Source organism: Aulonocara sp. 'chitande type north' Nkhata Bay, linkage group LG22 (assembly GCF_057382095.1).
Source record: "Aulonocara sp. 'chitande type north' Nkhata Bay isolate Kocher_YH1m ecotype deep benthic linkage group LG22, A_spYH_male_GT1.1, whole genome shotgun sequence".
Lineage (NCBI taxonomy): Eukaryota > Metazoa > Chordata > Actinopteri > Cichliformes > Cichlidae > Aulonocara > Aulonocara sp. 'chitande type north' Nkhata Bay.
The window spans coordinates 15,354,746-15,491,757 of record NC_141364.1 but is presented as its reverse complement, the minus strand read 5'-3'; the positions used below and the strand labels follow the sequence as shown (position 1 = coordinate 15,491,757).

The window sequence follows — 137,012 nt, the reverse complement described above, 5'->3', positions numbered from 1 at the left end:
CTTTAAAAGCATTTTTGTTCATGTTTTTAAGACCCTTCTGTGACTTGTTTTGTGTTTCTTATCTTTGCTTGTTAAAAATACATTCACCCAGTGTTCCTAGTCTACAAGTATCTGAACCACAGGTGCAAAAGTAAAGAAAACAACGAGGAAGGGGAAAAAAACAATTAAACAAATAAAAATAAACTGCAGAAAATTACAGGCTGCAATAAAATAAACCACTAAACTAACCATCTTTAAGGTTTAATTATTTTATTTTACGTGCCCCCTCCACTTTCAGAACCACTGGGTTAAAGTGTTTGATAAATGCTCTCACTGCCTTTGTTATGATTCCCACACACTTTTGTGTGATAGAAAAAAACACTACAGCACACTCAGAGTGGATGTTAGACTGCTCAACAATTTCGTGTTTCGAGTTTGGTGTTTAACACATCAGACACACCTCTGCCTGCAGCTGTCAATGTTTTCAGACTACTGCGTTGACGTCATGTTACCTTGAGCATACGGCTGTCACACGGCACGTCAAACTGTGACTATCACCAGTTAACCTGGGTGTGTTGGCTCCTGATTTATGTTGCAGAAACAGAGATTAAAGATCAGGCACAACACCTTTTGTTATGTTTTTATTAAAATAGTTTTATTGTTGTCTGAAGATAATATTGATACTACTGATGGTCAGATGAAGCCTCGAAGCTTTCTGTCCAATTGGTTAAAAACAGGTTTCATTTCTCGAGACTTTATGTTCACACAACCCCCCACCCCCTGCTGGTCAAAACCTTTATTGTCATTTCAACTATTTATCTTTACTCTTAGCTGTCTTACAGCAGTGTCGGTGAGAATAATTATAGCCAAGTATAGAAATAAAAAACACTTTAATAATCTAATCCTTCTGTGCGTTCATTTATTAATCTAGTAAGATCTTGGGTGTTGTTCCTGGGATCTGCTAGAGCCACTCACCCAGCTTGGGGGTCTGTTGCCTTCACTTTCAACCTGGACAGTGGTTTTGACACTCGCTAGTCCTCAGTGTCCTTCCTTCCACTTAGCGTACTGTTTCATGGTGCTGGGTTTGGGGTGAAATCCCACATGCATGCTCAGGAGCTTCCTTTTCTTGATGTTAGTTGCTTCTGTCTCCTTCTTTGGTCAGCTTATTATCCTAGCAGGGTATCTGATCACCGGTAGAGCGTAGGTGTTAATTGCCCGGACATTCTTCTACCCATTCAGCTGACTTTTCAGGACTTGCCTTACTATGTGGATGTCCCAGGTACCTATAGCTGTCCTCGATGTCTGCAATGTTGCCTTCTGGTTGTATAATCCCCTCAGTTCTAACCGCCTTCCCTCTCTTTGTTACCATCCAAATACACTTCTCCAATGTCATTGCTGTAGATCATAGTAGTGTGGGTCAGTGAATCGATGTGTCGTTCACTCCTGGTATACAGCTTGCTGTCATTCATGTAGAGGATTTGCTGATGATTTTGCCTTTCTGTAGTTGGTTTCCCTAGCCAGTCTTGTCAATGATCTCACTGAGGGGGTTCAGGCCTATGTGGAACAGCAGTACGGAAGACCACCTCCTTGTTAAATCGATTGGCTTGAAGTTGGACTGATGTTCACCACAACGCCATCAAATTTCTGATGAAGGCTCTTAGGATCCTGTTGATCTTGTATAGCTCAGGGCATTCCAGGATCCAGGTGTGCTTTCTATCAGTAGATGGTGTTTTACCCCTCTGGTGTTTCTGCCCATTCCTTTCCGTGCCAAGTATTGAGCCATATGCCTGTTCATCTTAGCTGCTATGATGCCAAACAGAAGCTTCCATTTGGCACTGAGGCAGGTCTTTGACTGGTAGTTGGATGGGACCAGTCCCTTATGGTGATCCTTAGGAATCAGGACTGTCTGGCCTTCAGTGAGCCATTTTGGATGTGTCTCATCTACTAGCTACTGGTTCATTTGTGAAGCCAGACACTCATGGAGTGCAGCCAGTAGGTGTGAATCATGTTTGGTCTTGGTGTTTTCCAACTCTTCATACTGAAGACATTTTCTTAGATATCTGCCACAGTGATTGTTACTGGATCCTGTTCAGGGGTCGACATTTAGATCCACTGTGGAGGTAAACACAGACAACACAAGAGCTCTCGATTGTCTCGATCCTTGTTTATTACTCATCACCACACAACTGAATACGTTTCCCTCCAAAACACAGCAACAACACTTCCTGAGAACTGGGTGTGAGTGGAGCCCTCCAGTGGTCCACCACTGAGCGTCATGCCTGATGAAAACAAACTGTGAAGAGTCCAACGACCTTGGATCAAATGTGTCGGGCAGACAATGGTGCACTGGGCCAGGAACAGAAAACGAGTCTCTTGGGGGATGGAGAGACAGCCCAGAGGGATTGAAGCACGGGTGTGGACTCTCGGGCAAGAATTCCCTGGGGACCTGGAGGGGCTGACCAAGTTCAGCCGGGGAAACCCCGAGGTCTTCTTTAACCGCGCAGCGCAACCCCAGTAAAACCCACAGAAGACGGTCAACCCAGTTGCCATGTGTGAGAGAAGCACGGAGCGCGGCCTTAAGCGACCGGTGGAAACGCTCGCACATCCCGTTGGCCTGCGGGTGGTACGCAGTTGTTCGGTGGACCTTGATTCCCAGGCCGTCACCCATGGCAGACCAAAGCTCTGAAACAAACTGGGGGCCCCTGTCTGAAGTGATGTTGGCGGGGGGACCGAAACACGAAAAATGACAAAAATGCCCTGGCCACCGCTGCTGCTTTAGTAGACGCCAGAGGCACTGCCTCGGGCCAGCGGGTTGTGCGGTCCACTAAAGTCAAAAGGTGCGTGAAACCTTCTGACTGCAACAGAGGACCAACCAGATCACATGCACATGATCAAAACGCCTCCCTGGGGCGTGGGATGAGCGCTGCTGCCCAGTCTTTCACCGATTTACAAAGGCTCAGCGAAACAAACCTAGAGCTGACCAGCTTGACCGAGGCCTAGACCCCTTGGATGAGAGAGGGCGTGTACTGAGTCGAAAACGCCATGTCTGACGCGTCGGTGTTCAACGCAATCTCCGCCGATGGAAACGGGTGGGCCAGCAGGGCGGCGTTGGCCAGCAGGGCGGCGTTGGCCAGCAGGGCGGCGTTAGCCAGCGCGGCCTTGGCCCCAGAAAATGGCTGGATGCGTTCAGGGAGTCAATCAATGGGGTCATTAGCTGTTTTACCCTTCAAGGCAGCACAGAGTGGCTGCAGCAGGTGCGCAGCTCTGGGGGAAAAGTGGTTGTAGAAATTGACCATCCCTGAGAACTCCTGCAGCGCTTTAACCGACGTGGGACGTGGAAAAGCCGAAACGGCCCGGACCTTGTCTGGCAACGGAACCACACCGTCAGCGGAAATGCAGTGGCCCATGAAATCCAGAACCGGCAACTCAAACTGGCACTTGGAAGGGTTGACGATCAGGCCGTGATCGTGGAAAGTGCAGGTAGCCAAGAAAATACGATCCACTTCCTCAACCAGGGAGCGATAATCCTTCACGCCCAGAAGCGGAGAGTTGGTGAGGCCGGTTCTCACGGCCACTGGCAGCTGTCGGAGGAAGATGTGGGCGAAGAGCAATCCCCCGTCGTCCGGTCCGAGAAAAGATAGCATGTGCTGCATCAGTTCGAGAGCCGTACTGCCACCAATGGCGTGTCCAGCGGGGTGGCCTGGGGGGGCACAGGCCACCCCCCCAACCAGACTGGCCACCCCAGGTGCCACCCCAAAGGCAAAACAATGAACTTCAATCAAATATCAAATGTCCGATTATGTTTTCACGGTGAAGCTCAGATATCCGAGTGTAAGTGAATGCAGCATCGGCTTCTGCACTATGTGCATCACGTTAGCAAAGGTAGGAGAGCCAAGCACGAAAGACGGCACTGCAGGAAACAATTTTTCGGTGAAAGAAAATGAGGACAGAATAAATGTCCTGGTAAGTAATATTAAGTTTGTTGAGTTTAGTAAACTTCGGTGAAATTAGAATACCAAGGAAAAAAATAACACTTAAAGAATTATTGCAGCCGTGGAATATTTCAGACAGTATGCTACTGAGGGCAGCTAACATAAGAGTTATGAGTTATAAGATATAATCTAAGTCGTAACATTGCTGTATGGAGCTGCAGATTTGGTTGCAGGTTAACATAGCTGGACTGGCCATCGGGCATACCGGGCATATGCCCGGGACTTATTTTTTATTTTTTTTGTAATGGCATGAACAATGAAAGGTGGTGGATTGGCCAGATGCAGGTCGATGTGTAAAAATAACTCAGTTGTTTGGTGGTGGCTATGACGGGGCTTCCACAGAGGCCAGCAGGTGGATGAGGGAAGGGGAGGCAGGAGGAGAGCCCCGAGGCAGCCGCCAGTCCGAGTGTCAGGTGAACTGAACTTCAGGTAAGTATGACCTGCAGTCTATCTGGGTCAGATATAAACCAAGTTTAGGTGGAGTTTATTTTCATTGTGCTGACTTTTTACTGTCAGTTGCAATAACTCATACTGCGTTCTAGCCAGCTTGACGGAGTTTATATACAGCTGGGTGGGTGCTATGATGTTACTGATAGTGAACTTTATTTTATTCATAAAGTTAGTAGAGTTGCCAACGGCTCCTTAAAAAAAATGGAATGGTCCCTCATTCAGAGAAAATATTACACGTTTCGTATTGAGCTGAGAAGAGACGCAGTTTGTCCCGAACTTTAGCTAGAATGGAAAAAAGACACAAAGCTGGAGTTATTCTGTCTTTATGCTGCACAGCTGCCTCTTCTCTCATTCTCTCCCCCTCCCTCTCCTGTTGCTACTTCAATCATTAAACTGATCAATGATCAGCTGATCGGCTTTTCTCTCTCATTTATTTATCGCTCACTTTGCGCCAGAAAGAGGAAACCAGCAGATATTGCGCTAAACAACAGCAGCACGTTTAAGCTTGATCAGCTGTTGTTAGAATTTATTTAATATTAATTTCTAGTATCAGCTGATGTTTGCTGGAGCCACAGCTGTAAAGCTGCTGGTCATGATGTCGGTTTGGATATGTGGTGAGAGGGAAACATGAAGATGAAACCAGGAGATGTCCTTACTGAATCATCAGAGCTGAACAGGTGATGGAGAAACAGGTTTACCTTTTAGGTGACATGAATGAGTTGAAGGGAAGTTATGAACTGTTTCTGAGAGACAAATAACACCAGGATCCTTTTCTAAGTAGCTGACAGCTGGTAACTGTGCAGGGGCGGATCTAGGAAAGTTTTGCCAGGGGGCCAGGTAGGGCATTAACAGGGAAAGGTGGGCACAAAGAAATACTTTTCTTTCTTATTCTCATTTAAAATATCTCGCTTTTATTAAATAATTATCTAAATCGTACAACCAAAGTTTTTATCTGACGTAAAATGTATAGAAATCATACATATACCAAAAAGACTGTACATCACTGTCACAACAGGGTTTGTTTTCAGTCAAAGTCTTTATGGCTTTACTACCTGGTGGGCCAATCTGTAGTGAAAATGCCCAATTTTTTTGTCCCAGTCCAGCCCTGCAGGTTAATACTGGCAGTGAGCTGACTGTATTTCATCATCAGCCAGTGTTGTTCTTTATCAATATTACCAAAGTTTACCATAAGGCAGCATAGAAAGTATTTACTTGCTTTCAGGTTTTATTCAAATGTTCGTCTTTTCATTTGTTTCCCCACTTTTTTCCTGTTTCAAAATCAAACACCAGTTTGTGAGAAGATTATCTTCTTTTTTTAATAGGCAGATAAAGTTTTACATTGGCATTGGCTAATTTGTCAATTGTTTGTTACAAATGTTCGTATTTTAATATTCAAAAATGTTTTTGCCCAAAACATATGTGCACTATATGTCAGTAAAAATACTATGCAAATATTGTTGTCCTTGACTGCTGAGTAAACACTGACAAAGCACTGATTGCATCTCTTGTACTTTATCAACGCAGTATCTAAAAACTTTGCACCGTAGTGGTTAAAATCTCATTCTAATAAGAGTTAAAAGTGCATTTGGTTATTAGGTTTATAGGATTATTGAATTATGGTTAACGGTTGGTAGAATTTTTTTTTAAACATTATCTGCCACCCTTCTCCAAATCTGTGCCCCTACCTGGCCCCCCCAACAAAAATTTTCTAGACACGCCACTGACTGCCACCCAGGCCTGAGAGGGAGAGGAGCTTCTCGGCTCTCTCTGCGTCGGAGAGGGCATAGCGCCGAAGAAACAGCTCCTTAAGGGCGGCGTATTTCCCTTGGGTGGGTGGGTGCCGGAGGAGAGTCATCACACGACGGGTGGCTAGCAGGTCAAGAGGCCACCACATGGTGATATTTCGTGAATACTTTTCTCTCCAAAACACAGTGTGGCAGGATGAATGTTATCCCGCGGTCCAACCCACTTTCAGCCTGGCCCATTAGGGGGCGCTGGTATAAATAGTGGCCATTTGAGTGTCTCTGCATCGCTTGCCTGTGATCTCCTTTTTGGTCACCTGACTTCCTCGGTGTGGTAGAGATCGTTTGTGGGTTACTCCTCTAAAGTCTCCATCGCGGCTGGTCGTAGCTATAGAAGCCTCCTCTGAGCTATTCTGCTTACGTTCTGTGACCCGGCTTACTTGATGCGGAGTGCCGACGTGGAGGAGACTAGGGTGCCTTGGTGGTGGGATCCCTTGAGTGTACACACCTGCCTTGTTTAGTTTATTAGTGTGAGTATGTGATAGTGTGTTGCACTTGTGTTTTGGGTGTGTTTTCTTTCTTTAGTTTGTGTGTGGCATCCCTGCCCCTCCACTGGTAAGCCTCAGCTCTGAATACCTTTTTAAGCATATTTGTACTTGAATATTTATGATTGTGCTTTTATATGGTGTTTTAAATAATTATTAATAAATTGTGAATTTGTTGATCATTGAACCTCGTCTCTGGACTGAGTATAGCGAACCTAAGTGCCTTTCTGGTGATTTAGTGTTACTTTCAGTATTCTCTGGGTGAAATTCCCAGGGTGGCGTTGTCTTTTTAAAACTGCAAAGAGTATTTACTTTATATCCCAACCTCGTCTCGCCACAAACTTGGCGTTGTTGTCGACAGGATATACTCTTTAAAACAGAGACGTGTGTTCTTCTTTTTTTGTTTGGTGTAACGTAAATTGTTTTTTATATTATTTTGTACAGAATAAAGGCAAAGCAGCAGCTACTTTGGTGTGGGATTTCACAGCTGTGTTACAGAGATGGAGGAAGAGTTACAGGAACTCAGGGACTTGATCGCGCAGCTGAAAGCAGACAATGAGAGGCTGCGTCAGGAGAGGGCTGTTGGGTCAGGTACTAGTGCTACACCTTCTACTTCAACTGCATCATCTGTTAACCCCCCAACGGCTGGTGTCTCTGTAGCAGAGAGACTAGTTTTTGTGCCCCGTGACAGAAAGTGCCCTATGTTTAGAGGAAAATCAGGTATAGGGTTGAATGAATGGTTGGAGGAAATAGAAGGTTGTGCTAGAGCACGTCATTTGTCTTTGGCTGATAAAGCATTTTTCCTGTTTGACCACCTAGAAGGGGAAGCACGTGAGGAGATCAAATATCGCTCTAGTGCAGAGAGGACTGATCCTGCTAAGATAATCACTATATTGCAAGAACTGTATGGCTGTTCGGACTCCTATGTAGCATTGCAGGAAGCTTTCTTCTCTAGAAAACAGCAGGAAAGTGAGACACTGCAAGAGTTTTCCCTCGCTCTCTTGGGTCTTATGGAGAAAGTTAAATCGAGTGCCCCTAATGGCATGCCCAATGCTGACGTTTTATTAAGAGATCAATTTGTTGAACAGGTCTTAGATAGTACCTTGCGGCGGGAGTTAAAGCAGCTAGTAAGGAGGCAGCCCACACTGACATTGCTGGAGATTAGAGGGGAAGCTATTAGGTGGGAACGTGAAGGGTTGCCTAGTGGCGTTAGGCATAGAAGCAGTTCTGTCCCTTCTGTTTATGGCATTCAGTATGGGGTCCATAGCGGTCCCTCAGGAATAGCTCAGTCTACCCATTTGTCTGAGATGAGCGAGATGAAGGAATTGTTAAAGCGCCAGCAGGAGCAACTTAATCAGCTCACTCAGAGCATTGCTCGATTGCAGGGCCCCCATCGAATGCCTCGCTCAGGACGGGGCGACTCCATTATATGCCGTCGTTGTCAGCAACCTGGACATGTTGCTCGGGAGTGTGATGGGGAACGCGTTCCTCGTTCCCGGCCTCCTCCGCAGGCCCCTCTGCATAATCGCAGGCACTCTCCTTTAAATACGGCTTCGGAAAACTAGCACCCTCCGTATTGCCGAGCCACAGTTCGGGTGGGGTGTCTATTGGCTCAAGGGTTGTTTCTAATGGTCCAGAGGCAGTCTCGAAATTAATTTCATCCTGTCCTCATATAGATGTGGACATGGGCGGTATAAAAGTACCTTGTTTGGTTGATACAGGGTCCATGGTCTCTACCATTACTGAAAGTTTTTTCCGCCAGCATTTTGAGTCCTGGGGTCAAGAGCGTCTCCAAGCTTGTCATTGGTTGCAGCTTAAAGCGGCTAATGGGTTGTCCATTCCTTACCTTGGCTATATCGAGCTAAGTGTAGAGCTCTGTGACAAGTTTCTTCCACAGTGTGGCGTGTTGGTCGTTAAAGATCCTCCAGGTGCAGGACCTTCCACGGTTCCGGGTGTATTGGGGATGAATGTCATTCGGAAGTGTTACCACGAGCTTTTTGGGCAACACGGTGAAGCATTGTTTAGTTTGGGCTTTGCCACAGAGGTCCCTAAACCCCTTGTGCAGGCACTGCAAGAGTGCCATGACGTTAGTATAAGAGCCCCACTGGATTTGTCTGGCCATGTGAGAGTGAGGGGTAAGCGAGCATGTTGCATTCCGGGTGGTGTAATGAAAGTAGTGGCCGCCACCTGTTCTGAGCAATATTCAGGTGCCACTGTGTTATTTGAACCTACTGATGTTAACTTGCCTGCTGGACTTTTAGCGTCCCCTGCATTGGTTCGAGTGGTTAGAGGTACTGCATACATACCAGTTGTTAATGTAGGGACTACGGCGGTCTTGCTTTACCCTAGGACCGTTATAGGGACCCTGGAAGATGTTCATGTGGTCAGTTTGCCCGCTGGTGTGACAGAAGTACTCCCTAACGTAGCCACAATGGCATCTTACACCGCCACTCCTACTGTGCAGGATCAGATGGAAGGGATTGATTTGTCTAAACTGTCAGCAGAGGAACAGGGACAGGTGAGGTCTCTCCTTAAGAAATACAGCTCGGTCTTTTCTGCTCATGATACTGATTTGGGTTGCACTAACGTGATCTCCCATGACATTCCACTCTTAGACGATATCCCCGTGCGGCAGCGTTACAGGCGCATCCCCCCTTCAGAGTACGAGGTTGTGAAAGAGCATATTAACCAGTTGTTAGGGGCCAAGGTGATTAGAGAGAGTAGCAGCCCCTATGCTTCTCCCATTGTGCTCGTTAAGAAGAAGGATGGCAGCCCGCGCATGTGTGTTGATTATCGGCAACTGAACAACAAGACAAGGAAAGATGCATTCCCCCTGCCGCGCATTGAAGAATCCTTAGATGCGCTGACTGGTGCCCGTTGGTTTTCCACCATGGATTTAGCAAGTGGCTATAATCAGGTCCCAGTTACGGAAGAGGATAGGCCCAAGACTGCCTTCTGTACTCCTTTCGGCCTATTTGAATGGAACCGAATGCCATTTGGGCTCTGTAATGCCCCTAGCACCTTCCAGAGACTAATGCAACGCCTTTTCGGTGATCAACAGTGCCAGTCTCTGCTTCTCTATCTTGATGACATTGTAATCTTTTCATCAACAGTATCGCAACATCTTGAGCGGCTGGATGTGGTGCTAGGTCGGCTTCAGCAGGAAGGTTTAAAAGCAAAGCTTGCCAAATGTGCCTTTTTCCAGCGGGAGGTTCGCTACCTAGGCCATGTCATCTCCGATCAAGGTGTCTCTACGGACCCTAGCAAGGTGGAAGTGGTGGCTAACTGGCAGCCTCCTAAGACTGTTTCGGAACTACGCTCCTTCCTTGGGTTTGCCAGCTATTATCGCCGTTTTGTGGAGGGTTTTGCCAAGTTGGCGGCACCTCTGCATAGACTGGTGGCAGAGTGGGGAGGCAGAAAATCAAAGAAGAGGTCAGAGCATGGTGTCGTGGAGAACTGGACTGCCGAGTGTGCTCAAAGTTTTGAGGCATTAAAGACTAAGCTGACGACAGCACCAGTGCTGGCTTATGCAGATTTCTCTTTGCCTTTTATTTTAGAAGTGGATGCCAGCCATGCCGGCCTAGGGGCAGTGCTTTCCCAGGAGCAGGGAGGTAAAGTGAGGCCAATAGCCTATGCCAGTCGGGGTTTGAGGGCCCCTGAGCGCAATATGCTAAATTATAGCTCCATGAAGCTGGAGTTTTTGGCACTTAAGTGGGCCATGACTGAGAAATTTAGAGAGTACTTGTTGGGCCACAAGTGTATTGTTTACACCGACAACAATCCTCTTAGTCACTTGTCTTCTGCTAAACTTGGGGCTACTGAACAGCGCTGGGCAGCTCAGCTCGCTTCGTTTGACTTTGACTTAAAGTACAGGTCAGGAAGGAGTAATAAGAATGCAGACGCTTTATCTCGCCAGCATCCACCTGATCCTCAGGAGATTAAAGCCATGGTTCCTGGTACAGCCTTGCCTGGACCTCTTCAACAAGCCTTGCGGCTGGGACCAGCTGAGGTATCACAAGCTGCCATTACAGTTTTGCCCCATCTCACTACTCCTGATCTTCATACCCTCCAACAGGTCGACTCAGTGATAAAGGAGATCTTGGTGTTCTGGAGACGGAAGCAGCGACCCAGCTTTGAGGAGCGGCAGCAGCTTGCTCCACTTGCTCTGGTGCTGCTACGACAATGGGATCGTCTGATCGAAAGGGAAGGAGTTCTGTATCGTCAGGTTCATCGCCCTGACGGTGCCGAGGTGGTACTTCAGCTTTTGCTGCCTAGTGCACTAATTGAGCAGGTGTTGACTCATGTTCATCAGGAGCACGGCCATCAAGGTGTGGAAAGGACCCTAGCGCTTCTCCGCTCACGGTGCTACTGGCCAGGTATGTCTGCTGAGGTAGCTCATTGGTGTCAGAGATGCGAACGTTGCCAAGTTGCAAAAGACACCCAACCAGCAGCTCAAAGTTTCATGGGACATTTGTTGGCTTCTCGACCAAATGAAATCTTGGCCATTGATTACACCTTGCTCGAACCTTCCCGGAATGGGCTGGAGAACGTTTTGGTGATGACTGATGTTTTCAGCAAGTATACATTGGCTGTCCCCACTCGTGACCAATGTGCTGCTACAGTGGCCCAGGTTCTCGTGACTGAGTGGTTTTCAAAGTTTGGTGTACCAGCGCGTATCCATTCCGATCAGGGTCGTAACTTTGAAAGCTCCCTGATCCAGCAGCTCTGCAGGTTTTATGGTATCGAGAAGTCCCACACTACTCCTTATCATCCGGCTGGAAATGGTCAGTGTGAACGTTTTAATAGGACTTTGCACAATTTGTTGCGGACCCTGCCAGTATCCAGAAAAAGAGACTGGAATGTATGTTTGCCCCAGTTACTCTACTGTTATAATACCACTCCCCATCAGGCTACTGGGGAAACCCCATTCTTATTGATGTTTGGGCAAGAACCCAGGTTGCCAGTGGACTTTCTGTTGGGCAGAGTACCGGACCCCATCAGTGGAGATGTGCACGAGTGGATTCAGGAGCATCAAGCCCGGCTACAGGTTGTACACGAAGGAGCCAAGGAACGATTGCAATTGGCTGCCGACCGCAGAAAGAGGCACCATGACAAAAAGGTGAAAGAGGCACCATTGAACGACGGCCAGTTGGTGTTCCTGCGCGATCTGAGTGGAAGAGGGAGATGTAAAATCCAAGATCGATGGAAACCCGTGGTATATAGAATCCTGAAGGCACCTAAAGGAGGTGGGGCAGTATATACCATTGCACCTGCAGATGATCCCAGCAGTGTGAAGCATGTTCATCGTACCTTGTTGAAGGCTGTGGTAACAGCAGCTACACCATCAGAAGGGCCTGCTCCAAGCAGTAGCTCACATGGCCCAGAAATATCCTCCCCAGAACCAGGACATGACTCATCACGTGACAGTGACCTGTTATTCCTGAGCATAGGAGCTCCTCAAGTAAATGTTTCACCATCTTACAGCCCAGTGGCAGTGATTCCAAGTAGCCCTGAGTTGTTGCTTCCACCAGAAGACCGAACTTCCGATGTTCCAGCCACTTGTACAGTTACTCCGAGTGTAGCACCAGTTCCATCTAGCTCTCTTCCTGCTCCCTCTACGAGTTCTGATACAAGAAATGTGGTGGTGCGAAAAACAACCCGGTCCACAGCTGGCCAGCATTCAAACATCCATCATCTCCCAAGACCAACAGGGGAGGTGGCACAAGGGGCTGCTAACTCTGTTTCTGAGCCTAGGGTACATGCTGTCTCTGCATTTTTTAGGCCTTGGGACTAATCTGGGTGTCTTTGTAATTCATCGTCGGGGCGACGATGCAAGAAGGAGGGGTAGAATGTGGCAGGATGAATGTTATCCCGCGGTCCAACCCACTTTCAGCCTGGCCCATTAGGGGGCGCTGGTATAAATAGTGGCCATTTGAGTGTCTCTGCATCGCTTGCCTGTGATCTCCTTTTTGGTCACCTGACTTCCTCGGTGTGGTAGAGATCGTTTGTGGGTTACTCCTCTAAAGTCTCCATCGCGGCTGGTCGTAGCTATAGAAGCCTCCTCTGAGCTATTCTGCTTACGTTCTGTGACCCGGCTTACTTGATGCGGAGTGCCGACGTGGAGGAGACTAGGGTGCCTTGGTGGTGGGATCCCTTGAGTGTACACACCTGCCTTGTTTAGTTTATTAGTGTGAGTATGTGATAGTGTGTTGCACTTGTGTTTTGGGTGTGTTTTCTTTCTTTAGTTTGTGTGTGGCATCCCTGCCCCTCCACTGGTAAGCCTCAGCTCTGAATACCTTTTTAAGCATATTTGTACTTGAATATTTATGATTGTGCTTTTATATGGTGTTTTAAATAATTATTAATAAATTGTGAATTTGTTGATCATTGAACCTCGTCTCTGGACTGAGTATAGCGAACCTAAGTGCCTTTCTGGTGATTTAGTGTTACTTTCAGTATTCTCTGGGTGAAATTCCCAGGGTGGCGTTGTCTTTTTAAAACTGCAAAGAGTATTTACTTTATATCCCAACCTCGTCTCGCCACAACAGCAACAACACTTCCTGAGAACTGGGTGTGAGTGGAGCCCTCCAGTGGTCCACCACAGTGTATGCTTTTGCTTCCCTGCAAGTAAAACAAACGCAGTAAAGCCTGCTGCTCTGTGTGTCTCACGTCTGCACGCAGATCTGTAACGGCAGCAGAAACATGACTGTTAATAACAAAATTTGTGCCTTGCTGCATGCACACTACAGAAGTGATGTACAACAGACAGATTGCACTAAACACAGACGATATCACAAAATTACACATCTGCTGACATATAACCAGCAAGTATCTGCTTCTTTTTCGTCCTATTAAAATGTCACTCATTCAAAGGGAAGTGTTAACAGCAGACTCAGACCATGGGGTAATAAAGAGGAAACTATTCAGCAGAGACAGAAACCACACATCAACTGCCTGTAAAAGACGAACATGGCCAGCAAATACAAGCGACTCGGCAAGTACATTTAAAAAGAGCAATCTATAATATTAGTGTTAATTAAACAGTAATAGAACTCAACACTCACTTTATCTTTCTCAGGTTTTATCTTTATTTGATCTATTCCTCTCACTGGTTTCCTTTGTTTTTACAATAGTTGACGTTTTTGTGTAGTTGTTATTGTAAAGCAGATTGTACAATATGATCTAAATACATGAGCACAATGACCGACGGAAACATTAATCGACCAATGGTTAAAAAAATCCTTGATGGGAGCAGTTTGTGGATGACACGAGAAGTAAACACAATTTTAACACTTTTGACAGAAAAACAAAGGGCAGGTTTCGGTTTTTGTAGCTTCTTCTGTTTTCTTGTTTGTGGCTTTTGTTTCATTGATTGACATACCCACAACCACTGTGCAGCAGTCACACACTGTTCTTTACATTAAACCCAATACAGTGCAGCAAACTAACCTGTTTATCCTGCACAAACCTGCAGAGGATTCTCATGCAGAGACAAACATACAAAAAAATCTGAAGGAGCTCAAACACTTTTTCACACTGTTTATTTGGTTTTACTGATGTTAACACAGTTGCTGATGTTAAAATTTGCTAATTTCTTTAAACAGAGTCAGGAGAACCACAAAAGAAGAATACAAAAGAGAAACCAGAGCTCAGGATGGTGCTTGTTGGAAAAACTGGATCTGGAAAAAGTGCATCAGGAAACACCATCTTAGGAAGAAAGAGTGCTTTTGAATCTAGATCATCTTCAAGCTCGATAACTTCAGTGTGTCAGAAGGAAACAGGAGAGTTTGAAGGTCAAAAACTGGCTGTGGTCGATACTCCCGGTCTGTTTGATAATGTTAAAACTGAAGAGGAAATGAAGACAGAGATCAGGAGAATCATCTCGTATGCTGCTCCTGGTCCTCATGTGTTCCTGGTTGTGATCTGTGTGGCCAGATTTACAGACGAACAACGAGAAACAGTGAGAATCCTTCAGCAGATGTTTGGAGTACACTTAGCAGACTACACCATGGCCTTGTTCACATGTGGAGATAACCTGGAGCATGATGGAGTCACCATAGAACAATTCATCAGGGAAAATCGAGCTCTCCAAGACTTCATCCATCAGTGTGGAGGAGGATATCATGTTTTTAACAACCGAGATGATGACAATCCCTCTCAGGTCAGAGAGCTGCTGAGGAAGATCAACACTATGGTTCAGGGAAACGAACGAAGCTGCTACACCAATGAGATGTTCGGACAGGCTAAGGAGTCCATGAGAAAAGCTGAAAAAGACTTCAGGATTGTTGTTGTTGGGAAAACTGGAGCTGGGAAGAGTTCATCGGGAAACACCATCCTGGGAGGAAAAGCCTTTAAAACAGCATCAGCTTCATCCCCTGCCTCAGTGACGTCAGAGTGTCAGCAGGAAGCAGCTCTGTTTGATTTTCAAACCCTGGCTGTCGTTGATACTCCAGGCCTGTTTCACTCTGTGTTTACCTTAGGCCAGGTGAACACGGAGATCAATAGATGCATCTCACTGGCTGCTCCTGGTCCTCATGTGTTCCTGGTTGTGATCCAGCCAAACATATTTATAGATGAAGAACAAAAAACCCTGAGAATCCTTCAGGAGGTGTTTGGAGATGAAGCCGTTCGTTACTTCTTAAAACAGAATAATTGCTACGATGCCTTCCAGTCAGGTTTTAGACAGAACCACAGCACTGAAACCACTCTGACCAAAGTGTTTAATGACATATGTCTGAACACAGACAGTGGAAAAATGTCAGTCCTAGTTTTACTGGATCTCAGTGCAGCATTTGATACAGTTGACCACAACATATTACTCAAACGACTGGAGAACTGGGCAGGTCTTTCAGGAACTGTACTAAACTGGTTTAAAACATACTTAGAAAACAGGAAATACTTTGTATCAATAGGTAACTTCACATCCGAGCAGACAAGTATCACATGTGGAGTTCCCCAAGGTTCCATCTTGGGACCCCTTCTGTTTAACATTTACATGCTCCCACTGGCACAGATTATAAAGAACAACAAAATAAACTACCACAGCTATGCAGATGACACACAAATATATATCACAATGTCACCAGGAGACCGAGGCCCTGTACAGGCTCTTGGTAAATGCATTGAGGAAATCAATGACTGGTTGTGCCACAATTTTCTCCAACTAAACAAAAACAAAACTGAAGTAATAGTCTTTGGCGCCAAAGAAAAACGATTACAGGTCACCAGAGAACTTCAATCTATACATCTAAAAACCACAAACCAGGCGAGAAATTTGGGTGTAGTGATGGATGCAGACCTAAACTTAGAAAAACACATTAAGACAATAACAAAGTCAGCTTACTATCACCTCAAGAATATTTCAAGGATAAAAGATCTGATGTCTCAACAGGACCTGGAAAAACTAGTCCATGCATTCATTTTTAGTAGGCTTGATTACTGTAACAGCATCTTTACAGGTCTACCTAAAAAATCAGTCAGACAACTACAGCTCATTCAGAACTCTGCTGCTCGAGTCCTCACTAAGACCAAAAAAGTGGACCACATCAGTCCAGCTCTGAGGTCTTTACACTGGCTGCCTGTCCGTCAGAGGATAGCCTTTAAAGTTCTGATGCTGGCCTATAAAGCTCTGAATGGTTTAGGTCCAAAATACATCAGTGACCTCCTGACCCAGTATGAACCTTCCAGATCCCTCAGGTCATCTGGATCCGGTCTTTTATCAGTTCCCAGAGTTAGAACCAGACACGGAGAAGCTGCATTCAGCTTTTATGCTCCTTATATCTGGAACAAACTCCCAGAAAGCCTCAGATCAGCTGAAACACTCAGTTTATTTAAATCCAGGTTGAAGACTCACCTATTCTCAGCTGCATTTGAATAAAGCACCAAATCCACACTTTTAAGCTTAAATTTCAAAACTTACACTAACTACTGATCTTATCTATTTTGATTTTATATACTGTTTTGTTTGTTTGTTAAGCTTAAATTTCAAAACTTACATTAACTACTGATTTTATCTACTGTTCTGATTTTATCTGTTTTGATTTTATATACTATTTTGTTTGTTTGTTTGTTTGTTTGTTTGTTTGTTTGTTTGTTAAGTGGGTTTAGAGCTCTGGGTAGCTCCCCAACTGGGTCTAGACTGGGTCTAGAGAGTATTTTAAATTCAGGGAATTTAAAATAGAAAGTAGCTCGTCCACAGAAGGACTGGTAGCTCCCCTTACGATAAGGGTTCAGATCGCGCGAACAGGTGTGGGATTAGAGCTCTGGGTAGCTCCCCAACTAGGTCTAGACTGGGTCTAGAGAGTATTTTAAATTCAGGGAATTTAAAATAGAAAGTAGCTCGTCCACAGAAGGACTGGTAGCTCCCCTTACGATAAGGGTTCAGATCGCGCGAACAGGTGTGGGATTAGAGCTCTGGGTAGCTCCCCAACTGGGTCTAGACTGGGTCTAGAGAGTATTTTAAATTCAGGGAATTTAAAATAGAAAGTAGCTCGTCCACAGAAGGACTGGTAGCTCCCCTTACGATAAGGGTTCAGATCGCGCGAACAGGTGTGAAATGTGTGTGTTTAGTTAGTTTGTTTGTTTGCTTGTTTTAATCAATTTTAAATCATGCTTTTTATTTGTTTTTGTTTCTAATGTCTCTGTAAAGCACTTTGAATCACCTTGTTGTTGAATTGTGCTATACAAATAAATTTGCCTTGCCTTGCCTTACACCATGGTGTTGTTCACACATGTAGATCTGAATGCCTCCATAGAAGAACTCATCACTAAGACTCCAGCTCTTCGTGAATTCGTCCGTCAGTGTGGAGGAGGATATCATGTTTTTAACAACAATAGCAGAGATCCTGCTCAGGTCAGAGAGCTGCTGGAGAAGATTAGACTAATGGTTCAGAGAAACGGAGGAAGCTACTACACCAACAAGATGTTTGAAAAGGCAGAGAGCGCTATAACCAAAGAGATGGAACAACTTCAGAACAAAAACCCTGGGCTGATGGCCACTGAAGCAAGATATGAAGCAGAGAGAAAAAACAAGTTTATCCGGGGCAGCTGGGTTGGTGCTGTTGCTGGAGCTGCTGCTGGACTCGGTGCTGGAGCAGCTGCTGGAGTCAGTACTGCGATTGCGACCGAGCTTGCTATTGGAGCTATTGTGGGAGCTGCAGCTTGTCCAGTAGGAGTGCTGGTTGGAGCTGGACTGGGTGTGGCAGCTGGAGCTGCACTGGATCGTACTACTGCTGCTAAAGTGAGGAAGCAGGCGTGTACTACACAGTGACAAATACTCACTCAGCAGCAGCTCGTTCACATCATCAAGTCAATATTGGGCGATCGTGGCTCAAGAGTTGGGAGTTCGCCTTGTAATCAGAAGGTTGCCGGTTCGAGCCCCAGCTTGGACAGTCTCGGTCGTTGTGTCCTTGGGCAAGACACTTCATCCGTTGCCTACTGGTGGTGGTCAGAGGGCCCGGTGGCACCAGTGTCCGGCAGCCTCGCCTCTGTCAGTGCGCCCCAGGGCAGCTGTGGCTACAATGTAGCTTGCCATCACCAGTGTGTGAATGGGTGGATGACTGGTTGTGTAAAGTGCTTTGGGGTCCTTAGGGACTAGTAAAGCACTATATAAACACAGGCCATTTACCATATTCACAAGTCCTTCTCATTATTCTCATAAATAAGGTGAATATTGGATTAAATTAAAACGAATTATTAATTATTGATCATGTTAGTTGTTGGAGTGATATTTTTATGATTGTCATTTGTACTTAGAAACAGAGCATCAATAATGTTTAGAGGTATATAATCGATTGCATTTTGAGATATAAATTTCTGAAAATAAATACTTGATTTTCTTTCTATCATAGTTTAGACTAAGCAAATGCACCTTGTTTCCTTAGCAGAGATGTTGGAGCCTCTATTTACCCTCAGAGTGATCTGATTTAAAAATTGTAAAACAGGATCTAAAGGAGGGAGGAAGGATTCATCCAAAGGAGGGCTGCTACGTCACAAACTATTTCAGCGAGTAAACCTGTGAAATCTGTGCACAAAAGCTCACCTGTTCTGTGTCAAGACGACCACTAAACAAGACTTTACCATTAGATTCTGGCCACAGGTTTCGGGACCAGTACTAAAAGTACACTGGTTTATTGGAAGCCCCCATGGCTGGGTTATGAACTAGCAAAAATAATAGCGTATAGTAAAAGAATAAATAGTGGTAGGTAGCTTCATTACACCTTTTGATTATCACCATGGACTGCTATCAGAATACCTGGTGGTATTTTCATCCTTCTCTCAGGAAATGGCATTAACTAAGTTTGTGATATAAACTCACCCTGATTTATCTTTCCTAAAGTAACATAAAGACAAGTAATGTCAGAAATCACAGAATAAAAGGGCTGATTGGACCGGTTACATATAACAAGCACAGTCATTTGTGGAACTGGACATTCAACTGTTAACATTGGGAAAGCTTCTACATATATCGACACATTCAAATTGACTGATTGTACTTTTTTAACGCTGTGATGTGGAAAACACTAATACAATAACAGCATTTGGTCATGCTGCTGTCACTGATGCCTCAAACACATTTGACAGCTTCTAAATTAAGCTTACCAACATTATTTTATTTCTTTTTTTATTAGTCCTTTATTTATCCAGGTAAAAATCTTATTGAGATTAAAAATCTCATTTCCAAGAGAGACCTGGCAGTATTATTGTGAGTTATGACCCACATGCTAAGCGGTGCACTGCATCAAAAGTAAATCCTGTTACATCATGAAAAGAACAAAGACAAAAGAGGACAATTCAAACAAAGTACGAAAAACACTTTTATTATCAGCAGGGTGTGTAAAACCATTCATTGTGAAAGGTAATTACAGTTTAGGTTAAGTTTATGTACTGAAATGAAGGATGAGCATATATTACACCTGTCATTATGAGACACCATCAAATCACTCCAGCAGAGAGACCTCATGGAAGTATGCTCCCAGCAGCTTGACTCCCTGAATGTAGTTTGATCTGAAAATGGAGAAATGAAGCAATGACAACGGTTTATAATTTAAAAAAAAAAAAAAAAAAAAAACTCACTTTACCTGTCATTAAGTTAAGCACAGAAATAATCTGGAGATGACAAACATGATCCTCTTCTTTTACTGCAATATTTCATCCATTTTATCAATAGTTCCTACTTGTTCCACATTTCAAAAGAAGTGAAACGGTGTGAGCTGTGACCAACCTGTTGATCTTTTCATTCTGAGAGTGAGCTCCATCATCAGAGGACCCTACAGGAAGCAGCATGACATTACGGCCTGTGGCCTCCTGGAAGGTCAGGGTGACTGGGATGCTGCCACCCTCGCGAGTCAGATCAGGCTCGACCCCGAAGACTACAGCACAACGAGGAGGAAAAAACAAGGCAAAAAGCAATAACAATTTTAATAATAATAATATTTTGTTTTCACATTAAACTGGGTATAATCCTATCAGTGAAAATACATGAAAAACGTCCACAAAAATATGCATATAACAGAAAAGCTTATAAAGATATTTCATTGGTCTATGGGAGGGGCCACTGGCCCAAGAACTTATGGACTTTGCTGTATAGCTGCTGTTAACGTGTTCTAAGTTTTAGTGTTATAACAGCAGTTAGAGTTATCAGGTGTTGATTCACCATTTTTGTGTTAGTGTGTAACATTAATGCTGCTGTGTGTTCTGTGTGGCTAGCGGAGCACCGTGAGTTAGACGGCTGTGCCCGTTTACCACCTCTCACTGCTGTGGTGTGTGAATGGGCGTTCGTAATAAAAGGCTGTCCTCCCTGTAGCTTAGCATTTCGGCTAAGGCAGGAATAGCAGGTCTGTCTCCTCCTTGTCTGAGCTCGCCACAATATGTACAAGGCTTTTGGATAATAAATTTGCTTGTCTTTGTTTTTAATGTCCTGAAACATCTGCCCGAGGACAGGAACTGAAACATGACAAAAATATTTGATTTCTCTTAAAGAAAAAGCATTGCAATGTAAACTGTAAGAAAGTCAGTTGTATTATAGCAGGAGAAAGTGTTTTACACTTTTGTAATACAATAAACACAGAACTGATTTAGACTTTGTATCAAGATAACAGAAATGCGTGAGATTGAGTGAACTCCCTCTTTGATCTAACAGCTTTTATCATTAAGTCCTTGTACCTGTCTTCATGGCCTTTCTCCCTGCCATGTAGTGTGGGTGGTTGAAGTCTGAGACCCAGGCTTTTGCCCCGTGGCCCATGTTCACTTTCAGTTTATTGGGGCTTCCCAGTTCAGCAAACTTCTTCTGCAGATGATCGACGACCTTGAAGAGGGGAAGATAACTTAGACTTGTTGAAGCTTTTATGCAGAAACAACCTGGTGCTCACTATGAGTGCAAAGGGTTGAACTGTATTAGGTGAGGCAAAAGAAACTGACTTGATTGATTGGTTTTCCTAATTTTATGCAGGTATATTATAATTCCTGTGTATTTTATGACCTGTGACATTGGTTTTCTGTCTAAATAAAGTTACCTTCATTCAAATTAAATCACTCCACTTTTTTTTTTTTACTTCATAATTTAATATATTCATAATATTTCTCATTTTCATACACTGCAATTTCTTTTACACACTCCTTAAAAAAAAACAAAAAAAAAAAACAATGCATGGCTGAGCAAATCACCTGAGCAACAAATTACCAATAAGTGGCAGAGATACAGAGCGACTTCTGCTACATTATTTAAGTGAGTGCTATATGCCATCATTGTTACCTATCACAGTGTTTACCTGCTTCTCCACATCTCTAGGGTCCATGTCAGGCACAAGGCGGATGGAAAACTTGCCGATGACCTTGCGAGGAATAACCGTCTTGGCTCCTGCTTCAGAGAAAGCCCCCTCAATACCATGAAGGGAAAGAGAAGGATATCTCCAACGGTGCATGAGGATTTGTTCCTATGGTGGAAGAAATAAAGAACAATAGGTTCAAAAAGTGTGAATGACCCAAAATTATACAGCACATTTCCACCAATGAGTGATGCGAACAACATAAATAATTTCTTTGCCTTTGTGTCATGCAGCAGCTGGTCAACCCCCACATCTTTACAGTACTCATCCAAGTCAAAGTCGATCTTCTCGTACAGCTTTTGCTCCTCTGCTGTCAGAGGCGCCACACTGTCATAGATCCCAGGAACCAAAATCTTACCCCTTTTGTCAACCAGGGAGCCTGTGCAGGAAGTCACAAACACATGATTAAAACTCTAAACTGCTGTAAAATAAGGTCGGTGAGACCAAAAATCACAATTATCAGCTTCACTTGCCCATAAGTGCGATGAGGTCGGTCATGGCCTCATGAACAGAGCCACCAAACACCCCTGAGTGCAAGTCCTTCCCACCACACTCCACCTTGAGGTTGGAATGTAAAACATTATTTTAAAATACACAGATTGTGTCTCTCCCCACCAACAATAATCCAACAGGACTTCACCTCAAGGAAGAAATAGCAGATTCCTCTCAGACCGTAGGTGATGCAGGGTTTGTTCTTGCCCAGCCAGTAGTTGTCAGAGATGCAGACGTAGTCCACGTCTTTAAAGAAAGTGTCCTTTCTAGAAAACACAAGATCATCCAGACCCTCAGATCCAGATTCTTCCATCCCCTCGAAGCAGAATTTGATGTTGATGGGAAGGTCCTGCAACAAGAAGAGAGATGCATAAGAAAGAAAAAAATAAAAAATAAAAAAAAAAATCAGAAGACTACAATTTGGTCACTGGCTCAAGTTTAAATTCAGGCTCATTGTGAATTAGTTTTTTTCATTTTCTAAAGACAAAATACTTGAGTAATCTCATATTTTTAATTTGGACTCCCTGCACATGCTGACTGTTGATCTTTTATCTCCAGTCTTTGCTACGCGAGAACTTTCCTTTAACGCTTTAAAGTACAGTCCAGTACAATTCAGGAAAAAGCAAAGACGATGTGCTTCAGTTTAAACTGTTAGGTTTATATTGTTGATTGTCATTTATGCTTAGAAATATTTAACCATATATGCTTAGAGGTGTATAATCAATTGTGTAGTGATAGGATGTGTGATCCTTAGGAGTCTGCAAAGTGTTCTGAGTGTTCTGGCATTCACACCCACATCCTGGGAGCATGGGAGAGGTCTACCTTCTTTTATTGATTTGTGGTAGGATAAACGTAGCTATGTCAGTTTTAGTCTAAGTGCCTTTTGTTTAGATGAACTACTGGACTTCCAGACCAGCAGGTTTAGGGAAGTCATTTATGGGGTCACACTCTGACACCACACACACGCACGCTTACAAAACGCACAGGCAAGGTACTCTTTGTGTGTATGTAGACGTCATATGTTAATGCACCTATGTACCGTAATTGTCGGGCTATAAGCCGCTACTTTTTGCACAAGCTTTGAACCCTGCGGCTTTTAGTCAGGTGCGGCTTTTCTATGGATTGTCCATGATTTTTGTCATATCGTAAGACGATTTGTTTTGTTTGTTCCGCTGTTGTACGGCACTACGTTGCCTGGCGGAAGGATCGGGGTTCAAGAGTGGTATGTTAGTCACATGTCCGTCCGCCAGGCAACGTAGTGCCATACGAAGTAGCGCGAAAAACAAACTTCAAAGTAGCGCTACGCATTCAGCGGGAGGCGTGGATGACGAGCAGCGATAAACTTGCGAAAAGCAAGTTATGCCCAACTCCACCGGTGGATTCTGACAGCGTGGAAAAGTGCGAAAACATCCACGATCACAAACGGATTTTGAAGGGCTGGACTGCTGCATGATGGAGAGGAGGACACCGCCACGGCCCTTCTGAGGGTGTTCGACTCTGACACTGACAACGAGGATTTCTTTGGTTTTGAAAGTGACAACGAAGGAGAGAAGCGGAGAGTGGATGACGAAGCCATCCTGAGCCTGTTTGTATCCGACACTGGAGAAGAGGACTTTGGTGGTTTTAGTGCGCAGGAAGAAGAGAAAGATGGTGAATGACTGACTTTTCTTCTTGTTAAAGCTGTGTCACTGCACCTGAGCCTAAAAGGTAGTCCGAATCTATTTTTCTGGTGTGCTGTAGGTTACTGTTATGTACTACATGTGCAAATATGTACCCATAACTTGTTTTTCAAAATATTAATAAAAGGGGTGTGTCTCCAAACAGCCATCTCTTTCCTGACAATTCCCTTTGTGCATATTCTCTTACATATGATAAGTCAACATTGAAACACCTGCGGCTTTTAGTCAGGTGCTGCTAATGTATGTACAAAACAGGATTTTCCCCTGATTTTAGCTTGTGCGGCTAATATTCAGGTGCGCTTTGTAGTCCGGGAAATACGGTATATTCATGTAACCTCAATAAAAGAGCAGTGTTACGGGGGAGCGGACGAGAGCAACTGGGGTCAAGCGAAGGGACGGTGTTTGTCCAGTTCTCTCCCGTGCACGAGAAACATAAAGAACTTTGCCTACTCGTGTCTTGCTTTGCTGTGTAATTAAATTGTCCTTAACGTTCCAGCGAATAGGTTTATGCTACAAACCTATCATAAACATTAAGTGATTCCTGTACGACAATCCTACCCCGGGACCTTTGACCAAGACATTTACTGCTGACAGCTCTGAAGCAATCAACAAGTGATCTGCAAATCAGTGGTGTACTTTAACAGAGATAATCCATTTCTAAGAATGACGATTAATCAGTTTGGAAATGCAGCCATGTACTTAGCTGTTCCATGTTGCAAGGCTTTGTTTTTAAATCACCTTATTTCTAATTATGCACATTAATAAATCAAATACAACCTACATAACCCAAAAATACACTTCCTAATACTTATTATTACACAGGTTTTACATTTCTCACAATAAGTTTTAATAATAAAACTGAGCATGAGTCCAAACTAAGCATATAATTAATCTTATGTGTGATATGAATGACCCACATATCATTTTAGAATACAGTGCTATATAGTAGCTATTCTGCTTTATCATCACTGTACAAAAACAAAAAAAAAAAAACCTTAATAATATTCTAAGTAGCGGTGTACGTTTACAGATTCTGAAATAAACCATCACACCTCAATATACTCCTGTCAGTAATTTCAAGCGTTTCAAGTCACTGTTCAAACAGGGATTTTTTTTTTTTAAGAAACACTAAAATATCATATCATCTTTCAACTATCTGAACTTGAAACACCTTTTGTTGGCAGTAACTGTACCTTTCCGATCTTCTGATACGCTTCAATGCAGTTAAACCAGGCCAACACTGGACCCTTGTCATCAGTAGATCCTCGTCCATAGAGCTTACCTACAAAAATAAAACTATTTCAGTTTCAAGGTTCTAATGAGAAGATAGTGGAGTTGACAAATGACACTAAGGTTATGTTTATTACATAGTCAGCAGACAACAGTGCCCCATTTTAAGCTTGTTTAAATCATGACTAAGGTTATGTGTAGGGATGGGTACCGGTTCTGACATAAACTGTAGTAACCAGACCGAAAAGCAGCGCACATTTCGGTGCTTTATTTCGGTGCTTTTTTTTCCTGAGCTGTGATACACTTCTAGCCAATCATTTTACGTTTCCGAGGATAGTAGGCGGGGCTAGGTACGTACGTTCTTTTATGCAGAGCTACAGATTAAAAATGTCCAAGGCGAAGCGGTCAAAAGTCTGGCTGTACTTCACAGCAAAATATGCAAACTCAGCAGCCTGCAACAAGTGCTTTAAGCTGATACTGTGATACTGTCAAAGGAGGTAACACCTCGAATCCGATGAAACACCTGGCGACGCGTAGCGTTTTTGTTTTTTTTAAAAGCAGAGAAATGCGCCGTATTTGATGGCAGCAGCAGCCGTTCTTCTCTGCGTGAGTAGCTTAATGTTGTTTGTGTGTAATTTACGTTGAGTAGGCTAACCACGTTATTACATTAATGCATGTAAGGTGAACTAGCAAACATCATCATAGCTACATGCGGCTGTCTTCTTGGTTGATGGCAGATGCTCCCTTCACCCTGGCCAAAAAGGCTAAAATGACCAAAGAAAAAGAGGGAAACAGCTAAACATGAGAGGTTTTTGGACAAAGTTTGTATTTTTTTCCATTGTTTAAGCACTGCTTCCAGCTAAGAGTGATACCATATATGCCCCATAGCTGCAGAAAAGGCTAACATTGTTATCTTTTTACAAAAAACCAGCTGAATATGAGAGGTTTTTGGACCAATTGTGTGTTCTCCAGTCTTTAAGCACCGGTTTGAACACCGTTTGAGCACCGGGACCGTTTCAAAAGTACCGATTTGGCACCGGTATCAGATAAAACCTAAACGATACCCATCCCTAGTTATGTGTAACAATATGAAACCCTTGTTCATGGTTTTTTTTAAAAAAAGGTCTGCAGCAAGTTTTTGTAAAATGTGACATTATCAGCACTAACACAGCTGAGCAGGCAGGAATGAGACAACGGGAAGAGGATGTGGCATTTTGTGTCAGCTGACTCAAAACGCACAAGATCACGCATGCCGAGTCCAACAAACCAGAACTTTAAGGAAGCAAAAAGCTCTTTAACATTCATCCATGTCTGTTTAAATCCAGATATATGTCGTAATAATACAACACACAGAACATCTAAAGAACGCCTCACTTGAGCCATTTTGCCTTTTCACAAGCCGAGTCTGTTCCAAAAGCTTCTAATAATAACAACTTTATGGGTTCAACTTGGCCTGAGAAGACTGGCGATAAGACTGCAGCTCTAACAAAAGATGAGCTAAATAGGCTGGACTTTGGAAACATGTTGCTAGCTGTTACTGCAAGCAGAAAGCTGATTAAAGCTTGAAGAACATTCAAATATAGTTCAACCAATCTAAACACCAAAGAGAGAGTTTGATGTTATTGATGTTGTCGCGAGATGACCCCTGTCCTTGCACCACCCCTGCCATACACCACGATGAGGCCTGTTGAGATCGCCTAAGGCCAGGTGTGAATGTGGGTTGAAGCACCTGGGATCGGGTCTCAGGCCTGCACTGGAGGTGGGTGACAGCTGGTGCTGTAATCCACCACTTTTGTTCCAACGATGGTTTAATGACCAAGTGATTGTAATGACATGAGCCAAGGTGAGCCCTCATATCAGGTGATGACATGATCAACGCGTCTCAGGGCCATCTTGAAAGGGAATAACGCCAACTAAGGGTTAAATACCTGGGACACAACCATTTGTTTTTAGAACTGAAGGAGCCTCTTGGATGAGAGGTGAAATGCCTTTGCAAACTTAAAGAAGGCCAACTGCCTTGTTTTTTCAAGCTCCCAAGACAATCCTGTGACTTGTTTTGTGTTACTCATCTTTGCATGTCAGACACACTCGTAGTCTACATAGTTTAGCATGGCACGCTTTCTCTTAGTTATAGTGCCATATAGCATTCTCATCTTGCACTACCTACCTGCTGACTGGATTTGTTTTCTGTAATCTGTTCATTTAAGACCACTAAAACGCTCTGTCCTCATTATTTTGTTGTTTTCATAGTAATTGACCAGCTTTATTCATCTTAGAAAATTAGTTCGTCTTCTTTTAGTTTTGCCATCTATTCTATCTACAGGACAGTACGGTAGCTCATTTTTCAGTCATATTTGATATTATAACTTTGCTAAACCAAAAACTACCCGGTGTAACTTACAAACAGCTGGATACAGTAGCCTTAAAGTTTTCATTTTCATCTATTTTTACAAGCCCAAAGCGCGTTCCAGCTGACTTCAGTTACTCGCATAACTTTCCAGCTCAGAAACAGCTCCAGGGTTGTTTTGTGCAGGACGCAGGCCAAAAGTATTCTCCTCTTACCGTCTTTCTCCACCAGAGTGAAAGGCTCTGTGTCCCAGCCATCATCGATGTTTGCTGGCTGAACATCAAGGTGCCCGTAAATACACACCGTCTTCTTGGCTGGGTCTGATCCTAACTGCCCCAGGATGATAGGAGGCAGGGGGATCTCCTCTCCTGAGGGAAGCTGCATGAATAATGATTTATGGTGAAATTTAAGTAGAAAAGATAATGCAATATACAAATCATTAATGCATTAAGAAATGTAACCAGTGCAAGACCTTCTGCTTGCCAACGTCCACCAACTCCACAGTCCCTCCCAGCCTCTCGATGTCCTTGGCTGCCATCTCCATCATTTTTTTGATCTCCCCGCGCTTCTCAGGCCAAGCAGACACACTCTGGACACCCACCCACTCAGCCAGGCGCTGAGGACAATTATGAAAAAGGGATTTAAATTAAAATAGGTGTTTTAGGCACTTTCGTCATGCTCAAAAAAGAGCCACAATGAGTTATTCTTAGGACATCAGACCTTCTACAAAATTTGACTAAAGCAGCAGTTATAATATCTGGTTTTACAGTTGGCATCTACTATAGCGCCAGCTTAAGTGAATGAGTTACAATGCTGTCCAGTTTAAAGTTAGCTCAATAAATTATTAAATCAAATGACAACCATACAATGATTAAACAGCCAAGAGGTCTTACATTGAGTCCAGCATAACTATTATATTTTTCCTGAGTAATCTTACCTGCACATACAGGTCCTGGTGGTCGTCCACATACTTGAAAAGTTCTGCGAGATGAGACATTTTGTGCCAGCAATGGGATCTGAGGGTTAAACAAGCAGACTGGTGTGAGTCCACCTCTGGGTTTGTGCAATCTTATGAGAGCACAAAGACCACGCCTTCCTGCAAATTTGCTGACTGCTGCTGAATTTGCAGCTCCCATCCTGCACATTAGGTCATGAGACTTAAGCTTGTTTCACATCATAATTTCTCAGATCTACAGCTGCAGCTGATCAGCACTTTAACACCAGGCTTTCAGAACAAAACAGCAAGAAAATGTCAAGAAATGTGAGGCTCATAGTACAAAGTTACAACAACTGACACAGTAAAGGATAATGCTCAGTTCTGTGCCTTCTGGTCCCTGCTTCTACACTTATCAGATAACCTAAAAGCCACATGCTGATGCAGTAAATTAATTAAGGTAGTTGAACTTTACTGTAAAATGCCTCACTCGCTGAGTAACTGCATTTAAAGTACTGTTTAAACTAAATGTACTTATCATAGAAAATATCATCTCATGTCTTAACAGCTTAGAGTTGTGTGGCGACCAAACATAATCGAGCTGCACAAAAGATAATAGTTTATTATTTATTAGTATTAAAACAACAGTTAGGTAGACTATGGTTGATAACATGTGTAGACGTGAAAAGATCACTAATTGTGTGAAGAAAGCCATAAACAACAATTAAACCGTTTCGTACTGAGTGAGAAACTGAAAGAAGGTCATGAAAACTTCAGCACACACGGAGGTTACTTTCCACAGGTGTGCACTGAAATTTGGACTCGCCCTTGTTGTTGCACGACCACTCCTCTAGACCATATATCTGAATATTTCCATGCAAAATAGGCACAGAGACTTAGATGTAATAGTTAATATAGTTCTTTTTTTTTTTTTTTAAAGCGGATATAACCTTTTTCGGCTTGGTACCAGCGGGTTTTGTACAGCATGCTATGAAACACGAATAATGAGGTGGTAAATGGCAAGTGAAGCGAAACTAAGTTGGCTAAGCTAAGCGGATGCTGGAAGGTAGGTAACGGGTCATTGCCGTTATATCTACCGTCTGGGTTAATGTGACCGAGAGCTGATCTAGCCAAATACTTTGGTCATTTATAAACTGCAAAGAGAAATATTAAAATCTACCCGTCTTGTCAAACAGACTTACTGTGTTTTTATTCCAGATCAGCTGATGTAAACATGTGACTCCGGGCCCTTCTCAGCTGACAAAGACTTCCTGTATTTGCTAACGACGGACAACTCTGAGGTCTGCAGTAAAAAAAAAAAAAAAGCTACTTGTTTTGTGGGGGGAAGAACCCAAAGCGATTCAACTCGTGGGGTAAAAACAACAACCCACCATATGAACTGCTTCAAAGCGCAAAGAATTATGGGTCATCGGAAGCTGCTTCGTCACGGGCGTCTCATCGGGAAAAAAAAAATACATTTACTTCTCAATTGTTTTCCCGTTTGTTAAAAATGACAAAAAAATAATTGTTTTTTATTTTATTTTATCTACCAACACCACATAAACATAGTTGAACATGCAAAGAAACAGATGTGCAAGTTAACGAAATAAAGTTGAAAGAGAAAAATATTTAAGAAATGACTCCAATGTTAAGCAGTATGGCACATGGAAAAAAGCTTTCAATATTTTAAGTATAGCGGACTTTCAGTTCCTCTGGTTTGTATAAAGGACTTTACATGCATATTCATACAAATATAATATTTCTTACAAAATTATTGTTGCGGCTCTTCCAACCAACGGTCGCTGCAGGCTAAACATGAGGACACAGATGACGCGCAACAATAAACACATGAGATAGACCTCTGTACTATTTGCTCCTTTAATTCCACTGTCCACTATACAAAATCAGAACATGGGATCAAAGCATGATACAAATGCAGAGACTGCACAAGCAAACGAATGCAACTTACAAACATTACACCAATTACTATGCCAAACTACAGCCTCTGGCATAAATTAGTGCACCAAACTAAACTCAAGCTGCATGCAAAAAAATAAATAAAAAATTTGCATCAAAATGACTCAAGATGCGGTCAACAGAAGGTTTCCCCTCATGCTCACCCTACCTACCTTTCTGCTCAACATCAGGTGCAGTGAACAGGTGAGTGCAACCACATTTATCACCTAACACCCATGAGTCACGCCCCACACCCGTGCACCAATACAATGTGTGCATTTTTAACCAACCCTCTTAATCCAAAAAAGGAACAACTCATATGGCTCCTACAATGTTGTAAATGGATCAAGCTCACTGAAAACTTCTAATTTATAGGGGAGCTCAAATGATGTAGTCTACATGTTAACAGCACATAGCTTTAGGTCATTTACTGATGGATGCTTATACTTTTAACCTGATTTGCAAGATGGGTGTATGTCAGGAAGCTCTGAAGAGGACTTTATTAAAAAAAAAATAAGGCATGTTAATGACAAGCAGCCACATGTAAATGACAGGCCCAAAGAGGGGAAGCTTTTAAATTTGTGTTATGAAACCAACATCAACCACTGGGGAAAAAGGGGAGGCTACAGTGATAAAAGCCAGATTCCTTTAGATTTGTGGGACCACTTGGATGTCACCAATGAATTATCAAAAGGGTCTGCCAGGTATACATCTATAAAGACAATTATTCAAAAGTACAAGTAATTTTAAAGTCTTAAACTGACAGCTGAAGCAATAACCATAAGGCATTGTATCAAGTATTTATTTGGATTGCAAGATGATTTTCCGGTTGTGTGATCAATATGGCTTTGCAGTCTGGCACAATGAGAATCTGAGGAATTGACAGTAACTTGACAGCGACAGGCCAACACTGGTGCAGCTTCACATTTCACACAGTGAATTGTGATCAAATCACATTTAAGTGCTAATCAACCAAGGTCACACCGCCTTTACAGCTCTTCCTCCACACCCTGCTTTTTACAAGTTTTAGATGAAGACAAACTTTGGACAGAGTCTGATGGGTTCACCCATCAGTGGGGGGCTCAGACCCACTACTCCATGACTAAAAGAATCAGCTCAGGCATTTCTAGCACATCCCACTGGAATGAGGCCCCAGGACAGACCCAGGTTCCCTTTGAGTACATTATGCAGTATGATGGCAAACTACACTTGAAATTGCACTAAACTTATGGTCATTTTACCTAGATGCAATATTTCTTCTTTGGCTCTCGAAGGAGGCGGACGCACTTTTTCCTCCTCTCCCTTATCATCCCTGCTTATGTCCTTGTCTAGTCTCGTGTTTTGTTTTGTTTTTGTATTTTCCCTGGAACACTCCGTCTGTTCTCTAAAACCTAAAAGAGGAATTATGGATTGGATCAACTGGTCCCTAAATGCAATTGACACCCCTTTCTCAACGAGAAGTTTGGGCTTGGGTGAGCCTGAGTGCTGAAGATATCTACCTATTCGGAACCATGGTAACAGGGTTCTTGCTGATCGGAGCTGGCTTGGCCCAGACTTATCGAAAAATTAAGAAAGCGGAACCGGCTGTTCAAACCCCCACAAGGCTGCCCGCTGGGATTGGAACGATGGGAGAGGCGTGAGTTTCTCAAAATGGGCTCATTGAGTCAGCACGGATAAGATCTTGGAGAGGCTACGGCTGCTGTGAATACTCAGAATAAGATCTGACTGCAGACTGGATACATCTCGGAAGGGCTAGCCCGGAATAACATCTCGGGGAGGCACACTGCCGTGAGTTCTCAGAAATCTGCTCCTTGAGCACAAGAAATGACATCACAGAACGCAAGTATGGCAAAGCTCACGGCTCTCCAACGGGACCAGTGTTGGACTGTAGAACTGCTTTGAAATATAAGAGCTGTTCGCACTATAGTTTTTAAAAAAACAAAAAAAAACCCCACACACTTCATGCGGATACCCTCTCTGCGCCAGCTACAAGGCTTGAGCTGAACAAAACACCCTGATAACGACTGTTTACGCTGTTCCTTCCCATTCCATGCAAGGCCACCTGGGTTGGCTGGAAGACTGTTTACTTAGCCTGGCAGGGCGAAGGACACCGTCTCAGCTGAACTATGGACACTCAGACATATACTGATAAGCACTCACTGACTCATCACCCTCCCTACCCTGGATCCGACGCCACCTCAAATGCTTACCTCCCCTCTGATGTGGACATCGGGTCAGTTGGAGGCGCAGTCAAAAGATTGCAGCGGTCCTAGATCAGATGTACACACTGGCACTCTTTCCCATGTTGCTTGTCTGCGTTTATTGTGCTATGGTGTGTTGATATCTGTGCATTCCTGTATTATCCTTTTGTGTTACACATTTCGATGTGTTTCCCTCGCTACCTAGCCTGACCCGTCTCTCCAATGTGATGTTTGTGTATTGTATGTACGGTCGGCAATGTCGTCATCTCTGTTGTGGGCAAAAGACCTGCAACTGACAAATAAAGGCTCTCATCATCTCATTTCATGTGTTTGCTCAATGTTTCCATTGTGTAGCATGCACCGCAGTCTTTGATTGCTGATCACTGAATTGTGTCATGTTTTAGTGCTTGATAAGTTCAATAAACAACATTTCAATGTCTGGATCTGAAATGCCAAACCCTGAGGTCCACACTAGTTATACCTTGCAGTTCTTAATGACGACAAAAGACCCATGCATAGTGAATTAAAAGGCTTTATTTTCTTAGTTAAATCACAATGTTAGTTTCCAGATCAAATCCTTATTGAACCTGGAAGAAAATGAATCTAATTAGACCATTAAACAAGTTGCAAATTATCACCAAGATTTAGAGACTCACCCTCCCATCAAAGCACCGCTCATCACATCTCTTTTCTGCTGGCAGACAAACTTCTGCAGAGCACATGAAATAAATCTGGCAGGGAATGAACACAGTAAAACAAAGTTAATCTTTCAATATCCAAGGCAAACATTGACTTTAAAACCAGTTCTGCTTAGAACCCAGACAACCTTTTTTTTTTTTTTTTTTTAAACACATGTAAATTAGGAACTGTTCCAGCGTTAACTTCTCCAACTCACCTCTTCATTTAGGTACTTGTTTGTCCTTTGATCCATGAACTGGAAGGCACTCACTATAAAGCGTTTTTCATGATTCACTCCAGGAACATTGCTGACTTTAAGTATGGACACATGTGGGTCATGAGGGTTGGCACACCTGCAGACAAGCATAACTTGCAGTCAGAAGTTCAAGATAACCTTCAAGCTCTAAAAGGTTGATGGTCGTGCTTACCCTTCATAGATTAGCACCAGAGCATTTTTTGCAGAACGAGGATATGCCAGGCAGTAATTCACAAGAATTATTGCATCTGCGTTAGGAGAGCTGAGGCGCAATTCAAGATACACAGGGCGGCCGAGGAGCAGCCGCAAGGGCTGATGGTGATGGTCATAGAAACTTGAATAAGTCTCATCTGTTGGGATGAAACAGAAGGCATTTAGCCAGTCTTCACACCAGCAGAGTTTGTCAAGCCTGTCTACTGTAGTTTGTTGGAAAGACAATGCAATGCCCAACCTTTGGCAATTCTCAACTCGACACCATATAAACTGTTAGAGATGACTGAAGAAGGCATACTGGAAGGTGGGGTCTTCACCATGTAGCCAACACTAGCCATTGATTGAGCAGTGCCCCATTTGTTATAGCGGCACTCAATCAGAAATCTACAAGAGATCAAATAAGCCATTAATACCACGTGCCAGTCTAGAACACAGCATACTGCTCACCATGTGCCCCTGCCCCTCAGTCTGTTAGATTTGTGTTTGCATATTAAAATCTAGCACAAGACACTAACCTGAGTGGATCAGTTCTTGTAATGACACCATACTTTAGATTGAGAGCAAGAACAATACTCTGCACTTCAGCCAGGTATATCGTCACCTCACCAACATCCTGTCAACACAAGTTACATTGGATGATTTACTTACTGAGGTGCAATTTACAAGAATACAAGCCAGCATGTTAAAAGCCAAGTGTCTGCTTAAGTCTCAAAACCTTTGTAACTTTTAGGAGAACCTCATACCAGTGACAGTTTAGATTAAAAGTTGATTCTGACAGATCAGATGGCGCATGGAAGAGTTCAGACAGTCAACAAGCTTTAGACATGTCATACTAGAGACATCCTTCCAGTTTAAGCTGCATAAACCCCCCCAATCTGTCAGCAGTACTGCCCCCTGTACTGCTGCCTGCTATTTAGCAGCAAAACGTGTAGGCTGTTGCAGTGGCAAATCAGGGTGATAGCTGGTCATGACCGCTCATTAAAATTAGTCCTGCAGTAGCATATACCAACATCTCCAAGTCAAGCACCAAAGCATTCTTATTCCAGATTTGGACATATACCAGGTTGCCGCCAAAAAGTCAAAGCATTCCTACAAAGTTTGCCAAGTAACAGCTTTGCTGGAGGGGTAACTTACGTAAGAATGGGTTCCACATTCTGTAACTTTGAACTTAAAGATGGCGACCTGGTTGTTAACAATGGCTGGTTTACACTCTGGATTTCCAGGAACAATCAGTCTGGTAGGATCCACAGGGATGGATGCAGAGTTGTACCGAATGGCAAATACAAAATGTTGATCCACTGTGCACTCTACAGGAGGGATAGAAAAAAGCCACTTAAGTTTCACGGATTAAAAATTCAACATTTATACCATCTGTCAAAAACTAGCCTTACCTTCAAGTGGGTAGTAGCAGACAGACGCTAGCAAATCCACACAACAGCCCATGGCCCGACATTCTGAGACAGATATTCCATAATGACCACATCTCACCTGCTCTCCCACAGGGATGCTGCAATCTGAAAAAGGGAAAAACAATTAATTTCATCTGAATAATGTTAAAGCATCTTCTACAAACCACTCACGTTGTCTTAATGTTGGTGATGATTGAGGGAATGCTGGTTGGGGCAATCCTGGTTGCGGTACTGGAGGAACCGGTAACATAGGTGGTGGAACCAGTGCTTGTGGATCTCTGACCAGTTTAACACATGGCAAGGGCCCACCACCTGAACGTGGCACCATTTCTGGATCAAACTTGTTGCAAGATGTGGTCGACACTCGTCTCTGGCCAAGTGTATCGGTGTACAACAGCTGTAAACTGAAGCCATCCGCCTATAATAAATTGTAAAATAAAGTTTAATGACTTCCTGTTAAGCAAAACAGTCAAGGGAGAAACTCTTAAGCAACTTACATGCCGCTCCACATTGCACCCATTGAAGGGTACAGTTAAGGTGTTCTTCAGCGGATCCACTTCATAACCACAGTTTTCTGGCGCACCAACAATAGGCAGCAGACTGTCCCCAGAGCCTGGAGAAAGTACATGCCAGTTTTACCAGACGGAGCATTTCAATCTATTACAAATCTAAAAATCTAATCCAAGTACATACCAAACACCTTAACCTCACTCAAAGGTCCTGTTGGCAGAGTAATTTGGAAGCCACTTTCACTGCAAACAACTTCTAGATCAGCAGCAGTTGGATTACAACTGCCTGGCCAGCTCCTTGGAGGCTCATCTTCAAATTTTACCTGGAACCCACGGTCCACACCACCACCATAGTGCGTGGGTCTAGAATCATCTACGGCCAAGTCATCATAGTCAACATCGGAGTCAAAGTTTTCACTGCTGGCAACACCTTCGGCTTCAAGGACCACATCTTCAAGAATTTTAGCTTCACCCTGGTCAAGGCCACTACTGTAATCTGGACAACAGAGGTCGTTGTTAGGTCACTGATAACAAGTAAAAACCTCATTCATATGGGCAGGAAAAGCTAGAAGTGTAGCGTAATAAGCATGATGTTCATTCCTCTCAAATCTATATCTTAGATTGTCAGAATTAGCCGTCAGGCAACAAGCTGTTAGAAGCCACAAGTCGTAAGTGACCAATCCTGATAAATACACCTGCCCAACCGTCTCCCTGCCGTTTACCTGTAGGGTCATGTGGTTCGCCCCTCTCTCCGGGCTCATACAAACTGCGAAGCTCAGTTTTATTTATGCGCTCCCACCCCCGGACGGACACCGGCAGCAGAGTCCAAGTCAGGACTAGCAGCAGCTCGAGCCTACACCCAGCCATTCACGTGAAAGCTCTCATGCAGCTGCAGGAAGCCTCGCGCCCCGCTACAAGTACTGGCTCTAGCTTAATTGATTGCACCTGACTGCTGCTGATTTTTCACCTGCTGCCCCGTTACAGGCGGGAAGGATAAATAAACAGGCGGGAAGGAAACTCGCCTGTTTATTTATTTATTTTCAACCTTAATTATTATTCATTTAATTTACATTAATCTGGCCAATATTTTATTATATAGGGTATGGCAATTTCTTTTTAGATACTATGAAAAATCTTTAAATCACTTAAAGTTTCTCTGTGGTGGCCGTAAACCTTAGATGTAAAAAAAACGCAACAATTTATCTTTCTCGATTGATGTTAGTTTATTTTCGTTTTAATTTGGCGCAGGCATGTTTAAGAAGTGGACTAGCTGGACTAGTGGGGCGCGCTGAGAAAGATCAAATGACCTCTGCACTAAAGCAGTCCAGAAAATTGGACTTACAAAATATTTTAAATAAAGTAGCTTCTATTTATATATAAGGAAACGGGGATGAAAGTGGTTTCTTCCCCACCTATGACAATATTCGTGTCTGAGCTTGTGGAAGAAAATTGCAAAGTCCAAATGCAAATGTTGGGTTAATATCTCAAAATCTCAACTTTCTTACTGAAACCTCAAATTTAAGATAATAATCCAAAAGTTTGACTTTTCCAGTGAAGAAAACGAGCTTCCCTTAAAACCTCTTTATTTGCCTTAATTACATCATTTATCACTTCTTGCTCAGATTCTCTTATTGCTTTTGTTTTATTTTTTATTGTTGCATATTTTAACAAAATATTTCCAACCAAAAAATACTTTACATACTTAATCATCACTGGGCTTACCCAGGGTAATATAGAACTTCAAAACATATTTACAAAATTCATGCAGACAGATGATCTCTGTTCAGTATGTTTGTTTAATAAGGTCAAATAAATCAAACAATTTCCTTCAATAGAAAAATAAAATGACACAAACATCTTGTTGTTGCGAAACATTTATTTGCACTCAATTACATGAAAACCGATGTATGTTTCTACTGCAACACAGGTCAAATAAACAAACTATTCTAGAGTCTTTATCACTTAAAACATAAAATATCTTCTGTCTTTGAGCTTGATCTCTTGAACAAATTAGAAAAAAGAAGAAAAAACCCACAAATCTTGATGATTTTAATAGTTGAGCAAAAAAGAAAATCACTTATATGAGTTGGCTTTATGCTTAGGCAAGAATTCAAAATTCTTGGGTACGGGTCCAAGCAGCATTTCACTGGAAAGTAGAAAACAATTCATAAGACACTCATTATTACATTTTGCACTTTTAAAATCTTAATTTTGTGCAATCTTGAAATGTAATTCTAGAAAATAGGCATGTTTGTACTCACCTTATCCTGATCCAGTCCTCTACGTTCTGACTGGCCATCAGTGTCTCCAAATAGTTCCTGCCCATGTAGTACGGAGGTCTCTCATTGATCTTCTGAGGCACTCGCTCCAACAGGCCCACTGGAATATATCTGAGAACAGATGGAGGGAGAAGGAAAGCAACGTTTACCACAGCAAACAGGAAAACTTAACAGCGAGAGTCAGATGCAGTGGAATGCAACATAGTCTATCACACATTTTCAGCTATTACATGTCCCCAGTCTCATAAACTAATGGGAAAAGACCACAAATAAGTCTGTTACCCTAAAATTATATTAAAACAGCTTAATTGCACAGAATATATGAATCGAATTGCTCACAGAAGAACAAATGCAAAATTTCTGAAATGTGATGTAGCCCACCGGCACAAGAAGGAGAGCCACTCAAGCAAGAAGGTGCGTGTCCTCTCCACGCCCCTAGTGTCAGAGCCCCAGTGCTCCAGGCCAAAGTTGCTGAAGTCCTTTAGGATGTCCAGTCGCTCACTGGACGAAATGTCCCAGTGTCGGCTCTCCTTGATTTCAGTGAAGATCCAAGGCTTAATGAGAGCACCCCTATAGAGAACCCAGAAAAGGTAATAAATAAATACATACATACATACATACATAAATAATGTATAAGGATCTTCCATCCTATGGAGTAATTTGTGGTCAGTGTTTTCTTTGTATTTTCCTCTGAGAAACAATGTTTCCACACTTCAACTGAAAATTATACATGGAAAAAGGCACCCACATATTAGCCTTAAGAGCTCTGACAAATTTGCTGCTGGGTTTTAAAACAACTTAAAAAGATTCTTGACTTCACTGAGGCAAAATACACTCATGGCCACTTTATTAGTTTCACCTTGCCAGTACTGGATTGGACCCCATTTTGCCTTAAGAGCTACATAAAATCTTTGTGGCATAGATTCAATAAGATACTAAAAACATTCATCAGAGATTTTGGTCCATATTGACATGACGGCATCACACAGTTCTTGTAGATTTGTCAGCTGCACATCCACGATGTGACTCTCGTGTTCCAACACATCCCGAAGCTGCTGTGTTGGACTGAGATCTGATGACTGTGGAGTTACTGTGAAGTCTGTTAGGTTGTGGCAGTAAATGATGCTCAATTGGTTCCACAACCCTAAAGTGTGCCAAGAAAATATCCCCCACATCATTACACCACCAGCCTGAACCACAGATACAACCCGGGATGGATCCATGTTGTTTATACCTAATTCTAAACCTTTGATCCAAATGTTCTAGCAGAAGTGGAGTTTCACCAGAGCAGGCAGCAGTCTTATATTGTATTGCAATTTTGGCTGTCAACTGGAAGCAGTCTGAAATATTTGTGTTAAACAGTGGGACACGTGTACCTAATGAATGGCCAGTGAGTGTAAACAAATATACTTGAACTCTAATAATGGAAAAAGTTTTAAGTGAAATCTAAAAACAAAAGTCACTGGCTGCAGACCATATCAGTTCCAGATGTCATCTGTTTTTAAGGCATTTCGATCTTTTTTTTTACGCTGCAAGGAAATGACACTAACCTTGCAATCATAATCCCAGAAACTCCGGTCTCTTTCGCTTTCATTGCATCCTCATAGGACAAAATGTCTCCGTTACCTAGAAAAATAAAACCAAATCACCTGTGATTAATATGTACTATAAAAACATGTACAATAAAAACACTACACTGCATTCTGTGCAAGGTTTTACAACCTAGAGAACGCCAAACTAAATGCATGAAACTGTTTAAACATCAGGAGGCTTTTGTCTTTTTGTGTAACCTTTACAAATCCACATACCAAAAAGTGGGATGGGGCTAGCCAGCTTTGCACATGTTGTGATATAGTCCCAATCGGCTAACTTTGTGTATCTCTGCTCTCTGGATCTACCATGCAACTGTAGGAAAAACACAGCGTCAATGTTTTTTAATAGGAGAGGCGTATGTAAACATGTTATACATCACCGAACAGAATAACATCTCAAGAATGAATCGTCACCATAGGATATTTACATTTACATAAATGATACCGATTCAGAATTATGGATGCTTACAGCTACATCTGGCAACTCTGTAAACCTAGAAATGAAATTTCCTTTTAATCATGTTGATTTATGGCATAGGGACGATTTCACATTGCTCAAACATGCTCCTCTTTTACTTACTGTAATCATTGAGACGCCCCAATTCTTCATCTCTGGGATGAGCTTGTGTGCTATGTTAGACTTTTCCTGAACACCGGTGCGGATCTTGACTGTTAGAGGGACATCAAGGACCTACAGGGAGAAAAAGGTTTTCATTCAGCCTTTAACTGAAGGCTGTGTGTCTTTTATCCTGTCTTCTTCCCTTCACCCTAAAATAGTCACAGCACATGGCTGCCCTTCCCTGAGCCAGGATCTAATAAAGTTTTTCTTCCCACTGTTGCCAAATGCTTTTCGAGGGGGAATTGGGTTTTTCCCTCAAATACTGTGCTTAAAATATAAAGCATCTTGAGACAGCTGTTTTTTGTGATTGGGTGCTATATAAATAAAATTGAACTGAATTGTAACTTTGCAATGATCCACAAGAGCAACAAAACTCTCCTTCTTGCATCATTACCATACAATAGGCAAAAAGTCATACTTACATAATTCATTCCTTTGACTATTCGTTCAAATTTTCTGGTACGTGTCATCAAGCCGCAGCCTCCGCCCTGATGGGAAAAAACAAAGGCCATCTGTCAGTGACTGTCATATTAATGTTTAACACTTCCTCTCAAATGCTGGTATCTGTGCTCTTTGTGCTGTAGTATAAACACACAAAATGCATCTGACTGCAAAATAGGAAGTCTCAATTTGTCTATTAGGAAATGAAAGAAAAAAAAAAAGTCACGGTCTGAGCATTTGGGGGGGGGGGGGGGGGGGGGGCAAGTTAAGAGTTTACCTTGTTGTATACGAGATCAATGGGACACCCAGAGTTGATGTCCACAAAATCAACTTCAGTGTTGTTGTTGATGAGCTCTGCACACCTCGTCATTGTGTCGGGGAAACTGCCCTCCACCTAGAGACGCAATTCAGGCTTTAAAAAAAAAATCACAGTCCTTGCACTCTCACACAAATCCAGACGTCTTACCAACAACGCCCTCTATAGGACTGAATCCTTCAGAAGATTTTAAACATCACCTGAATACCAAACACATCTTCACTTTCGTGTCTCCTCAGGAGGGCCCACTCAGACTGGTGCCCCTGCAGCAGGTTTGTACACATGGCCATCTCCCCACATGTGATGTCTGCACCAAAGCGCTTACACACGCGACGGAAAGGCAGATTTCCACACTGAAGAAATTAAAGAAATACTTGCTTTATCAGATCCAGACCTCATTTACAGGTCATTATTTAATTGCACTTGCTACATTCCTGGATTTAAAGATAGAAATATATTAAAAAACACAACTACCACTAACTCCAATACTGATTTCAGTGTGATGGTACTTACAGTTGTTAGAGGGGCGAGATAGAGCTTGTCTTGAAAATCCACCTTAAGAACAAAGGCAAAAAGAGGCATTAAGCAATGCAATTTGACTGTAATTTAAATCGTGTAAATATTCCCTAAATATATATATGAGTATCAGATGTCTGCTGATTAGAACAGTTTATTAAAACACCTTGTTTATCGTTTAAACAGACATGAAAACTCTGGAGGAAAGCGACTGGAAGAGATATACCTGCTTCTTTTCACACGGGCGCAGCTTGATGACATCTGCATCAGTCAACGGGCCGACGGTCTTCACTGGAGCAGACTGTTTATCTGAGCTGGTCTACAGTTAGTCAGAAACATGAAAAACACACGCAATAAACATAAGGCTCAATGACAGAGTGGTCAGTAAGAGGGAATGCTGTTGGTAGAAAAGGTTACCTGTACTTCACTAGAAACAGGCTGTTTTTCTCCAGCTGGATCAGCAGAAAATTCAGATGCACATAGATCCCATGAGTGAGACAAAGGAACAAATTAAGATACACTAAAATTGATAATGCATGTATGAGTATGTAAGCAACAGGTCGACACATGTGCAGATTAAAAGAAACAGAATAGGAGTGTATTTAATCTGCTAAAACTGGGTGAGCTGGTCAAAAGCCAATCAATGGTGACACTTGATGAATCATGAGAACGTCCCCTTCACAAAAATAGAAAATCACAAGCTGTAAATCACTGGACTTTTGGCTGTGTTGCTATAACGACCCCACGCACAATAGATGTTACTCAATTGTAATGGAAAACGACCAAAACCGTGTCAAGCCGAGCCGAGGCAAGTGGGTACTAGTGAAAAAGAGGCTTGAGTGACATACTCAGTATCTGTTTCTTCCTAAAAAGCATGAGCAAAATTTGTGATGGCAGCATTCTTTATAAAAGCCTTTTCACTTGTCTTACCGTCGCCTTGCTGTGCTCCTTTATCTTTGTTGTCTGAGAGTGTTTTCAGGTACTTTTCTGACTTTTCGAAGGACACCGATCGCTTCCTCAGGCGACCCTGGAGCTCCTTACTCATGTTGTTCTTCACCATAGTCCTGCCTTCATACACCTTGACCAGATCGGCCTTCTCCATGGATTTGAAGTCAGGCGTAGTGTGGGCCTTGGCGAAGCGGCAGGACAAACCGTAGGCACATTTTCCAAATGTTTCATAGATGTGACAGGTTTCCCCAATATCGGAAGGCTTAGAATCCATATACTTGACAATGTCATGGTCAAAGAAGCACTTTGCTCCAAAGGGGCATTCTTTGTTCTAAATTTATGGGGGGGGGGTGGGGGGGGAGTCACAAAAATAACTATATGGATCAAAATGTATTGCACAGAGCCTTTTTGAATGCAGAGTCAGAGCTTCATACCTGAATGATTGAGTGACAAAGTCGTTTTTCATCGTAGGCTGTGGGCTTTGTGTGCGGCCTTGACTTATTCTGTCCCCGAAGACGCTTGCCATCTGGTCTACCCTCAAAATTTTGTTTCAGCCTTTTAGGTTCAGGTTCCTCCAAAGAAGTCTCCTTTGAATCCTCAACTGCATCACTTTCACTGGCTTTCTCTCTTTTTGAGCTCTGCCACTCTGAGTCTAACAACCCATGAAACTTGTCTTTGGTTGTAAGGAATCTGCAAACATAAGAAGATGATGAAAGAATCCTCCTGATAAATTTTGTTTTAAATTATGTGTAAAAACAGTCTGTGTGTCACTAAAGCATTTTAGTATGAACTATATTCACACTGGGGAAAAAAAGAGCATAATGGGAGTAAATTATGCTAAACCAGTAAGACCCTGTAGCATGGGTCACTGAAACACTGAAAGCAAAGAGTTGAGGGCCTTCAACAGCCTTTTTGCTGACAGTGTAACACTCTTTGCTTCATCAGACAAAGCAGCAGGAAGGCTGAAAATAAAGGCAGTAAGTCCTTACTACGCCACTGGGGGTTGCAAAGCCCCTGTTTCACCCCTACAGGGCCATATTTTTTATGTTGTGTAAACGAGTTATTATCTCTTGTAGACACTTTCTACAGTTTTTTCACATAAATTCACACGAACATCTTAACAAGTTCAGATGCAGACAGCCTCCTTATAGTCACGTGCCTTGCTTGTGCTGTTTGCTCAGGTCAGATGGTCTGCTTTGTTCTTTCATAAACTCAAACACATGGTTATTTATTCAGCTATGCTTGCTCCCATCTTACTAACTGGCTTACGTTCATCATAAAAATCTGGCGTTATCTTCAGTCCCCTGACTCATGGCTGTCTCTTTTGAAAGTTGGAGAAAGATTGTTCTAATTTGCAGCTTCCCTCTCCTGAAATCTGTTGCAAAAACATATAAATGCGATTTCCACAGTTTTCTTAGTTATTAACAGTATCTTACTCTGGTTTGATCGCAGCTTCACCCTTTGCAGCCACGTCTGCACTCTTCGAAACGTTCACCTCCTCCGCTGTTTCCATCACAGTCTCTCTTCCTGCAACATTTTAACACCTTTCTAATTAAACACTTCACAGGACCATTCAGCTCCCAATCCTACGTTAGGACACTTTATGCACACATTAAACCAGTTCAGGTACTGCCTTATTATCATAATCAGCTTGCCTGCTTTTCTCTGTGCTCCATATTTAACCTTGCACTTCCACCAGTTAGCTTCCTCTTGTAGCTGAGTTAGACCACTTACCGATATACTGAGTAAACAACCGCCTTGCTCCAACCGTGAAGTTAAAAGACAACTGATGTACAGAACGTAGAAATCAAGTCAAAAGTTCCTGGGTTTTGTTTTTTTTTTCCACAACTGGACATGCACAACCCAGAATCGCGAGGAAACCGTTGTGCAGCACCTTAGATACGTCCGTGGTAAACCTGCTGCTCAACATTGGTTCCGCGAACCGCTTGCAAATCTTTCTCATTGCCTTTGAAATCCAGCACTCAGATTCACCTACTGGGCTGGAGTGTGACTAAGTAAAACAAATTAAAAATATACATGAAATGTTTTTATCGTTAGTCTTTGTCAATTTGGTCAAGTCTGTCGCGGCAGCCGGTTCACAAGGCCCTCGCTTTTTAGTTTAACTGACTATTGTTTATTTTAGACCGTATTATTTTTAGTTTTTAACCTTATTCAATAATGTATCTATTTATATCCAGTTTTGTTATTTTGTGCAGTTTTCTTTCCTTTTGTTTTGACTGAACCATTTGAGAGCTAAAAACTTCGAATGACAATAAAATGTGTTATCAGCCTGCCTGATGTGGCTTTGATGCATTTGTTTGAGACATGCGATTTCTACATGCCTGTGATTCATATGCCCTCCAAAATTGATGTTTACATTGTAATATTTATTCAAACAAGTAACAAATGCTGACAAATATCCTTTAAATTCTAATAATATATATTAAAAAGAGATTTGCATCATGGATGAAGAGCGGACAAATCTGCAGCAACTGTGTGATGCTGTCATTTCAAAATGGACCAAAATCTCAGATGAATCTGTGTCATGCTGTTCTGAAGGGAAAAAAAGAGGGTCCAAGTTGGTATTTGCAAAGTGTGCCTAACAAAGTTGTATGGTGAGTGTAAATGGAGATCTTTGCTCCAGTCATTTAACTAAAAGAAAAACCCATTTTTTTAATGACTCTTACCATGTGTTGGTTTTAAAATGGCCCAAAAGTCTTCTTCAGTGCTTAAAAACAAACATCACATAAGTCATTCCATAACTTTACCTGTGAATGAAACATTCAGTCAAATGTATTTCATCTTTTGCATTTTTTTTAATTCCAAGACAGCGTATTGATGGATTAAAACACCTGGTATTTGAGCTGAAACATTACATAATGGGTAATCCACTGACAATTTCCTTTTACTCATTAGCTTCAAATGTAATTCCATGTCCCCAGACCTTCAACTTATTATTTTTACTGCTTTAATTACTTTTGTGAGACTAGAAGAATATCACAGGCACAATGTTTAGATTTCAATACTGGAATTAAGTTTGGGATATTAAAAGAGCTCAATCATATTATCTCTGAACATAAAACCTGATTATTCTTAAGTCAAAAAGATGAAAAAGTATCAGCCAACACTGTCTGACAGGCAGCAAGCTACACTCATTCTTCTGGTGAGGCAGAAAGTTTTTCTATTTTTGCGGCAAACCGCTTTCGACTTGAATCGAGGATGTTGATGCCATTCTTCTGGAAGTCATAGCCCAACCTTCTCAGTTCCTCTAGTCGCCCTGTAATGTTTTGTGTGCTGTAGTCCAAAACTTTGGGCTTTTCCAGTATCTGCTTCATTGTTATTCCTCCTTTTAAAAGACAGTCTAGTTTAGAGCTCAGAGTGTCAGGCCCAATGTAGAGGATCATCGGATAGTTGATGATCAGTTTTTTAACATCAGCTTTCCGACAGCCAAGTGCGGTCATCTTCTGCTCCAGGCTGTTGAAATTCTTTTTCAGGTACTCATTGGAAAGGTCCAGAATTTCTGCCCCGTGGCCTTGAAGAAGAGCCAGCAGTTCTGAATCACTCAACTTAAGTGATGCTTTCAGGTTGTCGATGTTTGTCTTGACTCTCTTAGTGCTTCTGATTAGAATGTAAAGATTTCTTGTTATGACCATTTTTGCAAACTGCTCTGGGTTACTTCCACCGAGCTCTGTGCAGATATCTTCCAGAAACTCCACCATTTGCTTGTTGAGCTCTAAGCTGTTGGAGAATGTGCGCGGTGCTGTGGTCAGCAGCCGGTGGAGATCTTTGGCATTTAGTCCCAGTGAGACCAGATAATCTATGTTCTTTTCCAAGTTGTCGTTATCACTGGAGCGGAAAAACGACTCAGGTGAGCGATCCAGGATGCTTACGATTTCTGCGTCTGTCTGGAAGATGTTTCTCCACAGCTGCCAGCGTTGTTCCAAGTGTTCAATGGAGCGAGTGATGGCTCGGGGATAACGGGATATTATGCTAGCAATGACTTTGCGGCCGGCACCTTTTCCTTGCAGGAACTGAGCGAGGCCGTTCTCATTAGTGAAGATTTTACGAAGCACCCCAGGCTGACGCTGGCGTGCCATCCTCACGTCAACTCCCATGAGGTTCAAGTTCTCGAGCAGAGATTCATTCTCCGGGTTTACCGGCGGCTTTGTTTCAGTACTTCCTGTCGAAGTACTGTAAAGCCTTCTGGGGAAGCAGGCTGATGCAAAATGTATTGGAGTGAAGCCAAAAAAGCTGTGCTGCAATGTCACCGATCGCTGCACAGTGAGGAGGGCTCTCACTCCAGGAACTCCTGCCATTTTTATTGAGGAGGGCCACACTGAAGCATCACTGCAATTCAGACAAGAAAAAACAGACATGTTAATATACACTCATGAAAAGACAGTTTTCACAGCTGCAGTCCTGTGAAAAACTAATCAAACCCCACTGGTTAACAGCTGTAGAACCACCTTTATAATCAGTAAGTTGGAGTGACTGTTTTCTGTGTGACTTTATCAGTCTCTCACTACATTGTAGAGGAATTTTGGAGGTGGTGGAGGTGGTGGAGGTGGTGGAGCCCCCCCCCCCCCACAGCACTTCAGTCAGGCCAAGGTCTGGGCTTTAACTGGGCCACCACGGCACCTTGATTCTTCTCTTTTTCAGACATTCTGTTGTAGATGCTGCTGCTATACTTGAGATCATTGTCCTGCAGCATGACCCAGTTCGGGCCAAGCTTTAGCTTTCAGAGAGATCCTGGAAAAATTGCGGCATTGTGTTAACACACACCTGAATGCTCCGGACCAGCAAATTGCCAAAAACTCATGCAATCATGCATTTGATAAGCAGCACCTAGCTACTACAAACCCTCTTAATTCCTATGGAAGTAATAAGGGTGTACTTAAGTTTTTTCACAGCACTTTTGCTAAATTAAAAAAAAAAGGCTTTAATATAATTAAAGAAAAGCCAAGAAACAAAAAAGAAAAGCCACTTGGCCAAAAAAGATGCAGACAGGTAACTGGTGAGCACATCTATTATCAGATGCTATTAGTAAGATATGATTGGTTTACTTTTGGATATGTTAATTTACAAATATATGAATCTTTAGTGAAACCATTAAGACATTGGTATATTAATCTTTTTCTTTGCTAATCTGATTTGCTGACACACCGCTCCAAGCTTACACCAGTAACAGAAACTTTCCAAACAAGTATTCTTAAACTTAGTTGTGAACTGCTTGATACTGGCCATTTACTAGTTATTTACTACATAATGCGTACGTTACTTTGGCAAAGTTATTTACGTTAGTAATACAAAGGGAAGCTTTTATTTATTCGCCCGGGAATAACTAACTGAAGAGTCCAACCAAAGCACACAGTCGTTTCTGTTTAGCGGTGTACAATATCTAATCAGTAATAGCCCTTTAAGTACCAGTCTGCTTTAAAAAGTATTAAAAACATACCAAAAGCCAACATTTCTTCCATGCCGGTAACGTGAACTCCAAGAACTCTCGCGAGATTCTTCTTCTTCGTTATATTTATTGGCTGTAGGTTAAATGACAAAATAATACGATAGCGACACAACTGGTATGGTGGAGTTTGTGCCAAACACCACCTCACATCTTCTGAAACATGTTTTTTCTCAGATAATCTAATACAGTGTAAGTTTCGTTATTTTCGTTCTTTTTTTTTGCTGTTGACTATATTGCTAACACTCCGTTTAACTTTATTTTTAATTAGGTTTTCCAGCCATTGCCTTTTTCAGCCTCATATTTCTGCTGACAGTGATTAATTTTTTTCTGTTAGTGTTTTTCTGCGTGTTTAAATCAGAGACTTCTCACCTGTTCCTTGTCATTTCTGCACATTTCCTCTGAAATCTGTAAAGCCATTGCCTTTATACTGATTTATAACCACTAGATGGAAGCAAAGATCTTCTATTTGAAAGAATAGAACATATCAACCAATGACAGGTGAAGTGAATAACGTTACAGTGCCATATTCTGCTAGGAAATCTTGGCATTGGTGTGGATCTTACATTGACATGTACCAAACATCTGCTTACTGTTGCAGAACAAGCACACTCAAATGACAACAGAGCCTTTCACTGGCAGCAGATTCCGCCAGCATGGCTCACCTCAGAAACTGTGCATAATTTGATAAACTTAGGTGTCTAAGGATTTAATCAGACCTCCAAATGACACACATTCCCACCTGAACCTGATCCACAGGTGTCCCACCTCACAGTCCACAGGACCAGAAAGCACAGGATACCCAGTAGTTCGATGTTAATTCTCCAAAACATCAGAGCTTTTAGGACGATCCACACAATATTACACAGATGTTGTGAATGGTTGGTGTAAGGACGGTAAGCGGGATTTTAGAAAAACTTAGGCCATTTGCCCAGTTTCCCCTAATTTCTATTAATATTGTTCAATATCAATTTTCAAACATTATATTGATTTTTTTTATTCTTTTTAATTCACTACATCCTGTGTAAGTGATGTGTAAATTAATGTATTTCCTTACCATTAGTCAAATTTAAAGACATGGTTTAATTAAAATTAACCTTCAAAAATGTATGGTCTGTGTGCATCGAGAATTTTTCCTTTCTTAGTTTGATAAAAACCTGAATTTTTCACAAACAATTTGAGGGACATCTCCATGGAGATGACCCCTGAATAAGTGCTTTTCTGCTTTGCACATACTGTACATTCTAAATTACAGTGTGCTCAGTCACTAGTGAAGCTCTCGGAGAGCAATGACATTTTTCAGTAACCTGGGAAGCTTCAATCACATAATAAAAACACAGCATTATAGAGGACTGGACTGTTGTTACAGGCATCAATAGTTAATTCTGTCTCAGCTAGCAGATGCTCTCGTACAAGCTACAAGAGGACACTTACCATGTGTTATGATTCACAGCCTACCACTGATAAACGTACTGACCCAGTGCGTCTCTTTACTGATGAGTCCCCCCACTTATGCATATTTTAATGCATGACACTGATATTGTCATTATGCAAATACACATTGCTCTGCTGCTCTAAGACTGAAGTGAGCTCCATCGCAACAGCTGGGCAACTGGAGTCTCGATTCAAATTCGTCTCACACATCCACAGGTCACAGTTACATTTGCATTTGCACACCTGCATTTTTCTTAAACCTATCCAAAGTATTTTAGGGACCCTTATGGTCTTTGTGTCTGTCTTTTAATTACTTATACTCTATGACAGACAATAAAGAGAGGTTATAAGACACCATAAATGGTAAGAGTGGTTCAATCTGATCTACGCTGCTATTGTATTTGAAACAGAGACATTCCCACGTGTTGCTGAGCTTCCAGCTTTCTTGTTGCACTTAACTAACCCTACTGGAGTGTGAAATATATTTTTTTTAGCCCCCCATAAAAGTTATTTGGCCTCATAAGAGATTACAAGATGCCAAGATTTCTTAAACATAGAAATGGATCATACATGTTTTAGTAATACAAAGTCACGTGAAGTTTTCACAGGACTTTATCAGTCGCTTACAACACTGAAGAGGTAGTATACCCTTACTGTTTCCATAGGAATTAAGTGGGCAAGTGGCAGCCAAGTGCTGCTAATCTCTAACAAGTATGGCTTGTTTGGATGGACTGTCAGAAGAAAACCTCTTCTCTCTAAAAAGTCCAAAGTGGAGATCTATGGCTATAATGCACAACACCATGTTTGGTGAAAGCCAAGTACAGCATGTCAGCACACCACCTACTGTCAAGCACAGTGGTGGATAGGCCATGATTTGGCTTGTTTTTGCAGCCATGTCCTCATATTTACATGTTGGGTTTATGAAGTATAACACAAAGTCTCCTTTGTGTAATAAAATTTAGAATACTTTGAGCAGAATGAAGTATAAGGATGAAGAAAAGCCTTTAAAAAAAATGTAATCATATGAGGATCTCAGAAGGTGAAACTACCGTATATTACACTTCTGGGCTATAAATACACTTTAATTTAAAAAAAAAAAAAAGCTGTAGCACTGGATGTGATGATAATCTAGATTAGTTAAGGCTCCTTTTCATCTTTTTTCCACCATATGTATTTAAAGTGTTATAAGAAAAATGGTTTAGAGTGGTTTCATTTTACTTTTCAGTATCTAGATGTTTCTATCATTTTAATTCTAACAGCCTTTGTTCACCACCCTCTGACTTATAAATATAGCATGCATGCTGTTCATTTGTTGAGCTTGTCTTGGTAAAGTCACTTGGGTAATTGTAGACTCTGTATACTCCCTGAGTGAATCAATAATTCAGAGGCTGACGAAACTTTCAAAAGTTCCTGCAGACGCTGGTGCTCAAACAGCAAGCTTTCACAGGTGAGATCAGGCTGGTGAGAATGTCCAAAAGAAGATGGGTGGAATTCAAAATCTGCCAGACAATAAGCTGTTCAGCCCCCGTCAGCCGAAGACACAGAGCATCTTCTCCCGCTGCTGCTGCTGCTGCTACTGCTACTACTGGTATGTTTCTGGAAGTATAAGGGAAAGTTTAATATTTTATAATTCTACAGGAATATTTTAGCCTGGATGTTAGAACAAGAAATCTTCAAATGAAACTGAGGCAAAACGCTTAGGTAGGATATTTGTTTAAGACTGGACTGGCCTGCAAATAAAAAGGGAATAAATGTTGGTCCACCTGGACTTTAATCTCAGGGAAATTGAAATAAAATGTAACGGTGTAATGAAATAATCAAAGAGTATGAAATAATAAAACTGGCTAAAATTTGTTAGTCTTACATGTGCAGTTTGAGGCATGCCCTGGGGAAATATGGAGTTTAAGCAAACATGTAAGAAATAATCTCTAGATTTCTAAAATCCCAGCAAAGACCCCTATGAATTACTACCCACATCTCCTATTAGCTCACTGGTGATCAAATAAAAACTTTAAAGAAAGAAGATTAGTTCATCTAATGATCAAGCCACAAAGTTTATATTATCGCTGACTTATTTGGGGGAAAATGACAGGAAAGATAAAAGGCCTTTAGTTTGCCAGGAATACGCTACTTTAATTAAATATAAACTATTTTAAGACTGAAGATCAATCCCACATGGAGGCTGTGAGTAAAATATTGCCTGTCCATTTATTTTAATCATCCCCATCTGTCCTAGAAACCGATGCCAGTCTCTCATATTACCTGCAGCACCATTCAGCTGAGACAGCTCACGTGCTTCCTCTTTAACATATGGCAGCACTCTTGGTGATGCAGCCCATTCAAACGCCATGCTGGAGAATGCGAGGTGACAGCTGGATCCTTTATTAGCAGCAAACATCTTTGATATGAAAATATTCTGTGTTTAAAAAAGAAAACTCTCAACTGGGACAGCTCTGGCAACCTCTCCTCCTCGCCTGTTACCATAGAAACTGAGCAGACTTTACAAGCAGACTTCAGACTGCAGAGAATGAAGGGAAATTTATGGGATTGTAGTCAAATATAGTGACTGGCTTATTAATAATTAGCACTAAATGTATTATTTTTGCATTAAATAATCTTTTACATCGTGAGAAATTCAGCACACTTTTCTGTAATGGCTGTACAAATTCACAAATTTCTTTCAAACCACAAAGAGAGAGAAAAAAAGAGAATCATAAATTATGGAGAAAAGTGGTTTGTTTGGATTTAAAGCAGTCAGGAAGTGTTTCATCACCACCCTCAACGGTAGACGCCAACTAAATGCATTTTTATGAGATACTTATGTGGGTACAAATGGAGAGACGTGTATTTTATTTTGATAGCATCTGGCCTTTGCCTCCGTTATTTTATCAGTCAAGATATATTTATAGAAGACAGATTCAAAGCTACCCAATAGGATCAGGGGCATTCAAGTGGCAGGGAGTGAAACTGGTTTGAATATGCTGGATAATTGTTTCACAAAGTGAAAAAAAATGGACAAAAAAGTAACATTTATATTAAAGGCTTATGTGGTTTCATGGTGAACAAGTTATTAAATCATAATATACTTAGTGTCTAAAGTAAATGTACTTATTATATAGAATATCACTTTTCAGAATCATGTATACAGTTGTGGTCAAAAGTTTACATACACTTGTAAAGAATATAATATAATGGCTCTACCGAGTGTCCCGTTATTTCTAAAACTCTAATTTTTCTCTGATAGAGTGATTGGAACAGATACTTCTTTGTCACAAAAAACATTCATGAAGTTTGGTTCTTTTATGACTTTATTATGGGTTAACAGAAAAAAGTGATCACATCTGCTGGGTCAAAAATATACATACAGTAGTGCTAATATTTGGTTACATGTCCCTTAGCCATTTTCACTTCAATTAGGCGCTTTTGGTAGCCATCCACAAGCTTCTGGTTGAATCTTTGACCACTCCTCTTGACAGAATTAGTGCAGTTCAGTTAAATTTGATGGCTTTCTGACATGGACTTGTTTCTTCAGCATTGTCCACATGTTTTCAATGGGGTTTAAGTCAGGACTTTGGGAAGGCCATTCTAAAACCCTTATTCTAGCCTGACTTAGCCATTCCTTTACCACTTTTGATGTGTGTTTGGGATCATTGTCCTGTTGGAACACCCAACTGTGCCCAAGACCCAACCTTCGTGCTGATGATTTTAGGTTATGTTGAAGAATGTGAAGGTAATCCTCCTTCTTCATTGTCCCATTTACTCTCTGTAAAGCACCAGTTCCATTGGCAGCAAAACAGCCCCACAGCATAATACTCCCACCACCATGCTTGATTGTAGGCATGGTGTTCTTGGGGTTAAAGGCCTCACCTTTTCTCCTCCAAACATATCGCTGGGCATTGTGGCCAAAAAGCTCGATTTTTGTTTCGTCTGACCACAGAACTTTCCTCCAGAAGGTCTTATCTTTGTCCATGTGATCAGCAGCAAACTTCAGTCGAACCTTAAGGTGCCGCTTTTGGAACTAGGGCTTCCTTCTTGCACGGCAGCCTCTCAGTCCATGGAGATGCAAAACACGTATGACTGTGGACAATAACACCTGTGTTCCAGCAGCTTCTAATTCTTGGCAGATCTGCTTTTTGGTGATTCTTGGTTGACTCTTCACCCTCCTGACCAATTTTCTCTCAGCAGCAGGTGATAGCTTGCGTTTTCTTCCTGATCTTGGCAGTGACGAAACAGTGCCATGCACTTTATACTTACAAACAATTGTTTGCACTGTTGCTCTTGGGACATGCAGCTGCTTTGAAATGGCCCCAAGTGACTTTCCTGACTTGTTCAAGTTAATAATTCGCTTTTTCAGATCCATGCTAAGCTCCTTTGACTTTCCCATTGTAGCGTTTGTGGGCGTTTGTATCCAATGAGCCCTATTTAACTGGCCTAAGAGAAGTCAGCAGCTGTAGTCACTCATAATCACTCACAAGAAGTTAAGAGGCCATGCTATGAAGCTCAGTTCACTGACAACTTTGTAAGTCACCAAAATTGCTAATTCATGTTGCTGTATGTATATTTTTGACCCAGCAAATGTGATCACTTTTTTCTGTTAACCCATAATAAAGTCATTAAAGAACCAAACTTCATGAATGTTTTTTGTGACAAAGAAGTATCTGTTCCAATCACTCTATCAGAGAAAAATCAGAGTTTTAGAAATAACGGGACACTTGGTAGAGCCATTATATTATATTCTTTACAAGTGTATGTAAACTTTTGACCACAACTGTATATTGGATCATAATTTCTGATTCACTGATTTGTATATCACTTTATGAGTGCAAAGTACAGTAGTTGCAAAGAAAATATGGTAAAGTAGAAGCAGAATGTAGCTGTACATAGAAATACTTAATATGCTCTCATCCACTGGGCATCATTAAGCTTTACAGTACTCTGGTCCAAAGGCATTAGCGGGGCATGCCCAAGAACAGGATACACAGTGGTTAAAATTAGTTAGAGTAAATCTATCCACTGTTTTTGGATACAGGGTTATACTTTTACTTTAATTATTATTTTGTTTTTGTTGTTTAGATATATACTAAAACTGTGTTGAATAAATTGTCATGTCACTCCTTCTTTTACTCAAAGTCAGAATCAGAGCTTGACAGTGACACAATTTTTTCAAATGAATTAGCTGGAAGTTGAATTTGGTATTCCCACCTCACCTGAAAACAAGTTTCTGTGAGAAAATTCAGCAACCATGCGAGAACTTGTGTAAGAAAACACTTTCATTTTTCAGTAGGTGGAGGTTTGCAATAAGTAACAGATTCTGGTCATCAGCCAACAGACTTTTTAATGACAATATATATACACATATATCAAAATGTAATTTCTAACTTTGATTTTTTATAAATGAATTAAAGTATTTAAAAAACTTTTTCTAGTATTGTGTGGTCATACCAAAAAGTGATCACCTGCCAAAATATGATTTCCTGTATTTGCCTGCTGTTAGTGACTTGATGGGCTATAATCTGTCAAACATTCCTGACACTATTTGGGAGTTGTGGTCACTTTTCCACAATGTTACTTTTATATATCTTTTACTTATCCAGGAGTAAAAGTCCCGCTAACAATAAACATGTCTTTTTAAAGAGAGATATGGCTAAGAGGACAGCAGAAACAGTAACAACATAACATAATAGTTCTATATAGAAATTTGAAGTGGTAAAAAAAGACGATCTTGTTTTGGACGGTATTTCTGACTGAGCGTGAACGCACCACCGTTTGGCTGCCAGTGGGCGTGACTGTGAAGGCACCTACACTACGTCATCATTACTGGGTCTCATGTTTACGTGGAAAACATGGCGGCGGACTACCAACAAGGAGACAGCTAGTTAATGCCAGTGGAAGTCTCTGGGAGCGAGCCACGAGTCATATAGAGAGAGGGACATTTAGCGGTTAGCTTTTAAATTTCTCTCGCGGATACTTCGCATGAGGCAGTTTCTCTGTTTGTTTAGCCACAGGGACTGCGGGGATGGAAGACGAGGAGAGGCAAAAGAAGCTGGAGGCCGGCAAAGCAAAGGTATGATTCTCAGTTTTGGTGCTAGCACAACTCACTGACACTGCTCTCATTACTCTGAAGTAGCGACTTAATGCTGTCGACAACTTGTTTTGTCGCGGCCGGGGTCTGTCAGGCGCTTTTGCCCCCCCTTCCTTTCATTTTACGCTATCAGCTGTCGGACTCCGCAAACATGCGCCCTGCTTCGCACTGACAGCCGGGCATGGGGCGGGCGGGGTTGGGGTGGTTAGCATAGCCGCTGCTAGTCTCCTTTGTCATGCTGCATGTCTGCACTTACTAAAGTGTTTCCTTTTACTTTCCCGAAACCGACGTGCAGGTGTGCGCAGGCCACATTGCTACCCGGGATTTATAAACGCCACCTGAAGTGACACTGACTGACAGGCTGGTGTAACAGGATTTACAGGACATAACCCCACTGGCTAGAACCAGCATTGCCTCACACGCCAAACTTGTGCTTTATTAGCTGTCTTCTAGAAACGATAGCATCCACAAACTGGATCAACGTTTATATTAATCGACAGTGACACGGTACGCACTGCTCTTTCAGTTTTGGCTCGTGGTGCTTGTGGATGACCTTGCAGGAGCTCTGTTATCTGTTTTTATAGTCTGTATAACCCAAACATCTTGCGGGGGATGTGTTTTATCAAAAAAGATGTTTTCAAAGAGATCTTAGCAACATAATTACAAGCTGGCCAGACCAGCCTGTGGTGAGCATCTTCTTTGATATCATGAATACACCAGTGTCATGCTGCAAGCATGTGGACAATTAGATAAAGCGTATGTACAGTTGAGTGTTGCACTGTAGCCCTGAATGTTGCATTTTTATACATTCTTTCCTCAGCTGTCTGGATGCAAAAGCATATATACAAATAAGTTGATGCAGAGGCTTCTTAACAATCTTAATAATATTTAAGGAAAATCTTATTTGGAATGTTACCTGTCTAGTTTTCACGATCCTACTCTAAAGGTTCAGATGTGGGTCCAGTGTTAGATTTCATGGTGTATGCCAGTTGTTATGGACGTTGAAGCTGGGGAAAGCTTTGGGATGAATGTCGTTACTTATTTGACTGTAGTTATTTTAAGTTGCAAATTTTAAGACTGGAACATCAGCCTGAGCCATTAGATTGAGACCAAATGTTTATAAAGCACTTGTGTATTTCTAAAAATATTACCGTGCAGCACAAACTTGTAAAATCTTGTAAAGAGATTGTATCTGCAATCTTTGTACATAGGTCATGTGTTTATATATCTATTTATTTTTGTATTTTCCTTCTAGTGTGGGAAATAGGATCCTTAGGTTTGATTACGTCTTCTCTTTTACTCCAGGAGGGCCCTAATGAGAATGAGTCTCTACGAACTAAATTGTCGAGTCAGAAAGTGTCAAAACTGCTTAAATCAGGCAGTCTCTTAAAGGGAAATCCAGCCTCTTTCCATCCAGATGCTGCAGAGAAACATTCAGCATGCTGGTTTTTAAATTGCTTAAGCTCTCTGGTTTTTGCACCGCAGGGGAGACCGTCTCCCGGGTTATGACTTTGGTATTTTGGTTTATAAAAAGGCCCCTCTGTGGTGCAGGCTGTTTTTTTTCACACAATGCCAAATCACAATGTCCTCATGCAGTGAAGAAACCTCATGACATAATGTTTAACAGGGACTTCCAGAGCTGAGTCAGTCTATAAGATGTGGGGAGTGTTTACATTGTCTTCTGGCTTCCTCAATTTATGAAAAAACATTATTTTTTTCATGTATTTCCTGCCTGCCTGAAAAAGATGGTGCATTTCTGAAATCAGGTGAAGGAAAAGTTGATGTTGATATCTGAGTGAAAGGTAAACTGTCTGTCATCTATTGTGTAGCTCGTAGCAGGCGAGTGCCTACTGAGTCATACCAGACAATAAGCAAAGTGAATATTGTGGGCCGGTGTTGCCAGGCTTTTGTTTCAGGCTGTTGTGCGCAGATGCTTTGTTCATGTTTTGCTACAAAATGGAGCACACTGACAAGCGTGTTACTGGCATTCTGGTTTTATTCATTCAAGACTTTCACTGAGTTCTTCAGTTACATGAGTAGCATCTTCTTAGGCTCCCTGTATGAAAAACACTGCGCTGACTGCACTAATGTACTCAGGGTGGTGTAAGATTTTCTGTTGGGTTATAGAAACCCATGAACTCAGATATGGCACCTGTTCCTACACTTACTTTCTGTAAATCCCTCCCAATTTTCAAATCCAAACGTCACCTCTCATGTCACTTTGTAGTTGTGGGTAAATTATCTGTCTGTAGATATATCTGTCAGATGAAGAGTTTCTTTGTTTGTTTCCCTCCAATTAAGATTGACGCTTATTATATCTCCTTTTTTATGCTTACAGAGGTGTGCGTTTCCACTGAATGAAAGTACCTTCTTCGTGTTGTTTGTCACCCTGGTCTTTGGGATCAGTAGTACGTTGAACAGAGCTGATTTTTAATGAAACATCAGGGAATAATTTGGCTCAGGGGATGCTCATAATTCATAAAGGATTCTATGTGTATTTGTTTGTCTGCTTCTCCGATATGCAGCTATGCTCTTTCTGCAGAATGAAGAATCACTGATATGCGTTTGTACTTTTGACAGATGAATACTGATGATTATCCACAAATAAAAAAGCAATACTACTATCTTAAAACATTTTATGCATCAGATATCTTTTAGAAGATTTATAGAATGTGTTTTTTCAGCCCTGGAGAGACAACATGCTGAACTACGTGTAAAGGATCATTTTAATTTCTCAGCATTCAAATAGCCTTAAAGCTCAGTGTCACCACCATCCATGCCAGGCAGTGTTGCAGGTTTTGACGACAGCAAAGATACAAGTTGAGCTACTTAACTGAGGCTTGAATAGTTAATCCTTCAGGCGACTAATCACAGGGATGCCCTGCATTGCCCTGTGTTATGAATGGAGTATAATCACCTTTACTAGTTCTTATTATTTTCCTAAACTTGTACTGGAAAGTTTGATTTTTAGGGTGCAGTATTTAGTGTTTCTAATGCTTGACAAAGTACTAAATGCTTTGAAAACTCGTATTATGTCAGGCTGCACTGCTTCAGAAGGGATTGTCAGGTGATTAATTGAAGATGATGGTGTAGCAGCTGCACAGGTTAAATTGGCAACAGCCTGGATGATGACTAATTTTAATTTTCATTGTGGCTTTTAGACACTTTCTGAGGGGATTTCATCTTGCTTGATGCAATGAGCATCTTCTATAAAAACACTATAACAGGTGTGCCAAACATACGGCTCGGGGGCCAGAATTGGCCAGAAGTAGACTACATTCTGGCCCATTGGACAGCTTTCAAAAATAGAAATGCATTTTGGACTTTTAACTCTGTTTTCACAAGTTTTACAGCTTTTCCTACTGATAAAGACCTCCCCCGTGGACATTTATATTACACCAAGTTAATAAAATTATAGATTTCTGTATTTTACACATTTTACTTCTTACAAGTTAAGCCCAAAGACTCATGCTGACAGATTTCTTTCATTTACTACAGAGGTGTTTCTTTATGATGTATAATAATGGATTGCATTTATATATAAAAACCTAGAGGTGCTATTAAAATGTCAGTTCTTTTTCTTATATTAAGATATGTTATTGATTAAATGTATAAAAATGGGGAGTTTCAATGGTACTTACACGTAAGATTAAAGTGGGCTGTTTTTGGCACAACAATGAATAACTAATGTATTTATTGTCTTAATTTTTGATGGCAGAGAGATTATATTACATATTGATATGATAGCATCACACAGTTGCTTCAGATTGTTGGTTGCACATCCACTCATTCATTCATTTATCTGTTTTCTTACACTTATCCATTTCAGGGTCATAGGGGGCCACTGGGGCTCATCTCAGCTGCTGTTGGGGGATGGGAAGGGTACACACTGGATAGGTTGCCAGCCTGTTGTTGGGCTAACACAGAGACAGGAAACCATTCACTCTCACATTCACACCTTTGGCCAGTTAACCTAACCCCATTCATGACTTTGAACTCTAGTAGGAAGCCTGATAGAGCCCGCACAAGCAAAGGGAGAACATATAAACTCCACACAGAAAGGCGCCAGACTGGATTCACAGGGTCAAACAACATGCCAAAAGTGTCAAGTTTGTGTTTTCCTGTCAGTGTCTCATGTGTCCCTCTCTAATTGTATTTGCAGAATGACAATAAAAGCAATTTGATGAAGAAAAAATATTTTATGTATAAAAATTCTACTACAAATTATTAAAACTGCAGAAAAAAACACATTTATAAATGACACTTGAGAACATGCGGTATAGTGAATTTGAGATTTAGTGAGGGTAAAGACATGACATGCAATAATGCTTCAGGATATTATCCTGAATGCCATCATACATTCCAGCTGATCCAGCATATACTTTGAGCTGCTGAGCTTGAGATTTGATAATTGTAGAAAAATGGTTGATACCATGCTTTTATTTATTTATTTATTTATTTATTTATTTTTTATTTTTATTTTTTTAAAGAGTGAAGAAGCACCAGTTCAGGGTGGAAAGATTTGATTATTATTTTTCAGCTTTTCCGGTAAAATAATCGTGTGCACTCCACTGGTCTCTGATTTATCTTGTTTGAGTTTTGGTGTTTGCTTATAGCATTTCTGTGTTGCTTTCTGCACTGAGCTGTTTCTGGGGTGTTTGTTAGAAGAGCTGAAGGATACCTCAGTCCTTCTGGCCTAACTCTTGTTTTTAAAAGGTAAAGACATGTAGAGCTATTAAAATAATGCATAGCTGATAAATAATACCTGCAAATTAAATTGACAGACTGTCACATTTTTTATTTTCTGTTGTATTTCTGGACCAACAGTGTTTCAAAAGGGGAAAAAAAGCTAAGTCCTTTGAAAGTGAGCAGGAGGAGGCGTGTATGTGGCCGCTGGCATTGAATTGCCTCATACTGTGCCTTTGATTCGCTCTTGTTACCATGGTTAGCAAACTGTTCACTGACAATACAGTAGGTACACGTGTTGTCACAGGATAAACCACTGAAAGGACATTGCTTAAAGCAGTCCTGGAAGAGACCGGAGTACAGTTTTCAACCTGTGTCATGTCCTGTGTGTTACATGTGTTGTGGCCATTGCACTGCCGTGTTTAAAACCCCTTTAACGTTTCACAGATGTAGCACCAGCTGGATAAGGGGTGATAAACCAGGTGACGCAGAGGTGGTTCAGTTACTGTTAGGTTTTATTTCAACCTGAAGTCAAATGTGTGCATTCAGCTTAGCAGTAGCTACGAATGTGTGCAGAGGATTTACACCCTGAAGTAGCACAGTGTTGACTCACACTATGCTGCTGGCTCTCTCATTGGCACATGACATGAGGAGCTGTGAGCTTCCTCTCTGGGGTACAGTGGAGTGATGTTTTTTTTTAGGGATGTTGTGAATTCTTTTAGCTGTGTGTCTGACTGACCTGAAACCATAGAAATCCATTTAGGTATTTAAGTCTGACACACTGTTATTGTATTAGTCATACGTAAGCATCACATTAACTAAGCTAATTTTTCACTTGGTGACAATAAGTCAAACATTTGTGTGCAGTCATTATAGAGCTGGAGCTTTCAGTGTCTGAGAAACCAATGACTTTTATACAGCGTCAGTTAAGAGAAGCTAAACAGTTACTAGGATTTGTCAGCTGTGAACTTTGCAAGGCTGTTCAGTTATATACTGATGTACCACTTTACTAGGCATCCCTGAGAAATACACTCTGCAGCCACTTTATTAGTATCAGTTTCTGCTGTGATGTTCCAGGACCAGAATTTGGCATAAACAACATGAAAGCATGGATCCATGCTGCTTGGTGTGGTGGTGTTGCTGTAATAGTGTGGGGGATATTTCCTTGGCACAGTTTGCTCCTCTTAATACCAACTGAGCAATGTTTAAATGTGGCAGCCTTCCTGAGTATTGTTGGTCACCATGTCCATCTCTTTATGGTCAAAGTGAATCTTCCATGTCACAAATCTCAAATCCTTACTGTACTCAATTGGTATCAACAGTCACTAGATATGAATCTGTTCAAGCACCTTTTGAATGTTTGAAATTCTGCAAAAACGGTGTGATGAAATTATGTCAATGTGGACTAAAATCTCTGAGAAAACTTTCGAACACCTTGTTTAATCTGTGTGTAAAGAGTTAAAGCAGTTCCGAAGGTAAAAGCGGACCCAATCCAGGACTTTAAACCAGCTTTGACTTTTTCACTTTTGGTGGAAGTTGTCAAAAAGGTGGTAATTAAGCTTTATTATGCTGTGTTTATCATTGATAAATCATACAAAGCTACTTTACTAAAGTAGTCCAAGAACAAAGAATAGCTTTAAAAATGCCGCCTTGAAAACAAAAAACTGAACCTGACATTATCCACTATTTACTATCAGATATATATTAAAACAAACGTGCCTGTGTAAATGTTTTCTGACAGCAGATGGTGATACACCTACGTAATTTCTGCTTTCCCAGATGGTATTAGAGCGACGCAGGCTTCACTACTCCATATGCTCAGCCATTGCTCTGCTCTACTCAGCCAAATAGGGCAGCTTGCTATGAGCTCAGTGAAAGGCCGGTGGTTCCCTGGACTCATGAGTGATGGTGCTCATGTACAGCAGACCTGCCAGCAGAAATCACCTTGTTTCTCTGAAGTAGGATAGCTTCCATACTGTATGAGTGGCATTCATTCATATTTCATTCTGTGTCCTCTGGTATTTAAAGCTTGTGGGTATGCTTGGACAAGATGTGGGTCATGCGTGGAGGTGCAGAGGCAGAGATCATGAGCCCTTTGAGCTTTTAAGCTATTTATTGTAGGTGGGGAACATGAAGACAACACCCACTCTCGGCTCTGTGTCAGCCTCTGACCTTTTGTGCAGTATCACCAAATGAGCAGTCACAAAGTGCCCACTTACATGCCAACTTTAAGCTGCTGCTACAGGAGTGGGGTGCATAAAACCGCTGATGCAGGTCTAAGGCTGAGCGGTCGACTGTACTGTACTCTAAAGTGTGCTTCACCATTCGTGCACATGCGCTTGCGTGCAGGATTACAGAGAGACTAATGGACGAACACCCTCAGTACATTTTACATTTTATGTCCCTTTGTTATATTATGTTATTAACTTTGTTTGCTTTTAATCCTACATCTACACACATGGCTTCTGTGAAAGGAGCATTTCTTTTTATAAGAATTATTACTATTTATCTGTTTAACCTTTCATCTTTTTTACTACTTTTTAATACATCCATCCATCTGTTCTCTTCTGCTTATCATTATCTGGGTTGTGGGGAAGCTGGAGACTATCCTACTATAGGTCGAGAGGCGGGGTACACCCTGGATAGGTCGCCAAGCTGTCGCAGGGCTAACACAGATAGACAGGCACCCATTTCTACTCACATTCAAACCTATTGGCAATTTAGAAATCACCAGACCCCACTAACTGCATGCCTTTGAACTGTGGGAGCAGCACGGTGGCACAGTGGTTAGCACTCACAGCAAGAAAGTCTTGAGTTCAATTCCACCATCAGGCCAGAGTCTTTCGGTGTGGAGTTGCATGTTCTCTCCATGTTTGCATGGAAAAATGCTTTTAGATCAACTTTTCATAACAATCTATGTAACAGTTGTTGCAATTTTGCTATGAAGTACAAACATCAACCGGATTTGTAGTCAGGATCTGCATCTGTTTAATCAGCATCTGTGGCAAAAAAATAGTCCTTAGTGTCACTTTATGTGGATTTAGATTTGTGATCCACATTTGCAAACATTGACCTAACTGACCCTCTCCTAAAAGTCCTAAAAGTAAAACAAAAGACCCCCAAAGAATAAATGCCAACATAATTTGAGAAATATTCGAGAAATATCATGACTGCAAGTGTCATTTTGATGATATTGATCACTGTCTCTCACCCGTGACCTGTGATATTTCAATGCAACTAACGGAATTTTTATTTAAATTCTCTTGTTTTGTCTTTCCTTTACTCACTAAAACTTCAAAGATATCAAAGTTTCTTTTCCCTCTAAATATTTTAAACATCTACTATTTTCCCAAAGTCTATGAGTAATTCTCATGATTTCAATAATGACCAAAATAATTACATAAGTCACAGAGTAGCCCTGCTTTGTAAGGCTGATGTAGAATCTAGGTCATTTTTAACATTTCATTATTTTCTTCATTGTAACCTGTCAACATGTGTTGATTACTCAAAGTGAAGCCCTGCTTTTTTCTTTTTCTTTTTTTTTTTAATCCAAGTCACTTTGACCATCTGGAAGAGCACGTTGCTCACAGCTGTGACATCTGTTGTAAGGTGCAGGGGCATTTCTCAGGTGAGCAGGCTGTCTGTACGTCAGCAGTGGTGTACTGCTGCTGGTGTACCCCCTGCTTTGCTCACTCTGCAACTTTTTTGCCGTCACCTGCATAATAAATTTCAGCAGTATCAACTGTTCAGGCTGTTTAATTAGGATCATATTTACATGATCAAGCAGAATATATTTTTATTTGTAAGTGAGAAATAAAGATTGTGTACGAACATTAAGTGTTGTTGTAGTGCAAGCATGTTTTTGTTTTGTTTTTTTGTTGTCCCAAAAATATCTGCTTGGATTATTTAATTAGTAGGTTTGTTACAGAAATTGTTCACAAAGTATTTTACAGTTTAAAAAATTTCATAGCAGATGTGATTCTGAAATGTGGGAATTAATTGATTTATGTATTTTATTGACATTTTTTTAAGTCATTAAAAAATGTTTTGTTTAAATAAGACACATTAAAGAAGTTTGTAGTTTATGGCTCTTGTTTCTCTGTGGAGTGATAGGATAGTGACCAGGAGAGGCCGATCAGCACGATGCTTAGAAAGATTAGAGGATAGGAACATTTAGCACACATGTTTCATCTTATTAAACAGATCAATGTGGCGATAGGCGTTTGCACTCATATTGATTTAGAAATGGATTTAAAGTCACTTTTCAGGAACCCAGAGGCCGTGAGTTTGTTTCAGATAAATAAATGGAAATAGTTGTGAAGACAGCGTAACATGTTGCTGGTTGTTCACAGTGATCATTGACATAGTTTAAAAATCCCTTCAGTCGGGATTAGCACCTGGCACAGCAAGAGGCATGTGCCGAGTCATATGGAGACGGGGAGGGAGGTTTCACTCAGAGAAACAAGATCGCGCGTTTGGGGCAAACAAATGTTTCGCTTGAGTTTCACTAAACTGTGTCGGCTCAGAGTAGGTTCATACATCATTTAAATTTTCAGAAGCTTTGAGTTAGAGGTGCTAATAGCTACGGTGAGGCAGGTGGTTTACGATGTAATGTTTGAACATGTGGGTCAGATAAACAAAGATCTGACTGGAAGCTACAACTTTTAAACGTGAATTACACCAACACTTAAATAGCTGTTTTGTTTGATAATTCTTTTTCATTTTCAAGGACCAGCTTGAAGCAGAAGTTTTTATGTTTAACACTAAACGTTTTCCTTTTTCTATGCCCCCAGTTGGCTGAGTACCGCCAGAGAAAAGCTCACGCCGACTCCCAGAAGAAACAGAAAAAGAAGAAGAAAAAGAAGCCAGGCGAGGATTCGGAGGGGCATTCACAGGGAAGGGTGGAGGTTGAACTGAATCAGTCTGTGGGAGGAGAGGAGGTCACAGGTGGAGGACAAGATGGATCACAAGAAAGAAACAGAGACCCACACACCACGGAGTTTACCTTCACCAAGACGCTCAGGAGTGGAGAGACTGTCAGGCATGACCAGACGTACAACATAGAGGTAGATACTAGTTTTATTGCCATTTCTCAACTGTCACGCAAATATGCTCATAAGATCTCAGTGAGGACTCTGATTATTTTTAAGTTGCCACATCCTGAGTACAATTCTAATGTTACCTATTAATTTCCTTTCAGATATCAAACTTGTGATTTAGCTCTGATTTAGTGGAATGAATAGATAATGTTGCCCTGAACTGTGTCTCCAGCAACACTTATAATCAGAGTTTCTAAACAGTCTCTAAATTAAGCCTTTCAGGGGAATATTCAATTTTTTTGGCACAATCTATTAGCGGTTCGTCTATAGTCTTTTTTTCTTTTTTAACACGTTATTATTCCTCAGAAAGCACACTCCTTGTGCGCCTCCTGCACTCAGACACTCCTGAAATTTTTAAAGACCATTTAATGGCTTTAATTTTTTATTCATAACAAGCACTTATAAGAGCTCACAGAAAAGGCAGTGTAATGATGAAAGCTCTGTGTGGGGAGGGGGCGGGGAGATGGTCGTTGCTCCCTTGAGCCTAATGAGCCCTCCTTAGCTGTCATGACAACCAGAGCACAGGGCGCTGATTTCGTAATTTCAGGATTAAAAAAAAAAGTTAATAAATGCAGTTACAAAAAAATTTTTTTGGGCAGAACTGATTCTGATTCTTTAGTTCTTACAAAGCATCTAATTATGGAGACGTTCAACAAAGACCATGACCAAGTATATACCTCTAACTTAAAGGATCCACCATGCTTAGGTGGTCTATCTGCCCAAAAGTTCATATTGAGCTGCTTCAAGTTTTGACTTTATTCTTGTCCGACCAGTTTGCCTGGCTGTTTGAAGCCCCAGCCATTTGACTGGCTTGCTGTGCTGACAGCTCTGTTGTGACTCCAACTCAGAGCTAAAGGCCCAGCTTGAAAATCTTTGCATTGTCCTTAATATGTAACATATTCTGACCTGATTTGGATTTGAAACATTTCTAAACATTTTAAAAATCATATATTAAATTAATATAAGAACACTGTAGTCATAAAAGAATGGACATAGTCAGCAGGAATACTCATGTAGATGATGGTCATGATGGTCATTTGGTGTTGAGATACAAGATAAGATCCCTCACACCATTATACCACCTGAACTGGATCCATGCTTTCTTGTTGTTTACGTGAAATTCTGACCCTACAATCTAAATTTCGCAGCAATTTTAGCCTCAGTTTCCTGTTCTCAGCTGATGGGAGTGATGCCCAGTGTGGTTTTTCTGAAATTCTCAGACGAGCCTGTCTGGCGCCAACAACTGTGCCACATTTAAATCAGTTTTCTGGCGATTAACTGCGTGTGTACGTCAATATCAATATATTTACTAAAAACTGGAAGTAGATGATAAATTGCTTCCATTATTTTATTTTTTAATGAAATATACACAGTATGAGCATGACTACAGTTCGTCTTCAGTGTTAGTGCTGTTTTAAAGCTGTTTTTGACGGTGTCTGACATTCTTACGATATCGTAGTTACTTAGGTTACTGACAGATAATTTCATCAAGCATGCCATGCTTTCTAAATAGTTAATTTCATATTCAAATAAATAAAATATTTTTGCACACTTCCAAGCCTGATTTTCTTTGGGTGTAAACCTTACAAGCTTACATAACCTTTCATTCTGCACTGAATTCCTATATTTTATTAAAATCGAGTCTCAACACTCCTGAAAAATAAATATTCATCCACCGTTCGGTAGAAACTCAATCTAAAGCAGTTTTTTAAAATATGTGGACCTGAGGGTTCTTAAACGTTTTTTTTTTTTCTTTTTCAGTCGAGCCCTCTCAGTTTCTTTTAACAGCCACTCTTTCCCTGAACCCTCTGCACATTTCATGCAGCACATGCCCACAAAATACAGGGTTGCCATGGAAACAGACAATTGCCTTTTAAACAGATTGAGATGTGACGGTCTGTGCGACCAGTTCCTGTGGCCTTGCAGCACTTTTCAGCAGACCTTAAGGTTGGCTGAATGCCTCCGTGTTTCATCCACATTTCTTTACCTTGGAGCAACAAATATCTGTCTCCATTACAAAAGACCCAGATAAACTAATTAACTCCTGCCTGGACGGGGGCTGCTACACATCAACAACAAATGAAACATGAATTTTAAGACACTGAATGATACTGAGGGGATTGTGGGATTTTTTTTTTTTTTTTTTTTTTTTTTTGATGATAAATTATTGAGTCGCTTAAAGTAAAATGGTTTGGTTGTTTGTTTTTTCTTTTTCTTTTTTTAAATTCTGTCTCACATTTTTTTTTCCCTTATCCCAGACTAACTGCTCATGGGGCTTGTGGTGGAAAGGAAGGGTTGCCTGGAAACACAACAGCATCAGTGTTTTCCGCTGTCAAGCATCTCAAAGAGTTTTAAACCCAAATATGAGTGGGTTGACTAATTGGTGCCTCTTAGACCTTTGCATAATACTCTTTGCATCAGTGGAAACTGTCATGCAGCAAAAGAACTGTGATATTAATCATGTCTGTGTGTGGAATTTCAATCGATTTGAATGCGAGGGGGCAGTTTAATGAGTCCACACACAAAAAACTAAAAAACTGATTTAAATGAGGTTGATCTTTCCTTCAGTGTTGTCCGCTTGTGCACCTTGACACCACTTCCAGGACTCTGTGCCTTGTTCTGACCTCTTTCTTGCACATGGACCATTTCAACAAAGTAAATTGCACAAACCTCTAATTAAGTGACAAACTAACCTGAAGTGATAATAGCTGCGCTTGGTTCTGTAGGCAAATACGCAGTGTCCAAGAGGATGGTGACTTAGGGCTGGAACATAAACATTGGCTTGTTGTTTTTCCTGCACTTCAATTTTCTATTCAGTTTCATTTTTATGGCATCAGTTCAGAAAGCGCTTTATCCTAGAAGGCACAAATATTCTATGCTATTAGAGAAAAGTCCCCTATGAGCAGCACTTGGCAATAATGAGAAAGGGAGATCCATTTCAACAGGAAGAGACGTGCAGCAGAATCAGGCTTGGGGAGGGGCAGGGCCATCTGCTGCAACAGGTTTGGGGCTGAGGGGAAAGATGAGACAGAAAAGAAGAAGCATAGAGTTATTGTGAACGGGCCCCCCAGGGTCAGTGAAGGCTTCCGTTGTAATATCCTGAGGCTTCTGAGGGAAAACATTTAATGCCAGATGTTAAAAATGCCAAACAGCAGGTTGCCAGTGTGTCCCTACTCACACTGAATTGAAATTGCAGGCATTTTTGGGTAAAACAATGCAATCTTCAATTTCCAGATTTGGGTCCATGAGACTTGGTTCTCTTTCCCAATAAGAAATTCAGTTTGCAAGTTTGAAATGACACAGTGGAGGCGATCCCTCACGCATTACAGGTGTGCACAAGTATTCAGCACAGGACTTCACCAACGATCTTACACTACTAATACATTACTTTGGCATTAATTCACAGCATGGCCTTAGATGCACAGTAACAAAATTACTTGTTAACAATAAAAACTTTAAGCTATGGCACAGATCCCTTTCCTGATTTTTTTTTTCTTCGTTTTTTCCTTTTAGTGTTTAAAAGTATTATACAGAAAAATGTTAGAGCCGCAGTGATTCCGCTGTAGAAGCATGTATGGGTAGAAACGAGGTTAGATTGAAACAAGCCTGACTGCTCATTACTGCTTTGAAAATCAAGCTCCGGTTACTCAGTTGGGTCTGACATACTCTCAGCTTTAATCTCACTCTGGCTGAGGAGGCTTGTGTTAGCATGTCGTTCCCACAGATGCCTGCAGAGAGTCGATGGTAGGAGCTGCTGTTCCTGTGTTGGCTTTAACTTCCTCTTTACTGTCACGTTCTAATCTTTTCATAAAATAAAAATGAAAGTAATTTTCATGTCTCTGAAAAGTTGTAGACCACTCTGTTCCTCACAAAATGAAGAGTGCACGTTACCCTAAACACAGCTGAGGTGTTGTTCAAGTTCTTCTTCTGCTCTGCCCTAGTACAGTTTGAATTTATGACCCAGGAATGAACCCACGAAGAGATTTTAATAATGGTGCTCATTAGAGGTGGGAATCACCATATATCCCACGATACGATATTATCACGATACTTAACGCGCGATACGATATTATTGCAATTTTTAAAAATATTTTGCGATATTCAGATTCTGTACATAAAGGTAAACTTTATCAATATTCATTTTATCTAAGATCAAAGTCTCACACTCAGTCTTTCTCTCATTTCAGTCAGTTTTATTGTTGACAAACTGAACGGTTTGTATTACATACTAGTCCAACTTAACTGAATGCAACCATCTGGTACAATTATAGCTATTCTGAACTATGCAATTTATGATAACTATGCAGCCCATTCAGCAACTGAAGAATTTGAAAGTAAATTAAAACAAAATATAATTTTACATTAAATAAAAAAGTTTTAAACTTAATTAAAATAAAACATGTCTTAAATTAAAAGAAGTAAACTGTCATGTTTATTGCTGCCAAAAAACAAGTTAAACACATTTGGACAGTGAAGGAATGTCAGGATTCTTGCTCAGAAAAAGGATCAACATGCTCTGAAGTCAGAGTTCCAGTCCACAAAAACTTTTTTTGTAACAAAATATCGATTTCTGCTGTCCCTGTATCGATACATTATTAGCAAACAGAATATCACGATACTACACAGTATCGATTTTTTCCCCCACCCCTAGTGCTCATTAAACTGCAGGAGTGAGAAAAGAGCTCTAACACAAGTACCCCAGCCCCATGCTTGAATGCAGAGTGCATACAGAAATAGGAGATATGGCAGACACTCATTCTAATGCTGAACATTTTGGAATTCTAAACAAAGTAATAAAGTTTCAGGAATTGCAGTAACTAATGTAACTGTTTTTCATGTCAGGACAACATTTGCAAGAATTAAAATGATTTAAAAAAAGTGAAGTGAATGGTTGTGATTGAAATCGTTTGTTTTATGTGGCTAATGTGTTGGTTTTATTCATTTTTTGTGTTGCAGCCAGAGAGTGAAGTTTCCACCACTGCAGAGGATTATTCCTCAGAGGTGAGACTTCTTGTAATATAAATCCTCACTTTTTCACAGAAATGTCACACCTGTAGCATGTATGTAGGATCACTTGTGTTTTAATTAACTCCCTTAGCTACAGTTCCACATTTTGTCATTTTATTTGATCATTTTCTTGGAGTCTCTTGGATATTATTTGGGTTTCCAGTGAAAATGGAAACTGTAAATCATAAGACAGAGTGCGATGTTCTCTTTGTTCCTCTTAGCCACTTAATAGTTCAGGAAATATTCTTTGTGGATAAATCGCTTCTCCTCTCATACTGTGTCCTTGCCAGCTGCTGCACACTTTCTTGGACAATAACTGAAATCTGTATTTTTTTTGTTTTGTTTTTTGTTGCTTAATAACACTACATTTTAAATCATTAACAGCCTCTGTTGACTGAGTCTGTAAGATGATTTTATGTTTGACTAGATGGAGAAAAAAAGCAAATTAGGGTATAATTCAAATGTGACTTTAGTTAATGCTTTTAAATAAATGCTTTAGGCTATTTTGGAGAGATTAAACTCTAAAATTATGAGCTCCTCTGTTGCATTTCCCCGATCTTAATGTTTGACGGATAGCCTTGTGAATTAACAGGTAAATGGATGCCTTGATGAGATCACAGAGCACCAAATGATGTCTTCAAAGGATTTTATCTGGGTACAGTAATCTGATCGAGCAGTTCTTTCAGCTCTGCTTTGGCCTTGCTAACACTTGCTGCTGGACCTGACTCTGTTTGCTAAATATTTTAATCTCCTGTAATATTTCCTATAACCCACTAACCACACTTGTTATGTGCCGTACCTGTATGTATGTGAAGTATTTGAAAAGGGAGATGTGGAAAAGAAAAAGAAATCATTACTGTTATAAATGACAAATTTGAAAGCCCAAAAGATTCACATGTTTCCGACTGAACAGAGGTTTGTGACATAGCTTAGGCGTGAATTCTTTGAAGTTGAGATACGGTGGAAGATTAGAGCACAGAAGGTGTTACACAAAGAGCCGTTTTCTTTTAAGTCACCTAGGTGATGTTCGAACTGAGACAGAAACCGGAGAGCTGCTGATCAATACAGCTGAGACAGTGAAACAGCAAAACCAGAAATGTGGTTTCAAGTGCAAAAAGACTTACAGGAGAATACTGAGGATAAACGAAAGACCAAATCAAAGACAAACTATGGGATTAAATGTTGACAGAAGTCTTTTTTTCTTCTTTGCTACAACCCTTTTACATAAAACAGAATCATTAAAGAAAAATCTAATCTTCTTCCCGAATAGAAAACCTTCAACTAAACTTAATAAGAGTATCTTTTGTGTATTCACTGATGAAAGAAAAGATTGGAAAACTTTTTCTTTCAGCAAAAAAAAAAGTTTAATTACAGTGACGTGATCTGTCCCTCTTGTGATTGTTAATAAATCTGAAGAGTTTGACGACTGAGGTTTGTTATCCAGCCTTTTGAAATATGGCAGACAAAGAAATTGAAGGAGGGGAGGAAAAAAATCAGATTTAGATCAAAGCATTTAGCTATCACAGTTATTGTGGGATGAACCTTCTCCATACCAGAAGATTGCATTTGGGAGTGGGAAAGAGGAAGACCACAGATTCATGGATGTAGTGAAGAACGTGTTGAGGGTCCGTGTGATAGAGGGGGATAGTAGGGATGGGGTGAGATGGAGACAGATGATCTGGTTACATGCAAGCCTTTTTCTGCTGTTCATCGATGAAAATAATAATAATCGATAATGGTTACATTGAAGCCTTTTTTAATTACTACAGTGAAGTGGAGAGATGGAGTGGGAGGGGGCACACAGCAGAAGGTTGCAGGTCAAAGTTGAACCCAAGCTGCTAAGTTTAGCACAGAGTAAGATGCTCACCTGCTCAACCTGTGAGCTAAACCGGCGCTCAGTTCTCATTCTTTTAACACAGAAAGTAGATCAGTAATTGGTCAGTAAGGGAGCTGATGGAAAAATGAACCTTACAGGCAGAATCGTAAAAACATGGGTCTCAGCAGAAACTTATAAATATTCATACCCGCCTCATTAAAGGCCTCATTAACTCCTAATCTAATTCGAATTCTGAGCCTTTCTACGATTCAGTAAAACGTATCATTTACAGTAAGTTTCAAGGCTGTGTCGTTTTGAATAACAATGCTTTGAAACCTCAATAGGTAATAAATATGCATTATATTTTGTGCATTTGCTTTCATGTTGCTTATCTCATCTAACTTGAAAGCTGTTGCTATTTGGTGGCGACTAACTGCTAAGCTTGTTCTAAAACCTTATCGTCTATTCCTGTGAATGCCATATTGGTTCTTCATGGTATTTTCCTGCTCAGGAGGAGGTGGAGTCCCTGCAACAGGTGACAAAAGGTGGTACGAGGCAGGATTTGGAGGATGCGCTAGAGGCCAAGACGCGGGCAGTGGAGGAGCTGAGTCGAGAGCTTGACGAAATCAGGTCTGCGTTTGGTGCAGAAGGCATGCAGCAGGTAAGGATTTTTAGCACAACGCTGTTCTTCTGCTGCTTCTTCTCCTCCCTGCTTCCTTTAGGGGTCGCCACAGTGGATGGTCTGCCTCCATCTCACCTGATCCCCAGCATCCTTTTCTGTCACACCAACCCTCTGCATGCCCTCCTTCACTACATCCATGAATCTCCACTGTCGTCTTCCTCTTTCCCTCATTACACAGGGTTTAGGTGTTCTCTTTCTCTTCCACTGTCCATTAGCTGGTGTATTGAGAGAATGCGTAGAAAGGAGATGATGCTTTTTAGTAAGTTAAACTAAAAACTAATCAAAATGATTCTTAGGCTTGTTTGTTATTATGTAAGAAGATTAGATTCACTTGTTTGAAAGTCTTGACATTGTCTCCTGTAATTTATTGATTATCCCAGGATGGCAGACATATGTGCACATAGTGTGTGCTACTACTCGATTTCATCAGCATCCATCTGTATCCCTGAGTGATCGTTTAGTCTTCCAAGGCTTTAGGCCATAACAAAGTACAGTGGCTCCACCAATTAAACTCAGAAGCCAATTTTGAGGTCCATACTCAAATCCCAAGTGATCAGAAGGGAAACTTTTGTAATAATGGAAATTTCATAAGGTGCACAAAGTGATGAAATTGGGGAGGAATTTCTTTTCTTTTCTTAATTTAAGCCCTTTTGAAATTTTTCCATTTATTTTTAATTGATAGAGTCAGAACGTTATAATCACACCTGACATTTAAACAGTTTCACAATGAGTTTAAAGTTATCAAGATGGGGAATATTTTTATTCCTGACCTTTACCTCCTTGGCAGTGCTATAGTTCAACCTGTATGTGCACGTTTCCTTTTATTGCTTCAAACACCAGCTCATTCATCTCTTTTTTTCAGTCATATATATATGAGTATTAACTGGTTAAGCTGTGTAAATTGACGATTTCACTTAATTCCATTTTAAATTTATAGCTGCAGGAGTTTGAAGCAGCACTGAAGCAGCGAGATGGCATCATCACCCAGCTCACATCCAACCTGCAGCAGGCCCGTAAAGAGAAAGACGAGATCATGAAAGAGTTTTTGGAGCTGACCGAGCAAAGCCAAAAACTACAAATTCAGTTCCAGCAGGTAAAAATACTTTCATATTTATCAACCGAACTGTTTATCTGTTCTGTACTTCTTATGCTTTTAATATGATACTTTTGTTTGTAATTTAAAGTCTAATAAGCAATACATATTTGTGATAAGGTGGTCTTATAACCTTTAAAAACTGGACCTGTGTTTTTCCCCTTTATTTTTTGTACCGACTTATCTGACTGGTCATCACAGCTGCAGGCAGGTGAATCACTGAGGAATACGAGCCACAGCAGCACCGCGGCTGATCTTCTACAGGCCCGGCAGCAGCTTGTTCAGCACCAACAGCAGCTGGACGAGATGAATGTTGAGGTCAGAAAACTCCAGGAAGAGATCAGTGAGATGGAGTCGGTAAGAAGTTGCCTTGTCTGTTACGCTACATGTTAATATTTTTGTGTTTAATTAAATTGGTTGCACAGTGTGTTTTTTAAATGTAGCCCAAGCATTTCTAAGATGTAATTGTCTTCGTAGTCAGGGAGAAGAGCTGAAGAATCATTTGTCCAAAGGATAAATGAAAAGGACTTGCTGATTGCTCAACAAGAAAACCTTATTTCGAGTCAGGAGCAGTCACTGACAGAGTTGAGAGCAGCAGAGGGGTCTTTTGCACAAACACTGAGGGAGAAAAATCAGTTAATTTCAGAGCAAACTGCAATAATCACAGAACATGAGCGGTCACTGACTCTGCTCAGAGATGAACTTGCTCATGTGGGAAGGACTACAGATGAGAATATTATACCGCAGTCAGATGAGAAAGATCTCATTATAGCAGAGAAGGAGACAGTCATTTTAGAACGTGACTGTTCTGTTACGCAGCTCGAAGATGAGCTGGAGACCTCAGAGAAACATCTGCGCAAGCTCCAACAGCGAATGGCTGTAAAGGAATCTGAGCTGGAAAAATGTCTGGATGAGTTGGAAAGCACAAGGTCTGACTTGGAGAGTTATAAAAATGAAGTAGAGAGTTGTAAATTACAACTGGAGACGGAGCAAAAGGAGTTGGAAATTTGTAAGAGTGAACTTGTGACCTCCAGACAGAAAGAGCGAATGTCATCTAATGAAATCATGCAGCTCATGGGCACAGTCGAAGATCTGCAGAAGCGTTGTCACCGGGGCAGCATGTCTGAGAGTGACACCGTTCAAAAAATGCAGGGAGAGACCGAGAGGAAGCTGGAGCTTCTCAGGGCGGAGCTGGACGAGATGTACGGCCAGCAAATTGTCCAGATGAAGCAGGAGCTTAATTTGCAGCATGCAGCGAGAGTGCAGCAAATGACTGAGCAACATCACGCAGAGCTCGAGCTTCTAAAAGCTCAACAACTGTCCCAAACTCCCACTGGCAGTGCTGCTGAGGTGGGTGCACTTAACACTAAGATTAGGGAGCTCCAAGAAACTTTAGAGCAGTTTCAATCTATGCACGAAAAAGCCAGACATGAGCTTAGCGAAGTAGCCAGAGAGAAGGTCAGCCTGCAGGCCAGGGTGGATGGTCTTCTTCAAGAGCTGCATTTAGCTAACGACAAAGTGGAGCAGGTATCCCACAGTCTTCTCTCTCAGGAAAGCCAAAAAGTTGAGCTGCAGCAGCTCCAAGAGACCATTGACAATCTGAGGAGTGAGCTGTCTGCTGCTCAGGAAGCCGCACAAGAAGCTGAAACTAAACATGAATCTGAAATAACCAATTACAAGATTAAGCTGGAGATGATGGAGAGGGAAAAGGATGCTGTGCTGGACCGCATGGCAGAGTCACAGGAAGCAGAGCTGGAACGACTGAGGACCCAGCTTCTGTTTAGTCATGAAGAAGAGCTCACCAATCTGAGGGAAGACTTGCAAAGAGAGAACTTCTTAAACACAGAAAACCTTCTCAATGAAGCTGCTATCAAACACGAGAAAGCGCTGGATGAGCTGCGTGCTGGTTATGAAGAAGAAGTGTGTTTGTTACAAAGGGAGAAAGCAGAATTTGCCACAGAACGGGATGAACTTTTGCACCAGATTCTTGGACTCAAAGAAGACCTGAAGATGGCTTTGCACAGCTCTAAAACAGACAAGCTCGTCCAGCAGCTCCAAGAGCTCCAGGTCGAGCTTGAGGAACTCAGAAAGGGTGGAGAAGAACGAGCAAGAATGGAGACTGAAATGCATACAATACTAAAAAAGACGGACGTACTTGAAAACCAAGCAAAAGAGCGAGAGCAGCACTGGGAGAACAAGCTTAAAGAGCATGAACAGGAAAAGGAGACGCTGATCCAATCAAATAACACTTTGAAAGAAGAGATTAGCTCAAAAATCACGAAAATTGAGACACTCACGGCAGAGAACAATCAAATCCAGCAACAAGTAGCGGAGCTTAGGGAAGAAGTAGAAAAGCAGAGAACTACTTTCTCTTTTGCTGAAAAGAATTTCGAGGTCAATTATCAGGAGCTGAAGGAAGAGTACAAGTGTCTCATTGAGGCAAAGACGCAGCTGGAAGAGAGGACACGGAAGGAGACGCTTGAATTTGAGGCAAAAATTGCCAGCCTTCAGTCACAGATTCGAGAGCTGGAGGAGAGCAGCAACATGGAGGACACAACTGATAAAGCTGTGATTGAAAAACACTCTACTGAACTAATGGAGAAGCTTAATGTTACTTTGAATGAGAAGGAAAGCCTGACTGGAAGGCTTTCTGAAGTTACAGAGCAATTAATGTTTACAGAGAGCAAAGTGGGACAACTGGAAGAAGAGCTGATGAAAGTGAGACGAGAAAACTCGGCGGTCATTGCCCGAAATGAAATCCTAGAGAAGGAACTGGAAAAGGAGCAGGAGATTACGACAGAGCAGATAAGAGGGCAGGATGCCCAGAGAAAAGCTAAGCTCCAGGAAGATGAGGCAGCTCTTGAGCCAGTTTGTTCTTCGGTGGATCATCACATTCAGATTCAGTCTCTGCAGGAAGAGATCAAGGCTCTTCAGTCCCTCTTACAGGCAGCTGAACACGAGAGAGACGCCATTCGGCTGACTCTGGAGCTCAACAGGCTCTCACAGACTCCGTCCCCGGCAGCGGTGCAGTCCTCGGGGGAGGGACCTGTTGAAGGACGAGCCTCCCCGCAGAAATCCTCAGGCTCAGGGTCAAGCAGGCGCAAGAGGCGGCAGAGGTCGAAGCAGGAGCGCAAAGTGGGCTCAGCTCTTTCAGAAAGCAGAGAAGAAAGACAAGGGGAGGAGAAAGAGGAGGCAGCGACTGAAGAAGAGAGAGCTAAAAGTGCTGCAGAGGATGAGATGCAGCCTCAGATGGAGAGACAGGTTGCGTCTCGTTCAGGAGAGGGGGCCGGTAAGGAGGACTCCACTGACGGATACCAGGGAGACGGAGGCAGAGGCTACATCAGCAGAGAGGTAGGCACTCACATGTATCTGCTGCAGCACGCTGCTACCGTTTTCCTTTGCCTTTTTTACAGTATATGTCTAAATGATGAAAGAGCTTGTGAAAAGAGTTAAAACTGCATCACAATTAATGCTGGGGTACTTGGTGTTAACACTGTTGTTATTATTATTATTATTATTATTAGCTTTGTAAAAAAAAAATGTGCTGATTGTGTATTCGTAGCCAGATCTTGCTGAAATATTGAAGAGAATGTGACTGAGGCGTTTCAGCGCTGACATATTTTTCTCTGTAGTGAGACACAGTTATGATTGCAGATTGCCTTCAGGCTTGCTCTGAAAGGTAGCACTGAGCAACATAGTCAGGCTGCTGTGCTGAAAGATACAGTTTCAAGTTTAACCATTCAGCGAGGTAATTGTGGGAAATATGCACGCTCAATGCAGCATGCATGTTGCATTGAAGTGTCCATTGATATTCTGCTCATTTCTACTTTTTAAAGAGGCGCTATTCAATATTTATAATCAGCTCCTCCTCAAACTCCGCGTAATAATGCTGCTTTTTAAAATGGCTGGAAATGGGGAAGAAAAGCAGTCAGCGAGTCTTCTGATAGCTTTGAATCATTGCAGTTGTGCAGAAATGTGTACATTCTAGTTTCTTTCCATCTTGCAGGGAGTGAAGGGTTTGAGGTGAGAAGCCATTTTAACCCAGTCACTTCTGTGTCTGTGTCACAAATGCACAAAGAGTACAAAAAGATCGTGTACGGTGTCTGTCTGCCATTTTCACATCTGTGCCTCGTCATTAGTTTCTCTCACCTCCTGGGTTGGAAAAGCCAAACATGCAAAACCCCCAAAATACAAAAAAAGCAAGGGTTAAAAATGTAACGCAGCACTTTAAAGTTTTACTTTAGTAGATATGTAGTTGATTTGCAGTGTAAGAGCCACATTTCTATTTAAAGGACTTTACTGATGTTCTGTGCAGAGTTAATACTGGGTTAAACAGGAGATTATAAAATCCCTGCATCCTTTGTAAAGTGTAGTGGATACTTTTAGGAAAGAGTTACTAGATGTACTCCATGCTCCCACTCAGGAAGTGATCCATAGCAGTGCATCTTACATTTCTGTTCATCGCTGTCTTATTTGTGAGCGCTTGTGGGAAAATATCAGCTTTAAAAACTACAATACATTTACTTTGCTTGCTTCTTTAGGTGAGCGGACATGGGCCGACCGGAGGCTCGGAGCACGCTGTCGAGGGAGAGCCGACCGAACATGTAAATGTCACTTAAGCTCACATCTTGCCTTTTGGTTTTCAGTTGCTTTGATGCATCAAACAGCGCGATGTAAAGGTCAAAATATTTTTTAAAAAACAACCCGCTCATACAGCTGCAGTACAGTGCAACCTGTGCTTTTATCCTACACCCGTCTGATGAATAAATTCCTCCTGTTCACGAGTAGGTACAGGCAACGAGATTTGATCATTTCCACACTCGACGTGCCTCAAATTATCAAGTGGATGTGCTTGTTGTGTAGGCAGAAAATTTTCACCAGGCAAAATGAAAAATAAACTCTGCATCAGCAGTCGTATCAGACGGCCTCACGAAAAATTGAAAATAAAAATTGTCATCAGAGGAAAAGCATGCTGTAAGGAATACAGTAAGGGAGGGAAAGTCTGTTTCTCAAAGTAAAATGGTCCTTGATGTCAAGGAGCAGCTGGGGATAATCCTTGACAGTACCCGAGGCGGTTGCTGAAGAGAGAAGCTAACAAAGTGTGCAGGTTTCTGTGCAAAAAAATATGCTCCTAAAATCTCTGTAAACATGTAAAAACCTCAGTTTAACATTAGGAACTAGACTGTAGACTACTTCTTAATAAAACCACTCCATTCCCACTTTAGCAAGTCTCTTAAAAACAAATATGGGAATTGTTTTATATATTTGAGCTTTTCCTTTTTCAGTATTTGGAGTAAAAATATGTCATTTTGTAGCAGCGTCACATAATAGCACAGCTGCCATCTGCTTGTTAGGCACTGACCATCTCTCATCTGCATGTTTTTAAGCAGCAGCATCTGCATAGCTACAGGTTTGAAAAGAGTCTGCTCTGCATCCGTCAGGTGTAGTGCGAACGGGGAGATGGCGTCATTAAAGTACACCCTGTTCAGAATGTAGAGTGCACTTTAAAACGTTTGACATCAAAGGTAACAGAATCGCAGGTTCACAAGTGTGTAACCATAATGAGTTTGTGCTAATGCACGATGCATAATTAGAGAGAGAAGCCTCACCGTGGGCCTTTTGTTCCTCGTTAAAGAAGTGATAATAGCAGACCTCACATCCTAAACACAGATGGCTCGTATCACGGCTCCGCCAAACAAATATGATTGCTGGCGTTATGTTATTTAATAATTTATGTCTTCTGGTTATTACATTAATGTAGTATTCTGCATAATTTAATTTGTGGTCAATTATAACTGATATGTGATTATATTTAATTCTCTTTTTTTCCTTTGTATATAAATATCATAATTCTGTACTTGTGTGTGTATATATATTTAATAGCATATATATACTGAATATCTGTATGAAAAGACACATCCCATTATGGGTTATTTGATGTTGATGAGATGATCTCTTCTTCCTGCTTTAAGGGTGAGTGCAGGTTGCAAATGGAGGCCCAGCGCATTAGCCTGTCTCAGATCCACGCTGCCCAGTTTGAGCTGCTGCAGGAGGAGACCGATGCCCGCACACGCTCTCTGGAGCTGCAGCTGCAGGGCTTGAAAGATCGCGGTGCGCAGGGTGAGCAGATAGAGAGCTTTGTGTGCATCTGTGTTTGTGGCAAAGCAGAGCAGCAATCTGATGGGCTCATGTGTCCTCCACGATTTTGTTTTTAATACTGCCTGCTTATAGTTACACATCAAAACCTTTATGATTTTATATTACCTACATAATTTTTGTGCTTGTTTTTCTTAGATGAACAAAAAAGCTTCAAATACCAGGATGTGATGCAAGCCGTGTCTGAAGAATGCACTGCGATTATTCTGGTAATTACTAAGGAATAATATTTGAATTTGGTGAATCCTTGCCCTTTTTTTAAAAAAGAAAGTGTGGTGCTTCATTATTATCTCATTCAGCCTCATCTTTGTTTCTTTTTAGTCTTTTCAAAAAATCTTTGGTGAAAAGTTTTTGGTGAGCGTCGATGTAGAGAGCAAGCCGCTCACTTCAGAGGAACAACCAGTAACTAGTGACTCCACCTCCATGATCCTGGAGGCCAGAGGTACGCTTTTAACGAGTACATTAAACAAATATTGCATGTAATAAAACACATGAGTCTCCTGAATGCGGCACCACGGGGTCACCGTTAATTACTGTGTGGCTACTAAATGCTTTTACCTCACCCGCTGCAGGTGCACACTCGGATACAAAAACAAAATGTAACCCTTCTTTTTATTTTTCTTTCTTTTTATTTTTAGAGCTTTACAGAGAGCTTCAGCAGGTCAGAGAGAGGATTGAGCAGGAACATCGTCGACTCTCACAGCTCCAGGCTCTGCTGAGAGACGATGGGAACAAGGTAGAAACTTACTCACCCGCAGCCACAAGCTGTGCTTCAGTTCTACACTACAAGCTAATTCCAGCCAAGCTTTGAGCTTTTGTTTTATCACAATCAAATATTTCATTATCAAATATTTGAATATGTTCACAGCAGAAATAATGAGAATTGTTTATGTAGTTTCATTGGCTGTGAAATTTCTTAATTAGCAGGTTGGACTGCATGCATCAGTGCATGAATTGTGCTGTATCATTTTATGTTAGTATAAAACTGAAAAGTAAAAGGTTTTGCTATGGAAATTATTCTATATGGGAAATAATATTTTATAGCTCTGAAGTGTTTGTTTTGAGGACCAGTAAAAATTAAAGTATGCATGGAAGAGCCCCACTAAATCTGTTGTTTTCCAGATGAATGAACTGCAGACAGCGTTCAGTGAGCTGAAGAGCAACAGTGAGAAGGAGATCTCTGATCTCCGAGAACAGGTCGCCTCTTTAAGCCCCTCAGCAAGCAAAGGTAAATCTGGAGTTCATTTTTCTGATAAAAAATTAAACGCTATTATATGTCAAAGCTCATGTAAGTGTGTAATAATAATAATAATAATACATCTTAAAGATCCCAGGTTTAGGATCACTATTATTCGTTCTCTTGTAAGCTGTCTGCAGCTGCAGGCTTTAAAGTGTTGCAGAGTTGTGCTGTTGAAGTGTGTGATGATTTTTGTGCCCAGAAGGTCCCTCATACTTTGAGCTGGTGTCTTGGTTACATGGTGCATTTTAATTTTTGCATAAACTGCTTTGTATTCAGACTGTTTCGCAAATGTGTATAAAAGAATGCAAATGCAATGCAGTAAACAGCAAAACAACGTTTTGACTCTTCTGTCCAGAAATATTTAGTTTATCTTTTACCTGTAAATGTTATTGTGACCAAGTTATTTCTCTGCTCATTCATTTCTTGCTAGATATATGCATGTAGGCTTTTGGCACTGCAGCAGGCTGCATTCCCAGAACAAACATAAAAGTATCTTCTAATCAATTTAAATCTCTGATGCTTTCTAGTTTCACATTTCACCTCTGTATCGATTAGATCTGGAGGAGCTGCCCGGTGCATCTACTTCCCTGACCATGGAGTTGCAGAGGCTGAAGGCCGAGGCCAAGGAGAAGCAGCTGAAGCTGGAGGAGAGTCACAGGCAAGAGATGGAGCGTCTCAGAGCTCACTACCAGCAGCAGGCCACAGAGACGGAGGAGCGATACGCAACGGAGCTCTTCATGCTGCAGCAGCGACTGCAGGAGGTCACCACCCAATACAGGTGATGCGCCAGTTAAGTGAGACCCTATTTAAATGTTTATACGCATTTTAAGACAAATTAGTTTGTGAAGAAAACTTGCACAGATAAAAACAAGGCATAAGATATTTTTCACTGGGGGGAAAAAAAACCTGTAAAACATTTAAAACCCCGAAGTTAATTTTTATAGATGACTTTACACTCCATTGTTGTTTCATGTGAGACTTTTTAGTTTTTAAACAGCACTGCAGCTGCGCTGATAACATCTCGTGTTTACGTTGAAACACACGGACTCATTTTAATGCTCAGTTGGCCGAGTTTGTGTATGTCAAGTCTGAACAGACAAAGTGACATGAGTGACTGTACTAAAGATAACTTCAAACACAAGCTGGTGTGCACATCCTGTGCAGCACGTGGAAGCTACCTGACCCACTTCAGTTGACAACAAAGCCTTAACTAATGAAATATTCACTAGGCTGCCCACAAACATGTGAAAGTACCTTGTCAGCCTTTACAAGTGGTTTTCAGAGAGAAGGGAGGCAATAAAAAAAGAAATCCACACGCTAAGTGCCATTTTCTTTAATTAAATAACCTTGTGGCCAAATTGTAAGCAGTTGCATCTCAAACATAATCTCTGAACTCTATATATCCTGTGTCTTCCATCAATCCGTTTTCACGCATCCAGCTTTTGGTTTCCGGGGCAGTAAAGTTAGCCTTTATGTGCTAGCTCATGCTTCCTACATACTTTGAGTTAGAGATATGATAAACTAAATACATATTTATATATTTTTAATGCATGAAATCAGTCTCTTTCTTTTTCTTTTATAACTAAGACGCTGCTGCCCTCCACTGTTTGAGATTGTAAATATAAGCTTGTTTTCCTCTCCTGACTTAAGTCTAATAAAAGATTTCCAGAGATGTGGAATTCAGTCACAATTTTATATCCAAGTAAATTATTCTTACGTATATATCTTTACTTAAATTACTCCGTTACTCCATAGGGGCAGGGTTACACTCAGTAATTTTATTTTTTTTGTTTCTAAACATTATTTTAAAATAAATAGTAAATTTACATCAGCAGCGTTTGACTTAATGAACTTCTTGTAAACCTTTTTTTAAAAAGCAAAAATGATGAGTTGCAGCATATTTAATTTTGTTTATTTTATCTGTTAGCCTCATTATTCATTATTGAAAAGATCATTTACATACATTTTTGGACAAAGATACAACGTTTGTGTGAAATGATAGATAAAGCATGCAGGCTCAATGATAATGTAATAAAACTTGAGTTGACGGTTCTCCTTTGTTACTATTTTTTTTATCTGAACAGTGCAATGAATACCCCCCTTTTTTTGTCTCAGAGGTGCTCATCTTTACCCACTCAGCTGTCTTAAACTTTTAAACTTGTTTTACGTCACAGTCGATGCTGACTTTGCATTTTGTCTTTCTGCTTCTCCAGTGTTCCAGAGTCCGGCTCTGAGAGGATGGAGGAGCACAGAGAGGAACTAAAGGTTTGGTTTCCCCACTTCACCCTCTTCCTAAGTCTTCCACGTCACACGCAGCATATCGTAATACAAGCTGAAATATGAACTTGCATTAAGATGCTATGACAGTAAGGGTGGATAGGAGGGAACAGTTGAAGCCTTCAGGGTAAAACGTGCCCTAAATCCCCCGCCTCAGTTCCACAACCAGCATCGAGAGTTAGTCCTATATCTAACGATTAAAAGGGGCTGGATGTTGCATAACGCCGTTTTAACCAAGCGGGCGTATTCTAGTTTCGGTGGCTGCATGAAAGGAGGATTCTGTCTTGCGTGAATGAACTGCGGTCCATTTAAGCCATTTCAACTTCTCTCTTTCCTCAGTTTGTCATTCTTACTCCCTCTGACCTCAAAACTGCATGGCTCATGTTTTCAGGCTCTCACATCCTCACACAGAGATAAGAGAGGAAGATTGACAGAAGTGGGGATAAACTGAGGAAAAAATCAGGCACTTTCCGACGTTGTATGTTTTTGATTTGAAGCGTCTAGCTTGCAGCAAGACGGCAAGGAAGGCGAATGACTGTGAAATAGACAAGGAATGTCTCATCACAAGACAGAGTGGTAGTGTGTTAGTGGAAAGTGTTTCTGTATTGTAACGCAAGACATCGCTTTATCTCTTTATCATGTCTGGGAGGCAGGGAGAACAAAATGCTGTATTTAGCAGTGGATGAAGGATGGGGGGAGCTTACCTAGAGGAGTTGGTTTTTTCAGGAACTGTCTTAAGGAACTTTCATTACTTAAATCTTCACAGCTTGCTTCGTTTTAACACACTGCTGCTGTTGTACACTTTCTGACTTCTTTCACTCTTTTCAGGAGCTGAGTGGGGAGGATTTGTCAGAGGAAGATGTGGAGCTGTCCCGATCTGTCAGGTCTGCAGGCCTGACAGCACAACTGCAGGCACTGAGGAAAGCGCTCTATCACAAGTACCTCCAAGAAGTCGCCGCTCTCAAAGAACAGCACAGCAATGAGCTGAGGCAACTGAGAGAAGAAAGGGAACAGGAGGGGAGACCGGGAGACAGAGCAGAGAGAGAGCAGGATCTCAACGGGATCAGCGGTGCTGGAAGCTCCACCGAGAGCCTCGGGGTAGCCGCGCAGGTCCCTGTGGAAGAGAAGCAACACCGGGAGAGAGTGGAGGAGGAAGTCGCCAGAGTATGTGGACATGTATTATGAGTTTTTGTGCAAATATCAGGTCGAGAAAGCCCCTGAGATCAACTGGTGTGATCTTGTTTTCAGAGGCTTGATCCTCAGGTCGTGGACGTTTATAGTGTAGTTTGTGGACCCCAAAAATGAAACTTTTAGATCTCCATTGTGTCTCACATTAAACAAAATCATGAAGAAAATGTCTTTGTACCCATGGGTTTTTTGTTTTTGTTTTTTAGGCTATAGTTCAGATGTCTGTGGAGTTTGCACAGCAGACTGAGCTGGCTCGAATCAACAAGCGTGCCCGTGAGACAAGCTCCTCCATGCAGACCCAGTCGGACGAGGAGGCGCTGTTGGACGGGGAGAAAGAGGAGCCGACTCCCAGAGATTCCCTCACTGCAGGCAGCAGGCTGGAAGAAGTTGAGAGGGAGAGACTGGAGAGGGAGCTCGTAGAGAGGGACACTGAGATTAGGAAGTTAAAGGAGGAGCTGCAGAAATCTGCAAAATCAGGACCTGAGCAGGTCAGTGTCATCTACTCAGCCGTCATATGCAATGTGTGCATCTGCTCTCCACTTTCAACCAACATCACACATACATTTATTCCCTCTGACCGACTTATTTGCTGCTGTCATTAATTTTAAGATGTACCATGTCACAGTTCAGGTGTTGCATCTCTTGGGTTGAATCTACGTTATGTATCGTTTTTTTTTTTTTAAGTAGTAAGAGTAGTATTGCTTTTTGGCTACTCTTACCTGAGAACTATGAGCTTGAATTTTGTTCCTGAATCTGGGATTTTTTTTATATGCAGAACTTTAATCAATAATGTGGAGGAAGCAGTTTGGTTCTGTATTACAATATAGTTTCACATTTTGCATACACACACCTACTTCATTTAAAAAAATAGGTTTTAAGTATTTTAGTCAAATGATGCTGTAATTTATGAAATTTGTAAAGTTTCATCAACTATCTACCCTGCGTGCCCTGATTTCCATGTGCTGATTGAATATAATGTTATTTTTCAAAGCACTCCTCCTGCCTTCACCAGCCATTTACTGCATGATTAAGCTTTAACTGTGTGATAGCAGAGGCTGTCATTTTCAGTTTTCCTTGTGGTACGAGTTACTCCAGCCCACTCTCTAATATAGTATAGTAAAAAAAAAAACTACTTAAAAATACTTAAAAAAAACGTTCATGCACAACAGTAAGTGGTTTAAAATAACTGTAATGATGAGAAAAATGCATCTGGACCTTAAATTATTCATATGTGTTATGGTATTTACTTTGGGTCTTTGCAGAGACATTTTCAAAGTTAAATTAAGATGTGGAAATGATCCACATCTTAATGATCCACAGAAATAAATAGCAAAAACTTTTCTTTCTTTCTTTTTTTTTTTTTGATAGAGGCAAATCTTTTCAGCCTAAAAACATACAGTCGGTCTATTTACAAACTGTGATGCTGAAGCTTTCCGTTTAATCTCAAAAGTACAATTTTCAGAATCAGAATACTTTACTCACTAAATCACTAAAGAAATTATGTGGTTACAGTTGCTCCAAGACAATTAGAACAGTAACTAAATAAACTAAATTAAATAATACAATATATCACAAAGTTCACAAAATATAGGCAATGGCTCTAATATATAAATATTCATATTATAGCAGAGAATATATATCTATCTATCTATCTATCTATCTATCTATCTATCTATCTATCTATCTATCTATAGATATAGATATAGATATAGATAGATAGATAGATAGATAGATAGATAGATAGATAGATAGATAGATAGATAGATAGATAGATATATCTTCTAGATTAATGCATATTTATCAGTTGTTTATTATATCAATGAATTCTGTGCAAAAGAGATCCCTGGTTCAGCCAGAGTCTGACTGAAATTGGAAAAATATCAACCTCCACACAACTAGAAAAGATCAGTTACTATCTAGTGTTTTTTGCTTTTAGAGACTAATTACAAGCTGACTACTCAGACGTTGAGTGTGCAATACTCGTGGCCTTTGGTTGACCACTTCTGATTGCATGGCAATTACAATGAAAAGTTGAGCCGTTTTGCCTCCAAACGGTCGGTCTGGCTCAGGCTGACTGCAATCACTCTCAGACAGTGTGAACGTTTGCAAATAATTTCTGGGTAATTTAGAAAAGTAGACAAGTCGGCCACACTCAGCTGGTTACCCTGGTTATGTTCTGGTTGTAGTCCTATTTAAAAGCAGCCTTGCCAACTGCCTGTTTTTCTGGGGGAAGGAGGGGGTTTGAAATTAAACCATCTGAGTCTCTGTTTCATATCTAGAAGGTTCTGACTGGACTGGATGCTATTAGCTAATGTGAATTTCTATAGATGGCAACAGATTTTCAAATTCATAACACAAGGTAGCAATAGCTCTGGTTGTGCTGTTGTCTCCACGCAGCGTTTTCCCTGGAGTGACCGAGACATTGTACAATTACTTTTTAAACCAGCTTTGTTAATTGTGGTTCGATTTAGGAAAAGAATTTAAAAAATCCATTTAAATTTGTTTTTGTAATACTCAGAAATAGATGACTAGGGTAGTTTGCATATTCTACAACAAACCACAGACACTCACAGTCTGACCTTGGTTTCAGTGTCAGTGCCTTAAATGCATTTTCCTGTTTTCAGGTGTCACAGTGTGCAGTGCTGTGTTCTTACTAAAGAATATTAGGAAACAGTAGCATGCAAAACATGTGCTGAAATAGTTTAAATAACTTCTGCTCGTATTGCAAACTACATTAACACCTGGCATGTAATCAGTCCAGTAGAATGTCTGGATCCACATTAGTTAGCAGTTTTGCAGAAAGATGATGTCTCCAACTATTTATTTATTTTGGTTTGTCACTTATGATTTGAGCCAAACTAGTAAACTGATCCCATAAACTGTTTGTTTGGGGGAAACGATGGGATAAACTTCGCATTACTGCGGCTCTTCCAGGAGGTGGAGCTATCGCCTCTGCCAGTCTTTGTGCCTCAGGTGCACCTGTTGCCATAGCAGCACAAAGATAGTAGTGTTTCTCTCAGCTCCAAGGGAGTTAAAGTGTGTCTTTGTGTGCGCTTGTAAAAAGGCCAGTGTGTCTATGTGCGCCTTGCTGGGCCTGATTTGAATTCACTTTTACTAATGGTCGCGCACGCTCAGCACGCTCTCCGCTGCTGTCGAGAGTTTTCAGGAGTGTTTACGCGGCCGAAACTTTGCAATGACGGGGCTGCTGTCTGTGTTTTCTCTGCTGCCCGTCCAACCCTTAAAGAAGGAAGATGGCGGTGATGGAGAAGCAGAGGACGATGATGATCCAGGCGGGTCGGGAACAGCGAAGGCTGATGAACGCAAACGGTCTTCACAGGACGACGAAGATTCTTCTGATAAAGAGGCTGAGAGGTACCTCTGCATTCATGCTTTCTCAGTATCAACACATCACTGTTGTGTGGACAGATGCTCAGTTTGTTTTTATGATAGCCTGTTGACTGAGTGCCGCACACATATTTATCTATCCAGTTGTTCACATGTGAACTCCTCTTCAGTTTTTTTTTTTTTTATGAGTTTAGTACTAACTCTTCATCTTCTGATGATTTTTAGAAACTTGTTGCGTAAAGCCAACATGAAGCTCAGTCAGGTGCTGGTTGAAGTCTTGAAGACCACAGCAGCAGCAGAGGAAACGATGGGCCTCCACATGCAGAGTCTGCGTGATGCTTCCGGTGCAGCACAACTTCCCCACTCCACCACACAGTCAGCCAATACAGAGCCACTCCGACTTTATAACACAGGTGAGCAACATCAAGATTCAGCAGTAATTCAATACTGAATCCAGTTATTAGCCAAAAACAAACAAGTGAAAGAGCAGACTGCAAAACTTCAAAATATGATTATGTGTTTGGACTAAAAATACTGCTGATAGTAGCTGACCTTGTAGTACGAAAGTCATCATCAAAAACGACACTGATTAATTTCTTGAGATTTCTTTAAAACTCTAGACTTGAATTTCAAATTTGATTAGTCTCGCTCAAAACACAAAATAAAGCAATAACACTACATCCAGTTATTTTAGCATCTGTAGCTGCAATTTAATTGCTTCTGTGATTAATAGGAAATGCAGTACCATGTGCCTGAACAAGGAGATGTTGCCTTCTGTGGAAAAAGTTGGCAAGCGAACATTTAATGCGATCAGATGCAGATAACAGTGCTGATGGTCGTATAATTGAGGTGTTAGAAAAGTATTAGATTGACCTAAATGGATGATTAAAGGTGAGGGTTATGTCTCCATGGAGGCTAAGCACAACACAGTCTCTTGTTAACTTTAGATCCTGGATTCATTTGTTATTTTGATACTTCCTAAAAAACATAGCTGCTCATAGTAATCAGTGACCTGCAGGTCATCAATAGGACATCAGAGGTTAGACGATTGTTTGGCTAACCTGGCGTAAGTCCAATGTTAGACTTTATCATGCATGCATTTCAGGTTGTCACTGCACAGACACTAAACATGTCCGCCCATATGCCTGCACTCTCCAAACAGACTGAGAAATATTATAATAATAACATTATAATAATACCCGTCTGTGGAGACCACAAGCGAGTATAATCCTTATTCTTCTTACTTTATTTTTTGGGGGGAAATATTACCCCTAAAGAGGACACTGAGGATTACAACACATTCTTGGCACTTTTGTACAAATTCCTATTATAACAGACTTTTGCTGATTGCAGGTCAAAGTGGAATAAAAAGCCAAATAGTATTTTTAAAAAGTATGGTTGTGCTTATCTGGGAGGCATTCAACGTAACACTTAAGTCTTTTTTTTTTTTTTATTGCACAAGTTTTCTCAAAAGCTTGTTGTCCCATGACTGATATCGGTCATAAAGTCCAGCCAGTCGTGTATGCACGGTAGATCGGGGTTGGTCTTATCACATACTTTCATGCAAAACAGTTGGAGCTGGTGAATCACCGACCTGTGTGACGTTTATATATGCAACCGTGACAGCACTTTATCTCATTTCCCCTTTTTAATGAAAACATATTTAAAACACAATTGAGCAACAAATGCCTGTAAAAGTCACAAAACACCACACATAAGTGTGCCCGTGTTGCACAGCAACTACAGCGCGTTAAGTGTTTTTGTGCCACATCAATTCATTAACTTTTCTGTTAGTTTGTTTTGCATTACCCCCCACAGTGTGAACTCTTCCAAGTTTTGTTCCCAGGTTGCATAAGAAGTCTTTCATTTAAGAACAGAGCCAGTTGGGTTCCACACATTTTTTTGTGGTTACAATTAGAGAAACCAGCGTCATAATAAAACCGGCTCGTGTCCTTCAGAAGCTGCTTTGTCCTGTTGTGCTGCATCTTTATGTCGCGCTGCCTTCTTCTTCTGCTGTCATGATACTGTGTGATTATGAGCTTAATAACATAATGTGAGTTACATAATCTGTCAGCTGTGTTACGGGCAGTTATGCGAGTGTGCTGGACCTGGTTTGAACTGGATGATGTGTGCACGCTCACCCTTATTTTGGTTATATATTTAGCACTCTTTGGCATATGACTAGCATTTTTAATGCTTACCAAACATGAAGCTTTAAACTGCTGCGTCCTTACTTAGCATCTGTGAGTCCATGTTGCTTCCCCGCAGTACTTTGGTTAATCTCAAATTAGGCACCACTCAGGCCCTAACTGAACTTTTAGATACAGACTATTAGATTTAACTTAAAATATGCACACGTTGAAACAAACATGATGCATTTCTGCCTTCTGTTGCTCTGGTTAAATTCCAGGTTATACTTCAGGACGTTTACAGGGTGGTGAGACTGGTGCAGACAATGTGAGCATGTGGTCCAGAGAGATGAAGACTCCTGAGGGTCTGGAAGTGTCCCAGCAGATGATGGACAGTCTGGTGCTCGGGCCAGGGCCTCAGCTCGAGAACGAGGAATATTTAATGGGAATCAGCAGCCGACTGCAGACAGCTCTGGAGAAAATGTTGATGGCCATCACTGATACCACTAACCAGGTATACCCCAAGCATTGTTGGTTGTTAATGATTTGAGTTGTCCCCTTCCATTCATTTATTAACTTTTTTATTGGGTAGCTCACCTGTGAGTCTTATCTTAATGGGCAGATTTAGTTATTTTTAACCCAATTATAATAAAAATAATTATTTAAGCATGCATAATAATAATAAAAAAGCCCAAACAATGCTTGATCTTTTTAATATTTACTGGTACTCTCTGCATCCTGAGACTTGCAAAAGAAGACGAGTACTGCTCCCTAAATATGAGGGAAGAGCTGGCAGGAAGTTAGCTTACCATACAGGCTAGAAACAAGGGGAAACGGCTCATGTGGCTTGCTCCAAAGATCAAAAATCCCCCAAAAGTACCTCTTTAACTAACCGATTAACTCAGTACATTTCATTAATTAGCAAACCAACTCATAAAAACCATTTCCAGGGAACCAGAGGTATCATTCTCCTAATTAAGCCTTCATTAAGTGATAATAAATTAAAGTTTAGCAAGAGACCACAAGCTTTAATATTTGACATTTTTCTTGCTCTGACTCATTTTGACACCTTGCCCTAGCTTATTGTCCTCTGTCCAGTGAAACTGGTTCTCTGTGGGTTCAGGTTTCAGAACAATCCCTCATGAATCACCCTGTGTTTATGTCCCTAAAAGTTACCAATAAACAGAAAGCTCCAGTGACACATGTAGGCTTTGTCAAAGTATTTAAATGCACACACTCAACTCCGTCACCCCGCTCCCCTTCTCTCGTTCTACTCCTGTTCATGGAGACATAATAGGGATGAGGTGGCAGAATGTGACTGGCAACAAAGTTGTCCTGTCTAGAAACTCGTGCACACAAAAGAGCAGCCTCATTCCCAGCGGTTGCCTGTAGATACGAGGAGTATTTACACAGAGCTTTTGTCCGGCCTCCCAGCCTATCGTAGTCCAGTTCCACCAGAACAACTCCATCCCCCTCCCCTTAGGCCATCCACGTAGAGCATATCCTGTGACAACGCGCAGAGACGAGGCCAGTCTAACTAGGCCAGTGAGCGTGTTACAGTAACTGAATGCACAGTGTATCACCCCAGCGGCTGAAATTCATGTGTTATTCATGCTCGAGTGAGCTTTATCGTGGCAATCTAAAAATAGCTTTAAAGAAATTTCAGGCTGTTGTTTTAGCATCCATTTACACCACACTGTTATTTATGGAATCACTGGTTGTTAGGGGTTTTGGCGTGTTTGTTTGTTTTTTCAAAGGGTATATTCTCCAAATTTTGTTAAGAGTAATAATTTGGGTTACCAAATAATTTTAAGCAGCAATACCAGAACTCTTCTAACAGAGAAACATGTGCTCTAGTAATTTTAAATAGTTACTTTTAACCATTCTCTGGCATCATATAGACCAAATAATTTTATAAAGGTAGTTAAGAAACTGCTACAAGGTGAAAATGATCCTTATTTGTTCTCCGGTAAAGAAATACTGAAGTTTCTACAAGCTGCTTTTTAATTTGTGTGTACTTCTCCAAGTACATGCAATTAATCGCTCCCATAAACTTGTAATCAACAAAGCCCCTAATGGCGTCTCAGTGATTTTCCTGCTGCTATTGATCCTGTGTTCATTTGTCTTGTCTCTGGCTGGTGCTAAGTGATCATGTCTTGGATTGATGTAACAAGCCCGATCAGGAATGTTAACTGTCTGTTGAACAACTGCTGTAAATTATTTGCCTGGGGAAGGTGTTTGCGTGGTTATTGCCCACTCCCATTATACGTGGGCGAGATGTGGAAATTGCTCGTGTGCAGCAAATTCAAAAGTTGACTCTACAAATGGAGACTTTACTTTAGGTTTGACCAAGAGGCAGCGTGTCAAAAAGCCTTAATTGCTTCTTTTTTTTTTTTTCTGCTGTGCACAGGAAAAGGAATCTGGTTTGACAGCTTTCTGAAGGGAGTGTGTTTTGTCTGTGGTTATTTCTGTGTATAGGGAGTGTGTGTGTGTGAGATCTATTTGCAAGTCTACCTAGCCCTCTGGCTCTAAGGATTGAAGCCACACCTGCTTCCCTCCCACTTTTTTTCCCCCAGCAGTATCCTGCTCTCTGTAATGAATGTAGGAAGTGGAAAAAGTGCCCTCGTCTGTTGAAAATGCTTTTGGATGGTTTGGATTTGAATCTTTTTTTCTTTTTTTCCCCCCTGTGGCAGAAGCGTAGAGATGGGTAAAGGAAGTTTAGCAGTGTGAGAGTATCTCTCGCTGGTAGTAATTAAACCTCGCCTGACAGGAGAGTAGTGAGGGATATTATGGTAAGAGCACGGGAGCATGCGTGGAGCGGGAATGACAGCAACCCTAGAAGGAAGTAAGAAGGAAAGAGTGAGTGACTACAGATCTGAGCGCTGTCATTTCACCCTTGGCCGACTGCTGCTTGGACTAAACAATTAAAAAGGGGGCCAGTGGGAGGCTTCCCGGCAGGTTTGGGTTGCTACAGCGGCATAGTATTGTTAATGAATCTCCAGAGAGAGAAAGCGAGTGGAGGGAGAGGAGAGCAGGCGGGAGCAGATGTGGGGGTGTGAGCTTCACTGAGCGGTATGATATGGTTTCACTTCGAAGAAAAAGAAGAGCAGAGAGAAGGCTGGGGAGCTTTAAAGAAGGCATAGAGCAAAGAAATGCTTGTCTTTGTGTTTACATACCTCCTGCAGTCACGGTCAGGAATGCTCTTTAACCTGCTGGACCCAGAAATGACTTCCACCTGCTGCCGAGGATGACACTTTCTAGTAGGATCATAAAATCCTCACCCTCACCGGATGATTTTCTCTCTCAGCATTTACCTGGATTTCTTTCTACCTCAACCAGAAAGTATGTGATTGAGCTGACGTGAATGTCACCTCCAAAGATTGTTTACTCTTCTGCTGAGCGTACCAAACACATAGAAACTGTTGCTTGGAGCTATCCACAACACTATTCACGCCTTCATCCCCCGCTGGACTTCATTGTCATTCTCAGTTTGCCTAGCTCAGCCTGACGGATAACAGCACCTGGAAATCCTTTTTGATGACTTCAGATAAGATTCAAAGTGAGGTTCTCCCATCATCCGTACGTCGTCTACCATGGATTCATATCGCTCTTACTGGAACTCGAGTATGCAGAGCAGCACGTGGCTCGAAGGGGAGGACAAGGATGTGTACGAGGTGGAATCTCGCATACCCCTTCCTCGACCGTTCCCATTTTGCAGCACGCTGAACGAGAAAAACGCTGTGGTGGTGCAGACACAGATTTCACATGTCAATCACAGGACTAGCGGCCACCTTCTTAAAGTCGTCTCCAAAATCTCCCTGCCCACTCCCCCTTATACAGTAAGTTTACACCTGGTAACCCACAGATGGACTGTGTGTAAATTATACTTGTGGAGGTTGTTTGTGCTGCTCTTTACAGCTCAGTAGTTCAGATCTACATATTCAGGTGTGAGTTGAACCGTTCCACGTAGGCACACTTGGTAAACGATTATAACTTCTCTGTGGTAGGATCATGTTACCACTTCCCATAATTTTACAATCAGACCTTTGCTCAGGGAGATATGGAAATCTATGGAAAATGTAGTGTGGAATGAGGTAGTGTGCTCCTGGTTTATTGCGTTTTAATGATTTCATAGCTGTCCACAAGAAAAATATGCCTTCTGTCACATGACCAGCAGGTCTTTGCACAAGGATGATATAATTATTGTATCACATCCTGCACACAACCACAGTTTATTACTCGCTTTAGCTGGCCCTTTACGCAATGCCAACACACATGTTGAAGTTTATCATAACAACATTGCACACAGACACTGCTGAACGCTGTTGTCAAAGCATTTGTAATGGTTGTTATACTTGCACAACACTTTTTTAATTTGAACATACTTAATTTGATTTTCCAGTTTTTGTTTCTGCTGTAAATCCTTTGAAAGATGGGCAGTGTAGTGGTATGGTGGTTAGCACTGTTGTGTGGTTGTTCTAAATTGGCTTCAGGTGTTTCTGAGGTCAGTAACAGCTGGGACAGCTTTCAGGACCCCTGTGGTGAAATTAAGTTGGACAAGTTGACAATCTTATTCTTAAATAGACTGATGGATACACTTCAAATCGATATCTAGGGCTGCCACAAACGATTATTTTGATAGTCGACTAGTCACCGATTATTTTTGCGATTAGTCGACTAATCAGATCCATTGGACATAAAACGTACAGCTTATTGCACCAGCAGCATCTGCTCTTATATAACTAGCATTAGCTTACAGCTTTAAGTGTTTAAGGTATGTGCTAACTAAAAATAAAGAAAAGATGATAGTTTATTAAATTTTAATGAAATTTGCAGATTGTTTCGGTGAAGTTTAATAAACTCCTTGCTATCTAAAATATAACAGGACACCGGAGTAAATTCTGGAGCATCTCACACTTCTGATAATCAGCTGTCTGCTTGACGTTTATTCAGCTGTGTAAAAACTATAACTTTAATCTCAGCCAAACCGATTTACTCAGGAACAAATAAAATACTAAAAAAGCCAAACAATAACATTTTTAAAGTTATCTAAGTGACTCATATATCATGTTTAACCTGAGTAGCGAAAGACGGCGGTGGGTTTGAAAATGATTTGCCGGGAGTCCGGTGTTCTCACGGCTCTAGTTAGCCTAGCCCCCGGCTAGCTATCGAGCTAGTGGGTAACAGACGTCTCCGAAAACGTCGGAGCGCTTTTGAAAATATGCGGTGTCTTGATAAACTGAGCAGATATTTGAGGTTTACACAGCTACATTCTCGCCTAAAAATATGTTAAACGTGTATTTTGTGACCCAGAAAGAATAATAAGAGTAACATTAAAACTAACTAGCTGCCGCCATTGTTGGAAACTGAGCAGGGCCGCGCTATGAATTCTGGGACACAGCTTCTTCTTCGGGGTTTAACGGCAGCTGGCATCGTTGTACATGCAGTGCTGCCATCTTCTGTTTCAGTCCGTTATTACACTCTTAAATCCTGCTACTCATTCCTGCGTCTTTTGGGATCTTACAAAGCTTCAAACGACGCGTCGACTATTAAATCAGTCGTCGACGATTTTGATAGTCGACGTAATCGTGACTAGTCGACTAATCGTGGCAGCCCTATCGATATCTGGATCTTCTTCTTCTTTCAGCTGCTCCAATTAGGGCAGGAATGTCAAATTCATTTTACTTTGTGAGCAATTTACAGCCCCTTGTAATTGGGCCACATAGGTGAAACTACCCTTTCTGTCTCAGAAAGGTTGGGGAAACCTGCAGGCAGCTGAGACTCAAGAAGTCACTTGGATGAGTGACGAAACGTTTCTCCCATTGAAAATGCTACGTCCAGATGAACAAAATCAACCTTTTGGGATCCCCTTTCTGTCAGTGTAAAGAAATTTCACTACACATTTAATCCTCAAGATACCTTAATATAAGAAAAAGAAGTATAATTGTAAAGAAATGATGTTGTAATGAAATGAAAAACATCTTAAATTGTAAGAAATAAATATGTAAAATGACAGAAAGTGTATCCATGTGTACAATGAATAGTGTGTAATGGATACAGTGTAGCCCATCCTCCCATTATTAAAAAAAAGAAAAAAAAGAAGATGAATTATTGCCTAATTATTTTGGTGTCTAATTAATGCCCATGTGGGAAATCTTTTATCTGTAAACATAAAGCTGTAAAACTTTTGAAAATATAGTTAAAAGTCCAAAATTTATGCCTTCTTTTACCTTCTCCAAAGTTGTTTATTGGGGGTGGATTGAAGTTTGCTGGGCTGATTCTGGCCCCCCGAGCCTTATGTTTCACACCCCTGCTTTAGAGGATCACCTGCCTCCGTCTCATCCTATCCTTAGCATCCTCCTCTGTCACACCAACCCTCTGCATGTCCTCCTTCACTCCATGCATGGATCTTCTCTGTGATCTTCATATTTTCCTCCTGCATGTTCAACATGATATGTCCAGTGTGTCCATTATCCCTCCTCTGCACGTCAGTTCTAATCAATATGTGCATATAGGTGGTTTATCACAATTTGACACCTGTGTAAAATGACACACACATCAGCAGTAAGAGGCTTAAAATGCTTTTATACGTGGGGTACAATTATAATATCACAATAAAAATAATCATCAAGCTGTCCAAACCAGAATTTAACTTTTTCATTTCAATGAGAGATGTCCTGGTCATCATCTTCTATTCACTGATGTAGAAAATTTAAAGTTGTATGTAAAATTAGTGGGCTTTAATGAAATAGTGCATTTTCACAGTAATGATTCGTTACTGTAAAGACGCCTTCATTCTTGTTAAAGATCATCTCTTTCCACTTCTCCTCTCAGGTCGAACATGCCCGGATGACCCAGACTGAGCTGATGCGGGAGTCTTTCCGCCACAACAAGGAGATGAACGAGCTCCTCCAGAAGCAGGAGGAGCTGCAGGAGAGGGTGATGGAGGAGGCTCGGGCACGGGAGCAGCTGGCTCTGGAACTTCACCGAGCGGAGGGTGAGGTTTTACTTTTATTTAGGAAAAATCTTCTAATTTATGTTGATTCTTACAAAGTGACTGAAGGAACTGAGCTATAGCTTCATTTTAATTTAAGTGCTGATCAATTTTAATGTGAGCCAGGGAAGCGTTCGTTCTTTGTGGGCCTTGTAAGGGACACTTCCTTTACAGTAGCCTCTTAGACTCTGATCGATGATGTGATAAAGTGAGTCTGACAAATGATTAGAGAAAATGGGGAGAGCTGCATTAAGTGGAAACGCATGTGTGCATGGGGTTGGAGGCTGTCACGGGGAGTGATGGGATCAGCTGTTTGAGAGGCCATCTGTGGTGAGAACTCAGCAAATGGTAATTATTGTTTCTGAGCCTGTCTTTGGGTTTGTGTTTGAACATTTGATTGCATCTGTGTGACAACAACATTATGAAGGACTGTGAATGGTGGTGAGAGTAATCATGAGAGAACAAATTTAAATATTTAAGCTATTAAAGTCCAGTAGAGTAGTTTGAATGCTGCGATGGGCCTGGCTGTCCATGTCAGAGACAGCTGCCCTATGAGGGTCAACTGTTGCACCCATATGCATGCTCACACCAGAAACTCACGGGACCCACTACATCCACTACACTGTCGTTTAAAGCCCAGTTTGGTAGCAGTAGAGTACAACAATTATTCCCTTCTGATTAGCTGTGTGGACGCTGTGAGCAGCGGTGAGTTTATCGCATTTTTAATCTCACTTTTTTTTTTTTTTTTTTTTTTGAAGATCCTGTTGCAGTGTTTGTTTTCAGTAATCCTAGATGAGATGCAAATATTTGATGTCATAAAATAACTTCATACTTTTATAGGTAGGGCTGCAACAGTGATGATAAATTTGCAACTGTACATCACATGACACCTTCTGTCCTTTGACCCCTGATTTAGATGTGGAAAAACTCATTTAGAACTTTTTTTTTAGCAGCAGTAACTTCAAAGAAAATCAACTAATCCTCACTTTATACACACATAAAAGTCTCATTCATCAAAACAGCTGGGAGGTAATTTTCAGTCAATCATGTAAACAAGAGCAGCTGTTCCTTTCTGGTCGTGTCAGGTGCTTCTTCTGTAAGGGAGTGTTTGAAATTTGCTAAGCGTGTGTTTTTTGGTCATCTTCTTGTTCACATACCAGTTAAGTGAAAGAGAAGAAAAATCTAATCCCCATTGTGTGGATAAACCATGAAGCTAAAACCTCAGGGCGTGGCCTTTTCAAACTGGTTTTGAATCAACCCAAGAGACAGGTTCAGCATTGACAAAAGGTACTTGACTTGATGGAACATATTAGATGTCAATGAAAACACAAACAGGTCCTGCTTTTGTTATGTTTGAATCAGGGGAAAAATGCTTTGTCAGATTAGCTGTAAGATCACGATGATGTGGTGCAGTAATTCTTTGCCACCTTAAATGTGGTTGCAGGTTCCCAAGACGCTTACGTTTATCTGGTTAATGATGTTTTTTGTTATTTTAAAGCAAGTAATCATGTGAGTTTGATTGCTGATCATGGAGAGATCCCTCCTTAGGCAAACTTTACACACACCTTAAGTTCAATTTGATATGTCTGAGATAAAATCACCTGACAGCACAGGTGACACTCGCCTACTGTCTCTCAGTGCTGTCATCAAGTCAGAAAATAGACTCGCGGAAGCTCTAGCAGGACAAAATAAACATTTCCTTATCAGTTTTGAGTGTGTGAATGCCTCCTTTTTTGCGTCTATGAAGTTGAATTGATTTCCTGGTGCATAATGCTTGGTGACCTGTAGATCATTTAGAGCATTTCATTGTGTTTTACAGCTCGGTCACATATTCATGTCGAGCAAAATGGGTCAGACATTCTCACTCGTGTTTTTGTGCCTCAGCGTGCACATATGCACATACAATGTGTTTTGTGTGTCGGTGTGCGTGCGTGCGTGTGTTGTTGGTAACCTGTAATTTTATTGCATCCTTCTTCTTAATGCTCATTCATCTGAATTGGTGCCAGTATTAAAACCCAAAGAAACTCCTTTAGAGTAGATCCGTCAATTCATCAGAGAGCAAAAAGCTGTGAATATGCATAAATAGCTCTTTCTGCAACCTTTATAACAGTTTTTGCTCACATTGTCCACTGTCAGGTCTGATTGATGGATACACGGGTGAACGGGCAGCGCTGGAGGAGCAGTTGCGTCACAAGGAAGAGCTCCAACTGAGTCTCGAGCAAGAGCTGCAGGTAAGGAGAAAAAATATTAATCCAATTACTAAGTACTTGACACCATGATTGTGTAATTCTGCCTCTGGCACATTAGTGGCTCAGATGTAAGCACAGTGACACGTGACGCAGAAGTTTGAATTCAGTTCAATTGTGGCCAAGTCATTTAATAGTACTGGTCTGCACTAGTGGCATATTCATGTTTTATGTTCAGGTTTCAGCCCCTGAAACTTGAGAGCGATGATAAACTAACTGTAAAAACTGATCCTCTTTGTGTGTTAAGTTAGCTTGTTTGTGTTTGTTAGTGCCATGGAGCCACAAAATGAAATGCATTAATGAGTGACATGTACTGTAGTTCATGCTGCGTCCACCACACTCCCAACAAAGTCAGGCTTTCCTGGAATTAGCTGGTTTTACAAAACCTAAAACTCAGTCACGACGGTGGTTATCAACTTTCTCTGTTAAGCGGGGATTTCTGCATCATGCTTTGTCTATACTCTCATAAAAAGAGGCGTTTTGTGTGTCACATGATTCTTCTGCACAAATTGATCCTATGAGTGCCACCTAGTCGAGTCACAGACATTATCTGATTAAAATGATGATAAAAAAAATCTGTAAAATGCAACACTGTTGCAAATAAAACATGAAATGAATGCTGCAGAAAATCGTTAATCTTGGGATTTAGTGCACAGAGCGGTGAAATAAACATTTCAATTCAAGCTCTGAAGCTTTAAACTTTTCACATTTAAGTATTAAAGGCTGCTGTCCTGTAGTCTAATGAAAGAGATGTGAAAATGTCTTTAGTTTGTCAGCAGATTAAAGTGAGATTAATTATTGATTGTTAGGTATTCTTTGTGTTTTTAGCAGCTGCAATTCTTGCAGTGTAACAGTGACTTATTAGCAAATCATAGTAACAGTGCCACTTGCAGTTTGTTCTGCTGTAACTTTGAAGCTGAGCTTGGTGATGTTAGTGAAAATGAGGCACTTGATTTTAAACTGAAACTCATAATCGTGATGTAACTAGCTAAAAAAGATATATAACTGTGTCATTTCCTTTTGTGTAAGTGAAAACTCCGACTTTAAGCTCGACACATTAATCCCGCTCTCGTAGTACAACCCTGTGTTGATGGAAACATGAGTGCAGCTGAAACAGATCATCTTGGGGTTACTCAGCATGTCTGTGAAGACTGATGATAGTTGTGGTGCAGACTTGAATAATACTTCACTCACTGTACACTAGTAATAATGGTCAATTTTGATTTCAATGTGTGTACCTTGTTTGCCAAGTCTGTTATTTATTTTATCCCTTTATTGCTGATGTGTGAAAGAACTTTTTATCACCCCTGTGTTTATGCTGCTTCTGATTGTGTTTGTGTTGACCCAGGAAGATTACTTGTTACTGCTATAGTGACTAATATGAGCTCCAATTTAATTAAAAAACAAAGACTGATACAAAGACAGATTACAGCATCTGCATCACCCAGTATTTTTAGACAAATACAATAATGGTTATTTTAAAATAAAATTGTAAATTTACATCCTTGAAATGAATCGTTGTCCATTGAACTCCAAAAGTTATGATGAATGAGGCAAATGTAGAATATCAAACGTAAAAAACAGCCCCACATTTTTTTGTGTTTTCTTGTAGGTCACTAGTACTCGACTTCATGAGTTGGAGCAGGAGAAGTTTCAGATGCAGGAAGAGCGCGAGCTGCTGTCACGGCAACAAGACGCAATGAAGGAGGACGCCGGGCCCCGTGAGCTTCGTACGTATCCCGGCGTTCCCTTAATGATGATAAAGGAAGTGTGTTTTTAAAATGACCCAAAGCAGCTGGAAATAAGTTAACATGGTCTGAACTTTAAACACCAGTTGGTCTGGAGGTCAAAAGGTTACTTGGTTATATTAAATCAATTTTTAATGAGCTGTAATTAGTGAAAACAATGACAGGAACAGAGATCAAAGATCAACAAGTCAATAAAATGTTTATTTGTTGAATGTTTGATTAAAGCTCCTGAGGATTTCTTAAACTCTTGCTACTGTTTCACATCACACATTTTCAGGTATTTGCTGAAGAAACGTCAATGTTGATAACCGTATTAGCTAATTTTTTGCACTGTATTGTCAAAAAAAGGTGTGCCGTGAGTGTATTCTTTCATAAAAACAAAAAACGTAAGTATTCTGTATTTTAGAAATTAAACAGGGGCTCTTTGAGGAACCTTTCTTTTCACAGCGCACTTTCCACAGCCCTAACCTACTACTGTGGCACAGGCAGATGAGCACTGCCATCCTGTCTCCACCTATTTCCATTCTTTATCTCAAGAGTTTTCCTGTTCATTACAAAAACAAGAGCATGTTAAACTCCTGTGCTTTCTCATTCTTCTGTAGGCCTAGTTGAAGCTGCAATGGTTGCAGCACCTGAAGCAGGTGTGTCCACTTTGAGCATGGCTCAGTCGTGTCTATATGTTCTCTTATTTGTCTAGCTGAGTCACGCTGTTTTACATCTCTAACCTTCCAATCCAGCAACTCACCAGCACAGCTTGGAGCTTGCTTGCTATGGGCTCATAAACTCACTCAGTCCAATCACTAACCCGTGCTTCGGCTGTTCACTTTGATTGATTTTTGTCCTGGTTTGTCATTTTTAAATGTCAATGTTGGCACTCACGTTAGCATGATGAAATGGACGACATTTTTATGTAGGCATTGTTTCCTAATCGCCATTCATCTTTATAACTCTACATGGAGTACTTTCCCCCTGCCTGTAAATGCTTATTGGGCATGGATATTGCATTGTCTGGACTGTCCATGTGTTAGACCTGTCATTTGTACTTTTTCACCCTGTTACTTTTGCACTAATCTTCTGGGTTTTGGTACTGGGTGAACCGGTGTGGGTTGTTCACTGGTGGCAGCAGAAGGGCAAAGATGGGGGATCATGTTTGGTGACATGTTTGGAAGTGGATTGAAATGTTGGAAGAGTCTGATTCTAGCCTTTAATTCAGTTGTAAAGGTGACCACAGTGTAGAAAATTAAGACTGGGTTGTTCATTAGATTGTTAGTAGATTATTTTGGTACAAAGCAAGCAGCATTTAATTCACTCCCAAGGCTCTCAGACTTCAGACTCTTCATCTCAACTTCCTTCCATCACCAAAATCAAACCTGAACCAGCGATCATTAGATCCTAACTTTCCGTCCTTCCTTCGTCGCAGACCTGCTGGAGGAGACGGAGAAGCTGATGAAAGAGAAGGTGGAGGTGCAGAGGCAGGCAGAGAAGGAGAACTCTGACCTCCTGAAACAGGTGAAGCTGCTGGAGGTGGAGCTGGAGGAGCAGGTCAACAGGGTGATGGAGCTGGAGAGCACTCGAACGACAGAGAGCGGGGACCTCCGACAGCAGATCCAGGCCCTGGAGAAACAGCTGGAGAAGAACAGGAAGTTTCTGGATGTAAGTGACGATGAGAAAAACCTCTAACCTCGTGTATCGTTTAATCGTGTATGTCATTGTTTCTAAAACAAAACAAAGCAAAAAAATTTCCAGCTTCTTAAAAGTGAACCTATGAGCCTGTGTGAACCACTTCTCTTTCTAGAGTAGGGGTCAGAATTTAGTAAAACTTACACACGTTGCCTACAACCAAGTGGTGTCAAGGTATTATTTGCAGTTTTACAGGACCTTTTCCATTTTCACAAGAATCAACACTCCTCCTGGTCAGATTTTAGTGTAACAGGATGAAATTGTCCTGGTTATGACCGTTTGTGAGCGCCATGACTTCTCAGTGGATTTTAACTCATTAGTTTGTGCAGTGCACCCAAACAATGACAACCAGACTACACATTACAATAACCTGTGATGTATCATAACCAGATAATCTACTGCAGTACATCACAGATGTTCTGGTTATGTAACATTTAACTAAATATATGTTGTTTCTGGACTTTTACTCACACAAATTAATCATTTTGAATATTTTAAATTTACCATGGCGTTATTTTACTACTTTTGAGGGCATAACAGACAAAAGAGCTCTATAAAATCCCCATCAGGGGATCAAATGCCCCCAGATTCCCCATCAGCATAGGAGTTTAAGAATTCAGGATTTTTCCTATAAATTGTCACTTGTCTATAGGTGACAGCTGACATTTAGCAGCACATTCATAGTCAAAATTTACATTTTTACAAAAGTAACCCATATTTTAGACACCTGTTCGTCAAATCATTTAAATGTTTCTGAATAGAGACTCATTTTTAATTCCAGGTGAAACACAGGAAGCAGCTGTAAAGATTAAAGCTTCCTGGTGAAAGTAATGCATGACTTTTCAGCTGCACGCCACACTAGATGGTTTAAAATCCAGCCTTAATGTTCTCATGATATTTTTGGCTGAGCGCTTATCATCTCTGATGATAATGAGTTGTGTTCCCATCACAACAATTGGGTCACTTGGCTGGGATTGAAATGTGGACCGAATGCAAATTCTTTCTATTCTGTGCTGCTGACGTTGGGTATTTAATAATCACGTGTTTGCAAAAAAAAATCATTTTCTGTTTTTTGGCAACCAGTAGCGTTTTTTTCTTCTTCTTTATTTTCTGTAAAAATGTTCTGGTGATTTTATTCTCATTTAAATCTTTTACTGGAATTAAGTTTTTCCATGTTGCTGTTGTTCCTACATCGTCAAAATAATGCTGGTCCAGGATCAACATTGCAAATGACCAATGACAGTGTCTAAGGAGCTTGGAAAGAACGATGACCTGGATGACTGAGAACCTTCACAGACATAGCCTTCATTTAGCATTAGCCAAGAAGTTTGCTAACACTTTCAAAAACTATCACTAACAAACCAACACGAGTAACCTAAATTTAACTAGCAACAGTATTGCTGTTATACTGTATAAATTAATAAAGAAATGCTTACTATTTGTTCCAGAAGAGAGTTTTATATAAACAAAAGCATCTTTTCTCTCGTCCCCGTACGTTGCAAAGCTGTGACATCACAACAGTGTCACTGGTCATTTGCAATGTTGTTTCTACACAATCATGATGTTGGTGCCATATATCTAAACTCAGACATTAACATGAAACATTCTTTCTGAAAGTGAACAAAGACACATCAGTGCTGTGTTTCAGTGCTTACCTTGCACACAAATTTAGCAAAATCCGTGGCAATTGTGCGCTGCCAACTACAGCGAGAACGTGTTGGACTTATATGTGATAAACTCCTGATAGAAGATTATTAACAACAAGCAGTATGTGATTCAGAGTTAAACTCATCAAACTAGGCCACCAGCTGGCACCTTCCTTCAGCTCACACTTGTGTAATGCAGGACTGACGAGACAATAAAATCTTTAAAACATTTTTAACAAGTGGAAACGATAGAGGAAGCAAATAACACATTAAATACTTGTACTCACAAGTATCAGTGTAATGTGGTGTTGATCAGTATTGGTCTCCGTCTTCATTATTTGTTGATCTTTCTTTCATCTGTATTTTGGCATTTAGGAGCAAGCTGTAGACCGAGAACATGAGAGGGATTTCTTCCAGCAGGAGATCCAGAAACTGGAGCAACAACTGAAGAACCCACAGAAGCTTCAGGCCAGCTCTGAGCAAAGAAACCAAGAGGTAACAGGAGAAAGCTGCGCTTTCTGCCAGAGGACCAGGCTGCAAAAGAGACCTGTGGTTTTTTTTCTTAGCATAACACTGTTGTTGCACGGAGTCCAAGAGCAGAACAATGGAGCTGATAGAATTACCTGCCTGGCTTCGAAACTGACGCTAAAGACAAATGAATTACAGCAGTACTTTGTGTTTTGTAAGATGCGTAATCGGTAGGTTTCATTTCCGTCAGTCAGTCATGACGATGTAAAACTGAAGCTGTTGGAGGTTTTGGCTTAAACGCTAAACATTAACCTGTAGAGTCAGTTAGGCCTCTCTCAGACAGGCCTGCAGACCAGTTGGCAACCCGCTGGAAACCACTAGTGACTAGTTTATTCCCAGACTGGTTAGCAAGTGGTTGCTGGGTAAAATGAGTCTGAAAGAGGATGCTGTCACTAGCAGGGTTCTGCGCTTGTCTGTATTCTGCATGGAAGGCGCTGACGTGTCTGCCAACACTTGCTAACTGCTCATGGAGAAATACTGAAACTTCAAAAGTGCAGCTGATCGTCCGCCTGCTAAGTAGAAGTAAAAAACAACACGTCAAAAGGTCCAGTTTTGCATTTTTCCCTAGCAACCTATGGTTGCCAGGGGCCATCACTGACCGATTTCTAGGTTGCATGACTGAGGCTTTACATCGTGTGACACTGAACCTGAGTGATTTGCTTAGCTCCAGCAACTTAAAGGCTAAATTCAAATGTCTATGCTAATCTACTTTCTTATAGTAACAGTGACCCTTACAGCTACCTGTTGCGTTAAGGTCAGTCATAAACCCTCACCTCGGTTCTGCTGGTTATTTTATTTTTTTAGCTTTATTGTATCATGGTAGTGCTCCCATCAGTCGTACTTTAAGACTCAAAAGTTGCCCATATCCAGGGAAAACGCTCTGCTGTGACGCCGCTCGCCCAGCACCAAACATCAGGCAGAGTTGGCAACAAACCTGAGAACAGTGAGCAACTGTTTGCTGACATATGTGCTATATAACCTTTAAAGGATATGCAGTAAGTCGGTGTTTCATTTACAGCAGCGGTCCCCAACCTTTTTTGCGCCACGGACCGGTTTATACCCGACGATATTTTCACGGACCAGCCTTTAAGGTGTTGCGGATAAATACAACAAAATAAAACTAGTACCAGTACCGAAAAAAATACGATTTATTCATAACACACTTGAAAAGACCCAGGAAAACCGAGTTAATGATAACAAAATAACGCTGAAAACCGATAAAAACCCTGAAAACTATACATTTCACACCTGAGCCTCAACTCTCGCGGCCCGGTACCAAACGACTCACAGACCGGTACCAGTCCGAGGCCTGGGGTTGGGGACCGCTGATTTACAGTCAGATCCACTGCCCCCAAGTTGCCAAAAATGGTCATTAAATTTTCAGAACACAGACCAACTCAGACTATGTCCACACAATGGAAAGTCTGGCACAGCATAATTTTTGGTGTTTCCTTTTATAGATTATTTTCCCAGATTAAAGTTGTATTTTGCATAACTTTGTGCATTTGGCCGTGTCTTTGTTGTTTAATCAATTTTTGTCATAAAATCTACTTGAGTATGGGAGGTATTGAATAGTAAAAAGCATTAAACAGCCTCCTTGTCAGCAGAAAATAGATTCAGCAGATTGTTTCGTGCAACTCACCACACTTTTTAATATCCAGCCATCATCTGACCTCCAGCTCACTGCTGGCAAGGAGAAATGTCATTTGGATCAACACTGTTGTCAGGACGGGGCAGACATTAGAATCCGTAATTAATGCCTCAAACCAGTCGACTGAGTTATCACACTCCTCAGACTACTTTGCCAGTAACAGTTTACAGTCCTGTTTCCTATGAAAGAACTTGTTTCTTCTAAAAACTCAAAGAAATAACACTGAGCTAACTTTCCATTAGAAAATGTAGAAGAATGGATTTAGGGACAGATCTGTCGGTTTCTTCTTTTGTGTCTCATGCAAGCTTCTCATACTTCATATGTTTTGACCTGAATAACCAGCTATGATCAGAGTAACCAGTTTTCCTAATTAATGACTGCTGCTTTCTCATTACCCAGCATATACAGTTTGAATTTGAAAGTTTACATACACTTATGGATGTAACAGCTGGTCTCTCTCTGTTCTTTTTAAATTTAAACTTTTGTATAAAATTGTTATTTTATTTTTAACTCTTAAAGATGCCTCATGTGCAATCACTCATCCATGAGGAGTGTGTGTAAACTTTACATCAGAGCTGTAGCTCAGGTTTCGGTTGCTCCTCACCCCAAACATGGCCTGCTTACATTATCTTCATAGACAGCTGTAGCATTTTTATCACTAAGTGCTTCTCTTCCTCTGCCTTCCTTTTGCCCTTGAACTCTCCACCCTGTGGCCCTTTACGCTTCTGCCTCCTCTGTCCCGTGGCTATTGCAGGTGGATGGAGTAACCGTTAAGGTATTGCTTTTAGCTACATGTAAAACAAAGTTATCCCAGAGAGCAGTTAGTGCATTTTAGTAACCTCGCCCAACCCTGTAGCAGTTCATCGCCTGTCTTATCCCCCCCCCCCCCTCCTTTTCTTCCAGTTTGAGCTTCCTCTACTGTATGTGTCAGAAACCTTTCACTGCTCCACTGTCTTGTCTCTCAATCTGATATCCCACATGCACACTGTATAAAAAAGATGTACGTAGCTTTCAGTGCAAACAGTCAGAGATATAGCTGTGGCTATGTCTCTTTAGTAAATTTGCCTCTTAAAAGTTTTCTTTTAAAAATATATTTTTTGCTGTTGTAGCCTTTATTGACAATCATTTAATCTAAAATCAGAGCAGAGAAAAGGCACAGAAAACTCAAACCTGGGCTTCTACTGTAGCCCTACGCCATAATGGGTGGCCTGCTCAACCTGGTGAGCTATTAAATATCATCTTCAAGCTTCACAAAGTACCTTTAATTACATGTTGAATAATTTTAGGGAAAAAATGATCAGCTGCTCTCTTGCAAAGTTGTTCCAAGAATATAAAGCAAGAAATTTGCCCAGAAATCAGATTTGTTTTTCCCTCTTCTACTCATGAGCCACAAGAGACAGTGAGGCTCATTCTTGGCCCTTGTGATGTGCCTATTCTAGGGTCTAGTCATATAAATATTTAATGAAGGGAAGTCTATGAGAAGATGTGCTTGATCTGTTGAGTTTTGCTTCGATTTGGTTAGGATCTGTTTTTGTGGCATGCAGTGCTTAATTCTGCAAGGCCTGACATATGAAATGATTGCCAGAAAACTCCAGTTTAGTTTATCTTAAACAGAAATGTATACAGAGGTTAGGGTTAAAATTATATAGATAGATTAAATCACACAGATTCTGTAGAGGTTTCCAAAACTCATCAAATACAACACGCTTGTCGTTACAGGCTTAAAAATGCCTTTTGAAAGTTGCTCAGTCTGTAATGGAAGTGACTGATTATTGTCTTTATTCAGCTAGAAAGGGAGAGCATTAATCTTCTCAGGTTTATCTCTTTCTAATGAAGATGTGTAGGTTTCCCAGTGCGTAGTTCATCCTAACTGACTGTTCCTCCCGTTGATGCCTCTTCCCCCTCTTCATTGATCTGCTGATGTTCTCCCATCTCACAGGTGGATCTCTTACCTGCCAGCTATCTTCTTGGTTTGTTCCCCCCACCCTCCCTCAGTAAAATCTCTATCTACCCTCTCTCTCTGTCCCTGCACCTCTTCTCGCTCCCGGCCCCCTCCTTTCTCAGGTGGATCAGCTGACCTCCCAGCTAGCTGTTCATGCACCAGCTATGCTGTAGCGAGTGGCTTCTGAGAGCAAATCTCACTAACTGATCCCCCCCCTTCTCCTCCTCCTCTCTCTCTCTTTTCTCACTACCAGGTGGACCGGCTGACCTCCCAGCTGAAGGAGAAGGCGGATTGGTGCAGTGAGCTGCTTCTCAGCTCGGAGCAGCTGCGTCGTGAGGTGGGAGAGCGCGACGAAGAGATTGACAAGCTGGAGAGCCGCATCCGTGAGCTGGAGCAGGCCCTGCTGGCCAGCACTGAGTCTCTGGAGAAGGTTAGGAGGGAGAGGGAGAAGAAGGGTTCAAAACAGAGGCAGCAGCAGAGGAAAAAGCAGTCAGAACAATAGCTGTGGAGCGTGGCAGAGCGAGTGTGTGTGAGAGAAGAGAGAGCATGCAGATGAGGTGACAGCTAGAAGAGGAATGGGAGGAGGGCTGGGACGCTCCGAGAGCGAGAACAATGTGTGGGTGGGTCTACTTCAGCCGCCTACATTGAGATACGACTAGCAGCTGTCAAGTTTGCCCCCCAGTGTTCGTGGATGGCGGCTGCTCAGTTCACAAATTGCAGTGCAGGTTGCGTTACACACGATAACAGTACAGACAGCATGCAATAAGTCATTACAACAGTTCATTTAAAGAGGTTTCCCTTCATTTTCTTCTGCACACATTGCAAAAAAAACTGCTGAGCTAAACAGTTTTTTTGATGTGTGTCGTTTTCTGTCGCAGGTTGAACAAAAGAAGCAGCATGCATCCATCACAGAGACAAGACAGCCCACACTGGAAGCTCAGCTACAGACGGAGAGAGAAGCTCTGGAGCGGAAAGAGAAGGAGGTAGTGGAGAAATCGCCTTTTTTAAGGTTTTATCAGTTTTCAGTATATAAAATCAGATATTTGATGGGGAACACTTTCCTAGAGTCAGTTGCATTAAAAATAGACTTAATTCATTTATTAGTCCTGATAGTCCCACAAATGTGCTGTGTTCATTTTTACTATGTCACAATATATTTATGTTCAGGGTTATTTGGTTGTGACGTTCAAAAAGGAAAAACTAGACAGAAGAACTATTCTGGACAGAAACATTTGCCATTTTCAGTCATACTGTGGAGTCTAGCGCTACGTATCTGTCAATCACTTTCATTGATTCACGTGCATCTTGTGCATAAACATTTAGTAGCTAACAATGAGCTGAACCAGTCTTTCAGTCCTGAGCAGTGAGATCCATACCTTGCACTGTGTCCTGGTGTTCTCCTCTGAAGATGATTTATCTCCTTAGATCCACAATCTGGAGGAGCAGCTGGAGCAGTTCAGAGAGGAGCTGGAGAACAAGAGCGAGGAGGTGCAGCAGCTTCACATGCAGCTGGAGATCCAGAGGAAGGAGATAAGCAGCCAGCAGCAGTACCTGGAAACAAGGGAGAGCATGCTCCAGGTAAACGGGCACCCAGCCCCCATACATCATCGAACAATGTTTTTACATCGGAGTTTATGCAAACTTTTAAGACGAAGCACTGCTTACTGGTGACATCATAAAAGGTTTATCACTGACGAGTGTGACGTGTGTGGCATCAGTAGATAAGCTTATATGTAACGTTTAGCTCACAGCTGTTAATAGTTCCAAAAATCCTTTTTATGCTTTTATTAGAACAATATTCACAATCTCTAAATAAAACCAATATTTCTGCTCACTAAACTTTTTTTCTTTTATATAAACTTTTTAAATACTTGCTCTCTGTTGCTTATATAATTTTGCACATTTTTAGGCTTTTCCATCACCTCTTATTTTGCTGTGCAGGACTCAGTTATTCTTCTTTTCTTAGTCAGTAAATTTTCATCAATCCTCCAAAAACACTTTTTTTTCCCCTAATAGCCATCACATTATAATCTCTGACTTTTAAAGGTGATGGAGGAGAAGGACAATGAAATAGCACTTCTTAATGAACAGATCACTAAGCTTCAACACATGGAAACAACCTCTGACAACAAGGTAATGCAAAATGCGTATGTGAAATAGAAACGGAGTCTATTTCAAGTACGCATACCTCCGTGGAAGTGCATCGGTGTGTTTGGTCTCTTCTCCCCCCTCTGTCTACTTTTATTTTAGTTGGCTCCATTTTGCTATGTTTTTTGTGTGTGTTTGCTTGTTTTGTCCCAGTAAGTAGTTCCACTCCACCATCATTTGTTGTGAGGTGGTCATTTGCTCGTGTGAGGTGGCTTTTTAAACCTCTGAGTCTCTGTTAAGTGCCTACAATCTGATCAAGGCCCGAAAATCAAAATGGCAATGAAAACTTGAAGTAGCTCTAAGCACACCAGGGGCTCAGATGTTTAATGAAATAGCGGCATAGCCATGGGATCCTCAAATCTATTTATTTGTTAATGGGGTCATAACATCTGGATTTTACTCTTTAGGAAATGGATGAGAGGGATGAGCTGATAAAAGACTTGGAGTCTCAGGTGGAGTGCCTTCGGAGTGAACAAGAGCGTCTGAAGAGGAAGAACGAGGAGGAGCTCGACCAACTGAATGAGGTCATAGAAAAACTTCAGCAGGAACTGGCCAATATCGAGCAAAAGCAGCCTACAGAGGAAGAGGAGGACATCAAGGCAGAGTCAGAGGGTGATGCTTGCGGGCCGAGTAAAGACGAGTATGATAAAATGAAGCAGAGAATGGACTTGGCCACAAAAGAGCTCGAGGCACTGAAAAAAGAGCACAGCAAGCTGCTGGAGACCTATCTTCGCTTGAAAGAGAGCGCAGAAGCCTTGGCTGAAATGGAAAACCTGGAGAGCTCAGAGGGCGAGCTCGAGGAAGCTCTCAGGGAGAAAACTGCAGGGCTGGTTGTCTTACAGGCTCAAGTACAAGCTCTGGAGGAGAGTGCCTCATCCAGAGTGGAAGAGCTGGGCGTTCGAATTGAGGAGCTCGAAGGCTTGGTCAGTGAAAAAGACTCAGAGATAAGCCACTGTCGCTTCCTTCTGGAGCAGTCTCAAAGTCATGCAGAGGATCTCCAGAAGAAGATGTTGAACCTGGAGGAGCATCTAAGGGAAAAAGTGGCTGCAGCGTTGGTGAGCCAGGCCACTCTGGAGGCCTTCCAGCAGCAGTCAGTGGAAACGAGACAGGAGCAGGACCCACAGAAACCTCCAGAGCCACACGTTGAACCACAAAGCTATGAATTTGGTGATTTTGGCATCCCCCAAATGGATGTCAGCAGATTGTGTCAACAAACACAAGTGCCCACCGGGAAGGTGGTTCGTCTGACGCAGAAGCTTCGGGAGCTGGAGGTCGGACTAAGCGGGATGCAGAAAGACCAGGAGCTGCAGAAGCAGCTGCTTTCCAGCTCTGAGGAGGAGGTGCTCGAGTATGAAAGGAGGCTGACTGTGCTTGTAGATCTGCTCAGTCAGATGAAGGCAGGGACACTCCAGAGGACATCGTTGGCTGTGGAGGTGAGTACCATATATCATCTGCTCTAATCTATGTAAATGTTTCGTTATATTAATAAATAAATGGAAAATGCCCGGCAGGATTTCTGAAGCCAGCTCGCTCAGCTTCCAAAATGTGTTTATCTGTACAGTTAAAGTTATCTGGAATAATTCCTAAATACAGAGTGATAAAGTCATTAGATATTACCGATATTTTATTCCAAAAGTTCAAATAGAGGCACAAAACAATCACAAAATTGTGAATTTCTTTGTCCGTGAGTGAAAATCATACACCGTGAGCCCTAACTGCATAATGGATTCTGCATTATATGACTTCCCTGCACTGTAATTATTGATTAAAACAACAAAAATGCAAATGTAGTCCCTGTGATAAAGTCTCACATTGCGAATTGATCTAATAAGTCTGATGATTTGTGACCTTTTTTCACAGGCCTCCTCTGATGACCAGCAGAATGTGTCGCAGCTTCTTCAGCAGTTACAGGAGGTCAGAGATGAGACTTCAGCCACCAAAGAGCAGATGGAGAGCTACAAGGAGAGCTGCAGCAGACTTCAGGATGACCTCTGTGTATGTGCTTTTAAACGGCTTCTCTGGGTTAATTCATACTGAATGTCAAAGTGTTTTCTAGTGTGTGACAAAAGCTTTTCTCTCTAGGAAAAAACTGTAACGATAGAGAGGCTTCAGGAGCAGCTCCAAAAGGTAGGAAGAAAGAATTTTGATCCTTTCATGTTTACATTTTCCACAGCATAAAACAGTAATTTACTAAGAAACAACCATGCTTAGAGAAAAATTCAGAACTTCAACCTCGTTCTTTTAGACATCAGTTGGTGAGAGCGAAGAGATGAAGGTGTCGGAGCTTAAACGCCAACTAACAGAGGCTCAAAGTGAGGCAGCGACCACCAAAGAAGAGCTGAACAGCTGCAAGGAGAGCTTGGAGAAACTGCAAGAGCTGCTGCAGGTACAGAGCTTAGAAATCATGCTTTGTTGTAGCTGCTGAGTTCAGGGAAAACTGCCCAAACTTCACTGCTGCAGAATGATATTTCTTCATATCATAAAAACATATTATCACAGTACACACTTTTCTAGCTTGTGCTGCTCCTATGTATGCATAAAGATCAGGTTTATACTGTGGGACATAAACCTATTTGATATTCACAAACGCACAATAGCACTATTGTGTGTGATTCAATGCAAATGTACAAACGAGAGCCACTTGGATATCTCTCTCTATATTTTTTACATTGATTAATCAAACAGGATATAGATTTTTAATTTATAGGTGTTTGGGTGGGTTGTGTGACCTTTAGACGGAGCTAAATTTGCTGTTTCTACCCTGTTTTCAGTCTTTCTGCAAAGCTAAGCTAAATAATTTTTTTTTATTCAGGAGCGGGAAATGACCATTGCTCACCTCAAGGGAGAACTTTTCCAAGTAAGGCGGAAATGTTTTGTCTCAGTTGTAATGTCCAGTATTATCAGCATCAGCATAAATCTATAGTGTTTGAACACCTGTCCAATCATCTTCCAGGTAAAAGCAGACGAAGACAGGGACAGGTGGTCAGAGCTCACCCAGGAGCTCGAGAAGGTCAAAAACAATGCGGCTTCCACCAAAGAAGAACTCAAGAGTTACATGGAGCGTAATGAGAAACTTCAAGAGGAACTTCAAGTGAGTGAAGGTTCTGTTTCTAAACTCAAGGAGGAGCTGCAGGAGGTGAGAAAGGACATGGATACCATCAAAGAAGAACTCAACAGTTACATGGAGCATAATGAGAAACTTCAAGAGGAACTTCAAGTGAGTGAAGGTTCTGTTTCTAAACTCAAGGAGGAGCTTCAGGAGGTGAGAAAGAGCATGGATACCACCAAAGAAGAACTCAACAGTTACATGGAGCATAATGAGAAACTTCAAGAGGAACTTCAAGTGAGTGAAGGTTCTGTTTCTAAACTCAAGGAGGAGCTTCAGGAGGTGAGAAAGAGCATGGATACCACCAAAGAAGAACTCAACAGTTACAAGCGGCACAATGAGAACCTTCATAAGGAACTTCACACCCGTGAAATCTCAATTTCTAAGCTCCAAGGGGAGCTCCAGGAGGTACAAACAGTCTTGATGAAGACAGCAGAGTCTGGTCCTCCGTCCCCTTCTCCCTCTTCCTCTCCTTCTCCATCTCCCTCTTCTCCTCAGCCTATTTCCTCTACCACCACCTCCTCCTCCTCCACCACACAGCCCAAAAGGAAAGGAAGCAAACAGCCAGCTGGTAAAGGAAGCAGCACCAAAGACAAAGCATCTCTCTCCAGAAAAAACTCCACCCCTTCTAGCCAATCCTCCAACAAATCTTCCAGCCAACTGTTGAGCAGCAACTCAGAGCAGCAACATGCGACTGTAACAGACTCGTTCACGCAGACCGAACCTCTTCAGATGTCTGATCTTAGCCAAGAAAACAAATCTGCCACCAAAGAGGAGATGGAGGAAGTGATCGGAGAATACGAGGAGAAGATCGTACAGATGCAGGAGCTCCATGCAGCAGAAATCCTCGATATGGAGGCTCGGCACATTTCAGAGAGCGAGAACCTCCGCAGGGACACGCAGGCGCTGGAGGACGAATGCAAAGCTCTGAAGGCCGTCATAGAAAAACTGCGGTCTGCTGAGGTGAGGAAACGAGATGTTTTAGATGTCTGTTTGTTTGGATCCTTAGCTTGTTCTACATTTTTATCAGTGTAGTTTGATGCTTTTAAATGGCTTTCTTCTTTCTGCTTATCATAACACAGAAAGTCTGTGATTTTAATCTTTTTTTTTTTTCATCCTCTCTAGGCTCCTACATCAAGACAAGACCGCCCTGCGTCTCAGTTCAAAGATGGCTACACCAGCGGTAAGTTTTAAGTGTTTTAAACAAAACTAGAGTAAATCGTTTTTCATTTCTCTTGTAGGAAAGTTGGTTTCTTAAGAGTGTATCTGTCAGTTTAATGTGAGGCTACAACCTGCTTAGCATGAATACTGAAAGCAGAGAGGCTGGAATTTTGTTTATCCTCAAGAGCTCTCTGAACCAAACCTTGGAGTGGATCTGTTATAATAATTTAATTGAAACAAACCTCACTAGGGTAGCTCTGTATGATCCACAGTATAAAATAAACGACACATATCTTAACTGAGCTTTGCTGGAGCCCTTCTGTTCATCCTGTCTGAACTTTTTTGCTCCTCTTCGTTCGAGCCAGCTTGCCTGTTATTGGCTGCACCTTTCAAACTGAAGGTTTGAACAGCATGTGGATGGGCCTTATCAATGATAGTTACAAAAAATGTCTAAAAACAGTCGTTTAAAGCCTGACATTTGATTCATAGGGATTACTTGCATATACTCTCGTTACCTGGTTTGAGTCCGGGAGGAGAGACAAATCCAGCCTCAGGGGGTCAATGTACTCCTAGTGTCAGTTTCAAGCCAGGATAAATGGGTAATGGGTTGCATCGAGAAGTCTCTATCCAAATTAAAACATGTTTCTCTGTGTCTGGAGACCCCCTTTGGCAAAAGAGAGCAGCTAAAAGTACTCTAACTTCAATTTATTAAAGTTTGGTCATATTTGTAACAGTATACAGAAATCGACTTTTCTTTTTTTACTTTGAGTGCCAAAAAGAGCTCATTTATCCTTAATTTTAGCTTGTTTAGCATTTGTTTTCTTTGTTGCGCTTCACTTTTGTGATTGTTTTTGTCATCATGCAGACAGCAGCTCAGACTACAGCCAGAGGACAGGATATGACCTCCCGAGCCTGCAACAGGAGTTCAGGACGACTCCAGAGGGAGCCAGGAGAGATGAACCACTGCCAGACCGGATCAAGGTACAGCTTTCACTTACTAATGAACCATGAGTGATGTCATAAAACTACAGGTACTGTGTAGTATGTTTCCCACCATGTGAAATGTATATAACAAAATCCAGAAGGTAATTGTTTTCATCTGGAGGCGGCGTTTTTATCACTCATCCAAGTGACTGAAAATGCTGCCTCCAGATGAACTTTCCCGAATGTCCTTGCCTGTATTTGTGAGCATGCAAAAATTTGAGCAATATTTTGTTTTCTATTCTTCAGAAACGTTGTAAAAGTTACACTTTTTCTGCATTGCTTGTCTCTAGACGTTGCTCCGTGAAGTGCACCAAGAAGGCATGCAGGTTCTTTCTCTGTCAGAGCTCCCACTTTCTGAAAGCGAGCCAGGCGACCGGTTCAACGTCCAGGGCTGGGTGAAGGAGCGAGACGCCCTGCTGGATACTATAGAGTCCCTAAAAAACTTCATCAGCCAGATGCAGACACACAGAGAATCACAGGTAAAGAAACCTCACCGCAAAACACTACAGCAGCCTAAAGAGTCAAAACCATTAAAGTTTAAAGCACCAGGGGGGTTTTGAAGATCCCGCTGTCGTCTGTTTGTCACATCAAAGTCAGTCAAGGGGCTTTACGGCATTGGCATCCTCTTCAAAATAACAACAACTGCCCTAAAATATAAGAAAGCCCTCTTCTGAATTTGCCTGAATTTGTGTGTTTGATTCACTGCAGATGTCCGGCAGTGTAGACTGGCGTGGAGAGCTCCTGGATGCAGTTCGGCAGGTGTTTATAAAGGAGCGCAACGTGCTGAAGAATGCCCTCTACAGCCAGCTGGACCTGCTGGACACCAGTGACGCCATCATTCACCTGAATCAGCTGGAGCGGAGACTGGCTGAGCAGGTCTGTAAAGAGTTCACCATAATGACTTCAAAAACTGTTGTAAATGTTCATCAGCTGCAAGAAAAAGATTGTAGAATTTTGTTAGCCTGAGTATAAGCTGCTCGTTAATTTGTTATAGTTTGGGTCTCTGTAGATAGTTATTTGAACCTATCATATGGCTGTTTGTGTGTCTCAAATACAGGACGCCCAGCACAGAGAGGCGATGGGTTCACTCCGCACTGCAGAAAGGTCCAGTCTCATCTCTGAGATTCATCAGCTCCGTGGCCAACTAGAGCAACTCCACCAAGGTGATCCCAGTTCAGAGTTCATTTTGCTGAAAATAAGTCTTTTTGTATTTTATATCTGTTAAACGTCTGCCTTCGTCCTTCAGGTGCCCGGTCTGCTGTCTCATTGGCTGGTGAAGGTAGCATAAAGGAGCAGAGGGAACGAGTTGGAGCTGATGGAGCCGGGGGGGCTGACAGGCTGCTAGTGGAGGAGCTAAAGGGTGAACTGTCTCAGACTAAACTGGAGCTGGAGACAACCCTCAAAGCTCAACACAAACACCTCAAAGAGCTGGACACACTCAGGTTAGACCAGACATTAAAGTAACAAGCAACGCTGGAAAGCGCAGAAAACATATTAAATGTTTAAGATAAAAATCACAGTTTTGGATATATTTGCATAATAAGTAAAGAGTTTAAAAAGATTTTATTTAAAAGTAGTACAGTGAAAATGTAGCCTTAAAATGATGTCAACAGGGCGGAGGTATCCCAGAAAGCCGCAGAGGTGGATGCACTAAATGATGAGCTGACAGAGGAGAGGAAGAAGAGCAGAGATCTTCAATGGGCCATGGAGAAGGAGAAGTGTCAAACTGGGAGGACCGAGGAGAGCAGACGAGAAGAGCTGGAGGTAAGATGGCAGGAGCATTCAAGCGTGACGTCAAAGTTTTTTCCCAAAGTTTGAGTATTTTTGAGAAGAAATTGTGTTTTTTAAATTTCCCACTAGGATCTTCAGCTTTCTCTGGAGGAGCAGAAGAACCACGTAGCACAGCTGAAACTGACTGTGGAGCAGGAGCGACAGGCCTCCTCTCAGCTCTCCCATCAAGCTGAAGAGGAGCGTCTCAGCCTCCACAGGCGCCTGCAGGAGCTCCAGGTCCAGCTTGAAACAGAGCGAGCTAAGGCCCAAGAGATGAGCACTGCTCTGGGGAGAGAGAGAGATCTGCGGACTGGCGTTTCCTCTGATGGTGGTCACCTCCATGAGGAGCAGGTTCAGAAGGATGGGAGAAGCTCTGAAGAGGGAGGAGGTCTTCTGGAAAGACTGCAAAGGGAGCTGGACGACAAGCACGCACAGGTTCGATGCTACAGTTGCTTTAACTGTCTAATGACACCAGACTTCAAGGCCTTTTATCAGTGGCTAGGATCTGACTGTATCATGATTAAACATGGTTTCCCTCTCCAGGTGGTGGATCTACTCAGTCAGGTTGAGGCCCAGAAGCTTGAGGTGGTACGAAAAGAGGAGGAGCTGACGCTGGTGAGTCAGAGATCCAGAAGAGACCAAGAGGCACTGCTAGAGGCTCAGGCCAAGCTGGAGAGGCTGGAGGCAGAAATGGCAAAGGTCCAGGAGCAGCTGAGAAGAGAGCTGGAGAACAGACAGAGTCTGGAAGAAGAGAATGAGAGACTGGAAGGAAGACTGAACCAGTTAGGAGAGCAGAGGGAGGGGATGGGACCTGTGGAGGCTGATGGCCGGAGTGTGAGTGGCACAGATTTTACTTTAAAAAGACTTTTAGTAACATTTATTGTTTCTGATCATGTTATCAGGAGCATTGAAGCTCTGTTGTTTTTATCTTAACAGCAGGCTGTGTGGCACAGTGACTCCACGGACCGCACCAAAGACTGGGTGCTCCAGCAAAAGAGCGGAAACCTCCACACAGAAAGCTCCAGCGCGTCCCCTCACAAAGAGGTCTCTTCAACAGGCCACAGCAGTGGGCCGCATCATGGCCCGTGGCGCACGGTGGACAGGATTGTGAGCAAACTCCAAGTCATCTCCTCAAAGGTCCGCAGCATGCCGAGCAAAACCACTGGCAGGTAAACAAAACTGCTGTTTACTTTTTTCTTTTATATTTATTTCAGAAACTGTGCAGCACAATCACACCACACAGACCTCCTCTGTAACAGCTTTACTGCATTTCTTCTGTTCAGGCTTACTGCAGAGGTGGACAGTGAGGAGTTGTCCTGGGTCCAGTCCAGTCTCGATGAGGTCATCACCCTGCTGCAGCAGTCCCCTGGTCTACCCTCCGTCCCTGAGGTCAGCACACGGTCTCATTTTTGTTTTCCCTTCTGTGAAAAGGAGAAAACACCCACTCACTGCTAGTCTCCAGCCAGAATCAGCTGTTCGCGTCTGCGTTTACTAAACAACATCTGCTGAGCTTTACACGTGGTTGTGACTGCTTGTCTTGTTTCCCTCAGAGTGCGTCCCTGCTGGCAGGAGGCTCCTCCAGCTCCTCCAACACGCTGACTGAGCGGCTGCTGAGGCAGAACGCTGAGCTGACAGGTTTCGTCAGCCGTCTGACCGAAGAGAAGAATGATCTGAGGAACCACACGCTCCGCTTGGAAGAAGAACTGCGACGCTATCGGCAGGTTGGACTGGGGTCAGGCGACAGTGTGAGTACACCACAGAAAAACCTGCTGATTCTGAGATGGAGCACAATACTACAGTGCTATTTTTTTCTGTAACAGTCGCGTGACCGTCCTGGTTGGTCTAAAAACTTAATATTACATACACATGACATGTGGTAGAGACAAATACCACAAAGATAATGACCAAGGTATTTTTATAATCCTATGTTTCCTTCATAATGCCATTCAGAACTTAAGTAAACGTTCAAACTGGCTCGCATAATGATACATATTATTGTTTCCACCGTCTGTCATTTGCCTCTGACTAAAGAGTGTTTTATCTTCTGCAGTCCAGCAGACGAGGAGCATCAAAGATGGACTCTGCAGGGTTGCTGCTTTCTCAGGAGCGGGAAGCTTGGGCTCGAGAGAAGATCCGTCTGGAGAAAGCTTTGCATTTAGCTCAGTCTCAGGTGGCTAGACTCAGGGGAGAGATCAGGTCCGAGAACCTGCGAGAGATTACTGGGCCTGATGCCGACAATGCTGCCCTCAAGGTCAGCAGATCACTGCTCATAAACTGCTTTGTATCTGAGTAATGAGTTAATTGTACTAACCCAAAGAAACGATGCAGAAGCATCGCCTAAATGCTGGAGTTCAGTGTTAAAAGACATTTGATGGCCTCTGAAGTTAAACTGCTGTCTTCTCTTCTCCTTTCATCTCTTTTTTTAACTTCCAGAGGATGTATGGGAAGTACCTGAGGTCAGAAAGCTTCCGTAAAGCACTGATCTACCAGAAGAAGTACCTGCTGTTACTGCTGGGTGGTTTCCAGGAGTGTGAGGAGGCCACGTTATCACTCCTGACCAGGATGGGCGGTCGGCCGTCGCTCTCCAGCCTGGAGTCCCTCAGTCAGCGGTGCAGGGGTGCGATGCGCTTCCGCTCTATCGCCAGAGTCTCTATCGCCCTCTCCAGGTGGGATCTGAAGCTTTGGGGTTTTTTTAAAAGTTTTTTTTTTTTTGTTAGTTTTTTGTCTAAAACCAATTATATTTGTTCATCTAGAATGCGTTTTCTCGTGAAGCGATGGCACAGGGCGACGGGAATGAGCTCCACGGCCTCCTGTGCTGTTAGTAAGAACGGAACAGGACAGATCTTAGGTAACCAAAGCATATAGCAGCTTGTAACCTCTCTATATTGTCATTTACATGTGATACTCATAATATTTTCTTAATTTCCGGCAGGTACAGAGGCGAGGGATTCCCCTTATCTTCACCCAGGTGGTCCGGAGATGTACAGAGATAGAGGAAGCGGCGGGGGAGGAATGTCTAGCAGCAGGGGGAGAAGTGGGCGGGAATCCCCTCGATTGGCTGTCTCCTCCACACATCACAGGTACAACTATCAATCAGGATGCTAACAATATTTATTATTAAACGGTTTTCCTTTTTTAATGTTTCCAGTCTACTTCTTATTTTATCTCCTGATTAAAGGAAAGAAAATACCAAAATTATTGAGAATAAAGCTTCAAACTTAGTCTGAGTAATTAAAATAATGAAACTGATTTGTAAAGTTATGATGAAGGATCACTTTGGACATCAGTTGTTTAGGCTAATGTATACTCATGAGTACTGTAGAGTAAACTGATTTTTTTTCTTTTCTCTTTTGCATTAATGTGGAGTTCAGATCCTTTCCGACTTTCTTAAATCTGTGTTTCTAACGTGCAGGTTTCACATGTCTGGAGACCACGGACCGCTCACCTGTTCCCACTTGCAGAACTACGACCCCGACCGAGCGCTCACCGACTACATCTCCAGGCTGGAGGCCCTGCAGAGGAGGCTGGGCAGCGTGACATCAGGTAACACGAGCAGCCCAGCTCACATGCATTACGTGTGATCGAGTTACAGCTTTCTTCGTCATCTCAAATTCTATTGGAGAAAAACACTTTCATCTATATGTGGAATATAAATAATTACAAATTTGGTTATGTCTGCTTACAGTACAGTACGTGTTTGCCCTGTAAAGCTGAGAAGCAGTGAACTCACAATTTCTGATTGTTGCACCCAAAGCAAGCGCTGTGAAATAAATGCATGTGTAAAGGTGTGATCCGTACCCTGGGTTTGGCATATTTACTCAACTCCTCCTCTTTTCTCTCCCCAGGTGCTTCTTCATATGCTCAATTGCACTTTGGCTTGAGAAGATAGATGCTGACACGTTAACTTTGGCTTGAAGAAACTCAGTTGCCTTTTTCTCGTGCTGAGCGCTCTGCTGTTTTCTACCATTCTGGTGTGGACTGTATCTTTCCATGTGGACCAAAACACATTTTTTATCAGTGTACGACATGTTGTATTCAGGCTTTTTGTTGGTCGCCGGCACTTGGAAAAACAGCTACGTTTGTAATTTAATCTGCCTCTTTGTTGTGGATGATCTACAATCATGTATAATTTGTCTAATGCTAATTTAAGACTTTGTGATTAATTTATATGTTTGTGTTGTATGGGTGGAGCGTTATGTAGAGGATGTTTGGGTTTACTGTTAAGGAGGCTGCTGCTGGATATTCTACACTACACTGTGTTTTGTTTAGGCCGGACAGACTACAGAGGACATTTGTAGAGAACGTATTTTTGTAAACCGTTAGGAGCTTTGAATTTTCTGGGTATTTTGTCAAAAACTGAAATAAAGAGGACTACGTTATTTCAAAAAGGTTTGCTTCATTTCTTTTTTTCTTTTTGCATCTTTTTTGTTAAACTTTTTTTGTGGAAAAATTTAGCACCATCAAGCTTCATTCAGATAAACCAGCAATAGAAACAAAAACTCAGCTGAGGACATCTTTAGTCCTTTTGAAAGCGAATAATTATTTCTTTTAACACTAAACAAATGTTGCATAGGGAGCTGTTTAAAAAGCACAAGGGGGGGTCAAAGCTGTAAAAATGAGCTTAGCCTTCCCATGAACCCATTTAATGGTCTTCCTTTTTTCCTCCTGCCTGGGAGATTCATATTTAGTTATTATTAATATTTTAGTATCCTTTGTCCCAACCTCCTCCAAACCATCTTACAATCACTCACAATGAAAACCTTATTCTTCCTCTCTTCCACCTCCTCCCTACTCTCACTACAGATCAGTGTCATCTGCAAACATCACAGTCCACAGAGACTCCTGCCTGACCTCATCTGTCAGCCCGTCCATCACCACTGCAAGCAATAAGTGGCTCAGAGCAGATCCGTGATGTCATCTCAATTTAGGTGTCACCACAGTTATTCCCTATTCCCTAAATATAGTGAAGGAACCCAAAGTACTGGACAGTGCATGACTAAATGTACACGGCCAAGTCTATTTAACCAAAATGATGAAAAACAGCTGTGTTGGAAGATAAAATGTTCATCCTCTGGCATTAGCTGACACGAGGCTCAGTATAGATCTCATCATCAGTGAGGTTTGCTTGTAGGTGGGAGATCTCCCATCCTGACGCACACTCTGTAACACAGCAGGGTTCAGAGGCTCATTTTCATATTTTTATTGATTTTTCACCCAGTTTCACTTGTTTGTTTGTTTTTTCTTTTGTCTTCACAGCAGGAAAACTTTAACATACATCTCAGGAATAAAAGATTCCCCACAGATTTAGTAACCCACCCCAGAGCTTTTAATTAAATCACATGGTCTTCCTCAGCAGATTATTCAGATAGCACAGGGTTGTTTTCTCTCTTCTCAAGTTTAAACCCTCATACTGAGTAATGCTCAGGACAAGGAAAAATATATACTGTATATACACAACTGGTCACAACTCATCTGCAGATGAAGATCATGTGACTAACCTTATAGCTCCAAACATCAGAGAGCTGTAAATGAACCTCGTGGTTTTAACCAAGTTTCCAGTGTTCAGAACTTTTAGCTACAGGATTTTAAAGTTTGCTGCAAAATCGATGATTAACTCTGGAAAACAAAAGTAAATACGTCTTCCCGGGTTGACTCAAAGGCTTCATTCAGTCTAAAGACGTCATAAGGCGCTAGTTATTTCTCCATTTGTATTGTTTTTAAAGAATTCACATTGTGAATAAGAGCATCAGCTTTCACGCTGGAGTCTCACAGCCCCTGTTTTTCTCTGCAGAAAGTCACACTTATCTACAAACATTCATTCATGAAGAGAGCCGGACTCTAGATGAAATACAGGAAGAATAAAAGCACAGCTTGGGCATTAAGAGCAAAGTCCACTGATGTCAATTTTCCTCGATTCAAGCCCCCACAAGGTTCGAGCTTTACTTCCGATGCTCGGATGTCTCCGTCTCTCACTGCTTCCTCCTCTTGTATCTGATGACGGGGTTGTGAGGCGTGTGGATCATCGTGGTGTAGTTGATTGTGGGGAAATATCCGTCCACCAGGTCAAAGTCGTACATGCGGAGCAAAGTGGACCAGATGGTTTTGATCTGGACGTAGGCAAAGTTTTCCCCAATGCAGCGATGACGGCCTGCAGGCGGAAAACAGGATGGATTTGATTTCATTGAACTCAGTTTGACTGATGTCTGGTTTGGCTTTGAGGTGTTTTATGTTTACTTTATTTTACAGCAAACAAAAAAGCGCTTCTTCATACCGGCTCCAAAGGGCACATAGGCGAACTTCTCCCCTGCGGCAGGATTATCGTTGAGGTAGCGATCAGGTTTGAACTCCATCCTGTCCACCCAGGTGTCATGGAGCCGGTGGTTAACAGTCGGGGAGACGCACACCTGGTGGCCCACAGGGATGGTGTATCCTGCTGCAGTCTGAGAAAGCAGAAGAGAGAGCAGGTACAGCAGTCAGCTGAGGTTGTCTGCGCGTATACATGACATCATAAAATCCAGTGCTGAGGAATGACCCATACCTGAGGAGAGCGAGCCATCCTCATCATCGTCATGATGGGTGGGCGGAGCCGCAGGGTTTCCTTTAAACAGCGCTCCAGCAAGCTGAGATCCTTCAGCTAAAGATGGCGACATGAAAGTTTAGAAAATATCTGGAGCATCAGTCTGGTTTTGAGGAATAAAATAACCTCTTTCAGCTTTTTTTTTTTTAATTTATGTAGACCTCCACCTGAATGCAGCAGCAAGGGGGCGCTAAAAACATCTTTACTCCTGTTACCGCAATAATTTTCTACAGCCAGCAGGGGGAGTATCTCTCACAAATCAGAGGTAACATCTGAGGGAGAATACTTACATTTCACATTTAAACCCTGCACATTTTTTTTTTTTTAACTCTTCACTATTATTAGCAGTAATGAACCTCATTTTTATCACAGTCCACGGGCGACTTTTACCTGATCGAAGTTGAGTGGAGGCAGGTTTTCCCCGCACACAGCCTTCTGCTCTGCGTAGCAGCGCTCCTGCAGGGCCTTGTCTTTGGCCAGGAAGAAGCCCAGCCAGGCGCTGGTGGTGGAGGATGTGTGCTGACCCGCCAGGAGGAGGCCGATCAGCATCCCTGCAATTTCGTCATCGGTCAGCGGCCGTCCATCTCTGAGGAATGAGAAAGTTTTTTTAGTTCTCAATCCTTCATAGAGTTAATTGTGATTTTTATTTCTTTTTGATAATAAGATCTGAATATTCTGGGTTAAACCAAGTCTCCTTTGAGTCTTTCAGGGCTGGACCATGACATTAAACATAAAACTGTTTCTTTGCATGTTGACTTGCACTGTCATTATGTAATCGCAGGTACATCAGTTCAGTAAGAGTTGGGCAGTAAGTGTGTTACCTCATTTGACAGAAATTTATGGATTTTTCTCTTATGCTCACAGACCTGCAGACAAACCTGCTGCTCTCTGTTTGTATCAAGGAAGAGGCTCATTAGCAGTAATATCTGACACACAGGTTGATTCCTCGCTTATAAACACAGTATGTAAGTCTATAGTGGCAACTGTGCTTTCTCCTCCAGCTCTTTGTTTACTTATACAGCAAATGTCCACACCTGTGGTCTGGTTTTGTCCTACTCTTTGACCCTGGGCTGTTTTGTTGTTTTAGCGCTTGTTCTGAGCCGCTGATGTCACCTTACTTGTATGTGGAGTCCATGAAGGTCTGCAGGATGTCATCTGCTTTCTCTTCAGAGCTCCTCCGTTTCTGAATCACTTTGTAGAAGATGTTCTTGATCTCTCTGTGAGCTCTGTCCCTCTTCCTAAACAACAAACAAACAAAAAAACAGAGGTAAATATTTCCAAACAGTATTGTGCTGTTTGCATCATATCACATTGAATCCCTCTGGTATTTCTTTTGCCTGTGTGATGCCATCTTTTTTTTCCAGTTTTGTTTTTTTTTAAATCTGTCTAGTCAAATTAAATCCAGTGTCGTCTTCACCCTGTGTGCAGACGCAGCACTGTACTGCATGAAGATGTGTGAGAGACCTACCTGAAGCTGGGCAGGGGCAGCCAGCCCGGCAGGAGCCACGCAGCGTGGGTAAATCCTCCGTCCAAGTCGGCGTAAAGCTGGGCCACGCGTTCATCCAGCATGCTGCGGATCTCTTTCCCGTGCAGGCAGCTGCTGGCTGTGAGGATAATCAGCTCGGACAGAGCCTCGAACAGGTCTGAAACAGGTCAAAGTTCATTGACAAACGTTTGGTTTTTGATCTAATCTGTATCAAGTTTTATGGTTAACTGTTTTGGACTCAGCGTTGCAAATATCGGTGTCTTACTTCTCTCCCCGCTGTCTCCCCATTTCTGAAAATACTCGATCGTCTCTCTCTCAATGATCTCGATGTGTTCCCTAAAACGAGCAATGTTCAGCCCCGTCTTAAACATCTTCTTCTGCTCCAGAAAAATCTGCAGCAGATTAAAAGGAAACATGCATCTCAGCTGATCTTAGCATGCAGAAACTCTTTAATACATTTCCACCTTCCTTCTGAGGCGTGAACTTCTCAGGTTCTGGGATACTCACGTGGTTCGGCACGTCGTAGGCGACTCCTTTGCCGAACACCGGAGTGGTCAGTCTCGAGTAGACGTCCTCTGCGTTCAGGTCTTCGTTCTTGCTGTTGAACATCAGCGCGGCTGCGTCGCTGCCCAGCAGGTAGGTGAATGTTTTGCCCACCATAGTGAAGCTGAATACAGGGCCGTACTGTGGGGGGAACAGCAGACACGCAGGAGTTCAGACGCAGGGGTCAAAGTAAAATAAATCTCTGACAACTGAGTTAAAAAAAACTAAATAATATATATACAGATTAAACTCTAGATCAGTGGTCCCCAACCCCCTAAATATATGATATGATAAGATATGGAACCTAAATCAGATTAGGGATATTGTACTGTATTTAGCTTTATTTTGTATCGTGCTTTTTCTTTTTCTCTCTCTCATTTTTCATAAATGACTTATACTGTTTACAAATACCAAAACTAGAGCAAAATCAGTCAGGAGCTACAAGGAGAGAGCCAGAGTTGCCTTGGCCTGTTGTCGCTTTCATTTGCACCACAGGAGCTGAAATGGACTCACGATGGTTTAAAAGCATTTCCTCATTTTTAAAGCAGTTTATCTTCATGATCATCTGCTTTGTTCAAACTTTGAACCGCTGTCAATGTTTAGAGTTAATAACTTAAAGTAATTGGAGGGGGGGGCTAATCTTCATATTTTAGGACTGATTATTAAACTGTTTCATTTCTTCTGATTGAAAACAGTCGCAGGTTCATTTTTCAAAACACTTACTTTGTTATAGGCATTTTCCAGAAACTCAATGGGGCTCTTTCCAAAAGCGATGGCATGTCCCAGAAAGGGGATGCTGGAGGGTATGTAGGGTGGATGTTTCTGCGCAGAGAGACATAAATAAATAACAATAAAAAAAAAATAACAGTGACTTGAAACTAAAGCTTAGATAACGGTAACTGTTTTTCGTCTGAGCACACTCACCACGTCCACGGACTGTTTGAGCAGCAGTTTGGAGATGTATCCCAGAGTGAGGGTGAAGACGGACGCTGCTAACACCACGGAGGTCAGGTTCTCGTTCATTTTCCCCATAGTGTCCCCGAGCAGTTTAGCGCTCATCTGATAAATGTGCATCGACATTTTTCCTGATAGCCCCCGAAAACAAAACCTTTAAAAACTTAACCCCGAAACGGCCCCGGTCACCGTCCACCTGCTGAAAGGCTCTCGGTCGAGAACAGTTGGTGATATTTCCCCAAAGTCTCGACCTGTCAACACTCGTCCTGCCCCCGCCTGACCAATGCTGGATTTTGATTGGTTGCTGACCACGTGTCAGTCAAGCAGCTCTCGCTGTGAATGGTTGAGGCTACCTGAACCGATGTCTTGCTACATGATGTCACACCAGCAGGGCGACCATCGATTTTAAGACCTTTTTTTTTTTTTTTTTAATTTAAACTTTTTCATGTACCTCCAGAATTCAACAATACGGGACGTTAAAGTCCTGCAAAGATAACGAAATATATTACAATGTTTAATATTATATTATTATATAAACGTTTACAGCAATTCAATTCAATTCAATTTTATTTATATAGCGCCAAATCACAACATAAGTCGCCTCAACAGCAATAAATGAGCTGGTTTGCAGTTTGTTGGGGGTGTGTCGGATCATTAATGATTGTGACTGCTATCATGAAATTAGCAATACATGAGCGTGCACAATAGCAACATTTTCCTTTCAGTAAAAGCATAAAATCAATTGCGGAACCTTAAATAAATAACTAATAACCACTTCAAAATCCTGTGATGGAGTGCAACTAGTACAGGAGCTGGGCTACAAATATGTTTTAAATGAGGTTTATTTTCATCAGTAGCCTTGAAAACCTCATAAGTTCAGTTCTTTAATATACATTATTTTAAAATATATATATGCCAAGAAAATATCCTCCATAGCTTTACACCACCAGGTGAGACCAGGAAATGTTTGGTGATGATGCACAAACTGTAGGTTTCCTGTTCTTAACTGGCAAGAGAAGACCACCCAGTATGGTCTTCTGCTTTAATGTTTGATGTAGTGTGCATTGAGAGATGCTCTTCTGCATATCTTGGTTGCAGCCAGCTGTTATTTGAGTAACTGTTGCCTTCCTTTCAGCTAAAACAGCCCAGCCACTATTCTCCAACTTCTGGCATCAACAGGGCATTTTCACCCAGTGAAGAGAGAGTGCTCCCCATTTATAATAAAGCAAATATTGATTTTCAGCCTCCATCGAATGAATTCCTCTAAAAAAATAACATTGTCATTTCTGCCTAAATATGAAAAACACATCTGATCATACAATCAATCACTTTATTAAATAATAAACATATTTACATGCCATCAAAATCCAGGAAACATTAAAATAGAGAATGTGAAGTATATCACTAAGCCAGTTGTACAAAATGAGGCTCTTGTGGAAAGGCTTTCCAGAGTTACTGCAGTCAGATGATGGTCGGAACAAACAACCCGAACTGGGAATTTTGTTGGCAGGTAGTTTCTTCAACAGTTTTCAGCCATAGGCGTATTTGTCTGTGATGCCTTTCTCATTTGGAGTTATCTGCCCACTCAGTTTCATTAAGAGCTTCACAATAAGGCCAGCCTGAAGGGAAAGAATAGACCTTAAAGGTTAACAACCATATATATTTCAATAAATATTATTTGGATTTCAAGAAAAGCTTTATTACCTGTTTTGTGTGCACGATGAAGTTCATTTTGTTGTCACCACTGTGTATCTGGAAATACTGGTCTGCATGTCCAAGCTGCCATATAAACGTGCTATACTCTAAACTGATGAGAAGGACCTGCAAGAGAAGAAGTGTAATAAAATGTCACATCAAGCTTCTTCAACTAAAACTTAAAAACCAACAAAAATACAGCATTATCGTTTAATCTATCCTATGGTAATCCCAGAGGGAATATTTAAGTAAAAATCTAACTAATCTAAGAATGCAAGTTCAAATACATTCTGTAGATGCAAACGGCTTTGTGCTATTGTGCTTCAATCGAGCACGTATTGCATATGCTTTAAAAACAGGCAAATTCGTGTGGGAGGGCCCATGCTCATAGTCATCTATCCATTTGCTCCACCAAGCTGAAGAATAAGTAGCTTTACATTCACAAACTAGAGCTTAAAACATTAAAAAAAAACCAAAAATTTAAAAACCCAGCAAAACGGCATTTTACCTTAGTTTCCATGTTCATGAGATGCAGTCCCTTTGTGTTCACCCCCACGTAGACACGGATGACTTTGTGGTTGCTTGCGCTGGCCTTGGTGTAGACCTGGCCTGTGAAGAAAGCTGCTCCGTAGGTCGGGATGTCCCAGCAGTTCTGCAAGAAGAGCCGCTGCAGGTGGTGCATCTCTTTACTGACCCCCTCGCTGGTGCTCAGAGCCTGTTGGTGAGAGAGGGACAGGACCTGATGTCACCTCAGGGAACACTGAAATGTATTTATAAGATAAAAAGCAATTAAAATAAAAACACAAGTGTACTTTATACTCATGAAGAATCCTGTTGGTCCAGTGGTATGCTTTGCTTTTCACCTTGGATATCGGCACGATTGATTTGAGGTTTTCCTCACTGTTTACATAAAGCACAGATTTTATCCGAATGCAAATAAATCAGTTTGTTAGAGCAGATATTAAAAGTGATTTAAACACAAAATATGATTCGTCTCTTACTTGAGGAACCCTTGCTTGTGCTTCTTACTCTCATAGTTGCCATAGATGATTTGCAGGAGGAGGCTGGCCAGCGTGATCAGCTTGTTGTCTGGAGCAGGGAAGAAGCCCTTGAGAAGGCAGTGCCGGGCCTCGTCAAACAGGATAAGGATGGCCAGCGGATCCTCCACCTGAAACAAAGCCACCAGCAGGAAGCTGATGAAGAGCTCTCAAAACATTTCGAGTTGAGCTGTCACTGATGCTTAGGTGGTGAAAGTGACCTACCTTTTTCTCAATTTCAAGGGGCAGTCGGACATCCCTGCGGAGGAAGAGCTGTGGCGTTTCCCTTTGAGGATCCAGCACTGTGAGATCTGTCACAATCTCAGTCCAGATCCGGAGGTGCTGCAGGGGTTTGTGGTACGGCTTCAGCTGCAGGTCTAACACACAAAACCACACGCACACAAATCTTTCTGGGATCTTGCAGTGACACCACTAACTACAGCTTTTGGTCTTTATTGCATTGATGTTACTAAATTAAATAAATAAATACATTTGGAAAAAAAAGAAACGAGTGGACTCACGGAGGTTCTCTGAGCAGATCCAGATGGTGAAGTATTGCTGGGTCTCCTGAGACAGACGCATCCCCTCCATGATCTGCTGCACAGTTGTGTTGTTGCCATGCTTGAGCTCTACGGAGCGATACGAGCCGTCCATGCGGTAGATGCGCACCTTCTCGTACTGTGGATCACAAACAGCACAAATGGTGGATTTCTTAATATTAAGTTTAAAGTCAAAAGACACGACGCTTTATTCTTTATGCCATCTTACACCCCGTACACACCAACAAAAACTCGCGGGCAACAGTACTCTCGCGATATAACAGAAAACAAGTTAACAATCTTTCTCTTAAAAATAAAAGTATAAACCTCTCTTTAAAACATTTGTATACATATATATGTAAACAAAAAAACTTGTCAACATTGTTGAACATTCAGGAAACATTTCAATACACTTCGCTTTACTTAAAGCATACTATAACACTAAAAAGTGTTATATCAGAAGGAAGCTGTCATGTCTGCTCTGTGTTGTTATAACGGCACATGTGCATGTGTTTTACTGGATACCCCTTTTCTTCAAACAAGGAAAAAAAAAAAATATCAAAATGAGTGAATGCATCTATGCCAGACTCAATATCAACAACATATAAGGTTAATTAAACATGGCACGAGCAAACAAACTAAACAATGACTAGCTCATTATGAAAAAGCATGAAAAACACAGCTACAAAAATCCACAAGCTTTGCTGCTATAATCCCAGAGCTTTCATGACTCAACCCCTCAGGGCCATTCCTTTGCCCAATATCAGAAACATAATTCTTTATGGAGTGCTGGTTTCTATTTAAGGAAAAGACAATAATGACATGCAAAATAAGAGTGAAACATGGCTTAGTCCTGGGAATGTCTGACACCTTTGACTGTTCTTGAAGGAATATCACCAACAGGCGATCAAAAAAAAAAACTTAACTGCCAGGGAATTACATTCACAAGTCACTTTAGGTACAACTTTCCAATTGCTTATCAACACAACCCATTACATGGGAACAAGTCATTGCATTAAGACAAGTAGACATGGTCAAGATGACCTGCTGTAGTTAAAACGGGGAAGAATTGTGATAAAGGTGACTTTGAACGTGGCATCAGAGATCAACTTGGTTATTATCTTGCCCAAGGATCCTCTGGCACGCAGACTGGAGCAACCAGGGATCAACCCAGCAACCTTCCAATTGGTGCACGACGTGCTCCTGAGCTACAGCCACCTCATCTGGATTAGAATCTAAAGCAGCATTTATATTCTCATCAAACTCCTCAATTATGTTTTATTGTTTATTATTTTTGTTATTACCATTTTATGTACTGTGATGCCTTTAGGATGCCATATTTGTTTAACAACTATTATGTTACATTAAAATACAACAACAACAACAACAACAACAACGCCTGCAAATCAATCAGCAAAAATATATGCATTGGGAAGTCTATACTTATGGGCTTAAGTATGCTGAAGTGTATTTAGAAATAATTGCAAACTTTATCTCGATAACATCCTGAAAAGGCTGTTGTTCCACACAAAGGAATAACAAATAGTGTAACTGTGTGACTCACTGGTTTGCTGTTGGCTTGCTGCAGAAGTTTCACAGTCTCCTCCCACTCGTTCTGTTTGTTCTCCTCGCACACTTGGAACGGCGATCTCTTCTGCTGGTCTTCTATGTGCTATTGGTGGAGGAGTCAGTATCATGACATAGTGATTAATGTTTACCACTTTATTATGTAGTATGTGGATACTGATAAAAGACAAATCAGCTATTATTATTATTATTATTATTATTATTATTATTACTACAAACCAATAAAAAAAAGTTACATTTAGCTGCAACAGGATTTCTTTGAAGTAATAATAAAAAAAAAAAAAAGAAAAAGAAAAAAGTGTTAAATTTGTACCCGGTCGATCTCAGGGTGCTGCAGCAGCAGTTGGACGATCTCTGCGTGGCCTCCTCGGGCTGCAAAGTGCAGGGGGGAGCTGAGCTGGCCGTTCAGCAGGTTGGGATTACAGTTACCCTTCTCCAGCAGCAGCTTGGTTGCCTCAACTTTACCGTGCCTGGATAGAACCACATAAATATCAAACTTAAACATAAGTAATGGGGGAAAAAAAGAAGAAAAAAAAAAGACCAGGAAAATAAGAAATTTTGGATACTTTTAAGCCTTTCTTGAGCTGTCAGATGAGCAGGAGACTCACCAGCAGGCATAGTGTATGGGAGCCCAGTGATCGTTGTCCAGCTGCTTGACTGAGAAACCGCTGTCCAGAAGCTTAGAGATCAGCTCAGTGTCTCCTTCCAGGGCGCTGCGGTGGAGAGGAAAGTCGTCCACCCACTGGTGATCCCTGTGGAGACAGGAATTTATGCTGAAGAGAACAGTGACTAAACATGACTTCAGTTCAAGGCATCCACGTTGTTAATCAAGACTGTCCAGTGCGCCCCAAAAAGAGACAAAGTTAGACACAAAGTCGATAGCAGTTAACCAAAACAAGCCCTCACTTGTCTTCTGTCACACAGTTTGGTCCATGCTGCCATTTCTCCCTCTTGGGGATCTGGATCTTGGAATAGTCTGGTGCCCCAAGCCCAAAGTATGGGTTGATGATAACTTTGTCCACCTGCAGACAAAACGAAAGGAGGGCGATTTAAGTTTCCAAATCCACCAGAAGAATTATGTTTCTTTGCATATATAAAGCCTTACCCTGTTGGTGTACTGCAGATCTGAGCCGTAGAGTGGATTCAGGATGCACATGTCAGCCTTCTCCAGGGACATCATCTTGCTCTTGATCTCCAGAGCAGTGTAGCCCATGTGCAGACCCTCATCACTCAGTTTGCCCTCGCTGCTGTAAGCCGGATTGCTTACGTTGGTCTTCACCCGCTCCACGGGTGCTGGTCTGAATAAAGCAGGGATGGCATGAGGCACAGTGTGCTGCTCTGCTAACCATCTGCGGAGGGGAAAGAAGCAAAGGGAAGGGGCGTTTACCTCTGACAAAATCGCAGAGCTAAAGAGCACATTTACAGACTTCTCTTTACTTGTCTAAAGCCAGGAGCATCTTGGAGGTGACGGAGCAGAAGTGAGTGCTGGTCTCACTGCACACCCGCATTATGTCGTGGAAGCAGTAAAAGCTGGGGCTCCCGGGGCTGTGGACAGGCTTGCTGTTGTCTGTATAGAAGGACTCATTAATCTACTGCATGCACAGCTTAAACTTTGTTAAACGTTAAATAAAATTAGCTAGATCAGTTCAGGATGAGATATAGTTTACTTACCTTTAACACTGACTGGTACAACAAAAAGTGAGGCTTCTTTCCCTTCATTGTCACCTTCAAGAATAAATTTCTTCATGTGCACCACACGCTTTCCTGCACAGCAAAAACACTGGTTAGATCAGTGGTTCCTAACTCTCCCCCCAAACAACAGTTTAATAAATCAGCTTGTGCACAAATGCGTCAGCCTCACCAGCGCAGCTTTGGTTACTGGAGAGCGGTTTGATCGTTTCATCAACATAATCCAATATGGATTTGGATTTGTCTCCTCCTGCTTTGAGCTTTGTTGCCAGAAGGACTTTCTTTCTTTTCTTCTCCTTCCCCTCTAAAGGCACTTCTTTTAAAAGGATCTACCCAGACGCCAGAGGAAAAACATGCAAACAGAGGCTCAGTTAGAAACTCCAGTGGGTCTGAATTCACTGAAGGGTGTTTATTATTCATGCATACAGCAGTGATATGCCCAAACCAACAATACATTACAGGACATCAGTGTTCTTTCCACCTCACTGTAAGACATCAAGGACAGTGTGTTAACTGATTGTCTGCCTACCTCATAGGCTTTGGCTCTGTATTCTTTCGAGCTCAGGCTGACTTGATTCTTCGGACGAAGCACAGCAACAAACACATCCTCGAGGGTGTCCTTGTTGCCCATCGTGGCGTCTTTTCCTCAGACCTGAGAAAATATGCTACATGGGGGCCAAATGCCGTGGAGAGACATGCCTAAAGCATGGGGGAAAAAATATCAAAAAAGGTGAAGGTTGCTAAGAAAAGTAATTCAGTGTTTGAGCAGTGACACTCAGTCTATACACAGGTTTAACTGATCACAGAGCGCCTACACTTTAGAAACTTTGGATTCCAACACCAAAGCAAGTGACCGACCTGGAGCCCCACAGCTCTCACTGCCAAAACCAATCACCCATTCACACAATTTTATAATGTCCAACGTTGTTTAATGCTGTCACCACGTGGACAGAGAAAGTGAACACACCCATGTGGGAGTTTGCAGTTACATGCAAACTAAATGTGCTTAACACAGAAGATCAAAAACATAAAACCTGTGGCAGTGAAAACAGCAAAATACAGCAACCCACCCCCATCACCACCTATTTAGTGATTAAAAAGGGTCAAGTCTGTTTTTAAATTTATGCACAGTTGTAACTGATCTCAGGTGAGCTTGTTCCAAAGAACTGGACCACAATAACTGCAAGCACCTTCAACACACTTGGATCTAATTCTGGGAATCTGGACCTGGATCTGGACCAGGTCAGATAGGGTTGTAAACAGTGTGTCTGTGAAGGTTCTCAGTCATCCAGTAAACAGTGGGCAAGTCAGAGATATACCGGGTGTGTTGAGGGCAAACCATTAAAATACTTTTATTAGTTAATAAAGCTTTCAAAGGCAATTTTATAATTTTAATGGGAACAAATTAAGTTCCTTCAATACTGAGGCAATATGCTCAAACTTTCATGTGCCTGTAAGGACTGTGTGCCATGTTGTGATCTTAAGTCATCCTACTGATGAGTTGGGTAATCCAGTGAATAGAGCGTTACAATAATCTAACCTGCTTGATGTGATTGCATGAACCAATTTCCCAGTCAGTTTGAGATAAGGATTTTCTAACGTCAGATATATTTTAAGGAATAGAAAGCACTTCTAGTAACCTTATTGATGTCATAATCCAACCTGGGATCAATGTCCAGAACTGCTGATTTGTTAACTTGCTCACTGTGTATCTGTGTAGGGCTGATGCATATGAACACATTTTCTGTTTCCGTCGTTGTCTCTGGCTGTCTTCTAGCACTTGCGGGTGTAGCACTTATGCTGCACCCAAAGTAAGTGTGGTAAGAACTGCTGCAAACTTCACTCTCAAGTTTGACTTAACAGCTGTGGAGTTGTGAAGCATAGCGGTGCACCATAGAGAACCTTTTAACCCCGTCCTCCTCGATGCCTTTTGTCTTGTACAACATAAAATATTCACAAAGACCACGTTTACCACACTGAGGTAGTACCCCCCTCCCCCAAACCAATCACACAATTTAATGAACACCTCGTAAACACACGAAGTGTAAGATTAGACCTGCTGCCAAATTTACACAGAAATCAGAAAAAGAGAAAATATCCAGTGACCGGCAGTTCTAAGGTGACAATGCCCTGCTGATGCCATAGCAAGGCAACAACAACTCAAATAGGTAAAAGGTATGCAGAAGAGCACCCTGACGCAGAAGACCACACCAAGTACCACAGCTGTCAGCTAAGAACAGAACAATTCACAGGGGCTCACCATAATTGGACAACAGAAGAATGGAAAAGCATTTCTGCTGCTACGATCAAATGGTAGCGTCAGAATAATCCACAGTTCAGCCTGCCGCTGGTGGTGTAACAGTGTGGGAGATATTTTACTGGCATACTTTGGCCTCTTTAGTACCATCAGAGCCTCATTTACACTGCACAGCCCACCTGAGTATTTTTGTTGACCATGTCCATCTCTTTACGACTACGGTGCAGGATAACACACCATGTAACAAGCTCAAATATTCTCAAACTGCTTTAAAATATACCTCTACATATATATTCTTTTATTATTTCATATTGTATACCTACTATTTTTAATTTTGTAGTGTATTTACACCGTTTTATTTATTGTATCTTATTTTTAGTCACTTTTGAACTGCATATAAATAAGTAAAATATAATTTAACACACAGTAAAACTAGTAAGAGTCATCTCAGAGACAAACTTGTTGAGTTCAAAGACAGGTCACGCCCCGGAAACCAGGCTCGGCTGTCTTTCAACTGTTATTACACGGACACCTTTACATGTTGTATTTTATACACACACACGGTATACACTGTCGTATTCAACCAGTTGTCATACATTTCCTTGTCCACGTTAAACGACAGAACTTTTAGAGGGGAGTCAGCAGCAGTAGCTGGGATGCTACATTCATCTTCATCAATGTTTTTTTCCGCTTTTCCGAGCAGCTGAAACTTACCGAAAGCGACGTGACTTTCTTTCAAAACCACCAAACGGAGCTTTCCTCGGCTCTCCGCTCGTCTTAATTGGGTTAAATTAGCGGTCTGAAGCCGGGAGGTTGCCCCAGCACCGCTTCCAGGAGCAGTTATTTTTGGGTTGAGGTAGTTGCAGGCCTTTTTAAGACGGGGCAGGGCTGCAGAGAAACAGAGGAATCACGTTACGTTTGAGTGCAGCAGCTGCGGCAGGACGACAGAGGACTCTGCTGGTGAGGGGGACCACGTACACTCAATAACAAAGCATGAGCGTCAGGTAGCGTCTGCTGTGCTCCGTAAGACTTATTTATGGATATATTTAAAAAAAAAAAATCAAATCTATCTCTAATTTTGTGAGTTTTTCAGAATTTCAATATGATTTATTGTCCTCTTAAAAGACCGCCTCCCCCGAAAAATCTATGGAAGCTTGTTTAAATATTTTTTTTGAATTGTCATCCATAAGTCAAAATTTCA

General features: G+C 41.6%; 8 protein-coding genes across 14 annotated transcripts; 2 read left to right on the top strand and 6 right to left on the bottom strand.

Annotated features, from left to right (window-relative positions):
- Positions 1–14,317: 14,317 nt before the first annotated feature.
- Positions 14,318–19,043, top strand: LOC147303875 (GTPase IMAP family member 8-like). The gene is made up of 2 exons (XM_086280975.1): positions 14,318–15,339; positions 17,416–19,043. Exons 1-2 carry the CDS (start codon positions 14,363–14,365, stop codon positions 17,975–17,977), a joined length of 1,539 nt encoding a protein of 512 aa, XP_086137101.1. The 5' UTR covers positions 14,318–14,362; the 3' UTR covers positions 17,978–19,043.
- Positions 19,044–19,505: 462 nt separating this feature from the next.
- On the bottom strand, positions 19,506–30,000 carry LOC147303874 (cytosolic non-specific dipeptidase-like). Of its 2 annotated transcripts, XM_086280971.1 has the most exons (14): positions 29,983–30,000; positions 29,607–29,669; positions 29,418–29,518; positions 28,219–28,297; positions 27,754–27,897; positions 27,497–27,659; positions 24,898–24,986; positions 22,174–22,374; positions 22,007–22,091; positions 21,752–21,912; positions 21,477–21,641; positions 20,872–21,013; positions 19,931–20,078; positions 19,506–19,713 (listed from the first exon to the last, which is right to left on the bottom strand). In XM_086280971.1, exons 4-14 carry the CDS (start codon positions 28,276–28,278, stop codon positions 19,647–19,649), a joined length of 1,425 nt encoding a protein of 474 aa, XP_086137097.1. In that variant the 5' UTR covers positions 28,279–28,297; positions 29,418–29,518; positions 29,607–29,669; positions 29,983–30,000; the 3' UTR covers positions 19,506–19,646. The 2 variants fall into 2 exon arrangements, with proteins under 2 accessions (XP_086137097.1, XP_086137098.1); XM_086280972.1 differs by lacking the exon at positions 29,983–30,000 and having other exon boundaries at positions 29,418–29,624.
- Positions 30,001–32,888: 2,888 nt separating this feature from the next.
- LOC147303873 (zona pellucida sperm-binding protein 4-like) lies at positions 32,889–36,366 on the bottom strand. Its single transcript, XM_086281082.1, has 12 exons — positions 36,160–36,366; positions 35,622–35,933; positions 35,426–35,541; positions 35,100–35,346; positions 34,911–35,033; positions 34,654–34,826; positions 34,035–34,132; positions 33,758–33,903; positions 33,479–33,656; positions 33,268–33,403; positions 33,029–33,103; positions 32,889–32,959 (listed from the first exon to the last, which is right to left on the bottom strand). Exons 1-12 carry the CDS (start codon positions 36,302–36,304, stop codon positions 32,951–32,953), a joined length of 1,758 nt encoding a protein of 585 aa, XP_086137208.1. The 5' UTR covers positions 36,305–36,366; the 3' UTR covers positions 32,889–32,950.
- Positions 36,367–37,181: 815 nt separating this feature from the next.
- dus3l (dihydrouridine synthase 3-like (S. cerevisiae)) lies at positions 37,182–44,060 on the bottom strand. Of its 2 annotated transcripts, none has more exons than XM_086280939.1 (16): positions 43,883–44,060; positions 43,585–43,675; positions 42,583–42,838; positions 42,131–42,479; positions 41,618–41,652; positions 41,427–41,519; positions 41,198–41,239; positions 40,885–41,037; positions 40,646–40,762; positions 40,350–40,415; positions 39,889–39,999; positions 39,525–39,621; positions 39,267–39,342; positions 38,098–38,286; positions 37,699–37,827; positions 37,182–37,583 (listed from the first exon to the last, which is right to left on the bottom strand). In XM_086280939.1, exons 2-16 carry the CDS (start codon positions 43,659–43,661, stop codon positions 37,511–37,513), a joined length of 1,863 nt encoding a protein of 620 aa, XP_086137065.1. In that variant the 5' UTR covers positions 43,662–43,675; positions 43,883–44,060; the 3' UTR covers positions 37,182–37,510. The 2 variants fall into 2 exon arrangements, with proteins under 2 accessions (XP_086137065.1, XP_086137066.1); XM_086280940.1 differs by lacking the exon at positions 43,883–44,060 and adding an exon at positions 43,804–43,878.
- A 741-nt stretch (positions 44,061–44,801) lies between these two features.
- mterf1 (mitochondrial transcription termination factor 1) lies at positions 44,802–47,661 on the bottom strand. Its single transcript, XM_086280256.1, has 2 exons — positions 47,604–47,661; positions 44,802–46,495 (listed from the first exon to the last, which is right to left on the bottom strand). Exon 2 carries the CDS (start codon positions 46,462–46,464, stop codon positions 45,301–45,303), a length of 1,164 nt encoding a protein of 387 aa, XP_086136382.1. The 5' UTR covers positions 46,465–46,495; positions 47,604–47,661; the 3' UTR covers positions 44,802–45,300.
- Positions 47,662–54,874: 7,213 nt separating this feature from the next.
- akap9 (A kinase (PRKA) anchor protein 9) lies at positions 54,875–121,851 on the top strand. 5 transcript variants are annotated; one of them, XM_086280606.1, is made up of 55 exons: positions 54,875–55,107; positions 64,605–64,877; positions 69,867–69,911; positions 70,510–70,572; positions 72,245–72,394; positions 73,353–73,508; positions 73,710–73,865; positions 73,986–76,859; positions 78,050–78,112; positions 79,481–79,628; positions 79,803–79,873; positions 79,986–80,106; positions 80,303–80,400; positions 80,787–80,892; positions 81,460–81,682; positions 83,118–83,169; positions 84,010–84,345; positions 84,576–84,857; positions 87,614–87,741; positions 87,940–88,127; positions 90,125–90,357; positions 96,678–96,840; positions 98,974–99,068; positions 100,696–100,813; positions 101,434–101,472; positions 102,252–102,484; positions 104,533–104,652; positions 108,532–108,708; positions 109,157–109,261; positions 109,704–109,856; positions 110,325–110,411; positions 110,834–111,859; positions 112,287–112,421; positions 112,509–112,553; positions 112,672–112,812; positions 113,239–113,283; positions 113,380–114,495; positions 114,658–114,715; positions 115,559–115,674; positions 115,968–116,156; positions 116,386–116,553; positions 116,735–116,840; positions 116,924–117,119; positions 117,291–117,441; positions 117,538–117,882; positions 117,991–118,281; positions 118,384–118,616; positions 118,731–118,836; positions 118,998–119,192; positions 119,498–119,698; positions 119,881–120,113; positions 120,201–120,295; positions 120,380–120,527; positions 120,860–120,990; positions 121,293–121,851. In XM_086280606.1, the coding sequence occupies exons 1-55, from the start codon at positions 55,060–55,062 to the stop codon at positions 121,334–121,336; spliced, it is 12,618 nt and encodes a 4,205-aa protein (XP_086136732.1). In that variant the 5' UTR covers positions 54,875–55,059; the 3' UTR covers positions 121,337–121,851. The 5 variants fall into 5 exon arrangements, with proteins under 5 accessions (XP_086136732.1, XP_086136735.1, XP_086136734.1 ...); XM_086280604.1 differs by lacking the exon at positions 54,875–55,107 and adding an exon at positions 64,240–64,338; XM_086280609.1 differs by lacking the exon at positions 70,510–70,572.
- Positions 121,852–122,635: 784 nt separating this feature from the next.
- On the bottom strand, positions 122,636–127,263 carry cyp51a1 (cytochrome P450 family 51 subfamily A member 1). Its single transcript, XM_086280611.1, has 10 exons — positions 126,978–127,263; positions 126,777–126,875; positions 126,018–126,194; positions 125,776–125,902; positions 125,493–125,667; positions 125,143–125,262; positions 124,415–124,610; positions 123,986–124,081; positions 123,719–123,887; positions 122,636–123,595 (listed from the first exon to the last, which is right to left on the bottom strand). The coding sequence occupies exons 1-10, from the start codon at positions 127,131–127,133 to the stop codon at positions 123,417–123,419; spliced, it is 1,494 nt and encodes a 497-aa protein (XP_086136737.1). The 5' UTR covers positions 127,134–127,263; the 3' UTR covers positions 122,636–123,416.
- A 1,060-nt stretch (positions 127,264–128,323) lies between these two features.
- Positions 128,324–136,758, bottom strand: krit1 (KRIT1 ankyrin repeat containing). The gene is made up of 17 exons (XM_086280610.1): positions 136,526–136,758; positions 134,084–134,253; positions 133,727–133,883; positions 133,537–133,629; positions 133,303–133,432; positions 132,971–133,214; positions 132,772–132,887; positions 132,474–132,617; positions 132,179–132,335; positions 131,843–131,950; positions 130,261–130,417; positions 129,965–130,116; positions 129,704–129,870; positions 129,515–129,602; positions 129,211–129,417; positions 128,712–128,828; positions 128,324–128,626 (listed from the first exon to the last, which is right to left on the bottom strand). The coding sequence occupies exons 2-17, from the start codon at positions 134,183–134,185 to the stop codon at positions 128,537–128,539; spliced, it is 2,229 nt and encodes a 742-aa protein (XP_086136736.1). The 5' UTR covers positions 134,186–134,253; positions 136,526–136,758; the 3' UTR covers positions 128,324–128,536.
- Between the last annotated feature and the right edge of the window lie 254 nt (positions 136,759–137,012).

Coding starts and splice junctions, on each gene's coding strand:
- LOC147303875 (XM_086280975.1), top strand. CDS start 14,363: ATGGTGCTTGTTGGAAAAACTGGATCTGGAAAAAGTGCATCAGGAAAC. Junction 15,340..17,415: donor TTTGGAGATGAAGCCGTTCG/TTACTTCTTAAA, acceptor CCTTGCCTTGCC/TTACACCATGGTGTTGTTCA.
- LOC147303874 (XM_086280971.1), bottom strand. CDS start 28,278: ATGTCTCATCTCGCAGAACTTTTCAAGTATGTGGACGACCACCAGGAC. Junction 21,913..22,006: donor CGACCTCATCGCACTTATGG/GCAAGTGAAGCT, acceptor CTTCCTGCACAG/GCTCCCTGGTTGACAAAAGG. Junction 21,642..21,751: donor AGCTGCTGCATGACACAAAG/GCAAAGAAATTA, acceptor CTTCCACCATAG/GAACAAATCCTCATGCACCG.
- LOC147303873 (XM_086281082.1), bottom strand. CDS start 36,304: ATGGCTGGGTGTAGGCTCGAGCTGCTGCTAGTCCTGACTTGGACTCTG. Junction 33,904..34,034: donor ACAAGAACTGATCCACTCAG/GTTAGTGTCTTG, acceptor GATCTCTTGTAG/ATTTCTGATTGAGTGCCGCT. Junction 33,657..33,757: donor CGAGTTGAGAATTGCCAAAG/GTTGGGCATTGC, acceptor TCATCCCAACAG/ATGAGACTTATTCAAGTTTC.
- dus3l (XM_086280939.1), bottom strand. CDS start 43,661: ATGGAAACAGCGGAGGAGGTGAACGTTTCGAAGAGTGCAGACGTGGCT. Junction 42,480..42,582: donor TTTGTCACTCAATCATTCAG/GTATGAAGCTCT, acceptor CCATAAATTTAG/AACAAAGAATGCCCCTTTGG. Junction 40,763..40,884: donor AAGATGTGTTTGGTATTCAG/GTGATGTTTAAA, acceptor TTGCGTCTCTAG/GTGGAGGGCAGTTTCCCCGA.
- mterf1 (XM_086280256.1), bottom strand. CDS start 46,464: ATGGCAGGAGTTCCTGGAGTGAGAGCCCTCCTCACTGTGCAGCGATCG.
- akap9 (XM_086280604.1), top strand. CDS start 64,240: ATGGAGACGGGGAGGGAGGTTTCACTCAGAGAAACAAGATCGCGCGTT. Junction 79,629..79,802: donor GAAAGATCGCGGTGCGCAGG/GTGAGCAGATAG, acceptor TGTTTTTCTTAG/ATGAACAAAAAAGCTTCAAA. Junction 109,857..110,324: donor CAAGGGAGAGCATGCTCCAG/GTAAACGGGCAC, acceptor TGACTTTTAAAG/GTGATGGAGGAGAAGGACAA.
- cyp51a1 (XM_086280611.1), bottom strand. CDS start 127,133: ATGTCGATGCACATTTATCAGATGAGCGCTAAACTGCTCGGGGACACT. Junction 125,263..125,492: donor CTGCCCCTGCCCAGCTTCAG/GTAGGTCTCTCA, acceptor TTTGTTGTTTAG/GAAGAGGGACAGAGCTCACA. Junction 124,611..125,142: donor TTCATGGACTCCACATACAA/GTAAGGTGACAT, acceptor CTCATTCCTCAG/AGATGGACGGCCGCTGACCG.
- krit1 (XM_086280610.1), bottom strand. CDS start 134,185: ATGGGCAACAAGGACACCCTCGAGGATGTGTTTGTTGCTGTGCTTCGT. Junction 132,888..132,970: donor ATCTGCAGTACACCAACAGG/GTAAGGCTTTAT, acceptor TTTTGTCTGCAG/GTGGACAAAGTTATCATCAA. Junction 129,418..129,514: donor GGATTCTTCATGAGTATAAA/GTACACTTGTGT, acceptor TCTCACCAACAG/GCTCTGAGCACCAGCGAGGG.